This window comes from Danio rerio, chromosome 10 (assembly GCF_049306965.1).
Source record: "Danio rerio strain Tuebingen ecotype United States chromosome 10, GRCz12tu, whole genome shotgun sequence".
Lineage (NCBI taxonomy): Eukaryota > Metazoa > Chordata > Actinopteri > Cypriniformes > Danionidae > Danio > Danio rerio.
Window position 1 is genome coordinate 47626113 of NC_133185.1, and position 119709 is coordinate 47745821.

General features: G+C 38.6%; 1 protein-coding gene and 1 long non-coding RNA gene across 4 annotated transcripts; one reads left to right on the plus strand and one right to left on the minus strand.

The window, feature by feature from the left end:
* Positions 1–22748: 22748 nt before the first annotated feature.
* On the minus strand, positions 22749–32470 carry LOC141376474 (uncharacterized). Its single transcript, XR_012386576.1, has 3 exons — positions 32419–32470; positions 23864–27228; positions 22749–22956 (listed from the first exon to the last, which is right to left on the minus strand). It is a non-coding gene; the product is annotated as an uncharacterized lncRNA (long non-coding RNA).
* Positions 32471–43987: 11517 nt separating this feature from the next.
* On the plus strand, positions 43988–88705 carry npy8ar (neuropeptide Y receptor Y8a). 3 transcript variants are annotated; one of them, XR_012385792.1, is made up of 3 exons: positions 43988–44170; positions 83254–86344; positions 86867–87636. XR_012385792.1 is itself a non-coding variant. In XM_068223724.2 (2 exons), the coding sequence occupies exon 2, from the start codon at positions 83270–83272 to the stop codon at positions 84449–84451; it is 1182 nt and encodes a 393-aa protein (XP_068079825.1). In that variant the 5' UTR covers positions 43988–44170; positions 83254–83269; the 3' UTR covers positions 84452–88705.
* Positions 88706–119709: the final 31004 nt, after the last annotated feature.

Consider the following 119709-nt stretch of genomic DNA (forward strand, 5'->3'; position numbering starts at 1 on the left):
AGATAAACCTGCTGCTGCTTCTCCAAAAAGGTATGAAATTATGTCAGAAGTGTAAAGGATTGACAGGGCTCATAACTAAGCAACACAATGATCTGTTAATGAGGAACTAGTGTCCCAAAGCTTGCTCTTATGTTACATACCCGTAGGTATATATTTTTCCTTCACTAAAAAAGTACATACTTGTAGGGTGTTGTATAAGTATGTGCATTGGGATGTAGCACAAGTGTCAGTATTCAAAAACAAGACTAACTTCCTATGCTAATTAGTGATGATTGCCAACAGGCGGGGCTTTCCCCCCTTTAATGACACATACAAAGGGAGAATGCCAATCAAAGTGTTTCTGCAGACTGATTTTATCCAGTCTGATTATAAAACATAGAATTAATAAATATTTACCATTGGAAGCTGCTTATATTCACACACTGCTGCCACTGTGTTTAAACCCCTTATCAAGGTGATTTTTGCTTAAAAGCTCTCCTTTAAAGGCCTATTGATTAAACAGCTTGCGCTTAAAGCCTTGTTTGTTCTGTAGACTGGACTAAATCTTGCATTTCTTCATGAATCTAGTGTTATTAGTAAATATTGGCTAATTAATATTACCCATGACATTCTAATTTTCCAACATTTTAAACTTTACTACTTAATACTTTATTGGTTTAATAATATGAAAAAAACACTGAGCTGTTTTTAGTTTTAGCTTGTCTTTAATATTAATATTCAATTGTCATTTATGAAATAAGCATCAACTTTTAAAAAAAGATATATATAAAACTAACCTTTTAAAAGCTGTTTGCCCAGAAAATATTTATTTTTTAATAGGTTAAACTTGAAACTAAACAGGAGTAAACATTTAAACTAATTCAAATGAGAAAAGCACGACAAAATGACCAAAACCATCAAACTTAAATAGACATTATGTTAATAATCTGTGTTAATTCATATATTTATTCCTTGATTAATTTTTGTTATTTGAAATGTCAGCTTTTTTATTTATAACTTTTTTTATCTACAACCAAAATGTCATTTCATTTAATGGACTTAATTTAATGGCTTTTGTTTTAGACCATTACAATGTGGTCATGTCTTTGGCCCATGAACATTTCCTGCTTGATATCATATATTATAGCTGTAAACAAGAGGCAATTACTTAATGTTAAAACACCTTTCATAACATTATTTATCAATATGATTCTCTGTTTGGATTAGCAGAAGCTATAGAAATTATAAATGTAAAACAGGAAATATGTTGGGATCAATTTTATTGTTTACATTCCTCAAAATGGTCTATAACAGGGGTCACCAAACTTGTTCCTGGAGGGCAGGTGTCCTGCAGATTTTAGCTCCAACCCTAATCAAACACACCTGAACAAGTTAATCAAGGTTTTACTAGGTATACTTAAAACACCCAGGCAGGTGTGTTGAGGTAAGTTGGAGCTAAAACCTGAAGGGACCGAGATTGGTGACCCCTGGTCTATAATATTTGATCTTGGCTTTCTTTTGATGCTGCTTTTCTAAAGACTATATTGTTGCTTCATTATTTAGCAGGTCATCACTCGTAACGCAACAACTTCTAGCTTTAATTTCCTCTGTTTTAATTAAACTGTCAGAGTCCTGTTATGTACAGTCTGTCCTTCTGTGGTCTGAACTCCCAATCGTTTGCGCTTTCTTTCAGTGTCCACAAGGGGTCATTTGTAGGAATAAAATCTGAAGGGCCTCTGGGAAGAATGTAGAGAGATAGATGCCATTTGTAACACAAAAAACAAATGATTTTTATTCAAATACATATAATATCATGTTAAAAGTGGCATAAACTCCCAATTCTAATGCTCGGTTTGACTTTTTCGATTTCTCTTTACTGCATGCTTTTGTTAATTGAAGTCTTTCGCAGTTGAAGTCAGAATTATTAGCCCCCTGTTGTGTACAGTCTGTCCTTCTGTGGTCTGAACTCCCAATTGTTTGTGTTTGCACTTTCTTTCAGTGTCCACAAGGGGTCATTTGTTTGTAAGAATAAAAACTGAAGGGCCTCTGGCAAGAATGCAAAGACAAAGATACTATTTCTAACATGGAAACACAGTATTTATATTAAAATATAAATAATACCATGTTAAAAGTGGCTTAAATCACCTTAATCCCCTAACTCTGATGCTCGGTTTGACTTTTACATTTCTCAAGCCTACATGCTTTTATTAATTGAAGTCTTTCGCAGTTCAAGTCAGAATGATTAGCCCCCTGTTGTGTACAGTCTGTCCTTCTGTGGTCTGAACTCCCAATTGTTTGTGTTTGCACTTTCTTTCAGTGTCCACAAGGGGTCATTTGTCTGTAAGAATAAAAACTGAAGGGCCTTTGGCAAGAATGCAAAGACAAAGATGCCATTCCTAACACGAAAAACACACTATTTTTATTCAAATACTTATAACAGGGGTCTCAAACTCGCGGCCCGCGGGCCATTTGCGGCCCTCAGTGCAATATTTTGTGGCCCGCGCCGACCGCTGTACACTGACAGAATCAGCGGAGCTCTCTCCCCGCTCCGCTGATTCTATCTGTACACAGCAGTCACTGGCATTCCCCGCCCGCCGTTTAAACAAAGGGGCGGGGATGCCGGTGGCGTCACCACGTACCCCGCCCCTTTGTTAGACGCTGTGACGGGAACTCGCGCCGGCCAGAACCAAGGTAAGCTGTTCCCGCCCCTGCCTGCCACTTAGCTACCTAGCTACAGCCTGCATTCAGGGCTCGAAATTGCGACCATTTTGGTCGCATATGCGCCCGAAAATTAATCTATGCGACCTCATAATATATTTGGGCGCATTAGTGCGACTGCTGATAATGGTTGTAGTGCGACCTGTTTTGATTATTTGTAAAAACGTGCTGAATCGCTCTTCCCTGCCGCTATATTGGTTCATATTAGCTGTCAATCACTCAAGCTATTCCGCTGTCAGATGACGGGGAAGGAGCTTTTATGACCACGGGAAATGCAAACGGCTGAAGAGTAAAAACTTAAAGCACACAGGTTTGCAAACCCCACCTAAAATTGAGGTGCAGATGAGAGCGATCATGACACGTCATGTGGTGAATAATGATCCGCCAGCTGAGATCAATCGAGTACGCGCTTCTTGGAGAAGGCGCCCGAATCTCCATGCGTCGCATTCACTGCGTGTTCAGCGCAAATGTCCGCTAAAAGTCAAATCTACTACTGTACATATCATTGCCAAAGAAGCTCGCCTTTACTAAGTTTACACTGAAACTGCGGCTCATAACAAACAGCGGTATTGCGCCGGTGGTATTCGCAAGAATCTTGCGCTGCCTGCTCATAAATTGGGTCGGCTGATTCGCCAGCTTTTCCACAAACATGAGAAGACAAAAGACTGAACCTTTAAATTGACACAAACTGAAACCAAAACTTTTAAAGAGTGATAGAAGTGAGACTTTACTTTCTTTCTTTTGTCTATTCTTTTTTGAGGTGTATATTATTATTATTTTTATATACTGATGACTGCTTTGCAGCTTTCATCATTGAATTGAATGATTTATTATAATCTTTTGTTTGTTTTGTAGCAGAAATATTATTTATTAAATTGACATGCATATAAAAACAGCAGTACAAAATAAATATTTCTTACTGCAATGCTTCATTTTTGTTTGATGCAAACTAAACAATTATTTTTCATAAAGTAACAGACTTTTTATAGCAGATAACCTACATTCATGCACATTCAAGGCAGTATCATAATGAGAAATGGAATTCATTGTTATTATTATTGTCATTTTCATCATCATTATTTTCTATGGCCTAATTATTAGACATTCATTTTGGAATTATTGCACACAAATATCAATGTCTTCGCAGCATTAGTTAGATAGTTGTTTCTGTTTTTTGTCAGTCCTATTGATGTTGTTTTAAAATACAATAAATCCTTTAAAAAGCAATTTGCAGCGGTGCTCATTCAGTTTTGGCGGGTGCTCCTAAATTTTTTCTGGTGCTCCTAAATTTATTTTGGTGCTCCTAAATATTTGAAGTTGGGAGCACCGGTGCTACCAAGTAAAAAAGTTAATTTCTAGCCCTTTCTTATATATATTATAGGTAGATACAGACTGGTACAGACTGATGTGACTGGAGTGGGGTGGGGGTGTTTTATTTATACATATATACGCCTTTTTTTAGGTGAGGGAATGGAAGTTTTGTGTGAGTTCCCTCACTTTTTTCCCTAGGACTTGGCCTTTTTGGGAGCACATATTTGTGTGAGAAGTTATTCTCCACCTTGAACTTCAATAAGTCAAAGTACAGGTCTAGACTTAATGATGATCATCTTCAAGCCATACTGAGGGTCTCAACTGCTTCCGCTCTGAAGCCAAATGTGGTTCAGATTTTTGAGAAGAAGCGCTGTCAAGTCTCTGGCAGTAAGAAGTAGGCAAAAGATGCCATGTTCAGAAGAACTGTTCATAATCTTCACTCAATGTTCTATTAATGTTCAGGACACTTCATGTTCAGAAGAAATAATTAAAACTGTTAATAATGACATTTGAGGAATTTTTTTTTTTTGTGAAATCCCTAATGCGGCCCAGCCTCACCCAGACTTTGCCTCCTGCGGCCCCCAGGTAAATTGAGTTTGAGACCCCTGACTTATAATATCATGTTAAAAGTGGCTATAAACTCCCAATTCTGATGCTCGGTTTGACTTTTCGATTTCTCTTTACTGCATGCTATCATTAATTGAAGTCTTATACAGTTCAAGTCAGAATTATTAGCCCCCTGTTGTGTACAGTCTGTCCTGTGGTCTGAACTCCCAATTGTTTGTGTTTGCGCATTTTTTCAGTGTCCACAAGGGGTCATTTGTCTGTAAGAATAAAAACTTGAGGCCTTTGGCAAGAATGCAGACACAGATGCCACATCTAACATGAAAAACACACTATTTATATTGAAGTAGATATAGGAGGATCCGGCCGATTGTTGACCCTAGGATTCAGGAGAAACAATGAGGTTTTCGTCCAGACTGTGGTACACTGGACCAGCTCTATACCCTCACCAGGGTGCTCGAGGGTTCATAGGAGTATGCCCGACCAGTCCACATGCGTTTTATGGACTTGGAGAAGGCATTTGACCGTGTCCCTCATGGCATTTTGCTCTGGGAGTATGGGGTCAGAGGCACTCTGTTAAGGGCTGTCTCGTCCCGGTATGAACAGAGTAGGAGTTTGGTTCTCATTGCTGGCAATAAGTCAGACTTTTTTCTATGTTGGGCTCTGGCAGGGCTGCCCTTTGTCACCAATTCTGTTCGTAATTTTTATGGACAGAATTTCAGGTCTGAGGGCTGGAGGGGGTATAGTTCGCCGACCACAGGATTTCATCTCTGTTATTTGCATACAATTTTTTCTGGTGGCTTTGTCAAACATGGACCTTCAGCATGCACTGGGGCAGGTTGCTGCCGAGTGTGACGCAGCTGGATTGAGAATCAGCACCTCCAAGTCCAAGGCCATGGAGCTCCACTGGAAAAAGGTGGTTTGCAATCTCCATGTTGGAGGAGAGTCCTTAACCCAGGAGGAGGAGTTCAAGTATCTTGGGGTTTTGTTGACGAGTAAGGGAAGGATGGAGTGTGAGATTGACAGGCGGATTGGTGCAGCGGCAGCAGTCAATGTACCAGTCTATTGTGGTGAAGAAGAAGCTTAGAAGAAAGGCAAAGCTCTCGGTTTACCGGTCAATCTACGTTCCTACTCTCACCTATGGTCATGAGCTTTTGGTCAGATAGACAGGGTGAGGAGCTCGGTCACCCAGGAGGAGCTCGAAGCCGCTGCTCCTCCACATCGAGAGAAGTCAGCTGAGGTGGCTCGAACATCTGTTTCGGATGCCTCCTGGACGTCTACCTAGGGAAGTGTTCCAGGCATGTCCTATTAGGAGGAGAGCTTGGGGGAGACCCAGCTTGCGCCTATGGTTTATATATGGTGTCCTACACGAGAGAGATCTCTGGTCTGGTGGGAGCAAATTGTGGCAAATGACTACTTTTCTCGTCCGTGTTTCCTCTGTTGTTGTTGTGTACCGTGTCTGCGTCTCCACACACGCTCCTCCTTCTACGTCATTAAACCACGGAGAAGCACCACATTGTCTCAAGTTTAATGATGTACAAAACGGAATGCCTCAATACATCCGATCTGCCGAGAGGGAAGTCTGGCGTTCTCTACTATGACTGCTGCCCCTGTTAACTGGCCTCGGAAAAGCGGATGAAAATGAAATAAGATATATAGGCCCAATCTCAATTCTACCCCTTAGCCATTTCCCTTACCCCTCATTTTGGGCATTCACGCCAAGGGGTAGGGATGTTCTAATTTTCTTTTGCTTGAAGGCGTAGGGCTAAGGAGAAGGGGTGAATGGCCCTTCGAACAAAGATATTTCAGGACCATACTCGAAACCAAGGGGTAAGAAAATTTTCCAGAATACACCAGCCACAACGGCAGTATTGCTGTACCCGGAAGTTAGGAGGTCCACAAATTAACATTTTTTGTCATTATTACAAATATTTACGACAAATACATTTTAATATATTCATAACCACGTTCGTAATTTACAGTCATGCGATCTATAATCCATAATAATAACTCCAATACAGCAGTCCCACAACATTCTGACACTCGGATGTCTGATATGTTAGTGTGGTTTTCGTGTGTTTTCATAGATAAATATGGCCACTTCTAAATATTCAAATGTTGTGGTCCAGTGGTTAGCACGTTATATTGCAACGCTGCCGACCCGGGTTTGATCCTCGTCTGAATATGTTATTATTTTTTTCATTTTTATTGTTAAGACATATAATACTGTAAGGGTTGTTGAACACTTAAAGTTCTAAAGCAGCTGTTTTCTCAAAAAAAGACGTGATAGTGTAATTAGAGACTGAATTGGAAATGACCTTATTTTAATATAGTCAGTCGTGAACTGAGGTGGGCCGGTCTGAGGCTTGAAACTCCAGGGCTGAAAAAGAGTCCCACTCCGGCCCTGACAGTTAGGATCTTAGTGCCACATTAGATTGTTATGATATCATAATATATGCCTTCAGTGATCTCCAACTCGAATAGCTACAGCAGTCGCGATCTGTGATCTCATATGACGCATGAGATCGCGATGACATATGATGACGTGTGCAGGTGCTGTAGTGCTGTCCCAGTTCTTAGGGGTAAATTTCGAAGCCCTTCCCCTTAACCCTTGGTTGTATGGCCTAAGGGGTAGGGGTACAAAAATAGAATTGGGATTGGGCCATAATATTATGTTCAAATTGACTTAAATAACCTTAATTCCCAATTCTGATGCTCAGTTTAAATTTTAGGTTTCTAATATCTAAATGCTTGTATTAATTAAAGTATTATAGATTCTTAGTTTTTTCTTTGGGTTTTCTCCGGGTGCTCCGATTTCCCCCACAAGTCCAAAGACATGCGCTACAGGGGAATTGGACAAGCTAAATTGTCTGTGGTGTATGTTTCCTCCAGATTGGGAATTAAGCATTGGGCTAATTGGGTCCACCTCGTAAAAAATAGATGTTACGAAACATCAACTTGGATATAAACGGCCCTGGGAGTAAGTAAGAGTCTTTGAAAACCATAATGCATTTAATATTATTCCAATATTAGTGTTAATTGTTCAGGCAGTTAAATTGCACATTATTGATTTGCGATACTCAAGTCAAGGCTAATATGCTATCTTTTGAAACTGCCTGCGCAAATTGGCTTTTAAGGCTGCTCTTCGTATAAGAATAAAAACACACACACAACATTTTAGCCTTGATTGCTTATTAGCATAATGGGATTCATCAACATGAGTTTCCAAGCTGTCATCTCAGCCTCTCTCTCCTGTTTGCTGTATGTTAATGGTTTAATAAGCATTGCAGGCACACAGTTTAGCGCTTTCGTAGTCATATAATCAATGCATCACCAGATTTATTTGAACGAATGTGAAAATGCCGGGTCACTTATACTTCCAGCGTTCTTTTCTCATTTCACTGGCAAGCAAACCTGAAAGCGAGATGTTATGTTCAATTTGCACATAATTGGCAACGTTTGCTGAGCAGGCTGTGAAAGCGAGAAAAATGCCACACTGAGACATCTGAAGAGGATCTTATTTCCTGCGCATCGCTCTACTGATTTGTTAGCCATAGTGGCGTTAAAAGAAATAAAATTCACAGCGCATATTTTGTTTGGTTTTCCCCTTCTAAAATGTCCCTGATCATTTATATATTTTTGCAGTACAGATGAATTTGAAGCGTTTCATACATTCGCAAAGAACGGTAAATGTAAAAGTGGATTGTTGGGAAAAGTTCAAAGTCAAGGCAACATGATGCACTCAGATTTTTCCCTTCACTCCACAACTGTCTTGATCAATTATTCATGCTGCAATGCATGCTGGGCGCCCAAACCGTCATCAAACCAGTGACAGGTCTGTTTGTTCAGACCTCTTCGACAACAAATAGACTTGCAACAACAATTGGGGAGCTACTGTTTGTGTTTTTAATTAGTGTTTATTTGGCTTTGTTGGGATGAGAAATGATAGCCTGCTCTGTATACTAGAGCTGCCAGATTGTAGAAAAATAAATCATAATTGTTTTGGTTAATATTGTAATTACGATTGCGTGGCACGGTGGCTCAGTGATTAGCACTATGGCATCACAGCAAGAAAGTCGCTGGTTCGAGTAACAGCTGGACCAGTTGGCATTTCTGTGTGGATTTTTTTCTTTCCGTGTTGGCGTGGGGTTCCTCTGGGTGCTCTGATTCCCCCCACAGTCCAAACGCATGCGTTGTCCGCTTGTTAAGTGTGATGTCACGCGAATCGGCTTCCGGGTCCAAGCACTCTATTAAACTGAATGGGAAGACTCGTGAAATGGTAATATAAACGTTTACAAAACGATTTAATACTTTCGAAAATCCCGATCAAAATATATATGTTCATGCCAAATATCCAATGGCCAGAAAGTGATAAATTTCTTTATAAATTGTTCAAATTTTGGTATTTGTGATGCAGCAAGCCCAGAGATTGTAGTGTACATTATGGCTTTATATAAAATTCACTTTAATGTGTGATATGAATGAAAAGTGATCATAAACTAATAATTTCTCAACTCAAATGAGTGGCGGCTTGGACCCGGAAACAGTACTACATACATCACCAACACGTCACTTATGAAGCGGATTGGTGAATTGAATAAACTAAACTGGCCTTAATGTATGAGTGTGCATGTAAATGTAAGTATGTATGGGTGTTTCCCAGTACTGGGTAGTGGCTTGAAGGGTATTCACTGCGTAAAATATATGCTGGAATAGATGGCTATTCATTCCGCTGTGGCGACCTCTGATATAGAGACTAAGCCAAAGAAAAATGAATGAATGAATGACTTTGTGTACTGTATCTCAATACTGGTAGGCACACCCAGAAAACGATAAAGCACTGTTAATTCTATTAGCATCTTTGCTCTACTGGATTTATCAATGCTTGTTATTGGTTTATAATAGTTTATGCAAATGCTGAACAAAAACATGGCAATTAATCCAAAAGTTCCTCCCCAAATAGAGCCATTTAAGTCATCTGGTGAAATGATACTCAATATTGCAATGTGAATTGCAGAAAAGTTAAATATTGCGATGTCAATATTACATTTTTCAATATCGTGCAGCCCTAGCTGCTGTGTGATGCATGACTTTTTAGACTGTAATACTGTAAGACAGGATGTTGTAGCCATTTTTTGAAAGTGTATTTTATTTAGTTTAAACGTTGATTTTTTTTTAATTGTTTTGTTTTGTTTTTCAATTTGAATGTGAATGTCATAAAGGCAAAATGGAACGGCGGTGAGCCAGACGAATGGAAGTGGGGTCGGTATGTTTTTTTGACCACTTCATGTATTGTTTGGTGATCAATTGTTTTATATCGAATTTCATTTGATATCATTTTCTTTTCGGCTCAGTCCTTTTTATTAATCTGGGGTCGCCACAGCGGAATGAACCACTAACTTATCCAGCATATGTTTAACGCAGCTGATACCCCTCCAGCTTGAACCCATCACTGGGAAACACTCATTCACATACACAAAACTCAAACACAAAGGAAAATTTAGCCTACCCAATTCACCTATAGCGCATGTGTTTGTTCTGTGGGGAACACCGAAGCACCCAGAGAAAACCCAAGCGAACACGGGGAGAACATGCAAACTCCACACAGAAACACCAACTGACCCAGCTGAGGCTCGAACCAGCAACCTTCCTGCTGTGAGGCATTATCGATACAAACTGCGCCTCCGTGCTGCCCATTTGATATTATTTTTATCTATATTACCTGTTTAATAAACAAGAGAATCAAAGGAAAGCAAATGGAGGGAAAGTGGGTTCGAAAACAAAACATGCTTCTGCGGCCTGAACTAATTGGCCAGAACATAGGGGTTTACTTTTAAATAGCATTAAAGAAGCCCTATTTTGCATTATAAAAGGTCATATTTTGGTTTGGGGGAGGGGGTCTCACTTTTATTGTCTTATCATTCATTCATTCACTCAGAAAAACCGTTAGCAAAACTAAAGCCATTAGATTTCTTTACCCATCTCCCACCATGCAAGTACATACACACTTTAAAACACACAAACGCACACCTTTATTTGTTGTCAATCTTTCTTGCTTCGTCAATATATTGTGGTGTATACTGTTTAATAGTCAATTTAAATTATCTAATAAATACATTACAAAATTAAAAAGCAGCATTGATTCGCGCCCTCTCATGGTAGGTGCGCTGCAGGCGCCACTGCTGGATGGAAGGTCCATAATAGGGGCTATTAAATAAGTAACCTATAATGTGTTATACTCTGGGCCCGGTTTTTCAAAAGGTTTAATAAAATTGATCCAGATTTAGTAATCCTGTTTTTGCGATCCGTGATCACGTAATCCAGCTTACTTTTTGAGCCAGTTTTACAAAGCAACATCGGATTGGATCAATCTGATCCGGATAGGAACTTTTCAGGATCACTAAATCTGGATTACCAGTGTTTAAACAGGATAGGACATCACAATGTAGAACTATAGATATGTAAAGAGCGACAAGTAGAATAGCCAGCGTAGGGTCAATATAACTTTATTTTTATTTGATATGAAAACTAAGAAAAAATTTTTATTATTAAAATAATAATAATAAATAATAAAAACAAGAAAAAGCCCACCCCATCCTCTTCCAGCAGTCCGCTCATCTGAGACCTACAACACTGTACATTGAGGATATTTATAATAAGTTTCCAATATAGATGTAAATCAAAAAAAAGACTTAATGTCAAAAACTCTTAATTATTTCAGATTCCTCATCTGATGTGGAGGGAGCAGCTTGTCTGAGCGCAGCCTTTAGGAGGCAAATCTCAAGTCTGGCCTTGGTTTGCTGCAGTTTGGTCAGAGTGAGTTGTTCCTCTTCCTGATGAAGCTGTGCTTCTGCCCTTTCAGTCTCTTTTTGCAATTGTTGAAAGAGATTTCAAAAATCAGTGATTGCCATTCTTTGCATTTTTTTTGTTATTCTGTAATCATTGCATGCATCACTAATAAATATTCTAAAAAGAATATATTATTAAAATATTTTCCATTGTGATGAATATATATATCAATTAGTGACATAATAAAATGTATTGTTTTTGGTCAGTTTTGACAGCTGTTTGGGGGATTATTTTATGAGGCCAAACTCCTACTTTGCTGCAGGCCTATACTGAAAGGCTGAATACGTTAAAGCCTATACTCACTATAGCCTGACGAATGAACAAATAAAATCAAAACCTTATGAATAAATAGTATATCTCGTAAGATACTGCATGATCCAAAAATAGTATTATTTAATAATTTTTAAAAGTTTTTATTACATTTTGGACATGAAATCCACACTAAATCCACCCTTCTGATGGGATCAGTTTAATCCAGGTTTTTTGGATCAAAGTGATCCAGATCCTACAAAAAAGGTGTGAAAAACCCAAACTTAAGGTTTGATCCGGATCAAAACCAAGATTGGATTACGTGATCTAATCCGATTAGGTAATCCGTTTTTTCTTTTGAAAAACCCATTTTCAAGATTTGATCCAATCCCTTATCCAAAATCCTAGTGGATTACTTTTGAAAAACCGGGCCCTGGAACTAACTTGCAGAACACTGGTAAAATGTACTAACGGTTTTAAACTTAAAATTTTTCCTTTACAATGCAATGGAAGGTTTGAAAAGATGTTGTTTCTCAGTGTAGTCAGAAGTGAACTCTTCTTCGCTTTATCCTTTTAGTGGCGTAATCTGCATAATGTGACCGTCCTTGCATCTGCATAATGGAGACCCGCGACACGTAATGAAAGATGTAATGAGATAGATGAGGACGGTTTGCTCCCTATGTAGTGTGCTGCCCGTCACATCTGGCCTTAATGATTGAATAATGCCGCTCGGTATTCCGCAGAGCCCCGCACATATTCCCACAAAATGACTGGGGGAAGAAAAAACAACACAGCTCCAGGCAGTCCGAGTGTGCTGTAAGATTACAGACAGCCCAAGGAGAAATGATGTGAATGTCGAGTAGATGTATGTTTAATGTTTTCCCCCCTTCTCTTTGAAATTATTTTTAACATCCCGCTTGACTTGTTAGCGTACGAGAGCTCGCCTTTAATTACTCCCCGAATGACATTAGAGGAAAGTGTTCAGCGATATTGACATTCTAACACAGTGGAAAAGCATCTCTTTCACCGGCGAGGAAGCATTAGTCATGTCGAGCCTTTCACAACTGCGTAAACAAGGTTTTTCTTTGTGATTCGAGCAGCGGCATTTAATATGATGACGATAACGTTATATAATAGAGCTTTCTGGAGCCATCCTCACAACAGGTGAACAATCTGACAGAGGGTATACTGTGATTCCTGAGGAAATACTGTGACTGTGTGTTAAGAAATGCAGAGATCTAATTTTTTTCCTAGACTTCTTTGATGAAAACTGATGTAAGAGTTGAAAAGTCTAACAGAGGAAGAAGTTGATGAATCATTTTTGATGGATAATGCAGTTCCAGCTTTATAGTTTTGCATTGATACATTATTTAATATATATTTGCTGTGCCTTGTACTCAGTACGATTATAATTGTCATGTTTGAATAGATTACCATTATTGAAAAAAAAAGAGGAGCGTTTTATTTTTATTTATAATTATTTTATTTATTTATTTTTTGTTGTTTGTTTGCTCGTTTGTTTGTTGTTTGCTTTTAGTTTGTATTATAAATATATATATCCTTATATTTTGTATAATTTGTAAATGCAACAAGGTTATTATTGTTGTAAAATGTTTGTAAAATGTTGTATTTCAATGTGTAAAAACTGAAAATGAAAAATAAAAATATTATGAAAAAAAAAAAAAACAGAGTTGAAAAGTCTGAAAACATTTTGCCAAAGTTTGCCCATGTTAAACTTTGATTTGGCCCGCCACCCTATCTCAGAAAAGAGGGAGAATGATTGGGAAGGTTGGGGAAAATGCCTTCAACAGAGATTGTCAATACTATTTTAACATAATCTTTTGTTTATTTATTTGTTGAGCTACAAAAAAATGTCTAACTGAAATAAAATGTCTGAACGAATCAGTTTTTTTGTCAAAATGTAAATACTGTTACAGGATGGATAGAGGACACTCCACAAAAAATACATATAAATATTAATATGACTATTTAATTTGGAAAAATATTAATAAATTAGGAATTTACCGTGGTAACTTAAATGTAATTGTGTAGATTTACCTTTGGTCCACCACCCTCAATGAAGTTTGGTTTTTGGTCCATATCAAAGTTTGGGCACCCCTGGTGAAAAGCATTATAACAGTCCATACTCATTTTGAGTGAAAACGGTCCATACTCATATCAACATACTATGACTTGGGACACAGTAAGTGAAGTTTATTTATAAACAAATTTCGAGAGGATCACGTGCTTATGATTGTTCACAGCTGTTCCAACTTTAGCTAATGACTGATTATCCTATCAGACGATCCTTAACTCACTATAATTAACCAGACTTTTCTCATCTCAATATCTTCATCTTGAAGAAACCCCCCCCCACCCAACCCTATTTCCCTCCTTTCAAACGGGCGTCACGGTGGCAATCACAGCAAGAATGCCCCTGGTTTAATTCCTTTCCAAACCAGATGGCATTTCTGTGCGGAGTTTGCTCGTTCTCCCCGTGGTCGCGTGGGTTTTCCCCGGGTCCTCCGGTTTCCTCCCACAGTTCAAAAACAAGCACCCTAAACAACTAATCCAAACACTTTAGCTAAACTCTGAGTACACCTTTCAGCATCTATATCTGACACTTAGCTACAACAAGCAAGAGGGGGAGTCATCGAGATCTACCTGAGCTCAAACTCCCCTCTCGTCTTGCAACGGGAGGGAGCCCAGGGCTTGAGGATCTTATAAGCTCAGGGCTCTGTCCCGGGACAGCACGCCAAACAAGCTTTACTAACAATCTTTAGCTAAGTTTGAACTCTTGAAAGCTGCATCCGAAATCGCATCCTTCCATACTAGTTTAATTTGAAGTTTAAGTGAAGTTAAATTTTAAGTGAAGTTTTTAAACTAATTTCGAGAGGAGCACGTGATATAATTGACTGCAGCTGGCCACCTATCTACACTCATTAGTTAGCCAATCAGATCTATCCTAACCCACTATAAGTAGCCTAGCTAGACATTACTCCCTTATCTTCGTTTTCCGAAGAAGCCCCCCATCCACCCCCTTTCTCCTCCTTTTCTCCTTTACAAAAAGGGGAGCTCTCGAGAACCACCTGATCTCGTACTCCCCTCACATGCTCTATGGACCTGGCGGGAGCCCTGGGCTCAACTATCTCCGAGCTCAGGGTTCTCTCCCGGGACAGCATGCCAAACCTGCTTACAGCTGTCAAGCAATATCTAAGTGTGAACTCTTGAAACTAATTTCGAGAGGAGCATGTGCTCATGAGTGACCCAGCTGGTCCACATTGGCTAAACAGGATTCTCCATTCAAAGGATCCCAAGTCACAATATACATCCTCATTTCCTTACACCTATCTTCATCTGGAAGAAACCCCCCTCCTCCCCTTCTTCCTCCTTTATCCAAAATGGGCGGCATGGTGGCCCAGTGACTAGCACTGTTGCCTCACAGCAAGAATACCTATGGTGTTGGGTCCTCGCTGAGCCATCTGGTTATTCTGTGCGGAGTTTGCATGTTCTCCCTGTGTCCGCGTGGGTTTCCCCCGGGTTCCCCAGTTTTCTCCCACCATCCAAATGACTCTCGAAATGAATGTAAACCTGAAGTGGCCCACTTGTACAATGCCAAAAGGGGGCCAAAGACTCCAATTCATATATGGGCCATTTAAGGCAAAGATTTGGCACTTATGGCAAAATGTAATCTAAATGTGAGCCTATTGTGGCATAGTCATTTAATCTGGGTCTAAATCTAAATCACACGTGTAAGTGCAAATGTGGCCCAGTTATCTTAAATGGCTAACATGGATTTAATGAAGAAAATGGGCTTCATGAAGGCTGAAAAACAGTGCTGACATGTTTAGGGCACGTACTGTATCTGATTCCACTAGATCCAGCTCTGTGAGCTCATCAACTCCTCCAGAAACTTAAACTGGATGATAGAGGCTTTCAGCGGTGCTTTTGACTGAGCCGCACCCAGTTGAACTGGTGTCGGGGTCGGCTGGATTTCCCTTGGGACACCAACAACAGATGCTACATCACAATCAGGCCCCCACAAGAGCAAGCTCCTGATTGGTTAACACAGCGCGAATGTCCACTTAAGTTCAGATTTTTGAGCTCGAGAGATTCGGGCGAAATGCGCGTTAAGCGAGTCAAACGTGCAAAATGCTCAATTCGTGCCGCGCCATTTGCGCGTATCGCACCATTCTCACCGCTTTATCGCACCATTTTCACCGCGCAATTCACATCATTCGCGCTGCGCAATTCACGCATATCGCATCGCAGGAAGTCTATTTTTGCGCGTTTGCATTGACTTTATATGCATTAAAGCATGCATTTATAATCTATTTAAAAGCAGAAAAAAGGAAACTCCCACCATCAAGGTGATACCGGTATTACCGGTGTTGTCACATGTCGATTAACCGGTGGGGAAATTTCCTCATCATCATAACGCTAATCTGTAAATACACGTCTATCTGATGGCCGTTAAATATGCAGCTGTATATGGGAGATGGCTGACAGTAAAAGTGAACAGCTCCACCAGAGCGTCTAAAACTCACATGCAGGTCTATTTTACATTCTATGGCAGAAACACTATTGAGCCTCGGTTACAGACTTACGTGTAGTTGCAGACGCGATCATGAGGTGCCGAGTTTAAAGTAATCAATCAGAGAACAATAGAAAAACTGCATTACTTTGATCAATTGAGTATAGCATATTATAATGAAATCCAAAAATTATAGTATAATATTGAGAGTTAATTTTAAGCTCCCGGCCCACCTGAGGGATCGCTGAGGCCCACGGCCCACCGGTTATCATGGTAAAGATAAAAGAAATCAGTTATTAGAAATTAGTTATTAAAACTGTTATGCTTAGAAATGTGTTAAAGAAATCTTCTCTTCGTTAAACAAACATTGGGGAAAAAAATAAACGGGGGCTAATAATTCTGACTTCAACTGTATTCACTTTATTCTCCGCCGACGAGTGGGCGCTGCCATTTAAATCTTTTTGGCTTGAGACTTCCGGTCTCATTCACTTCCATTCATTTTTTAACGTTAAAAACTGCACTTTACGCTGCTTGATGTTGCAATTTGATATTTCCTTGTTATATTATTCTACTTGGTCTGTATAGTCATGCAAACATTTGTTTGTAGAGCAAGTAGTTTGACCGTTTTCTGCCGTTTATTATTCCTAGTCATTCCTCCCATAGGCGACTGAATCAGAAGTTCTAAGACAGGGTTTTTCAAAGTCTAAGACAGTGGGCCTCCCTTTTGACACAACTTATCCATTGGCACCCCCCTCCTCCCAAACACGCACGCACGCACGCACGCACGCACACACACACACACACACACACACACACACACACATATATATATATATATATATATATATATATATATATATACAGTATATATAAAGACACAGACAGATGTCAGACTGTTAACTCACTTTTATCATCATTTGCATGAAAGTGCAATTATTTACAGAGTAATAACAAGTATTTTGATATAACGTTTTTAAAACTAGGATGATGGTTCAATATGAATAGAACAGTTCCAAGAACTGTCCATCCCAGTCAAAACAGTGGAAGTTTAGCGGGTCTCATGCTGTCATTAGCCAAAATATTTTGACAAACCACACATAAAGGTCGTGGTTGATCAGCTGGTCCTGTCCACGTAAATCATAAACTCAAATACTGATCATCATATCGTCGTCTTTTGGGTTTAAGCCCTGAACTTGAAGGCTTTTGTGGCGAGGGGGCGTGGCCGAGCGCAGTGGGAACGGAGTGAGGCCACCGCGTAAGTGGATACACCTGCGGTGCGCACCTGCCTCAGATCCCACGGAAGGAGCTCGGGATCATAAAAGGAGGAACAAGGGCAGAGGAAGCCGAGAGAGGACCGGACCCGGACATATTTTACTTTTGCTTTCAGTTTGACAGCAGTCTCCGTGAGGATCTGCCGTCCGTTTGTTTTGGTTTAGACGGAGCTGCCGTCACTGTCATTAATAAGTCACTTTAAAACTGCTTCGGTTCTCCGCCTCCTTCCCGGTGGCCAAAGGGCCGTGAACTTCATTACAGCTTTGAATCGGGGTGGGTCTCAGAAACTGACCCATTGTATTAGCAGGCATATAATAAACGTTTAAATATAATAAAAATTACATATAATAATTAAACTTCATAATTATATTTTTATTATATTATATTTTTCCCGCGCCTCCCCTGACATGCTCTGGCGCCCCCCAGGGGAGGCGCGCCTCACACTTTGAAAACCCCTGTTCTAAGACAATCGTGAAAACAGGCGCACTTCCGCATTTTAGAATAAGGCCAATATAGTGCATTTATTGTGTATGGCCATACATCTAAAGCACTTTACAATTATGAAGCAGGTCTCTCCACACCACACACCAGTGGCACCAGAAAGGCTACAATTAAGTTATTAATCATTTAATAGCTGTATTGCTTTCAGGCCAAAAATGGGCCTTCGAAAGAAGTAATCTCTGCTATTCAGTTCTTGCTCTGCATTTCTCAGTGGGGCCATGAGAAAAAAAAAAAACAACTGTGGTAGGGATGAATTTTAAGAAGGGATGGATTTAAATGTACCTGAGGAGGACATTTAGCATTCGGGGTCTGTCACATAGGGGCACGAGAGACGCATCTCAGGACAATAGTCTATGATTAGCAGTGTGCTTATCTGCGCAACGCCGCCTGCCATTAGTGTGCTGCAGGAGCGCTGTCTCCATAGCAACCAATCTGCCTGAAGTCCAGACCCCAGTTGTGCTTGTCAAAGATCCACTCAAAACCCTCTATTCACTGCTTTCTGCCTTGAACGCCCATTTAAGGCTATTATGGCCTTTGTAATAGCTGGAGGGATCACGTAGATCTCGACGCTGCTGTGAAACCTCACCTTGACTCGATCCATGCGCACAAGATTAATTAACCTGCGTGACCCCTTCGCAAACACTCTGACGTGGACCTCGCTCATAGTCCAACACCTGCCACTTGATATTTCCAGACCCAGAGAGAATGAACAGGAGTGGGATTTGTGAGCGTGTTTCGCCACTGATGAAATAAAAATGGCAAAAGGTTTATTAGTGGCACCACTTGATTGCTTATAAACAGAGTTAATGCATAAAATACAGACCCCTGAATGCCCTGATGTTCATCAACGAATGTGGAGCAAAGGTTTTACAGCTGAATTTGAAACAGAGTTTTGTAATGGAAAAGATTTGATTTGACACTGCAGGCAAAGAGTATATTTAAAGAGCCCATATTATACATGAAATAGGGTCATATCTTGGTTGTAAGGGTCTCCAACAACAGTATAATATGCATGCAAGGTCAAAAAACACTTAATCTGCATTTATTTTTACCTAATTATCCCAGCGACTCCCGTATGTATCGTCCAGTGATTCATTTGTTCCCAAACCCCTCCTTAGCGCGAAGCTAATCTGCGCTGATTGGACCAATGACAGCCTGTTGCGATTGGTCGACTGCCTTCAGTCAGAGAGTAAAATGTACAACAGCTAATCAGCAATATAAAAGTAATCACAGTTCATACACGCTCGATAGTGTAGGCGTGGATTTTAGCTGCCAGTGGGTCAATGTAAAAACTCAGACGATTAACTATTTCATTGAGCAAAAACTCCAAAAACTGTCGAGGAGATCTCCAAGCTTGTCTCACTCTGCTCTTTTCACAGACACAACCACACACACACACACACACATTGCCATCGTCCGCGCACACAAACACAAAAACACACACAGACCTCCGAGCGACAACGCGCGCGCACACACACACAAACACACACACATACCTCCGGACGACAGCGCACGCACACACACACTACCCTCGTCCACGGAGCTCCATAAACAAAGCAGCACGCGATAAGAGAATATAGCCAGTTAACCTGATGCAGTACACGCGGTTACAAGTAATAAATCACAACTAAATACATTTGCAAGCTAGAGTCAACGAGGCAACAACTTTAATCGCACGTACTTACACTTGAGAAATGGAGGAAGAAACCCATCCTGACGTCCATCAGTAAGTTACTCTTTACTGATCCTTCCTTTAACAAACGCAGATGAAGTATTCTTTGTAGCATGTAGTTTCCAGAAGTTTCCAACTGCTTGGTTATAATGCTGATGTTTCATCTTTGGGTAGAGGCTCGATAATATCCATCTGCAGTGTGGCTTCAATTGACCGGCATGTGTGTGTGACCTTGTGTTTGTGGGTGTGTGTGTGTGTCTGCGTTACTGCGTCAGAGGGCGGGGCCTCAGGTTTGAAATCTTCCGGGTTTGCGCGTGCACGTGAATAACTTGGTTTCGTTCGTACGTCATGGCGAAACACCTAATGACTCGGTATCAAGGCGAGTCATTTGAAGCACTATGAGTCGACTCTTTTATAGATGAATCAACCGTTTTAAACACTGTACACTTACAGATTTAAGCCTTAGCTGGATACTTCACTTCAATTAGAGCTGTGTTACACACTACATGGAGGGGAATTTTCAAAAAACCATAATATGGGCTCTTTAAGTATGAGTAAGCTCTTTTTCAGTCACACTTAACAATGAGGTTTTATTAGTTATTGTTAGTTAGTGTATTTACTAATGTCAGCTAATTAATTAGGGATGTAGCGATTCACCTGACTCACAATTCGATTCATGATACTAATCTCACAATTCATGATTTAGTCACGATTTTTTAACAAAAGTATGGTGACGAGTGCTTTCATTTTTTTCTTAAATGCTGCACATTTTTGCAAAATATTTGTTCTTTTTTACTTGCTGTTCAAAAAATAAAAAATAAATTAAATAACATTGAAAATTAAAGAGGCGAGGCAGTGGCGCAGTAGGTAGTGCTGTCGCCTCACAGCAAGAAGGTCGCTGGTTCGAACCTCGGCTCAGTTGGTGTTTCTGTGTGGAGTTTGCATGTTCTCCCTGCCTTCGTGTGGGTTTCCTCCGGGTGCTCCGGTTTTCCCCACAGTCCAAAGACATGCGGTACAGGTGAATTGGGTAGGCTTAATTGTTCGTAGTGTGTGTGTGTGAATGTGAGTGTGGATGTTTCCCCGAGATGGGTTGCGGCTGGAAGGGCATTCGCTGCGTAAAAACTTGCTGGATAAGTTGGCGGTTCATTCCGCTGTGGTGACCCCGGACTAATAAAGGAACTAAGCCGACAAGAAAATGAACGTATGAATGAATGAATGAAAATTAAAGAAGACTCATTATCATTCATAATTTTCTCTTCGGCTTAGTCTCTTTATTAATCTGAGGTCGACACAGCGGAATGAACCTCCAACTCGCCCAGCAAATATTTTACACAGCAGATGCCCTTCCAGCTGCAACCCATCACTGGGAAACATCCATACACACTCATTCACACTTATACACTACGGACACGTTAGCTTACCCCATTCACTATACCACGTCTTTGGACTTGTGGGGGAAGCCGGAGCACCCGGAGAAAACCCATGCCAACACGGGGAGAACATGCAAACTGACCCAGCCGAGGCTCAAACCAGCAACCTTCTTGCTTTGAGGCGAACGTGCCACCCACTGTGCAGCCCAAGAAGACTCATTAATATTAACAAACCAAAACCAAAGACTATATACTACACAAGACGTGTCACTCGTAGTTTTGAATGGGGAAAAGTGTAACGGTCAATATGGCGAATGAAGCCCCGCCTATAAGTACAAGAGCCAATCAGCAATGACTAGAGACTGATGTTTTTCCCGGGGAGAAGCTCGTACCAGACCAGGTTTTGTAGTCAACAAATGCACTGGAATCTCAGCGAATACTTGCTTCACAGACTTTAGAAATATATCCACATAAAGCTTGAAATGTGTAATTTGAAATGAACCAAATGCACTTTAAAACCTGTAAATCTGTATGAAACGAACACAAGGTAAAGTCCATCCTGTGAAATGCTGATTACATGACAGTAACTACTCAAACGCCCCACAAACTTGTAAACAAAGAGTCGCTGTTATTTCTGGAAGAGACTCACTATCAAGACCAAGTTGTGGATTACTTCAGAAGAGCAGCGCAATCTGACGAAGCATTATCCTCAGGATGATAATGTGTAACACTGCCATAAAAGAGGTTGATGTATTGATGTGTTGCTATGTGCTGGGATATTGTTTTTAAAATAATATTTATATGTTTTTAAAAGAAATATCAGCATAACTCTGTTTTCTGGCATTAGCTGAGGTCTTTGCAATGTCCCCGGCTGATGATAGAACTCATTTCACTGGGGACTGAGATGGCTGGTGTGGCCTTTCCTAAACCAGAGAGCAGTGTGTACAGAGGAGGTCAATAAGCCCCTGCTCCAGGAGACTGACCACTGGCATAAAAAAACGGATTTTAAAATGACTAATTATATAGTAGGATAGACACAGAAGTTAAACATGATTATGAAGGTGAATAGATAATATGTTCTTGTATAATGAATTAATATACTACTATTAGTGTAATTAATTAGTATACTATATATTCATTCATTTTCTTGTCGGCTTATTCCCTTTATTAATCCGGGGTCGCCACAGCAGAATGAAGCGATAACTTATCCAGCACATTTTTATGCAGATGTCCTTCCAGCCGCAACCCATCTCTGGGAAACATCCACACATACACATACACACACTCTAGGGACAACCTAGCCAACCCAATTCACCTGTACCGCATGTCTTTGGACTGTGGGGGAAACCGAAGCACTTGGAGGAAACCCAGGCGAACGCAGGGAGAACATGCAAACTCCACACAGAAACACCAACTGAGCCGGGGCTCGAACCAGCAACCCACCGACCTTCTTGCTGTGAGGCAACAGCACTACCTACTGCACCACTGCTTCGCCCTATAAAGGTGCATATTTATACCTAAAAAGTACAACTGTGTTCTGTAAAGTACTTTAAACGTACAAAAGTATACCTGTCAGGTACAAAAATGTTCATTTAAGGTACCAATGTGCACCTGTAAGTTACAAAAATGTACTTTTTGTAAAGGTACAGCCCCACTGACAGCTTTTGTACCTTTACTTCTCAGTGTGTACAGTTAAAGTGACAATTATTAGCCTCCCTTTGAATTTATCTTTCTTTTATTAAATATTTCCCAAATGATGTTTAACAGAGCAAGGGAATTTTCACAGTATGTCTGATAATATTTTTTTCTTCTGGAGAAAGTCTTATTTGTTTTATTTCAGCTAGAAGGTCAAAATTAAGGTCAAATGTCAAAATTATTAGCCCCTTTAAGCAATATTATTTTTTGATTAGTCTACCAAACAAATCATTGCTATAGACCTTTTTCATGGCTGCTGCATGGAGGGCGCCATAGCAACCAGCGTCTTCCGGTAGAATGCGAAAAACTTCCGTTTACAGCGTGTACAACTGGTAATTTGCGCTCCGAAAATGGGTTTCAATAACGTTTTTAATGGATAACAGAGTGTTTTTGTGACACACAACTTAGAAATGGTTCTGTTAAAGCCGTTATAATCTGTCACATGTGGTTCAAGCGCGTCAGAAATACGAGAAAAACGTTTGCCGTCAGAAATAGTGTGTGTGCGCGTTCCCGGCCTGTCAGCTGTTAGCTCAGAGCAGAGAGAGAGAGAAAGAGAGAGAGAAAACCAGAGTACTGGCATGAAACTTAACAGGTATGAAAGTCGTGCAATTTACAAAAATGAGCAATAAAAGTCTGTTATTGATCCTCTGCTGGCTGATTTGCTGTTCATTCTAATCGCGAGCCGTTTGTGTTTTATTTCGTGTGTTGTTTTTACCACGGTTTGTGTTTTTCTGTCATTTTGAAATGACACAAGCCTATATTTTCGTGTGTGTGTCAAACATTTTGGTGAACTACATTTGTTTGGGCTGGTTATATATTTGAAATAAAGAGAAAATGTTGACTTTAGCGATGACGAGGCTTCATTTAAACTGCAGAAGATGCCGTCTGACAACGAGGGGAAATCGCCTCACAGCAGCTGTTTCCCATCCTATTAGATCGCATTTCTTTAAATGATCAGTCCAGGAGATGCTGCTGATGGACAACAGTATTAGTTCAAAGAGGATAAAAGCAGGTAAAATAGATTAAAACTATTGTTTCAAAGCTGTCCAAATGTGACTGTTTACACGCATCAGCTGCCGACCGGAAGTTCTTCCTGCATACACGCAAAGCATAATGGGTAATTTTGCGTTCCAAGAAAAAGGTCTATACAATACCTTGCATAATTACCCTAACCTGCCTAGTTACCTAACTGAAGTAAACCGGTTAACATCTCATGCCTACTACAAACTAGTAGCGTATTGAAATAAATGACGTGACAACTGTAATTATATAATCGAACCAACAAAATTTATATTTGTTGCATTCCTACACGCTGTGCATTGGTTTTTTTTCATCTTCTTTGTATTCACGTCCAGGTCTTGACAGCCCAGCAAGTGCACTGACTGGTGCTTGACTTGCACCCTGGTTGAATCATCTCGAATTAAAGCACCTTCTAGTGGGATGCTCCAAAAATGAGGATTATCAAATGCAGACTCACAGCCTGCCTCCTGCTCGGAGGGCATCTGGGCTTAGGGAGAGCCTATTCAGACACATCTGCCCTGCTGAGGACTTCTGATAAAGACCTGAGCGATTTTCAAAGAACGATAAAACCCCTGAGAATTGCAGAGCGCTGAAAGACTCTGCAGTCCTCTGTACCCGCAGGGCGAGTTTAGCCCGGGCACCCGCTGTCAAGCCATTATGACAGGAGATTCTCTATAATTGCCCATTCCAGAAACGCCAGATAAGATGTGTGTGATATAAACTGATCGGACAACTTGAAATTTGAATGGAAATCCTGCTGGAAAAGAAGTTTGGTGGCGTTTATTTTTAATGGAAGCCATTTCGGGGCCAATCATCACATCAAATGATGTGAATCCAGGCCAGTGAGGCTTCAGGGTGTGTAAACAAAATAATGGCTAATATATATTTGAATTAAAGGATGCCCATCTGTAATTCTAATTGTTTAAAATAGTATGTGTAAACAGGCATTTTTGCTATATTTTGAAATACACACTCACCGGCCACTTTATTAGGTACACCTGTCAAACTGCTCGTTAGCGCAAATTTCTAATCAGCCAATCACACGCCAGCAACTCAATGCATTTAGGCATGTAGACATGGTCAAGACGAATGCACAACACGTCCAACCTTGAGGCAGATGGGCTACAGCAGCAATAGACCACACTGGGTGTCACTCCTGTCAGCTAAGAACAGGAAACTGAGGTTTTAATTCGCACAGGCTGACCAAAATTAGACAATAGAAGACTGGAAAAACGTTGCCTGGTGTCATGTTCACCAGCGAACAAACCACCAGATGTCGCTGGTAAACACTCACACACAAACACACACTTAGGACTACAAATCTGCTGATAAATGGACTACATATTCAGTCATGCCACACACACACACCTGCTCAAAGTCTCCACTGATTAGACTCCCACAGCTGATCCTGCTTCAAGACTGATTACACACAGTATTTAAGCAGCACACACACTCATTCACATTGCCGAGTCTTGTTTACTGTTAGTGACATTTCAACGCGTTTTCTTTGTCTGCCTTTGCCGTGTTTTGATCCTTGCATTGTTTATTTATTTGATTCTGTTTGCTGCCTGCCTGTGACCATCTGCCTGTTAATTTGACTTCGACTCTGGATTGCCTTCATACATCTGTTTGCCCCTGTTTTGACCACTGCTTGCCTGACTACAATTAAACCTGCATTTGGATCCTACCTTCTGTTGTGTGTGTCACTCCCCGTCGTTACACCTGGTCTGATGAGTCTCCATTTCTGCTGCCATATTCGGATGGTAGAGTCAGAATTTGGAGTCAACAACATGAAAGCATGGATCCATCCTGCCCATTAGTACCAATTGAGCATCGTGTCAACACCACAGCCTACCTGAGTATTATTGCTGACCATGTCCATCCCTTTATGACCACAGTGTCTCCATCTTCTGATGGCTACTTCCAGCAGGATAACACACCATGTCATAAAGAGCTAGTCATCTCAGACTGGTTTCTTGAACATGACAATGAGTTCACTGTACTCAAATGGCCTCCACAGTCACCAGAGCTCAATCCAATAGAGCACATTGGGCATGTGGTGGAACAGGAGATTGGCATCATGGATATGCAGCCGATGTGATGCTATCATGTCAATATGGAGCAAGGAATAAATCTACAGGCTCTAAGGAATATTTCCAGTACCTTGTTGAATCTACGCCATGAAGGATTAAAGCAGTTTATTTAAAAAATAATTTAACTAATATTTCAGAAAATCATTCATTCATTCATTTTTGGCTTAGTCCCTTTATTAATCTGTGGTCGCCACAGCGAAATGAACCGGAAACTTATCCAGCATATGTTTACACAGCGGATGCCCTGCCAGCTGCAACCCATCACTGGGAAACATCCATACACACCCATTCACACACAAACACTACAGAAAATTTAGCCTACTCAATTAACTTATACCACATGTCTTTGGCCTGTTGGAGAGGAAACCCACGTAAACATGGGGAGAACATGCAAACTCCACACAGAAACACCAACTGACCCAGCCGAGGCTCGAACCAGCGACCGTCTTGCTGTGAGGGAAACATGCTACCCACTGCGCTGATATGACTGATTATTTTTAAAATACATTTCTTCTTCAATCTATTTCGTTTTTTCACATGTTCCCTGTTAAATACAAATTTAAAAAAATACAAGGAATGTAAACAAATAGGCCTATATTTTATCTTACTTGTATATAATTCTATGAAATTACTGACATTAAGTTATTTTATCTACTTTTAGTATGGAGAGCTCTTCTGTGACATGAAAATTTCCCTTTGAGATTAATGCGGTCAAACAAATAGTCAAAACAGCCAGAAATAGATGAACAACACAATCAAAAGCTGTCAAAGTGAGCAACCATCCATCCAATTGAAGCTTGCTCCTGCTTTAAAACAGCCTCTGATTGATCTATAATCATCATTCCCACCCACTTTTCCATAGACACAGTTTCTATTGGCTCGTGAAACATTCAAATGTCAGTTTAGTTGAATTACTCACAAATGCATTTAAGAAACAGACATTAAAATGCTTTAAAAATTGTACTTGTTGACCAAATGTGCCATTTCTAACCCCCAAAAGGACACAAACCTTTAAAGCACTTCTAAAAAAGTTAGTATTGAAACATTCAAGATAAAAAAAAAATTAAAAAATAACCATGAGCTCAGTGAGCTGAGAGAAACGTCAGCCTAATAATTTCAGCTTTACTGTCAGATAAGGTCAACAGATAGACAATTTCCCTGCCGCTAATTTGAATACTAAATGTTCCATCGGAGTAAACTTGAGCTCTCTGCTGACCTTTTCTTTGAGGAGGTTAAAATAATTCTACATGAATGATCACATTATAAGGGAATTAAGATGGAAATTAACTTATAAAAGAGGGAGTTCATCATAAAGATAACAAATCTGTTAACATTCACTCACCCTTATGCCAAATCTGCTTTCGTCTGTGGAACATAAAAGAGCCTTTAGTGTTTGTCTCTCTGAAACAAAAATCCATGAGAAGAATACTATCAGACAATTTATGATTCCATACACGTAATATACTTCCACATCTGGGGAAACTAGTGCTTTTATTTTTAAATATACTGCAATGAATGAGTCAGAGTTGCATAAAGTTTCAATAAAACAGTTTTTATGTAAAAATGCAGACCAGTTCGAAATTCAGTTCACCATCAAATTTGACAATACAACGGACAGTAACCTACTGGTCATTTTGAATTGAATTTACAAGCACACTGTAAACTAATAATTACAAATTACTGTATAATTTACAGTAACTTACTGGTTTTGGTTGCCAGTAAGACTGTAAATTTACAAGCACACTGTAAATGATAATTATAAATTACTGTAAATTTTACAGTAACTTACTGGTAATTTTGGTTGCCAATAGGATTGTAAATTTACAAGAACATTGTAAATTAATAATTACAAATTACTGTAAAATATACAGTAACTTATACTAGTAACTGTTGGTTGCCAGTACACTGTAACTTTACAAACACACAGTTAACTAATAATTATAAATTACTGTAAAATTTACAGTAACTTATACTAGTAATTTTGGTTGCCAGTAGGACTGTAAATTTACAAGCACACTGTAAACTAATAATTACAAATTACTGTAAAATTTACAGTAACTTACTGGTAATTTTGGTTGCCAGGACTGTAAATTTACAAGTACACTGTAAATTAATAATTACAAATTACCGTAAAATTAACAGTAACTTATACTAGTAATTTTGGTTGCCAGTAGACTGTAAATTTACAAGCACACTGTAAATTTATAAATTATAATATACTGTAAAATTTACAGTAACTTATACTGGTAATTTTGGTTACCAGTAGACAGTAAACTTACAAGCACACTGTAAATTAATAATTACAAATTACTGTATAATTTACAGTAACTTGCTGGTAATTTTGGTTGCCAGGACTGTAAACTTACAAGCACACTGTAAACTAATAATTACAAATTACTGTATAATTTACAGTAACTTATTGGTTTTGGTTGCCAGTAAGACTGTAAATTTACAAGCACACTGTAAACTGATAATTATAAATTACTGTAAAATATACAGTAACTTATACTAGTAATTGTTGGTTGCCAGTAGACTGAAACTTTACAAACACACAGTAAACTAATAATTATAAATCACTGTAAAATTTACAGCAACTTATACTAGTAATTTTCGTTGCCAGTAGGACTGTACATTTTTAAGCACACTGTAAACTAATAATTACAAATTACTGTATAATTTACAGTAACTTACTGGTTTTGGTTGCCAGAAAGACTGTAAATTTACAAGCACACTGTAAATTAATGACTATAAATTACTGTATAATTGACAGTAACTTACTGATAATTTTGGTTGACAGTAAGACTTTAAATTTGCAAGCACACTGTAAATAATGACAAACTGTAAACTATTTGTAAATTAACATATTTTGTGATTCATGTTTTATTTTATGTTTTTTATTTGCATTACGAGATCTAAATCATTCTTCCAACTAGTTTTAACCTTGAAACGCACAAAAAGAGGCACTTCTATTGACATGTTTAATAGTTTGCAGTGATATATCGTATGAGTTGGTGTTGCATATTATGCTACAAAAACCTTGCAATAAACCACCAGTACATTTTCTACATTTTAGACACTTATTTTTTACTTTTTTACATACTATTTCTCAAACATATTATTTCAAACGACTAAAATGTCAATAAAAGTCACTTTCTTAAACTGTAGAGTTGAATTTTCAACATCAAAACTCAGAGCAGAGATCAACATCCCATAATGCAATTCGCAACCGTAAATAAACGCTTGTGAATCACAAAATACAGATATTTTTTCAGTGTACATGATGATATAATTGTTATTTCTCTTTAAGCGTCCATATATGAAGTGTGTGGCTATAAAGCAGGCAGTTGAATAGAGATGTGACATCATCAGCGTTGGTTGCTGATGTCGTCTTTGTGTCGGTGTGACACGCGGGGCGAGTGCCAGGGCTGGATCTCCTCCCACTCCACTGGCAACAAACCCTCCATCATCTCCTGCCATCTGGCCTTTGATTAGATCACCAGCATTATTCCTTTTATTACACTCTTTCCTTTCGCTCTGAGCCGGAATGCAACTCTATCTTTTTTTTATTTGCCTTTCAGATGATACTGTGTCCAGCACCACAGGACTGCCAATCTACAGGCTGGCGGAAAAATGGGCTTGCGTGTACAAAGCCCCCGCAGAAATAAAGTGTGACAAGTGTGACTTTGAAGGCTTTTGAGTAGAAATTTACACAGGCTGACTCGTATATGAATAAAATGATGACATTTATGCGAGGGTAAACACTTGTAAACTGTGCATCTGAAGAGGCGTGGCAGGGGCAAAAAGATCTCTGATTAATTATGCAGCTTGTATCAAGCATGTAGCAGAAATGAAAACGCACACAGTCTGTCAGAATAAATAAGTGTCTGTTATAGTGTGTCCTAATGTTTATTCATTTATTTATTTATAATGCAACAAATGCCGTGCCTTTCCAACTTCTTAAATCTATACACACTCGCCGGCCACTTTATTAGGTACACCTGTCCAACTGCCCGTTAACGCAAATTTCTAATCAGCCAATCACATGACAGCAACTCAGTGCATTTAGGCATATAGACATGGTCAAGATGATCTGCTGCAGTTTAAACTGAGCATCAGAATGGGGAAGAAAGGGGATTTAGGTGACTTTGAATGTGGCATGGTTGTTGGAAACTGCTGACCTATTGAGATTATCACGCACAACCAACTGTAGGGTTTACAGAGAATGGTCTGAAAAAGAGGAAATATCCAGTTAGCAGCAGTTCTGTGGGCGCAAATGCCTTGTTCATGCCGGAGGTCAGAGGAGAATGGCCAGACTGGTTCCAGCTGATAGAAAGGCAACAGCAACTCACATAAGCACTCGTTACAACCGAGATCTGCAGAAGAGCATCTCTGAACACACAACACGTCCAACCTTGAGGCGGATGGGCTACAGCAGCAGAAGACCACACCGGGTGCCGCTCCTGTCAGCTAAGAACAGGAAACTGAGGCTACAATTCACACAGACTAACCAAAACTGGACAATAGAAGATTGGAGAAACGTTGCCTGCTCTGATGAGTCTCCATTTCTGCTGACACATTCAGATGGTCGGGTCAGAATTTCGCGTCAACAACATGAAAGTATGGATGCATCCCGGCGCCTTGTATCAGCGGTTCAGGCTGGTGGTGGTGTAATGGTGTGTGGGATATTTGTATATTTGATACAAATCATCTCAGACTGGTTTCTTGAACATGACAATCAGTTCACTGTACTCAAATGGCCTCCACAGTCACATGAGCTCAATCCAATAGAGCACCGTTGGGATGTGGTGGAACTGGAGATTCACATCATGGATGTGCAGCCGACAAATCTGCAGCAACTGTGATGCTATTATGTCAATATGGAGCAAAATCTCTGAGGAATATTTCCAGTACCTTGATGAATCTACGTCATGAAGGATTAAGGCAGTTCTGAAGGCAAAAGGGAGTCCAAACCTGTACTAGTAAGGTGTACGTAATAAAGTAGCTGATGACTGTTTTTTTTTTATACATTTTAGTCATGCATTTGGTCCTTATTCTATTTTTATGTATATTTTTACATTTTAGATTTAAAAAAATATATTATTACAAAGGTATTTATTACACAATTTCCTATTTAACTTTGCTATTAATTTAAAAACAATAATGAAACTATCCTCTTTCGTTGAAGTTTTTAAAGTACTTAGATTAATATGAAATAGAACTCTTTTGGAACATAAATGCATTTAGTGTCACTTTTAATCAAATTTAATGCATCCTAGCTGCAAAATAGCTGTATTTCTTTAAATAAATAAAATCTTACTGACTTCAAACTGTTGTTAACAGTAATATAAACTCAGTTTAAGTGTCTTAAACGTACATGCATGTTTAGATTCTAATTAAATCAATACTGTATATTATTAAATAATAATAAATATTATAAATAATAAAAGACTTAAACATACCATCATGTTTTTTATGTTTTAAAGTAATTACATTTATTATAGATGTGTAAAAATGGGGTGTATATGCACAGTGTTTTTTAGCCAATGATAAAATTCCAGTGAAAGCTTAGTGACTATTTTTAATTTCATACGATTCCTTTTACATCATCGGCATCGTATTGTACTTAAAATACAATCAGTTAAATAAATGTAAGCATTCATTTAGTTGTTCAAGAGTAAGACGAAAATAAATACTTTGAAACCGCTCAGATCAGCAGGCGAAAGCAGAAACTCCATTGAAAATACTAGGGTAAAATAAACCGTCATATTTTAAAGACCTGGCAGGGCGAAATGTAAATGCCGTGCTTTGTCCAATATTTTATAGTGGAAAGACAGTTCACTGGAAGCGCTGAGGCAGGCTGGCTGAAATTAAAAGTCTGTGTGCATATACCCCAAAATTCTCTATAATGGTGTCAAGTCCACAATGAAATTATGTTTTGTAATTCAGGGGAAAGTGAAATAAATTCTGTTTAATACGATGCTAAAGCTGGGCTTTATGCACAGCTAGTGTTTTTCACCCAATGATGAACTTAAAGTGACTATTTTCAATTTCACATAGTTCCTTATACAGCATCGATGTTGTAATGTAGTTAAAATACAATTAGTTAAATAGACTTAAGCATCTATTTGTTAGTTAAAGCGTAAAAAGAGACGAAAGATCGTTTAAACGCAGGCGCCGCCATTAAGCTGCAGGCCAGCGCAGAAATTCCATTGAAAATAATGGAGTAACGTTATATTTAATTTTAATATTTTAAAGACATGGCACGACAAAATATAATTTAATAAAGTGCTTCTTGTTGGGTCTGATACCCACTTCAGGCAGTGAAGATCGCTGTTTTTTTTTTTTTTTTTTTTTAAAGAAATCAGATATTAAACTTAGATTTTACGTAGAACATGTCTTGTCACATCAAACAAAGCTATGAATTTACGTAGGCCTACTATATTTACACAGCGATATTTGAGTGGGAAAAAGTCGAGTAGTTTGCCTCACTGAATATTACTGCCAGTCATTAAACATTTATACTTATCATAAAACAATATAAACAATATAAATACAGTTTAATTGACTTTAATAAACGTTCAACAAACTTACCTCGCTGCCCGTTAACCGCTAACTGAAGTTAGCACTGGAACTTTCTGTCTCCGTGAACAGTAAACTCCGCCTACTTCAATTTTATTGGACATCTGGAAGACTTGCTTATATAAATTTTTTTGGTTATTTTTATTTAAAAGATTATATTTATTTAATTTTCTCAAGCCTTTCAGTAACATTAAAAAGTCATTCGTTTTTAAAAAGTTTTTACTAAACAACAAAAAATTACATTACAAGCATTAAAGGGACAGTACACCCAAAAATAAAATGTACTCACTATGTGCTCATCCTAATGTGGTCCCATATTCACGTGTCTCTTTATTTTGTTGAACACAAAAGAAGATATTTTAAAGAAAGCACATGTAACCCCTGACTTGAAAAACAAATAAAGCCAGTGTTTAGAGGTTTTTCAACCTTTTTTTTCTCTTTCTTTGTTTGTGTCCAACCTGAAGAAAGCACACTAGACAGAGTAAATGATGAGGTAGGCCTAATTAAAAATTTTGATTAGCTTTAATTTAAAACTCAGCAGTCATATATTAATGTACTCCCACACAGCACAATACAAAACATACCAGTGTCCTCCAGTGTTATCGGTCTGCGTTCATGATTTCCTCACACAAACACTCTCTACAGATCAAATGTAGTGCAAGTGCTGAGGTGAATGTTGAGCAAGAGTGAGAGCGCCATGAGAGGATTGTTATGCAAATGTGGGAGACACTCCAAATCTATCATCAGGTCACAATACAATACTACCTGACATAAAGGGAGACTCCAGAGAAATGTCAGTGCAGATCATGACTACAAATACCTAAAGAGATACTTAAGGTACCACATGGAGATGCTGTGGCCATGTTTATGCTAAAAAAACATGCTAATTCACACTAGTACCATGTTAACAACATGCTAATTCACATTGGAATCATGCTAACAACATGTTAATTCATGTTACAAACATGCAAGCAAAATGTTAATTGACGCTAGAAACAGGCTAACAACATTCAAATCCATGTTGGAATCATGCTAACAACAGGATAATTCATGGTATAAGCATGCTAAAAACATGTTAATTCATGCTAGACACATGCTAATGACATGCTAATTCATGTTAGAAACATGCTAGCAAAATGTTAATTGATGCTAAAAACAAGCTAACAACATGCTAATTCATGTAGGAATCATGCTAACAACATAATAATTCATGGTATAAACATGTTAATTCATGCTAAAAACATGATTGAACTGATTCACGTTGGGATCATGCTAACTACATGCTAATTCATGTTGGGATCATGGTAACATGTTAATCTATGTAAAACATGCTAACAACATGCTAATTCACATTGGAATCATGCTACCAACATGCTAATTCATGCTAGAAACATGCTATCAACATGTTAATTCATGCTATAACCATACTAGCAACATGCTAATTCATGCTGGAAACATAACATGCAAATATTGGAATCATCCTAGCAACATGCTAAATTATGCTAGAAACATGCTAATTTATGCTAGACACATGTTAATAACATACTATGATACTTTTTCAACCTAAATAAACATGCTAATTGATGTTGAGATCATGGAACCAACATGCTAATGCATGCTGGAAGCATGCTAGCAACATGCTAATTTATGTGGGAAATCATGCTAATACATGCTAGAAACATGCTAGCAACATGCTAATTTGTGTTGAAAATCATGCTAACAGCATGCTAATCAATGTTAGAAACATGCCAAAATGCTAGAATCATGCTAGTTAAATGTGATTCATACTAGACTCATGATAACAACATGCTAAAAACATCTTAAATCAAGTTGGAGGTATGCTAACAACATATTAATTCATGCTAGAAACATGCTAATTTATGCTAGAAACATGTTAATAACATGCTATTATACTTTTTCAACCTAAACAAACTTCCAACAGGCTTTCTCGAGTCACCGTAAAGTTTGTCCTCAAAACTTTAATATCTAGTTTTCTGTTATGGCTCTTAGAGATTCTTTGCACTATGGAGAAGTTTCCATATTTTTGTAAACACAACAACGTGGTTCCTCCCCAACAGTATTGACAAAAACATCATAAACACACCAAAAGTGGAATTAAATAAGAAAATGCAGGCAGAGAGGACAAAACCTGCTTACACATATGCTAAAAAATGATGGGTTATTGTAAACCATGGCTGGGTCAAATATGGACAAACCCAACCATTGGGTTTAAATGTGTCATTTAAATTGGAAAATGAGTTAAAACAACAAACATACCATATATTGTAGTCAGAAACCCCTCACCACTCCAATCACTTTTACGACAATAAAAGTGATTGGAGTGGTGACTGGGTTTCTGACTACTACATATGGTATGTTGTGTTGTTTAAACTCAATGTTGGGTCAAAGTTGTGTACATTTTCCAATGTATAATGTTCTACCTGTGTACATACACTACCTGTGAATAATTAAACTACCTGTGTATATACACTAGTTGTGTACATTTCTCTGTATAATACACTACCTGACAAAAGTCTTGTCGTCGATGCCAGTTGTAGGAGCAACAAATAATAACTTGACTTCTAGTTGATCATTTGGAGAAGTGGTCGATTTTTCCGATGAGTCATCTGTTGAGCTGCATCCTGATCATCACCAATACTGCAGAAGACCTACTGGAACGCGCATGGAGCCAAGATTGATATCAGTCAAGTTTGGTGAAGGAATTATCATGGTTTGGGGTTACATTCAGTATGGAGGCGTGCGAGAGATCTGCAACATCAACAGCCTGAGGTATCAAGACATTTGTGCTGCCCATTACATCACAAACCACAGGAGAGGGACAATTCTCCAGCAGGATAGCGCTCCTTCTCATACTTCAGCCTCCCCATCAAAGCTCCTGAAAGCAAAGAAGGTCAAGGTGCTCCAGGATTGGCCAGCCCAGTAACCAGACATGAACATTATTGAGCATGTCTGGGGTAAGTTGAAGGAGGCGGCATTGAAGATGAACTCAAAGAGTCTTGATGAACTCTGGGAGTCCTGCAAGCACGCTTTCTTTGCCGTTCCAGATGACTTTATTAATAAGTGACCAGCAGTAAATCATGCATTCTGTACTTGCTAACAGAGCTCATTTTGTTTTAGAGTTTTAGTACAATATTCTGAGCATGGTCAAGGCACTCGTAAAAAGCACACAGATCGGTTCACTCACCAAAATGTGTTTTCAGCAGAAGAAGACTCTTGAGAGAGCCGCAAATGTCACATTTATGCATTTTTCAAGAGGCTTTTCTTACATCTTTGCTTTTCTCTTGCGTTTTACACATGCAGCATAAGAAAATATAGCCAACGTTTAAACCCATCTGGGTTTATTCCACACTCTTTACTGCATATGTTTCTTTTGGCTGGGGTTGTGAATGCAGAAGTGGTTTTATCCTTTAGTGAAAATGATGAAATGAACGCTGGATGACATCAGAGGTTCAGCCAGCTCATTTCTGCACAGATTTTCCAGGGATTTCCCTAAGTCTGTTGACCTCTTTTTAAGCTTTTTACCACTTAAGACTCCAAATTGGGATGCTTTCAGTTTTTTAAGTGTCAGATAAACGCGCTGAGCTTGAAGAAAATACGGAAGCATGGCACTCACTTCACTTTATCACAACTTGAAACTTATTTTACGTTCGTTATTCCTTCTGTTAGTGTTAATTGTACATGAACAGAGCTGATCACAGGTTTCCTTTCCAGTCAAAATCCAGATACACAATTATTTCAGTGATTTTCTTGATGAAAACAGTGCATCCCTCAACATTCTACACACAATATCCCATAAGGACAATGTGAAAAAAGAGTTGTTTAAATTGTTGCAAATTCATTAAAAATAAAAAAAAACTGAAAAATCACATGGACATCAGTATTCACAGGCTTTGCTCAATACTTTGTTGATGCACCTTGGGCAGCGATTACAGCCTCAAGTCTTCTTGAATATGATGCCTCAAGCTTGGCACACCTGTCTTTGGGAATTTTTTTCCATTCCTCTTTGCAGTTCCTCTCAAGCTCTATCAGGTTAGATGGGAAGCGACGGTGTACAGCCATTTTCAGATCTCTCCAGAGATGTTCAATAGGATTTAGGTCTGGGCTCTGACTAGGCCACTCATGGACATTCACCGAGTTGTTGTGAAGCCACTCTATTGATATTTTGGCGGTGTGCTTTGGGTCATTGTCCTGCTGGAAGATGAAGCGTCGCTCCAGTCTGAGGTCAAGAGCACTCTGAAGCAGGTCTTCATTCAGGATGTCTCTGTACATTGCTGCATTCATCTTTCCCTCTATCCTGACTAGTCTTCCAGTTCCTGCTGCTGAAAAACATCCCCACAGCATGATGCTGATGAGCGCTGCCTAAAATTGTTCCAAAGAGTTAAATTTTAGTCTCATCAGAGCAGAGAGTTTAGTTTCTTATGGTCTGAGAGTCCTTTAGATGCCTTTTGGCAAATTCCAGTCTGGGAGTGTCTTCTGTCTGGCCGCTCTACCATACAGGTCTGATTGGTGGATTGCTGCACAGATGGTTGTCCTTCTGTAAGGTTCTTCTCTCTCAACAGAAGAACGCTTGGCTCAGACAGAGTGACCATCAGGTTATTGATCACCTCCCTGACGAAGGCCCTTCTCCCCCGATCACTCAGCTTAGATGGCCGCCCAGCTCTAGGAAGACTCCTGGTGGTTCAAACATCTTTCACTTATGGGGGCCACTGTGCTCACTAGAGCTTTCACAGCAGCAGAAATGTTTCTGTAACCTTCCCCAGCCTTGTGCCTTGAGACAATCCTGTCTCAGAGGTCTACAGACAATTCCTTTGTCTTCATGCTTGGTTTGTGCTTTGACATGCACTGTCAACCCTGGGAGCTTATATAGACAGGTGTAGCCTTTTCAGATCATGTCCAATCAGCTGAATTTACCACAGGTGAACTCCAATGAAGCTGCTGAAACATCTCAAGAATGATCAGTGGAAACAGAATGTACCTGAGCTCAATTTAGAACTTCACGCCAAAGGCTGTGAAAACTGATGTACATCTGATTTTTCAGCTTTTTATTTTCCACAAATTTGCAACAATTAAAAAAATAATTCACATTGTCATTATGGGGTATTGTGTGTAGAATGTTGAGGAAATAAATAAATTTAATCCATTTTGGAATAAGGCTGTAACATAAACAAATGTGGAAAAGGTGAAGCGCTATCAATACTTTCTGGATGCCCTGTAAATCTATGGTTTAGAATAAAACAGACAGTATGTGTTTGTTAATGCCTAAATCATTGTTTTCTGTCTTAATACTCTTAAATAAACACACTTCTCTGTAAATACACTTCTCTACAAACAGCAACAAAATGCAAAGTAGATGGGACAGTAATTGTTAACCCAGGCTCATTCTAAAAAACAAAGTCCCGTGCATGTTTTTGGGGACCACGAAATATAGCTTGGGAGGTACGTATTTTTGCAGTTTTGGCGAATCCGCGAGAGGCCGCTGTGTGCGCTTTTTCGTATCTCAAATGTCTCTTGCGAGTGTCGTTCGCACTCGTGCCATTCTCACGTAAACCCACCAGAGGCCGCTGTCGACCGACCGTCTGTCTGACTGGCTGAATGGTTGACTGGGCGACCGGAAAATCGACTGGCCCACCCTCCTCCTTCCCTCAACCCAACCAATTTTATCGATTGACCCGTCCACCCGCTTACGTTCCTAAACCCAACCAATGGTTTAAAAAAGCCGTCCAGAAAAAGAAAAGCCCTCGTCTGATTTTTACCACGTTTTCGGATTTTACCCCATTCTAACCCTGTTATTCACTTGTTCATTTTATTTTTTGGATTCTGTTTTTGTCTTACCTGATTTCTGGAACCGATCTTTCCCGGACTCGAACCTGGTCGTTGTGGTCTGCGACTTTTTGCGACTCAATTCCGCCGACGTACATTTCAAGAGTTCACACTTGATGATTGATTATAAAAGCTTGTTTGGCATGCTGTCCCGGGAGAGAGCCCTGAGCTCATGAGATCCTCGAGCCCAGGGTTCCCTCCCGTTGCAAGGTGGGAGGGGAGTTTGAGCTCAGGTAGATCTCGAGAACTCCCGTGCTGTAGTAAACAATGAACCTTAAGTGATTGCTCTTGGAGATAACTACATACTAGGAGCATGTCTATGGTGCCGATTTGGATTAGTCAATTAACTTAATTTGCATGTTTTTGGACGGTGGGAGGAAACCGGGGAACCCGGGGGAAACCCACGTGAGCACGCGGAGAAAGTGCAAACTCCACACAGAAATGTCTGCTGGTTTGGTAAAGCCAGGAACCAGAGACATTCTTGCTGTGAGGCAACAGTGCTATGCACTGGGTCACCATGTCACCCATCTAGGAAGAAGGAGGAGAAGGGGTGGAAGGGGGGACTCTGCAAAACGAAGATAGCAGTGGAATGAAACCCAGGGTATTTATAGTAGTTTAGGAGTCATCTGATTGGAGCATAGTGAATTTGATAATGCGGATCCAGCTGCTAGCAATCATAAGCACGTGATCCTCTCGAAATTAGTTTATACATAAACTTCATGACGAGCTAACGGGACACACTGGTTGCGACGGGAACCCTCCACACGGAGGTAAGTGGTCACCTGGTGAGCGCCAAAAGGAACGGCATCATAACGCCTCGTAGCGTTCGCTTAAAAAATTTAATGCAGCCATACGTACCTCCGGCTACATAATTCATGGTTTCTAGAAACGTCCATGGGACTACGTTTTCCGAATGAGCCTAGGTTGGTAATTGTTAAATAGTGATTAATCATTTATTGTCACAGTAATTTTATTTTTTGCACTACATACAAATCCTACTTATGTTACAGTAAAATACTGTTTCCTTTCATTACAGCAGATCACTGGCTATTTTAGAGTTATTTAACGCATAATCAACAGCAAGGGATAACAGTGTATATTCAATAGCATTTCCTTGGCTTTTCAGATCAGGGTCTATACAGGAAATACAACCTACTCGGAGAAATCCTCACTAAAGCGAGTCTCTCCTCTTGAAGAAGAAAAGAAAACAACACCTTGAAGATCCTTCACAGAAAAAAACAATAGCATTTCTTTCCTCGAGCTCTGCACTTCAAAGTGTCTTTGGCTCCCGAAGTGCTCCTGAAAGTGGTCGAGAAACACAGTCATTTGCATTTCAACAGCGTGGATTTTATATATCAAAAAGAGCAAGAAATAAGAAGTAAAAGATCACATTTGGTCTCCCCCCCTGCGAGGTTTCTTGCGTAAGACGCGCTTTGCTTTACATCACGAATACGCCAAAAATAGCATAGAGCCTTGCACAGTAAATCACAGGCAAAGAGGCAGCGGAGTGAGTATAATATTTCTCGGTTCACACGTCAAGGTCTAGCCATCACCTGCAATGCCACAAAAAGTAAGTCAAACTCCCAGCACACCTCTAATCTAACACTGGCTGAAGCAGCAGCATTGTGATTTCTCCCTCTGTTCTTCCTGAGATGAAAGAGCGTGATTCGTAATGGCAGTTTCTGCCCTCGTAGTCTTGCCTTTTATTATCTTCTCCCTGTGATCCCTTTCCCAGGGCCTGAAAACTCATTATTCGCACAAATTGATGCGATTACCAGTTCTCGTCGATACACCGGTGGAGATTTCTCGGATTTCATTTGTTCTTAAATCACACTGGCATGCTCAAATGAGGAATTAATAATTTTTTACTCGTAATTGTGTCAAGGAGCAGCACTTCGAAGAGAGCCCAGCAGCCACAGGACGTCGACATCACGTCAGATTGATGTTGTACCTTAATGTCGTGAGCACGTGCATTTTGTTTGGAGATGAAAATCGGTTTAATGTCAGAACCCAACACCAGCAGTGACTAGAGTAACTTGGGGGCCCGGCAGGGACCACTTGTACTTTTAACACACTTTAACATACATCAAAAACTACTTAAACAATTATTAAGTCTTTTTTCATGAATCACTCTTCAGTCTTCATTGACAAGCTAATTAAATAGTCAAAATAGTCTTCCTTGTTAATTTATTAATACTTTGTTTTATAGTAGGATAACACGTTTTTAACATTCAAGTACATCAAGGCACATTTTTGCACCGGTAAACTTTAACAGATACATTCATTCATTCATTTTCTTCTCGGCTTAGTCCATTTATTAATCCGGGGTCGCCACAGCGGAATGAACCACCAACTTATCCAGATGCCCTTCTTCTGCAACCCATCTCTGGGAAACATCCACACACACTCATACACTACGGACAATTTAGCCTACCCAATTCACCTGTAACGCATGTCTTTGGACTGTGGGGGAAACCGGAGCACCTGGAGGAAACCCACGCGAACGCAGAGAGAACAAGCAAACTCCACACAGAAACGCCAACTGAGCCGAGGCTCAAACCAGCGACCTTCTTGCTGTGAGGCGACAGCACTACCTACTGCGCCACTGCTTCACCCAGAGATACAGTTGAAGTCAATATTTTTGTCCTCCTGTTAATTTAATGTTTCCCAAGTGATCTTTAACAAACCTGCCCTTGGTTTGTTAACCAGTTAAACTACTATTTGGGGATTTCCGCCTGGATTTTGCCTACCCAAATTTAAAAGCTTCCCAAATCCACATGCAGAGGTGCAAATGCAAAAATTTGGTATCATTTTAAAGAAAACCCTTTGAATTTTCATCAAAAACTATTGAAAGTGTTAAAAATTTCTGTATATGTCGTCTGTGTTATAATAAACACCTAAAAAAAAGAGGCCCTTTTTGTATTTGTTTTTTTATAAACTCAAATTTGAAAGTGTAGCTTTAAGGGCTCTGTGTGGTCTAGCGCGCTGTAATTAGTGATGGTGGTTCCTGCACATGTCTGTAATCATAGGAAAAAGGAAAAATGTCTCCATTATAATCTATGCAAAAGTTATTGTATTTCAACTGATGAGAGGTGCTGTACAAGCCACAGGGAGCGATCATTGTTTCATATTTCACTATTCTTTTGTTTGATCAAACATAATTCACTGTGTTTGGACCACGTCAGACATATAAAAGCATTACTTATGCACATCACCTCAAAAACAGAGGAGAATGGCCCTGAAGCGCACAGCATAATGTAACAGATGACAGCTGTCTGTGCTATCCGGGGCTGCTTATTGATCATAAATGTATTGTTTACACTTCTGCGTCATGGAAACACCGAGATTCATTCAACAACTGTTTGGCATATGAATATAATTCAGTAAAAAGAATGCTAGAACTCGGCAAGAGCTTTCATTTGAGCTATAACTTGTACATGTGCCATATGAAAAATATGAAAATGAACAAATTTAAAATACCCAGCTCGGGTATCCAAAATACTGTGTATTTAAGTGTGTATAACTTTTGTACAGTAGAAAAAAAACCAAAGTGATGCATATGTGGATAAAACGTAGATTCTACACTGTCTGGTGCAATGCTAGCCCTTTAAATCTTAAAGCCAAAGTCGGTGACGTCAAAGACCCGGTACCAGGTCCGATGAACTTAAACATTACTTTAAATGTTTAAATCCTTAAATTTTTACAGTATTTCCTATAATACAAAAATAATTCTTCTGGAGTTTTACATTTTATTTCTTATAGTTTGTCTTGTTTTTAATAATAAAAGAAAAACTATTTTAAGGTCAGTATTATTAGCCTTCTTAAGAAATATTTACTGTATATTTTTGATTGTCTACACAACAAACCAGTTTTACAATAACTTGACTAATTATTCTAACTTTCCTAGTTAATATAACCTAATTAAGTTCTTAAATTACACTTTAATCTGAATACAACTATAACTAGTAAGATATGAATCACTAACTGGTCACCATGGGAAAGACAAAAAGTAGTTATTAGAAATGAGTTAGTTACACTATTATGTTTATAAACGTGTTGTAAAAAAAATCATGTGTTTGAAGACCAACAGAGACAGCACGCAGAAGTACGATAAGAGGGGCGTGGCTAAGAGTATCACAGCTGAAACGTCAAACTGACGTCAACGGAGAAGAACGGACACTCTAAAAATGGTCTGATTTTCGAGTAAAATTACCCAAACGATTGTTTTTTAGTGTATTAACTGTTCACCTAAAGACTTAATTATTTAATTTAGACTTTAATAACCAATTCTTTCAAATCGTTTATTTGTAGACAATGCACTTTGAACTGAACCGAGATTACTAATCACTTTATATTTATCCATATAGCCTAAAACCAATATGTAGCTTATTGAATATATAAAAAAAGACCATTTACTTTAAAAGTGCGTCCAATCAAAAGTGGCTGAGACTTTTAATTTAGCATGCACTGTACTAACTCTGAGAAGGGGGCGGGGCTTTCTCTGTGCATCATTCCCTTCTAGCAAAGTAGCGGTTTTTCCTAAGGGAAACAGCCGTGGACGGAAGTTAATGAGTACTAATCATATTATTTATTAAATTATTCATTAAATTGTATTTATTAATGTCCAACCCTATAACCATCACAGTAATGTAAAAACTGTATACAGAGTATTATTCATTCTTTTTATAAAATTACACATTAAATTGTATTTAACACCTACCCCTACAGCCTGACAGTAATGTAAATAATATATATTATTGTTTTACAGTGTCACATAAATGATGCTATATTAAAGTGAGCATACACAGCTGTATCCCATGTAGACCTTACCCAAATTTACGAAATTAACGAGAATTATCTATATTATTTATTAAATTACCCATGAAATTGTATTTTTATTAACGTTTACCCCAACTGAAACCTACACCCAACCATCACAATAATGTAAACAGTAATTATACAGAATATTGTTCATTTTATTTATTAAATGGCCCATTAAATTGCATTTTATTAATGCCTACTTCTACCCAAACCCTAAACCTACCCCTGACAGTAATGTAAAAAAAAATTATATATATATATATATATATATATATATATATATATATATATATATATATATATATATATATATATATATATATTATTGTTGTACAGTGTTACGTAAATTATACATTATTTATGTGAGCATCCGTAGCTGTATCCCTTCTAGGCTTAATGTAAGAGGGGCGTGGCTAATAATATCACGTCTGAAACGTCAGACTGACATCGATCGCAAACTTTAAATATCGTCCGATTTTCAATTAAAAATGGCCAAAACAATTGTTTTGTTTAGTAGATTGACTTAATCTAAATACCTAATTATTAATTTAAGACTTTAATAACCAATCCTTTCAAATAGCCTTGTTTATTTATGCAATTTGAACTGAACACGATCGAGAATACATTTAATCATTTTAATTTTATTAGCCTTAAACCAATATGCAGCATACATCGGGTGTGTAAACACACCATTTACTTTTAATTAATAATTAATAGTCTTTACAGTATCACAGCAACGACTTATCAACGACAGCAGTCAGCCTTAATTAGCCATCTTATTAATTAGCCTAACCTTTTCTTGCAGCGTTTCTATCAAAGCCTGTTTCTCTCCAAACAACACACCAATGAAAGCCGCGCGCGAAGGCGGGAGGAGGACACCAAAATCCACGCAAACTTTCCCAGCTCGTTTGATCTCGACACTTTCCATCTGAACGCCTGAAGTTCAGTCAGGAGGATCAGACAGATGCTGGTGCTGATGCTGAGGGCAGTTTTAGCATCTTCCTCCTCCTCCATCATTATAATAATAGTCGAGTTCGGGCTCAACACCGCACCGTCGGCTTCATCCCCGCCGGAGGAGAAAAAAAAAACACCGCGTTACCCGGTAAGAGAGCTTTAAATATATACAGTATGCTGGATGTGTCGTGCTGGAGAGCCTTAGAAATGTTATAAACTGTGTTTTGAACGTGATCAGATTTGAACGGAGATGTTTACAAGCGTCTGAAGGAATTTCTAGGATTCCTCGCGTTTCTGTGCTGAGTTATGCAACTGATTTCCATATATTCTTGGCGTCTTTGAGATGGACTGTGAGGAATTTCTTGATAAAAACAATAAGCCTTGGGGTTCTCGGGTAAACTTTTAGCTTTGAGGAAAGACATTCAGGGCGAAGCAGTGGCGTTGGCTCAGTTGGTGTTTCTGTGTGGAGTTTGCATGTTCTCCCTGCGGTTTCCTCCGGGTGCTCCGGTTTCCCCCACAGTCCAAACACATGCGGTACAGGTGAATTGGGTAGGCTAAAATGTCTGTAGTGTATGAGTGTTTGTGTGAATGTGTGTGTTTCCCAGAGATGGGTTGCAACTGGAAGGGCATCCGCTGCGTAAAAACTTGCTGGATAAGTTGGCGGTTCATTCCGCTGTGGCAACCCCAGATTAATAAAGGGAATAAGCCGACAAGAAAATGAATGAAAGTCATTCAAACACTCTGATGTACATCTGCTCTGTATTAATAACAAATGCAATGTTGCGTCAAATAAAATATGGACAAACTCAAACGCTGGCTTAAATTCGGTCGGTTGTTTAAAGGGATAGTTCATGATGCAACAATTTAATTTCGTTGTTGAGTAGTTATGCAAATGATTTCCATAATCTTGAGATAAATTGTGAGGAATTTTTTGATAAACAAAAAACAAAACAATAAGTCTTGGGTTTCTCGGGTAAACTTCTGGCTTTGTGGAAAACCATTTAAAACATTTTGCTTATATCTGCACTCTAATAACAATAATAAATGCATATAATATTGTGTCGAATGAAATACGGATAAACCCACACGTTGGTTTGAAGTGGGTCCTGTGGCTTAAAGGGAGTAGTTCATGCAAAAATTAAATTTCTGTTAAGTTGCTACTGATTTTCAAAAAATGCTTGGCGTTTTATAGATGAATTGTGAGGTATTTCTTGATATAATATAAGCCTTGTGGTTCTTGGGCAAACTTCTAGCTTTGTGGAAAGTCATTCAAAACATTTTCTTAAGTACATCTGCTCTCTAAATTAATAATAATTTTTAAAATGCATATAATATTGTGTCAAATTAAATACGGACAAACACAAATGTTGGTTTAAAGTGGATCCTGTGAATTTAAAAGGGTAGTTCATGCAAAAATGTAATATCTGTTGAGTAACTGATTTTCATAATCTTGGCGCTTTATAGATGGATTGTGAGGTTTTTCTTGATATAAAATAAGCATTGGGGTTCTCAGGTAAACTTTTAGCTTTGAGGAAAGTTATTTAAAACATTTTGTTTATGTACATCTGCTCTGTAATAATAACAACTGCAATGTTGCGTCAAATAAAATATGGACAAACTCAACCGTTGGCTTTAATTCGGTCGTTTGTTTAAAGCCTAGCTCATGCAACAATTTAATTTCATTGTTGAGTAGATATGCAAATGATTTCCATAATCTTGAGATAAATTGTGAGGAATTTTTGATTAAAAAAAAACCAAAGCAAAACAAAACAATAAGTCTTGGGTTTCTCGGGTAAACTTCTGGCTTTGTGGAAAGCCATTTAAAACATTTTGCTTATATCTGCACTCTAATAACAATAATAAATGCATATAATATTGTGTCGAATTAAAAATGGACAAACCCGAATGTTGGTATAAAGTGGGTCCTGTGGCTTAAAGAGGTAGTTCACGCAAAAATGTAATATCTGTTGAGAAGTTATGCTACTGATTTTAATATAATCTTGGCGTTTTTTAGATGAATTGTGAGGCATTTCTTGATATAATATAAGCCTTGGAGTTCTCGGGTAAACTACTAGCGTTATGTGAAGTAAAACATTTTGCTAATGTACATCTGCTCTCGAAATTAATAATAATAATAATAATAATAATAATAAAGTGTAACAATTTCAAATAAAATATGGACAAACTCAAACGTTGGCTTAAATTCGGTCATTTGTTTAAAGCCTAGCTCATGCAACAATTTATTTTCGTTGTTGAGTAGATATGCAAAGGATTTCCATAATCTTGAGATGAATTGTGAGGAATTTTTTGATTAAAAAACAAAACAAAACAATAAGTCTTGGGTTTGTCAGGTAAACTTTTGGCTTTGTGGAAAGTTATTCAAAAGTCCTAAGTACATCTGCTCTCTAAATTAATAATATTTTTTAAAATGAGTATAATATTGTGTCAAATTAAAAAGGGAGAAACAAAATGTTGGTTTAAAAAACGTTCTTTAAATTTAAAAAAATAGTTTACTCAAAAAAATTTAGTTTCTGTTAAGTAATTATGCTACTGATTTTCATATGATCTCGGGATGAATTCTGAGGGTTTCAGGTCAACATCTAGCTTTGAGGAAAGTCTTTCAAAACAGTTATGTTCATGTACATCTGCTCTGTAATAATAACAAATGCAATGTTGCGTCAAATCAAATATGGACAAACTCAAACGTTGGCTTAAATTCGGTCGTTTGTTTGAGGCAGGGGTGTTAAACCCTGTTCCTGGAGAGCAACCTTCCTGCAGATTTCAGATTAAGCAACCCTTATTAAACACACCTGTTTGTAATTATCAAGTGCTGTTCAGGTCCTAATTAATTGTTTCAGGTGTGTTTGATCAAGGTTGGAGCTGAACTCTGTAGGAAGGTAGATCTCCAGGAACAGGGTTGAGTACCCCTGGTTTAAGGGATAGTTCATGCAACAATTAAATTTTGTTGTTGAGTAGTTATGCAAATGATTTCCATAATCTTGAGATGAATTGTGAGGAATTTTTAGATAAAAAAATAAACAATAAGTCTTGGGTTTCTCGGGTAAACTTCTGGCTTTGTGAAAAGTCATTTTAAACATTTTGCCTATTTCTGCACTCTAATAACAATAATAAATGAGTATAATATTGTGTCGAATGAAATACGCACAAACCCAAACGTTAAAGTCGGTCCTGTCAGCCTGATCTCACAAGAAAACTTAAGTATTTTACGTTTTGCCAGTTTAAGGTTGATTTATACTTCTGCGACAAGCGCACGCGTATGCTACGGCACTGACGCATAGCCCTTCGCCGTGGCCGTCGGCGTCACTGACGTGAACCTCTCAAAAATTGTAACTACACATCGCAACGACGCATAGCGCAAGCTCTGTGATTGGTCGGCTTGGTAGCGCTGACGAGTCTGGGCAGGACCGAGAGCCGCGTGAATGGTGCTAGCCTGATGGAGCGATTGTTTACAAGTGTGGAGTCCCGTGAAGGAGCTCCGGATGGAAAGTTTTGTTTTGTGTTTACCTCATAGTTAAAGTTGTTGCACGTCCGGCGGTTCCTGCCTCAAAATGAGCGAGTTTAAGCCACTTGTACATCCAGGAAGTGTTCAGTAAAAGCAAAACAGCAGAGAAGAAACTCGACACAGAGGAACATTTACACTTCACTGCCAACTAGCGTTTCGGAGGTGTTAATGCAGACCAACAGAAACAGCGCGCAGAAGTATAAATGCACAGCTACGCGCGTTGCATGCGCCATGGGTCACGCCGGTCACTTGACGCAGAAGTATAAACCAGGCTTTAGTGGCTAATTCGTACGAAATTGTACAATTTTAAAAAGGAGACGTGGCACCTAACCCCACCTCTAAACCCAACCGTCATTGGGGGATGAGCAAATCGTACAAATTAGATTATACGAATTCATACGAATTAGCAACTAAATGAAAAAGTTACGAATTGCCGTGAGATTGTGTTGTTCCTGTGGATTAAAGAGGTAGTTCACGCAAAAATTTAATTTCTGTTAAGTAGTTATGCTACTAATTTTCACATAATCTTGCCATTTTTGAGATGAATTGTGAGGAATTTCTTGACAAAAACAATAAGCCTTGGGTTTCAGGAAAACTCGCTTTGTGGAAAGTCATTCAAAACATTTTGCCTGTGCACATCTGCTCTCTAAATGATAAAAATGCGTATGATATTCATCCATTTATTCATTTTCTTTTTGCTTAGTCCCTTTATTAATCTGGGGTTCCCACAGCGGAATAAACCGCCAACTTATCCACCACATGTTTTATACAGCGGATGCCTTTCCAGCTGCAACCCAGTACACACACACACACTCACGCACACACACACACACACTACGACTAATTTAGTTAATCAATTCTCCTATAGCGCATGCACTGTAAAAAATAAATCCGTAAAATTTACGGTAAAAAAACGGCAGCTGTGGTTGCCAGTACTTTACCGTTAAAAACACGGTACAAACAGTAAAAGTAATTTCTCATTTTTACGGTAAACTACCATATTTTATTCATTTATAGAGGTTAAATGTCTGTATTTTGAATGATCAACATCTACACATCTTTTGTTAAACGGTTAGACACGTTAGCACACCCACATGCAGGTGGTGATGAGGAAGGTACATAATGAGCCAATGCTCATCACAATCAACTGCTCCCACAAGCAGAAAAGAGTATCGGCATTTTGGCCCCGTTTACACTAGTGCGTTTTAGTTTTAAAACGGCGTTTTAGAATGAAAACGATCCGCGTCCACACTCGCGTTTCACCCAGCGTTTCTGAACTGCTCTCCGTCCACACCAAAACGCTGAAAACGCACATCACGTGACCACACACACACTCTCAGGCAAGCGCTGTAGCCAATCTACCCAGATGAGAGCTGTGCTAGTCGGACTTCTCATCAAGCATCTCCCGCTGGATCTAACCTCACTATATTTATTAAACGGAATATTTCTTTCATCTTGTTGTCTTTATTTAACGACATATTCATTGGACATTGGAATCTATTACTTGTTCTCAGGTAACGTGTTTTGGCTGAGAGCAAAGATAAGTTAATGATTAATGTAACCACGTACATTCTGTATATTGACTGATCGCTTGCCTTTATTTCCTATAATGTATAAACTTATTGTATGTTATACTTTTATAATGGCCATTATCGATTAAAACTGATATTCAGCAAAGAGAGGGTGTGTTTCGTATTTTCACTGAAATTGAAAGGAGGCTGTTGTTATAGGCTCCGTTTTGTTATAAATATCCACACAGTGAAGATGACGCTCATATATGCAGCACGACGCCTCAACATTTCTGCTGTCTGTTTAGTTGTTAATATTAAAATGAAAATAGGCAGTTCCATCATGTTTACATTTTATTGTTGAGAAAGTAAAACAACGTAGCCAGGGTGATGTGAATGAAGTTATAAAGTACACTGTTCCCTTTGAAGATTTACCCGTGTCCTCGGTATAGTCTGTTTTCCATATCAAACTGAAAAGAAGAGATGCAGCCATGATCAAACTTGCGAAGTTTTAACTTACACGGAGAAGATGCAGGACTGAACTGTGTGTGTTAGGCTACTTAATATTCAGGAAAAGCCCCAATCAGAGAGGCGAATGTCTGCAGCCCCGCCTCCGTTTTCAGATGTCTCCGTTTTCCATCATCCACATTGAGACGGAGCAGCAGCGTTTTAGAATGAAAACGGCCTCTCCAGCGTTTTCAAAAAGCTCCGTTTTCGGCGCTCGAGAACTCCGGCGTAGTGTGGACGGATGGCGTAACCGTAGCAAAACTTATGCGTTTTCAAACTAAAACGCATTAGTGTAAACGGGGCCTTAGAAGGTGCTCAGTGTCATTCACACAGCTACTGAACACCAGTATGGTAACACGCATAAAATTAAAGTTATGAAATAAACGTTGTTTATCAACATTAGATGTAACATAAATCTCTAATGTGCATAACTGATGGGGAAACAACTAAAAAGATTCATATTAATGCCAATAAAATGCATAAAAAGTTATGTGCCATGCAGGGAATTCTGGGAAAGTAAATTTACCGTTATTCGGCGTATATATTAAGGAAACATAGCGTTAACCAGTTTACGGATTTGTACTGTAGCACTTTTAGTTTTTTACCATTGAAATCACGACCGTTTTTTACAGTGTGTGTTTGCACTGTGGGGAAACCGGAGCACCCCGAGGAAACCCACACCAACACGGGGAGAACATGCAAACTCCACACAGAAATGTTAACTGACCCAGCTGGGACTTAAACCAGCGACCTTCTTGTTTCAGTCAACAGTGCTAACCACTGAGCCACTGTGCCGCCCCTAAATCAGCTTAAGCAAAGCTGAAAAAAAGATTGTATAGCTATTTTCTGCAATTAGCATCATCATTATGTCCCCTGATGTGTGGCTCTTTTATTTATTTATTTATTTTCTCTCCACTGATTGAGAGCCTCAGGTATCCATTTTAAGACGCATAATCTAAAACTGCAATGACCATCTGTTATTGTTCCTATCTGTGCAGATTTTTATTCAAAAATAGATTAAAATGGCATTCTGCCATTACCGTTCTTCAATCTCGTGCCTGTATAATCGTCTCTGTAATGCAATTCTGCTGGTCAAGAGCAAACCCTTGAACTCTAGATAATGCGAGAGGTGATGCGGTCTGAAAAACTAATCTCAGGTGAGTTATTGCCGTCTTGACTGAAGCCAAAACAGTCTCTAGATTATCTCCAGGACATAAGTAATGATCTACTTTAAGAGGAAATGACACCGTGATCACCGTTACCTTGAGATCGTTCACACCTGTCGATCAAAAACACCACAACAAAAGAGGAAAAACCTCCTCATGCAGGAAAGGGAAGCTTTTTTCATCAACATCAACTGCAAACACAAACATCTGATCCTCATTAATTTTGTGTTTCTCAAGCCGCGTAACAGAACAATCACAAGCCAAGAAACATATTGCATTCTGACTGAGATTATCGGCTTTTATAGACAAGCAAATGACAGCTTTTTGTTTTTAATCCCACTTGTGAACAGTGTGTGTTTTTCAGAATGACTGTTTAGCAGTCAGCTCCATAAAGTGTGACATTATTCACCTCGAATTGACACTTTAAAACAATTCTGGGTTATTTCAACTTAATTTGGGTCAAATATTGACTAAACCAGTTAAAACCACTGAGTTAATTTTCCAAATGAATATGATAGTTCACCCCAAAATCAAAATTCATCATCACAAAAGTCATTATTTACTTCATTTGATTTTTTCCTTCTATTCTGGGTTATTTCAACATATTTTGGGGTTAAATATTGATCAAACTATTTAACCGCTGAGTTCATTAGCTGAATTAAATGAATCGTTCTCTGAAAAAGGAAAATTCATCATCACAAGTCATTATTTACCTCTTTTATTTATTTTTTTCTTCTATTCTGGGTTATTACCAATTAAGCATCATGTCAACGCCTCAGCCTACCTGAGTGGGGGGGTTCCACCATCAGTGTGCAGCATCCACCTGGATGACGTGATGGCAGCCATTTTGCGCCAGATCGCACCAGCTGATTGGTAGAGAGGAGACAGAGATGAAACTAATTGGAATATGGGGATGGTTAGGAGGCCATGATGGACAAAGGCCGGTGGGCAGATTTGGCCAGGATGCCGGGGTTAAACCCCTACTCTTTTTCGAAGGACATCCTGGGATTTTTAACGACCACAGAGAGTCGGGACCTCGGTTTAACGTCTCATCCGAAAGACAGCGCTCACTGAGCAGTATAGAGTCCCTGTCACTATACTGGGGCATTAGGACCCACACAGATCGCAGTTTGGGCGCCCCCTGCTGGCCTCACTAACACCACATCCGGCAGCAACCTAGCTTTCCCATGTGGTCTCCCATCCAGGTACTGACCGGGCGCAGCCCTGCTTAGCTTCAGTGGGCGACCATGTGAGAGTTGGAGAGAGCTAGCTGCCGGCTGTATTATTGCTGACCATGTCCATCCTTTTATGACCACAGTGTATCCATCAAATATTGACTAAACCATTTAACCGTTGAGTTAATTTTCCGAATTAAAGGGATAGTTCACCGCAAAATCAAAATTCATCATCACTAAAAGTCATTATTTACTTCATTTATTTATTTTTTTCTTCTATTCTGGGTTATTTTAGCATAATTTGGGGTCAAATATTGACTAAACTATTTAACCGCTGAGTTCATTTTCCGAATTAAAGGGATAGTTTACAGAAAAATCAAAATTCCTCATCACTAAAGTCATTATTTACTTTATTTAATTTATAGTTCTTGTATTCTGGGTTATTTCAACATATTTTGGGATCAAATATTGACTAAACTATTTAACCGCTGAGTTCATTTTCCGAATTAAAGGGATAGTTTACAGAAAAATCTAAATTCCTCATCACTAAAGTCATTATTTACTTCATTAAAAAATATATATATATTGTATGCTGGGTTATTTCAGCATAATTTGGGGTCAAATATTAACTAAACCAATTAACCACTGAGTTAATTCGCTGAATTAAAGGGATAGTTCACCCCAAAATCAAAATTCATCATCACAAAAGTCATTATTTACTTTATTTATTTATTTTTTCTTTTATTCTGGGTTATCTTTTTAATTCAGAAAATTAACTCGGAAATTAAATGGTTTGGTCAATATTCGACCCTAAATTATATTAAAATAACCCAGAATAATAGAAAAAAAATAATGAAGTAAATAATATTTTTAGTGATGATGAATTTTGATTTTGGGGTGAACAATCCCCTAATTCAGAAAATTAACTCAGTGGTTAATTGGTTATATTATATAAGGGATTTACCCCAAAATCAAAATTCATCATCACAAAAGTCATTATTTATTTCATTTATTTATTTTTTCTTCTATTCTAGATTATTTCAACATAATTTAGGGTCAAATAAGACTTTCTCCAGAAGAAAAAATATTATAGGAAATGCTGTGAAAAATTCCTTGCTCTGTTAAACATCATTTGGGAAATATTTGAAGAAAATAAACTTCACCGGAGGGCGAATAACTCTGACTTCAGCTGTATCTTCTTGATATTTCTCAGCATGTTGAAGGTGTCTTCATGTGCTGTGTTCGGTGGTTTCCCATGCATATGTCAGTCTGCTGTGAGGCGCATTAGCCTGAGAGGGATCTTTCCCAAGCTTAAAAAGGTGCCGATGAAAACACAGAAGGTCAGCGCATGGATTTAATACATTTTGATGGACCGTCAAACTTCATCAGCCGGATAGGAGCTAACGTTATGGCAAGCCGAGTCCACTTTAAGTCATTCTCAAGAGATGAACTGTTGAGTTTCTGACGATATCCAACTGCTGATATTAAGAATAAGCATGTTAACATGTTAACTACACTGTAAAAACATTTGTTAATTTACAGTTTCATTATTTTGTGATTCACAAGGGTTTTATTTACGGTTGCATTATGGGATGTTGATCTCTGCCCTGTCTACTTTTGATGTTATAAATTCAACTCAACAGTTTAACAGAGTGACTTTTATTGACATTTTAGGCATTTGAAATAATATAATGTATAATAAATAATAATATAGAGAGAAGGGTGAGGCAGTGGCGCAGTAGGTCGCTGGTTCGAACCTCGGCTCAGTTGGCGTTTCTGTGTGGAGTTTGCATGGTCTCCCTGCCTTCGCGTGGGTTTCCTCCTGGTGCTCCGGTTTGCCCCACAGTCCAAAGACATACGGTACAGGTGAATTGGGTAGGCTAAATTGTCCTTAGTGTATGAGTGTGTGTGTGTGAATGTGTGTGTGGATGTTTCCCAGAGATGGGTTGCGGCTGGAAGGGCATCCGCTGCGTAAAAACTTGCTGGATAAGTTGGCGGTTTATTCTGCTGTGGAGACCCTGGATTAATAAAGGGACTAAGCCGACAAGAAAATGAATGAATGAATGAATGAATATAGAGAGAAATAAGTGTGTAAAATGTACTGGTGGTTTATCAGGTTTCTGTAGCATAATATACAACACCAACCCAGACAATACAGCACTGCACACTATTAAAATGTCAATAAAAGTAGCTTTTTACAACTTTTCAACATTAAAAGTTGTTGGAAGAAAGATTAAGGTATTATAAAGCAATTCAAAAGCAGAAATAAACTGGGAAAAATAAAAACTTGAATCACAAAATATGGAAGAAAACTGCAAATTTACGGATATTTATATAGTGAAAATCACTGATATCAAGAATTTATCCTGAATAGAAGTTAAAGCAGCTTGCCATAGTGACGTGTCTATAAAGTGCTACATTTTTCTGACATGTGTTTTGTTTAATCCCTCCTGTAGGATGTAATGAGCACTTGTCTCTCTGTCAGCAATGTGACAAAAGCCAGATTGTTTAATTAATTTTTACATTTTTTAATTATTTTTTTTTATTGCATGATACACAAAATCAGCAGCAATATATATATATAGTTGAAGTCAGAATTATTAGCCCCCCTGAATTATTAGCCCCTCTGTTTATTTTTCCTCCAATTTCTGTTTACCGAGAGAAGATTTTTTTTCAACACATTTCTAAACATAATAATTTTAGTAACTCCTTTCTAATAATAGATTTATTTTATCTTTGCCATGATGACAGTAAACTATATTTTACTAGATATTTTTTAAGACACTTCTATACAGATTAAAGTGACCTTTAAAGGCTTAACTAGGTTAATTAGGTGAACTAGGCAGGTTAGGGGAATTAGGCAGGTTATTGTATAACAGTTGTTTGTTCTGTAGACTATCAAAAAAAATTTAGCTTAAAGGGGCTAATCATTTTGTCTCTAAAATGGTGTTTAAAAAATTTAGAACGGCTTTTATTCTAGCCGAAATAAAGCAAATAGAACAAAAATACTATCAGACATACTGTGAAAAATTTCTTGCTGTTAAACATAATTTGGAAAATATTTTAAAAAGAAGAAAAAAGATTTAAGGGGGCTAATAATTCAGACTTCAACTGTATATATATATATATATATATATATATATATATATATATATATATATATATATATATATCTTAGATTTAAGGATCCAGACAGACAGTAAGATTGTTTTAGAAGCTGGTTGGAGCGTTTCCTTCAGCCCCGTGGCCTCAAATCTGACATTTAAAGATGTGCCGAAAAGCTTGTCACAGATTTTTTGTCTTTTCTCTTCCCCTCGGTGAGAAAAACACAGATAAACAAGAGTAAATGTTAAAGCTGTGTGGAAAATGAAAATCCTTCATGTCATTTACCTTTCTCAGCATTAAAACACTGTAAAATTCTGTTATAAGAACAAAAATATCACATTTGAACTAATGTTTTTACTCTGGATTAGTAAAAGAGGTAGTTTACTTAAAAATGAACATTGCTCACTATTTACACTGCGATTTTAAACATCTGTGAGTTTCTGTTTTCTGTTGAACAGAAAAGAAGATATTTTGAAAAATGATGGAAACCTGTAGCCATTGACTTTCATATAGGAAACAAATACTACTGGCTGCTATTTTCCATCTTTTTACATTTACATTTACATTTAGTCATTTAGCAGACGCTTTTATCCAAAGCGACTTATCCAAAGACTTTTTATCGTCTTTTTGTTCATTAGAAGCAGAAAAAAAGCAAATATGTAAGGGAAGGGTTTAGGTAAGAGTAAATGATAACAGAATTTTCATTTTTGGATGAACTGTCTCTTTAAGCTTACATTATATTAAATGTGTTTATTTTTAAATACAATTACCATTTAGGATGACTAATGACAAATACAGTCAATATTATAATTATAATGAATGAACTTGAGTGAACAAAAATATGTAGATCCAGTTTTTTTACTATATACAAGTTAGTATACAGTTAGTTTTTACTATATACAGTATATAGTTAAAGTCAGAATTATTAGCCCCCTTTTGATTTTTTTTCCTTTTTAATTATTTCCCAAATGATGTTTAACAGAGCAAGGAAATGTTCACAGTATGTCTGATAATATTTTTTCCTGTGGAGAAAGTCTTATTTGTTTTATTTAGGCTAGAATAAAAGCAGTTTTACATTTTTTAAACACCATTTTAAGGTCAAAATTATTAGCCCCTTTAAGCTATTTATCAAACCATCGTTATACAATAACTTGCCCAATTACCCTAACCTGCCTAGTTAACCTAATTAACCTAGTTAAGCCTTTAAATGTCACTTTAAGCTGTATAGAAGTGTCTTGAAAAATATCTAGTAAAATATTATTTACTGTCATCATGGCAAAGATAAAATAAATCAGTTATTAGAGATGAGTTATTAAAACTATTATGTTTAGAAATGTGTTGAACAAATCTCCGTTAAACAGAAATTAGGGGAAAAATAAACAGGGTGGGGGGGGGGGGTGCTAATTCTGACTTCAACTGTATATATCAGGGGTGGGCAAACTCGGTCCTGGAGGGCCGGTGTCCTGCACAGTTTTAATCAAACACACCTGAACATGCTAATCAGTGTCTTCAGGGTTAATAGGAATCTATAAGCAGGTGTGTTTGATTAGAGTTGGAGCTAAACTGTGCAGGACACCCGTCCTCCAGGGCAGAGTTTGCCCACACACCTGGTATATATATATACACAGTGGCTCAGTGGATAGCCATGTTGCCTCACAGCAAGAAGGTTGCTGGTTTGAGCCTCGACTGGGTCAGTGTGGAGTTCCAATGTTCTCCCTATGTTGGCGTGGGTTCATTCAGTTGTTGCGACCACTGAATAATAAAGGGACTATACGCCAAAATGAAAATGAATATATATATATATATATATATATATATATATATATATATATATATATATATATATATATATATATTCATTCATTAAATTTCTTGTCGGCTTAGTCCTTTTATTAATCCGGGGTCGCCACAGCGGAATGAACCGCCAACTTATCCAGCAAGTTTTTACGCAGCGGATGCCCTTCCAGCCGCAACCCATCTCTGGGAAACATCCACACACACACTCATCAATACGGACAATTTAGCCTACCCAATTCCCCTATACCGCATGTGTTTGGACTATGGGGGAAACCGGACCACCCGGAGGAAGGTAGGGAGAACATGCAAACTCTACACGAAAACGCCAATTGAGCCGAGGTTCGAACCAGCGGCCCATTTGTTGTAAGGCGACAGTATATATATATATATATATATATATATATATATATACACATACATACATTTTTGTTTAATTTTCTAATTAACCATCATATTTCTTCCAAAAATAAAATATAACTGTCATCATTTATAGAATTTATTTTCCTTTTTTTTTTTGCACAAATTTTTAAATTAAGTTTTCCCCCAAAAAAAATCAATGTTTTAACTTTAGTATGATAATCAATAATTGGTGAAATAACCATGATTTTCAATCACAACAAATAAAAGCATTTGCTAATCTGACCAAATTGTTATTTTCTGTGAAAAAAAGAAGCTCTTAATAGCAATATATATTTAACATTTATTAGAAATACTATCAGACCTTTAAATAATGACAACAAATATTACAATTTATGCCTAGTTCAGACTGCGTGATTTTAGCCCCGATTTTGGCTCGCCGACAGGTTTTGAGAAATCGCCGACAAATGCCTGAAATCACAGGCAAATCTGTGTTCGTGCACGTGAGTGACAATCACACAGTATGAACGATCAAAGACGCGATCTGAGAGAATCGCTGATGAGTCGCCGATGCCTGTGAGATATTTGGTGTGCTGAATATCTGGAGCTGTCGGCGATTCAAATCATGCCGTGTGAATTGAGTTTTGACTGAAATTAACATCAGCGATCGCCTACAGCCAATGAGAGAGCAGCTTTCACTTGCATGTGCGTGTGTGTGTATACCTGCTGCAGGCCAGCGGGAGGCTGGGGGAGAAGTTAAAAGCGCTCTTTTTCGGTTTATTTGGACCCACGAAATGGAGGAAAAACTAGTGGAGGTTTGACGGGACTCAGGAGCAACCGTGTCTGTTTGACGTTTCATACAGAAATAAATCAGTTTATTATCAACGTTGAGGAGAAATGGCTAATTCCCTTTAAACCCAGGTGAGCAAACATGTACATGTTCTACCCCATTAAAGGCTTCTTTCTCATTATGTAGTTAATAACAATAGATATACTACATGTTTTTGGCTGTGAGACGTAGTTTGGACGAAGTTGTCAGCGATTCTCCCTATAGTAAAGTCATGGAATGTGAAAGTCCCTGTCGCCGAACCATCTTGCAGTGTAAACAAAGCAGCGATGAAACGCAAGCCCAGATAGTCAAGCAGTGTGAAAACATCTGTGACACGACTACTTTGAAAATCATGCAGTCCGGGACTTCCGGTGGCGCGCGCTGCAAGATGGCTGCTCGGCACTGAGCTCCTTACAAATACCTCCGATTATAACATTTTTTTTCTTCAAATTGAGGATAAATTCCTAATTAAAATAGAACATCAACTCCTTCTAAAGAATGGCAACTAGTAAAAAGACGATGTCTCCTCAAAAACAAGCTACAGGAAACAAACGACTAAAAACGCTTGATGACGACGTGGCCTCCATCGTCAGCCATGCAATCGAAGCGCAGCAGGAAGCCTTGCGTGAAATGGTCTTCGGCATGTTAACAGAGGCAATAAAGTCCGCTCTTGCTCCTTTCAATGACTACATTAATGAAAATGGAACTGTTCTTCGAGCTATAAAAGAAGAAATAGGCTCTCTGGGTAAGAACATGGCGTCGATAACATCAAAAGTAGATGATCTACAAGGAAACCTTCGCAAAACTAAAAAAGATACTAATCATTGCTTGTCTCAGCTTGACCAAATACAACGAAAATGCACGGATTTGGAAGATCGCTCACGACGCAACAATATCCGTCTGGTCAACTTACCTGCGGGAATGGAAGGAGACGACCCTATCGGCTTCCTTCAGAAAACGCTCCCTAAATGGATCCCGGACCTGTCAGGGCGTTCAAATCCAATAGAGATTGACAGAGCTCATCGAGTCTACTCGAATTCTAACTCAAACAGATCACGAGCGATGATCTTTCGACTCCTTCGTTATCCGGACAGGCAGGCCATACTTCAAGGTGCACGTAAAGCAAAGCCCACACTACCCGGAGGAGCGCGTCTGGAATTCTATGCAGATTACAGCGCCGCGACCGCACAGAAGAGAAAAGCGTTCTCGGCCGTCAGATCCAAACTCCAACAAAAAGGTGCGGAAACTTTTCTAATTTACCCAGCAATACTGAAAGTCTCATTCAAAGGCCAAAAATACTCGTTTGAGACGCCGGATGAAGCCGAGAAATACATCGAGGGACTGGAGCGAACAACGTCAGCGCCGGCTCGCAGGTCTTTATATCCTCAGCTCCAGGAGGCAATGGAGGAAACCGATTAAGGAGACAATATTGGACTTATCAACACTTAAATGACATGATTAGAAACATTTCTTAGCCCCCTAAATGACCAAATTATACGGTAAACAACTATTACTATTAATATTATTATTTTGTTTTATTGGTATTTAAAGTTACGGTTAGATATTCATGATACTATTTTTATTTATTTAATACTATTTATTTTATTATTATATATATTTTTACTATTATTTGTTATGTTATTTATTTATTTTATTTATTTATTTTATTATTTTTTATTTATTTATTTATTTTTATTAATTTATTTTATTTATTTATTTATTTTTTTGTCGACAAGGTGGGGGCTAAGTTTCTTGGTTTAAGATTTATAACAGCCCGAATTCAAAACTTGTTACATGTTTAAATAGAGTTGATGCTGATACACTGATGGTTGTAACGTTCCTCAGCTGTTTAATATCAAGGAGGTACTGGAAGGCGAATAGTGTTAAGACATTGCCTCGCGATCGCCACAGACGCTCGTTATTGAGGGGGTTAGGGAAAGGGTGGGGCACTCAGGAATAAAATACGCAGAAATTTTTATATTCTTTTCATATATATCCACGAAATTTCTATGTTTAAATTGCACCTACTACTACAATCTTTACATGTTTATTTGTGAAAGCTTTATGTTCAGAGATTATGGTTAATTTAAATATTATGTCTCTTAACGTCAGAGGGTTAAACTCTCCTAGTAAACGGACTAAATTTTTAGATTATCTTCGCAGGAAAAACATAGACGTTGCACTTATCCAAGAAACCCATCTAAGGATAGCAGATGTCCAGCGATTACAAAACAAACACTATATTCCTATAGTATCTTCAGGTTATAACTCTAAAAAGAGAGGGGTGGCAATATTATTTAAAAGAAATCATACTTTTAGTATTGAAAATTTAGGATCAGACAATAATGGTAGAATGGCATATTGTTGTACTAATATAGGAGGAAAGAAGCTAATGTTTGTCAATATTTATGCCCCAAACTCTTATGATGCTCCTTTTTTCCCAGACATTACAAAAACTCTTTTAGCCTATAATGAATATTCACTTATTATTGGAGGAGACATGAACACGGTAATGGACACCGATTTAGATCGATCAAATCCTTCAATCCCAATGATACAACCCCAGTCTTCAAAAGCATTAAATTGGTTTACTAAAGACCTAAATGTGAGTGACACCTGGAGGTTGCTCAACCCTAATGTGAAAGAATACACTTACTTCTCACCAAGACATAAATCCTATTCAAGAATAGACTACATCTTACTATCTCCTATGATATTTTCATGTGTAAAGAACATTGAATTTCTACCACAAAGTATTTCTGACCACAATGCAATAACAACATCGCTGCAATTTAGTACACTGACCAAACCCTCTAGATGGAGATTCAATACTCTTTTACTCAAAAACGAGGAATATATTTCACAACTGAGATCAGAATTAACTGAATTTATTAGCATTAATCAAAATTCTGTTTCCAACCAAGACATGTTTTGGGCCTCTATTAAAGGTTTTTTAAGAAATAATGCAATTAGTTTTTCTGCAAGGCTTAAAAAGAATTACCTCCAACAAATATCATCATTAGAAAAAAGGTGTGGAGAATTGGAGCGGGAATTAGAAAATAAATTTGCAACAGAAACACAACAAAAATTAAAGGTAGAAAGAGCTACACTTAATGACCTGCTTAGACAAAGAACCGAATACTTGATGCACATCACAAAACATAAATACTACATAGATGGAAGCAAACCGAGCCGACTCCTTGCACTCACTTTAAAAAAACATGAGCAACGCTTTAATATAAATGCAATAAAAAACTCTGAACAGGTTCTCACCTCAAACCCCTCAGATATTAACAAAACATTTAAGAAGTTTTTTGAAAAATTATACTCTTCAGAAATACAAACTAACACGGATCATTTAGAAAATTTTTTTGAGTCTTTAAACTTAACAAAACTTTCTAAGGAAGATGCTGACAACCTAGATTCAGAAATAACTCTAGATGAATTACATAATGCAGTTAGGGATTTACATACAGGGAAATCTCCAGGTATTGACGGCATCCCTGGCGAATTATATCTAGTACTATGGGACTTACTGGGACACATTTGGCTACAAACAATAAACAAGGCCATAACCAAAGGCCATTTTCATAAAGATCTTAATACTGCTTTAATTACTGTTTTACCTAAACCCGAAAAAGATCTTTTTGAATGTTCCAACTATAGACCTATTTCTCTGATTAATGAAGATATAAAAATTTATGCTAAAGTTATCGCCAAGCGTCTACAATCAGTAATAAGTAAATTAATTCATCCAGACCAAGCTGGTTTTATAACAGGACGTTTAGCTTCAGATAATGTCCGCAGAGTACTACACGTTATAGCTGAATCAGGAAAGTTGAAAAAACCTAGTGGCCTCCTCCTTATAGATGCGGAAAAAGCCTTTGATCGCTTGGAATGGGGCTATTTATGGTACACACTGAAAAACTTTAATTTTGGCGATCAATTCATTAAGATGATTCAAACTCTATACTCTAACCCCTTGGCTAGAGTAACTACAGTGGGAATTATTTCAGACACTTTTTGTATTAAGAGGGGAACAAAACAGGGTTGCCCTCTCTCTCCTCTTTTGTTTAATCTATCAATAGAACCACTGGCTCAATTTATTAGACAATGTAAAAACATTACCCCAATTCAGTTAGGCTCATCTGTCCATTCTATCTCTTTATATGCTGATGACATACTTCTATTTCTATCAGATTTACAAAATTCACTACCCAATGCCCTCACAGCTTTAAATGAATTTGGAAGAATTTCTGGTTTCAAAATAAACTTCTCTAAATCAGTTCTGATGCCCCTTAATCCAATTGGCCATAATGTTACTAATAATACTAATATAAAAATATCAACAAAAGTCAAATATTTAGGAATTGAGCTGAGCCCAACCTTACAACTCATACCTAAAATAAACTATATGTCAATTTACAGTAAGGTTGAGGCTGATATCCAGAGATGGATGCGCCTACCCTCATCACCACCCGCCAGAATTTCAACAATAAAAATGAATATCTTGCCCAGAATTAATTTCATAAGCTCCATGCTTCCCCTCCCTCCACCTCCAAACTATTGGAAAAGGTTAGACTCGATTTTAAACAAATTTGTTTGGAATGGAAAACGTCCCCGTGTAAAATGGTCCACTCTCCAAAAAAACAAAACGGAGGGTGGATGGGCCTGCCCTAACTTCAAATTATACCACTGGTCATTTATTCTGCTCTCAGTTGTGAAATGGTTCGAACCTGATATGCAATGTTCTTGGAAAGAAATAGAAAAAGACCTTATTTTTCCAACACGTCTGCAAGACTTTCTGTTCTCAGGCTTTAACCATAGGAAATGTATATTGCGCTATGGACCTATTTTATCCTATACCCTCCAAATTTTTAAAAAGGTAGAAACTTATTTTCCTTCCAGAACCACCTGGCATAATCATTCTCCTCTGTGGCACAATGTGAACCTACTTTCTGGTAGACAACCTTTTAATCAACCATCATGGGCCAATAAAGGTATTCTAACACTAAAAGACATAAATGGAGAAAAATCTATTTTAGATTTTCAAGAGCTGGTTAACAAATTTAATATATCTCCCAACACTCTTTTTATGTATTTTAAAATAAGGGCAGCACTAAAGGCTCATAAGACACCATGGGGTAAGGATCTTCATACCCACCCGATTGTGAAATGGATATATAATGCTCCAAGAAAAGGAACTGTTTCCTATCTCTACTGCTGTCTTTCTAATATTAATGCACATAGTTTCTCAAAAGAAAGACTATGGCTATCTGATATGTCTCGACCCAATACAACTATCGATTGGGAAACTGTATGGCATAATACATTCCACGCTTCCACAAACCCTAATCACCAGTTTATTCATTTTAAAACTATCCACAGGGCATATTTAACCACACGTATACGACATATCATAGGTTTATCTCCAGATCCATATTGTAAGTTCTGTGAACCACAGCGTCCAGATACCTTTTTACATATGATGTGGGAATGTCCGGAGGTACAAAAACTTTGGGATTCGGTACTGGACATTTTATTTAAAGTTACAAAAATTTGTTTCCCCAAAGACCCTATACTGTTACTATTGAATGATAACTCTCAATTTCCCTTAAATGCAAAGGTCCGTAAATTTTGGTTAGCTGCTTCAACTGCTACAAAGAAAATGTTGGTACAAAGGTGGAAACCTCCTCATGATCTCTCAGTTAAGCACTGGTTACATTCATTATTGGAAATACTATATCTGGAACTGTCATCAGCACGGATCAACCATGCCAAAATGGACATTCTTACGGCATGGAAAATCTACATATGCAACGTCAAAGAAATCTTGGACACTTAACCCTCATCTGATGCTACGGATGACAACTTAATGGAAATTATCTAACAGCTTGGTCTAAACTATAGTTATTCTGTGTTTCCTGATGTGCGTATAATGGGGTGGGGGGGTGGGAAATATATATGGGGTTATATCTGTTAAAAGTATTTTGTTATCTGATTGTAAAAATTGTATATTCTCACTATCGGAAATAAAAAAAACTGAATTACAAAAAAAAAAAAAAAGAAAATCATGCAGTCTGAACTCGGCATTACTCATCTTACTTTTTTGTTATTATTCTTTAGTGGTCTCCTAATTTTTCTCCAATAACTACTCTGTAAAAAAAAGTGCTTTTCTGTTTATTTATGCTTTTGAATTGCATTATGGGAACTTGATCTTTCCTCCAACAACATCTACAGTAGTCTTGAAAAGTTCCGACATTTTTAATAGTGTAAAGTGAAATATTGTCTGGGTTGGTGTTGTACATTACACTACAAAACCTTGTAACAAACTGCCAGCACATTTTCTGGAAATTTACACACTCATTTCTCTAGATCTTACTTATATTAATATTTCAAATGCCTAAAATGTCAATAAAAGTCCCTCTGTTAAACTGTAGAGTTGAATTTTCAACATTAAAAGTCGACAGAGCAGAGATCAACATCCCATAATGCAATTAACAACATCAAGTAAACAGAGAATGAATAAATAAATGTCATAATTTGTGTATTTTTGCCTGAAAAGCAACTATTATTCCCCCCAGCACATCTTTTGTTCTTTCCTGCTATTTCCACATCCTCCACACAATACACAGAGTCTGATTTTCTCATAAATTGACTTGTCTGTGTGTGTAGTCCTGCCTGATGGATTTCATCCACATTGCCTCGGGCCACTTTGAGGTATTTCAGCGGGGCCATTACACCTTGAGCCAGAGCCCTGTGTAGTGAATTATCCATCCAGCGCACTACAGAGGGACTCATATTAATGCAGAGAGCAGATGGAAATCCACTACAGCAGAGAGAGTCTGAACCTGCTTCTCAAACACTGTTTATCTGTATGCAGAGTGTCAATGTCCTCTAGATGAAGGTCGAGAGAGCTCGATCTAAACAAGGAGAGAAAGAGAGAGGGAGAGAGAGATGATGTTCAGCTCTTCAAGGTTGCTGAAACGTGTAATTATGTCTGTGTGTTTATATGAGAAAAGCTTAGCGCTACATTTCTCAATCAAAATATATCATCATCTCTGACAGCTACACTGTATCTGTGTGTTTTCATCAAGGTTACATTCGAAAATACATGATTTAGTTGATTTAACAGGGACAAGTAACAGATTTCTGAGCTTATATCTTGACTTTTTATCAGCATGTTTAATATATCATATTCATATATACATTGATTTAGTTTATATAAACTCAGAATTGCTGAGAAAAATAGCAGATTTCTGAAATTATATCTTGATTTTTTCATATATTTACAGAATGGCAGGGTAAATTAGCAGATTTCTAGGCTTATATCTTGATTTCTTTAAATATGGACATGAAAATACTTGATTTAGTTAATAAAATCTGACAATTGCAGGGACAAATAGCAGATTTCTGACATTATGTCTTGACTTTTTTCATACTTTTTAAAATACATACATGAAAATGCTTGATTTAGGTTATATAATTTTTAAATTGCAGAGAAAAATAGCAGATTTCAGAGATTAAATCTTGACTTTTTCATATATTTGCAGAATGGCAGGGTAAATTAGCAGATTTCTGACATTATATCTTGACTTCTTTCATACTTTTAAAAATATATACATGAAAATGCTTGATTTAGGTTATATAAATTTTAAATTGCAGAGAAAAATAGCAGATTTCAGAGATTATATCTTGACTTTTTCATATATTTGCAGAATGGCAGGGTAAATTAACAGATTTCAGAGCTTACATCTTCAGTTTTTAAAATATAAACATGAAAATGCTTGATTTAATTAATAAAATCTGACAATTGCAGGAACAAATAGCAGATTTCTGACATTATATCTTGACTTTTTTCATACTTTTTAAAGTATATACATGAAAATGCTTGATTTAGTTTATATAAACTCAAAATTGCAAAGAAAAATAGCAGATTTCTGAAATTATATCTTGAATTTTTCATATATTTGCAGAATGGCAGGGTAAATTAGCAGATTTCTAGGCTTATATCTTGATTTCTTTAAATATATACATGAAAATACTTGATTTAGTTAATAAAATCTGACAATTTCATGGACAAATAGCAGATTTCTGACATTATATCTTGACTTTTTCAAACATTTGCAGAATGGCAGGGTAAATTAGCAGATTTCTGACATTATATCTTGACTTTTTTCATACTTTTTAAAATACATACATGAAAATGCTTGATTTAGGTTATATAAATTTTAAATTGCAGAGAAAAATAGCAGATTTCAGAGATTAAATCTTGACTTTTTCATACATTTGCAGAATGGCAGGGTAAATTAGCAGATTTCAGAGCTTACATCTTCAGTTTTTTAAATATAAACATGAAAATGCTTGATTTAATTAATAAAATCTGACAATTGCAGGGACAAATAGCAGATTTCTGACATTGTATCTTGATTTTTTTCATACTTTTAAAAATATAAACATGAAAATACTTGATTTAGTTAATAAAATCTGACAATTGCATGGACAAATAGCAGATTTCTGACATTATATCTTGACTTTTTTCATACTTTTTAAAGTATATACATGAAAATGCTTGATTTAGGTTATATAATTTTTAAATTGCAGAGAAAAATAGCAGATTTCAGAGATTAAATCTTGACTTTATCATATATTTGCAGAATGGCAGGGTAAATTAACAGATTTCAGAGCTTACAGTACATCTTCAGTTTTTAAAATATAAACATGAAAATATTTGATTTAGTTATTAAAATCTGACAATTGCAGGGACAAATAGCAGATTTCTGACATTGTATCTTGATTTTTTTCATACTTTTAAAAATATATACATGAAAATGCTTGATTTAGTTTATATAAACTCAAAATTGCAAAGAAAAATAGCAGATTTCTGAAATTATATCTTGAATTTTTCATATATTTGCAGAATGGCAGGGTAAATTAGCAGATTTCTAGGCTTATATCTTGATTTCTTTAAATATATACATGAAAATACTTGATTTAGTTAATAAAATCTGACAATTGCATGGACAAATAGCAGATTTCTGACATTATATCTTGACTTTTTCAAACATTTGCAGAATGGCAGGGTAAATTAGCAGATTTCTGACATTATATCTTGACTTTTTTCATACTTTTTAAAATACATACATGAAAATGCTTGATTTAGGTTATATAAATTTTAAATTGCAGAGAAAAATAGCAGATTTCAGAGATTATATCTTGACTTTTTTATAAGGTAAAATAGCAGATTTCTAGGCTTATATCTTGATTTTTTAAATATATAAATGAAAATACTTGATTTAGTTAATAAGAACTCACAATTGCAGGGACAAATAGCAGATTTTTGAGATTATATCTTGACTTTTTTCATACTTTTAAAAATATATACATGAAAATGCTTGATTTAGTTTATATGTCTTTGGACTTTGCGCCTATCATTAAAATAGAGCCCATAGTGTTAGATTTTTTATTACATGAAGTAAACGTACTGTATACATTTTTCAGTTTGTACTCATGAAATTCTACTATACTTGAAATTTAATATGAAAGTAAAAATTAAGACTTAAGTAATTTATTAAATTTTACCAAAAAGTCTATTTTGTTTTATCTCTGGTTGCTTTAAACTTGAACTCTATAAAGCAGAACAGATTCTGATTGGCTGTTAATGTTGTTATTATCAGCTCTAAGAAATAAAAAAAAAATATATTCTGAATAAATAAATGATATATGGCGAGGCAGTGGCGCAGTGGTTAGTGCTGTCACCTCACAGCAAGAAGGTCACTGGTTCGACCCTCGGCTCAGTTGGTGTTTCTGTGTGGAGTTTGCATGTTCTCCCTGCGTTCGCGTGGGTTTCCTCCGGGTGCTCCGGTTTCCCCCACAGTCCAAAGACATGCGGTACAGGTGAATTGGGTAGGCTAAATTGTCCGTAGTGTATGAGTGTGTGTGTGAATGTGTGTGTGGATGTTTCCCAGAGATGCATTGCGGCTGGAGGGCATCCGTTGTGTAAAAACTTGCTAGATAAGTTGGCGGTTCATTCCGCTGTGGCGACCCCGGATTAATAAAGGGACTAAGCCGACAAGAAAATGAATGAATAATGATATATATTTATGATATATTATTATTTAAAATTTTATTTACAGCAAGGAAAATAAGTATTGAACACATTGTCATGTTTTTTCCTGGAATTTATATTTCTAAAGGAGCTGTTGACATAGAGTTGAACCAGATTTTGGTAAAAACCCAAACAATACAAGCAAAAATAAAACAAATCTGAAAAATGAGTGATGTGTACTAATAATAAAATGACAGAAGGAGAAAGCGCTACTAAAACATACTGAATGCTTTATATAAAGGCTTTACTGAAGTCACACGCATTGCATGTAAAGTCACACACACAGACGTAATCTTGATGGGACTGTGGATCTCGTCTCAAATCTGAGATTTATTCGTATTTTACATTGGATTCGGATCAGGTGATTGACTAGGCCATTGTGCAGCTTGATTTTCTTTCTCTGAGAGCCTCTGAGAGTCTCCTTGGCTGTGTTTTAGATCATTGTCTTGCTGAAATGTCCACCCTGGCTTCATCTTTATCCTCCTGCTAATGTAGATGTTGGACTGAAGCAGCTGATGTTCATTTACACTGAAAAAGGGCAGAGGGTTGCTGAAGAACTACTGAGTGATTTCAGCTGCTGTCTGGGCATTCACTGCTGAACTGCACCTCCCTTTCTTCATGTGTTCAATACTTTTTCCCTGTGTGATTTCAGTTTATAACACATAGCTTCATTTGGGAACTTATTAGATTTGTTTTCTTTGCATATTTGGATTTTTTTGGTTGTTACTAACATCCAGGGAATGGATGTTTTTCTTAGAAAAAAGTCGACATGTTCAATACTTATTTCCCCCACTGTAACAATTACTTTTATATATTACAATTTCTTAAATCAGGGGTCACCAAACTGCAGATTTTAGCTCCAACTCTAATCAAACACACCTAAACAAGCTAATCAAGGTCTTACTAGGTATACTTGAAACACACAAGCAGGTGAGTTGAGCTAAACCCTGCAGGGACACCGGCCCCCCAGGACCGAGATTGGTGACCCCTGTCTTAAATTTTTAAGGTCAATTGACTTTTTTAAACAATATCTTCACTGTTTTTCTTTAGTCATGGTCTGTTTTGTAAACAAGCCTGAATATGAATATGAATAAAAAAAAAAACTCCTTTAAGATGAAATCAGAGAAAACACTGTTAGAATTAAAGACTTGAACGAGACAATCATTTCAAGAGCAAAGGGATGCTTTGATTAGGTTTGATCGCTCGCAGTGTTATCTGTTGACGCAACAGTACCATTACGAGTCTGTTTAATCAGAGTTTATGAGAAGTCTGTTCATAACTCAAGGTCATTATAAAGCTGCCAATTTCCCAAGTGACTCACGCATGCTAATGGGAGCCAAATATCATTTTAATACTGCAAGGACAATAAAAAGGTTGCTGGAAAATCATTATTATTCTGCTGGAGTTGGCCGGGGTGATAGTAAAGGCATGATTGTTCTCTCAGTAATGCTAGCTGCCTGACCAAAGTGTTTGATAGCAGCATTTGTTGTCAGATTATGAGCTGCCCTTCAACAGGCTGGCAGCAAACTCACAGTTACAGGGAGAACACGGTTGCCAGGTTTTCGCAGCAAAACTTGCCAAATAGAAAGTCAAAAATTGTGCTCAAAAATTCTAAACTTGTGCATTCAATACAGCCATAATACACTATATTATACCATAATAATAGCCACCGCCATATCACCCTGCAGCCTAATGCTGTGTTCACACCAGACGCGGAACGCGCAGATAAATCGCGCTATTCGCGCGTAAATTGCTGCGTGAACATTTGAGTTCACTCGCTTCGTTCGCGCGTCAAACACCGCTTTATACGGGCGTGAAATCCGCTTCATTCGCATGTCAAATTCACTTCAGAACAGGCGCGGATTCGTGTGATGGGCAGAGCTTCTGTCAGCCCGGTGACTGTAGCTTCGTTGCTAAATGGCTAACATGGATTTTATGAAGAAAATAACAGTGTTTATGTGCTTTATGAAGACTGAAAAACAGCGTTGATACGTTTAGGACCGTGTCTGAGTCCACTACATGCTTTCAGAGGTGCATCCAGCTCTGTGAGCTCATAAACTCCTCCAGAAACTGAACCTGGATGATGGAGGCTTTCAGCGGTGCTTCTGACTGTGCCAAGCTTAGTTTGATGACTTGTTGTCGATGTCGCCTGGAGGATTTCCCCCGGGACACTATCAACAGGTTCTACGTCACAATCACGCCCCCACAAGAGCAAGCTTCTGATTGGTTAACGCGGCGCGAATGTCCGCTGAAGTTCAGATTTTCGAACTCGAGAGATTCGCGCAAAACGCTCGTTAAGCACGTCAAACGCGCAAAACGCTCAATTCGCCCCAACGCGTACTGCGCTTTTCGCAACGCGCCATTCTCAACATTCGTGCCGCGCCATTTACGCGTACCGCGCCGCAGGATGTTTATTCACGCGTTTGCATTGACGTAACATGTAAATCACTCGTGCTTGACGCGCATTCCGCGTCTGGTGTGAACGCAGCATTACGCCTGTTTCACACCGCAAGCGTCAGCGGCGCGTGAGCAGAGCGTGCGCAGCGCGTATGTCGAGCAGTAGCAGCATGCAGGCGTTTGCCTTTTCACACCAGCTGCGTCTGCAGCGCGGAGCTCTTCGGCAGCCTATCTCTGTCTATTCTATCAAGTTACCCATGTCTCTCTATATACAAATACACTTTTTAAACTTTTCATCTCCAACAAGGCCCCTCCTATGCTGTTTCTTTAACCTGCAAATGTTTATTTTACAAAATTTATAGATCAAATAGTACTGTATGCTTCTCAAGCTAACTTATATGAGAAGTGTCTACAGTCAGAGGACAATCGCCTGTGTTGCTGTAGACCTAGTTATAATAATATTTATATAATAGTTATAATGATATTTATACATGATCAAACTAGTGTTACTTTCTTCGCTTCAGTGATGTCCAGCGGCAGAATAACAGCTCGTTAATTCATGCTCGTGCAGAGGATGAGACGGACAAAAGTAACCAATGCAGGCCATTCTTTTACTTATTTTCGTGTTGTTAGATTCACAGTGCAAACAGCTCCCGGTAGGAATAACTCGAGTGAACATAAAACAAAGCCGATTAAAACTTTCTTCCTCTGCTCAGCTGCACAGAACACAGCGAGCTCACATCATCCAGCATGGGTGTCGAACTACACTACCCACAATACACTTCGCTATGGACTACAAATCCCGTAAATATTCTATTTCCCCTCTCCTACAACACTAGTGTGCAACTTAAGCAAAACTGATAGTAAAATTGTTTTACATTTGGTTTTGTAGTTCAGGCCTAAATAAATGTTTCTTGCTGTTTTTAATCGTTTTAAGTTAATTTGGATGACTATATAAACCATTGACATTATTAACGCATTTATTGGGTAAAATTGCTACTTTTTACTGTCATTCAATGTGTTTTGGTCATTATCAATGCACTGTCACTTTAATTGAGCGTGAGCAGCGCGTCAAAAATAGACCCAGCGCCGAAACTATCTCTGCACTGCTGCTTCGGCGACGCTCACGCCTCGCTCTGACGCGCTGCTGCTGCGTGCGGTATGAAAGCTCTAATCTGTTTACATGGACGCCGAAAACACTCGCGCTGCTCACGCTCTGCTCACGCGCCGCTGACGTTTGCGGTGTGAAACAGGCGTTAGACTGGTTAAAACTATTATGCTTACAAATGTGTTGAAGAAAATCTTCTCTCCATTAAACAGAGATTGGGGGAAAAATATACAAGGGGGCTAAAAACTCTGACTTTAACTGTATATACATTTAAACATCACTTTGCATGCCTTGTCAAAAAAAAAGTATTAATTTTGAGGGATAACTGTGAACTTGGCAACCCTGAGTGAGAATGACAGCGTTCGAGCCATGAGGAACAAGCTAATCAACTACTGTAGAGCTTCTTTGAAAATAGTGGAGCTCGTCAAGGTTAATGGAAGAAGAAAGCACTTTTGGCACAATTCACGTTTTGTTTCCTGACCGCGTCTGCTGAAGCTGACCTTGTGGAAGCTGTCAGCAGCGCACAAATACTGATAAATGCCCTGTTGTGTATTTTTGAGAGTGGAGTTTTACATAGGCTTTCCAGTTAAAGGGACATTCTTGACATTTTTCACAACCTCCTGTTGTTTGGCTGTTTATAAAACTCCAATAGTGGACGGCTGCTTCTCATTCAGGGCTGTTTATGCTAATGAGGGAGGGAGGGTTAGTAGTGGGCGGGGCTTCCCCCCTCTGATGACCCGTACAAAGGGAGAATGTCAGTCAAAGTGTTTCTGCAGACTGTTTATATCCAGTCTGATTATAAAAAAATCAGTTTACTTTTATTCATTAGAGGCTGGTTATATTCACACACTGCTGACACACATCTGTGTTTAAACCCCTTTTAAAAGTGATTTCAGCATAATATCTCCCCTTTAAAGTGCTCTTTTTGACCTAGATTTGATTTTCAGTGCCGTTTGAAAACAGCATCGCTCATTTGCCTTCACTTTTGTCTTTGTGGTTGATTCGTTTTCATCTCAGACGACAGAGAGGATTTGATTTGCACAAGTAGCAAATCTCAGTGAGCGGTTATGAAAGCGTGTCGCTCAGACTTGTCTGTGTGATATGAAAATTAGATGATTAATTTAGTTCTGCCTTATATAATTTCACACTCTCTCTTAAATTCTTGAGTCATTCTCTCCACACACACACACACACACACACACACACACACACACACATTCAAGCCTCTGATATGTGCCATTATTTCTCAGAGAGGCAGCATGTCAGTTCTGTGGTAATACAATACTTGATATCCTGTGAAGGACACTTCTGTACTATCAGAGATATCACATATCAGATTTATAATATTATGCACACGTTTGACTTCTAGCTCAGAATGTAGGGCTGATCTGCTTTACTGATGAATGCTAGATGTCTATTTAGTTAGTTCAATGGTAAAATAGGAATATGGCTGTCTGGAATGCTTGATTATGATTGGTCAATCATGTCATTAAATGGTATATTCTGTTAGGGCTAAAGTACATCCAGTAGGTTACAACAGAATAGACGTCTGCCATTAAAGGGCACAAAGTTTACCCCTTTTTTATGATTTAATATTAGTATTATGGTTCTTTAAACTAGCGCACAGTTGGCAACTTGTTGCAAGTTTTCCGTGCAACAGAAATGCGGCTTAGAGAAGCCTTTACGATTAATTAACTGTGACGAATTAAAGCGCAGGTAATAGTGAAATCAGCTAATCGTTGCATCCCTATAAATGATTACAGTGCATTGTATAAAAGGCATTTTCTACAAAACATTTCCAAATGTTTTCAGCTGTCCGCACAGCTCTAGTCTAGTACTGTCCTGTTGTGCTCGGCTCAAGTTTTCTTGGGTTGAGCACTTGTTTCTGTGATTGTGTCTGTCTCTGTGTGCGCGCGCCGTCTAGTGATGGGTCGTTCATGAACGATTCGTTCTTTTTGAACGAATCTTCAATATGACTCGGGAACTACGAGTCCTCTCAAGGAGTGATTCGTTCATCCGCGCATCCGCACATTTGTGCAGGTAGTACCGTTAATTTCAAGTCTTCATCACATTGGCAGAAGCCAATCATATGCATTTAGAGCCAGAAAAAGTTTTGATCCGCTCACCTCTCGAGTCCTCTATCGGGTCTGAGTCAGTCGTTCATCACGAGCCAATCATATGCGTTTAGAGCCGGAAAAAGAATTGATCCGTTCATCTCTCGAGTCCTCTATCAGGTCTGAGTCACTCGTTCCTCACGGGCCAATCATACGGGTTTAGAGCCGGAAAAAGAATTGAAACCGTTCATTTCTCGAGTCCTCGGGTTTGAGTCATTCTGTCACGTGATGAACGAACGATCATAGCTCCTATCGGCTTAGCTAGACTGTGCATTGATTAAGATTATATGTGACTGTCAGTGTAACGTGAATGAACCCCGGGCATTTGAAGACATGAAGAGGTGAGCTGAGCAAAGAGAGAACAATACCTTCATAGACAGAAGAGCATTTAAACATTGAATTATATTATTACATTAATTACATTGAGTTATATTCTACTTTAGACTTTTGTTGTGCAATCAACCTTTTGGGCTAGTTGTAGATGTGTTTGGAAGCAATTCGTAACATTTTAATAATATTTTGGCAAATTGAACCAAATGAACGAAATGACTCGAAAAAAAGATTCGTTCATCTTGATGAACGAGACTCAAAGATCCGAGTCAGTAAAATGATCCGGACTTCCCACCAGCGCCGTCGTGGGTGTGCGCAGAGCGTGCGCGCTCCCGCTTAATGCGGCCGCGCGGGCTCTGCGTGCCTCGGACGCGTGCTCTTGTACTCGTGTTGTGTTTTGTTCTGTCAGCATCGCGCTCTTTCGGTCTCAGCATTTCCGTCTAGTTGGTTTCGGTTTTGGTGGACGCTGAGATGAAGCATGCGCGTTACCGTACGTTCACACCGAAAGCAGCGAGAGCGTCCAAGGTCGCTCTGGCCGCCCTGGCGACAACGCTGTTTGCTTTCAGCTCCTGCGGCGAGAGCGTCAAAACTCGCTACATTGATCTCATATTTAAAGGAGCCGTTGCAGCATTATCAGTTACATTCCAGCATAAAACATGTTTCTAGCGTGAAAATGTTGCGCACTTTTTATCAAATTCATAAAACAATGGAAGATCAAGTTGCGTGTGGTGTGGCTTTGCTTTATTTATCCAATATGTGTCCATATGTCTGAAATATCCTGAAGCAGCAGTACTGTTTTGTACTGTCACATCGCGTGAGATTCCCGCTTTTTTAAGATAAATTTATATAACATTAATGAACATCAGTAACTCGCCAGTAACTTATTTAATGTATGTTCCTGTAGGAAAAAATTGTAAATAATTGGAAATCCGGCGACCGCAATAATCAAACCCTTGGGAACAACTGTGGTCGGAACCAAAGTTCACAGGTCTGTGTTCTCTGAACTGCTATCAAGCGATGGACGTCTTCATTCTGATTGCTTGCCGCCGAACGGCGTCATAGCTCATTACCATAAAGTTAACTTCATTTCAACTCTCCTCGACGCCTACGCCGGCGAAGACGCGCCGCGCTGCTCCTCGCCGCCGGCTCTCATTGAAAATGAATGACTTCCGGCTACTTTGACGCTCTCGCCACTTTCGGTGTGAACGTACGGTTACATATCTGTGAGCGCACGGTAAGGTGTTTATCTATCGTGTGCTCATGTCTTGCGTCTGTTGTCAAAGCACGTGGCTCTGTGTTTACATTGTGGTCACGTGCTTTTGTTGTGTGCTTCAGTGTTGTGCTTGTGTTGTCATGAACATGCGGTTAATGGGTTCTCTCATTGGCTGCATGTTCTTGTCCTGTTTTATGTGAGCGCATGGCTTGTGTTGTCTCTGTGTCATGTGCTCTCCCGTCTTATGTCAAGTCCCACCCTCCTTGTTAACCCATTAGTTCAGTGGTTCTCAAACTTTTTTCATCAAGTACCACCTTAGCAAAAAATTGTCTCTCCAAGTACCACCAAAATGAGCAGTATTGAAATACAGTAGCGTAGTAGGCCCAGTAAAGCAGTTACAGCTCTGCACAGTTAAAAAACCTGGCAGATTACCTCAGAAATATAGCCTATATATAATATATGGCATATTATATACATCATTTTTAATAAATTTTGAATTATTTGTAGCATGTACATGAGATATTTCATTCCTCCGTGTACCACTAGAAGGAAGCCCGCGTACCACTTGTGGTACACGTACCACAGTTTGAGAACCACTGCATTAGTTAATTATGTTCATATGTTTGTGTGTTAATTTACTGCAGTTTATAATCCCCTCATGGGCGACGCAGTGGTGCAGTAGGTAGTGCTGTCGCCTCACAGCAAGAAGGTCGCTGGTTCGAACCTCGGCTCAGTTGGCATTTCTGTGTGGAGTTTGCATGTTCTCCCTGCGTTCGCGTGGGTTTCCTCTGGGTGCTCCGGTTTCCCCCACAGTCCAAAGACATGCGATACAGGTGAATTGGGTAGGCTAAATTGTCCGTAGTGTATGAGTGTGTGTGTGAATGTGTGTGTGGATGTTTCCCAGAGATGGGTTGCGGCTGGAAGGGCATCCGCTGCGTAAAAACTTGCTGGATAAGTTGGCGGTTCATTCCGCTGTGGCGACCCCGGATTAATAAAGGGACTAAGCCGACAAGAAAATGAATGAATGAATGTATAATCCCCTCATGTCTGCTGTCCTGTGCCAGTTCGTCGTCTAAACTCCCCCTGTGTTTCTGTTCTTGTCTTGCCAACCCAGCCAAGTTTGTTTGTCTGTTTGTGTTATAGTTATGCTTTTCCCCATCGGGGTAGTTTTTGTTGTTCTTTTGTTTTATTTTAATTATCAATAAATCATCCTGTGTTTGCATTTAAGTCCTCGCTCCCTCATCCTTCCCAAACCATGACACAGACCGACTGAATATATTCCCCTTATTCCTGCTGGGCGCAGTCACACATGGGCAATGGTATGAACCATTTCGGGGAGGTTAAATTTATATTAATACAGATTTATTATGATACAGATCCCAAGCCCTCCTGTAATTCACACCCTGCTTTAATGCACTTCTGAAATGCGGTGAAATTAATTTACAGTGCGGCTCTTTAAAAGACGACACGTGATAAATGATGCTCTTTGGAGCGGTGAAAGATTGAAAGTGTCGAGTAGATAATCCCAGTAAGGCATTCCCTGAATTAACTCGCCTCTCCATGAGAGATGAATGACGTAATAAGCCAGTGTGAAACTCCTGACAGTTGGTTTGGAGGAGAGAGAGAGAGAGAGGGGATATTAGCAGTGGCTTAATTACAACACTTACTCAATCCAGATAGTCAGAGTGGCCGGCGAGAGGAATAAATTAACTGGAGTGACTGCGAGAGTCAAATATTTGATGCTGTTGCCACTCTGTATGCATCTCAGGAGTCAAGTGAAGTCAAGTCTCTGGAGTAAATAGAAGGATGGGGAAGGAATGGTGAGGAGGTAATAAATCTATGTACGCTTTCACTTAGGAATTATGATTTTTAGCATATTTAGGGGTGCATTCTTATTAACTACCTTGCAAACACAGGGCCCTATCAAACACACGGCGCAATGTGGCGTGAGGCAAGACACAATTGTTGTTTGCAAGTTTCAGCTTGACTCAAGAGTCGTTTTGACATTTTGCACCACGCTGATGTATTTGCGCTTATATATGCGCCCATAGGCGTTCTGGTCTAAAAAAGCAGGCGTGTTTTGGCGCTGTAACGATGGGAGTGACACAAACAACTAAGGTTTGGATCCAAATGCAGGTTTAATCAGTGGTCAGGCAAGCAAAGGTCAATACAGGTGCAAACAGATATATGTAGACAGTCCAGAATCGTAATAAACATGCACACTGGATTAACTTTGACTGAGGCTATAATTAAGACAAGTTCACTATTTCCAATGAAGGGACGCTCATGCAAGGCAACGTGCTCTCACTTTCCAGCTGAACCTAGTTGAGATGAAAGGGAGCTTCTGTGATGGCGGGAAATGCAAACGGTTGAAGTTTAAGGAAGATGCAATGAAAAAACACGTTTGCAAACCCACCTAAAGTTACAAACAATAGCCGAAGTAACAGGCGAGAGGTCAGAAGGCAGGCGGCAGACGGAGACAAAAGGTAAACAAGGCTGAGGTCAAAACACGAAGAAACAAGACTAGGAAAACGCGTTGTAATGTCACTGTGACAGATAACAAGACTCAGCAATGACAGTTTCAAAGTGAGCTGTATATATATGTGTAATCAATATATGAGCAACATCAGCTGTGTGTATGCAATCAGTCAGGATCTGGAACTGGTTGTGTATGTGGAGCATGACTGGTTCTTGTAGTCCATTTATCAGCAGATTTGTAGTTCATGTGGATGTGAGTGTTTACCAGCGACCTCTGGTGGTTTGATCGTTGGTGAACATGCCACGTTGCTATTTTGAGGAACTAAAATATTCTGTTCAATAGATCAGATCAAAGCAGATGTATAGTCCAGCGCAGAGCGCGTTAGTTGTGCGCCTCGCTTAAACAGTGCTTAACACACACAGGATGTACAGCCATACGCAAATATCTATACAAACGAAAAATAATTAAAGGAATAAAATGTTGCAAAAAATTATACTTTCTAGCCTGCATAAATATAAAAAACCCTGCCCTCATCTCGGGGGGCTTTTCAGTTTATTCCTGACAATTTGCTTTTTTAGGTTATTATTTTTAGCAGTATTATTTATTTTATCCATATTTATATTTGTTTTAATAAAAACGAGCTTAGATTTGTCCACCGGTCAGGTGTTAGACCATATAGGGCGCAGCATGTGTATTTGGAAATAACTCAATTTTTTGAGCACACTTCGTCATTATTGTTCAATTATTCATTTGCTGGAAATTAGAGCTGAATTTAGAAATAGTTTTGAAACAAATCTTTGCGCTTAATAAACTAAATTTATTATGTAGGGTAATGGATGTCTGAGCGTACAACACGTTTCCCTATCTACTAGAGTGAAAGTGAAAGTAAATCATTCTCGCGCTGCAGATGCTCTGTTTAACTGTTTTCTCACTAGTGAAGTGTTCAGTTTTTCCACTTACAAAGTCTGTCATGTAAATAGCGAATGCGCTATGGAGTGACGCAACTGACTCTTAAACGGAATAGGAGATCAAACTGGAATTGGTTTATTCTCAAAACAAACATATAACTCATTAAGAGAATAAACTCAACCCTTTTAGACCATGCGCCACAGCGCAAAGTGGATTTTTCCATCCTTAAAATAGCAAAAGTGGATTCTGACACGCCCTTAATGCGTTTGCGCATGGATCGACAAAATAGAGCCCATAGAGTCTAAAAAAAAGCTGAGATGTTGTAACTTAAGATTGAGACAAATATGGACAAAGTCAGCCATTGGGTGGAAACTGTAGCTCTATTTTACTGCCTTTAATGAAATGTGCGAATTATACATTGACATTTGGGAATGTCATCATTTTTCTGTTGTTACTGTAATGCCTCAGTGAACCAAATCAATGATTCAAATCATTAATTTAATTACATCTCATTTATTAATCAAACTATTTTCTACTGTTTTTAGGAATAGGGATAACCCATGACAGGCTAAAAGATTGTCGACCTATTTTTTATATAAAATGGTGAATTTTGCAGAACGGGGACAATTTGCATCCCAGTAAATGGATGATTATATAAGATCACACAAGAAGTAAATTACATTTTTTTTATATATTGTAATTATATTATTTTTTACTATATACTGTATATCTTGTAGGGGTGTAACAGATCACAACCCAGTTCGGAACTTGTGTGACCTGCGTATTTATAACTATTTTAAATTCGTAGGTTAACCAAACATTTATAACAATTGCAGAGAGATCGCCTCAGGCGTCTTTCAAATCACGTGTATGAAAGCATTTAGCTTCTCTGTAAAATATACTGATGACGGAAAAAAGTTCCATTCGTGCCTGCTGTTCTCGCATAAATCCACCAGAGGCCACTGTCAACTGACTGACCAACCAACTGACCGACCGACCCCTCCCACTGCCTTCCCAAACCCCAACCAACAGTGTTTTCAAAAGCAATCAAGAATAAGAAAAGCCCTTGCAGCCGCCTGATTTTTACCCCTTCTTCAAATTTTTACGACGTTTTAACCCTGTAAGTTACTTAAATGTTTATTTTTTTGCCTTTTGTTTTAGTTTTACCTGCTTTTTAGAACTGTCTTTCGCCGGACTCGAACATCGTCCACATGGAGATAAGCGGTCAGTTGGTAGCGTGAAAAGAAACAGAAGCCGTCAGCAGCGTCATACCCCCCATATCGTTCATTTTAAAGATGAAATGAAGCCGCTTGTACCTCTGGCTACATAATTCGCGCTCTCCAGAAATGTATACAGGGGTACGTATCCACAATGAGCCTGTGTTGATTTTAATGCATGTTTAAAATTCTCAATCCCCATCCCTACAGGCCATCTAAGGTCGACATGATTATCGAGTAAAACAATGTGTTAAAATGTGCATCAAAAGCTTTTAAATCAGTAGTTTGTGATATGATTATTTTTTATCGCATAAAAGCCAGATGAGGCCAAAGAGAATAAAACTTGGAGATAAAAGGGATAAAGAGAGAGAGAGAGAGAGAGAGAGAGAGAGACCTCCATCTGTCAGCTTAACGGACTGGACGACCCGTCAACGTCCTGTGGGAGTTTCTGCAAAGAGTATTTGTTCAGCCCACGCCGTTATTAGAGCAGAACGAATCTTGTGTTTCTGCTGGACATCTGCATGAAGTGATTTATGATTAGGTGAAAACACAGATTTGCGCTGTCTTCTTTTTAAGTAACATGTTTGCGCTCAGATTTCAAGTCTATGAACATGTGCTGGATTTAGGGCGCTTAACCTTCACCAGAGTTAAATCCTTCCCCCCTATAAAATCTCTCTTAACATATTGCACATTTCTATATAAGCTAACAGCAGACTTCAATAACATTCAATATAGCGCGATGATGAACATGCAGACGACATGGTGGAGCATTGGGTAGCACTGCCCCCTCACAGCAAGTAGGTCGCTAGTTCAAGTCCCGGCTGGGTCAGTTGGCATGTCTGTGTGGAGTTTGCATGTTCTCCCTGCGTTTGCGTGGGTTTCCTCTGGGTGCTCCCCACAGTCCAAACACATGCGCTATAGGGAAATTGAATAAGCAAAATTGTCTGTAGTGTTTGTATGTAAATGAGAGTCTATGGGTGTTTCCCAGTGTTGGGTTGTGGCTGCAAGGGCATCCGCTGCATAGGACATATGCTGGATAAGTTGGCGGTTCATTCCGCTGTGGCGACCACTGATTAATAAAGGGGCTAAGCTGAAAAGAAAATGAATGAATGAATAATTTATATAAGATAAATACAGGTATACGGTTAAGGACTGGTTTGGAGGTATGGATAAGATTCTGGAAGCTGTTTTGTCAAATCATGCTTGCTGTGTATTTTATAATCTTCTGGAACATAATTAATATTGAACTGTAAGCACTTCACGAGTTTACACTTGCATTCGTTTAAATATAAAGCATATTTGGCGTGCTGTCCGGGGGGAGGGCTCTGAGCTCGAGGAGACACCCCAACTCGATTTATTCCCCTTATCAGGAAACAAAGAGGAGTTGGGATTCGAGCAAAGTATCTAGCCCGGCCCCAGAACGCTCCCCCCGGGAATATAATGCAAGAGGTGAGGTGACGGGGTGGTGGAGGGATGCTAAACTCGTGAGATGCTGCAGGTAAGACAGCTTTGGTATATATAGGGGTTGCTCAAGAACTGATTTGATGATGGGATAATTGTCAATGACGTATTCGATACTGAAACTTCTGCGCATGCTCCTCCCGAAATTTGTTTATAAAACATCACTTCTGTATTTGTGTCGTGTCCTTTGGAAGCCCAAATACAGAAACAGACGAAGCTCTGTGGAAACAGCAGTGTGTGGACGCATTTTAGCTCTATCTCTGCTACAGCGCCTCAGGCCACGGCCCTTTGTAGGCTTTGCTAAGCTAACTGTAAAAACCAAGGTTTCCTTTTGCATTGAACTTAAAACTTTTTACATTCAGAGATATTGTTTATGTTCACACAGCTACATTACACATCAACTAAGGTTTAAAATATGATATCGTAGTGGACCACCCCTTTAAAATCTCCATAAAGCAGAAGCTGTGAGCTACAACCAGTAAGTGTTTTTATTTGTTAAACTTGATCATGACATGTACAGTGTCTGGCGTTAACGGTATGCTGTAGCAACGATGTAAACAATAAGAAATGCTGTTTTTCACCGCAAACAATTTAGCTACAAATTCATATTTATCAGTCAAACAGTTGTAAACACCCACACACACTTCACAAGCGCGTATAGGTTCTCTCTATGTGTGTGCGCGACTTTGCATAGATTCTCTTTAGCCAGCTTTTCCATGCGTTTTACATCACAGTTAATGAAGTCGCAAAAGATATGTGGATGATTCATATTACTTACACAAAATATATCTAAAATATGTTTTTTTGTGATCCTATAACTCTGTAGTTAGTTGTTTTGGAAAATATAAACAGATGTTTCAATATAATGTTAACATAGGCTTTCTATGTGAGTTTATATTTCGAGATTCGCAAATGCCGCATCCGCAACCTTGGAATTTATGGGTGTCAAACTAATTGTTTCTTTGGTGCACCGTGATGCAGACGCGGACAATTCGGTATCGGTTCAGTAATGATCATAACCGGTTATTATGTACTGACGTCATTTATCTCTTATGCTCTCTGTCACGAGGGAGGCGAGCGCGAGTATTTACAACACTCAGCCAACTCAGGGCCGGCTCGTGGCATAGGCACCATAGGCAAATGCTAAGGGCGCTGTATATCCAGGAGGGCGCCAGAAAGGAGCGCGGTTCAGTTGGTTTTGTTTTCGATATTCTTGATACACATTCAGATGCAGACTGAAATAACTCAAAAACCTCTTACCCTAAAAAGATCTAAAATGTGTTTCCTACAAAAAGACAAAGCTGGTTATGTTTCACAGCTGTCTTTCTTTTTTTTCTCTCCACATTACAAACACTGCTCCGTTTAAGCCCTCGCAATATGTGTTTAGCCGGGAGAGCTCGCGCTGAGAGGAGCTCTCAGCAAGGGACCGTCAGAAAAGTGCTTATTTTTTTCGTTTTTTTTTTTTTTAGTTTTTCTGCTCCGCTCTTCGCGAGCTCTCCCTGTTGCGAGGGCTTAATTGTGTGTGTGTGTGTGTGTGTGTTTGTTTGTTTGGTGCTGTCTATGTTTGTGTATGAATGAGAGACAGTGTGGTGCTGTGTCTCTGTGTGTTTATACAGACAGCTTGTTATAGCCTCTCCTCTAAAATATAACACTGTATATGGAAAGCATCATCAATGCATCTTGATGCACCGAAATATCTAATTGAACCGAATCGAAGGCATGATAATCGTAACCGAACCGAACCGTGAGACCAGTATAGGTTCACACCTCTATTGGAATAACTCATATACAGCATGCTGCTAAATTAATTCAAGATGAATTGATTTACAGTAAGTTACTGGAGAACTGCTGCCAGTTTGTTACTGTAGAATTTACAGGAATTTGTTAAAATTGTAGCTAACAGTCTTTGTGTCTGTCTTTTTCTCCAGGTCTCCAGGCGATTGAATGCAAGCACGATGCATCGATTTCCTTCCACCCTTTAAACGCTTCATCGAATTAAGACTTATGGAGGCCAACATCACTAACATCTCCTCAGGAACGGGCCAGAAATCATGGGTGGAGTCCAACGTGTGTCCTCCGTCAGTGAGCGGCACCACTCTTCTGATCGTGGCCTACAGCACTGTCATCGCAGTGGGCTTAGTAGGCAACACATGTCTCGTCTTCATCATATCCCGGCAAAAAGAGATGCGAAACGTCACCAACATCCTCATCGCCAACCTCTCCTGCTCGGACATCCTCATGTGCGTCGTTTGCCTCCCGGTGACTGTAATCTACACCCTTATGGACCGCTGGATATTAGGCGAGACGTTATGCAAAGTCACTCCCTTTGTGCAATGCATGTCCGTAACGGTTTCTATCTTCTCATTGGTGCTCATTGCACTGGAAAGGCATCAGTTGATTATACACCCAACAGGGTGGACGCCAGCCGCTGGTCACTCCTACCTAGCCGTGGCCGTGACATGGATGGTAGCATGCTTTATCTCCCTGCCCTTCCTATCCTTCAACATCCTCACCAATGCTCCGTTTCAGAATATCAGCTTGCCGTTTAACCCGTTTAGCGATCACGTAATATGCATGGAGCTTTGGCCGTCAGAACGCAACCGTTTGGCGTACACCACCTCGCTTTTGCTTTTCCAATACTGCCTACCGCTGCTTCTCATACTGCTCTGCTACTTGCGTATTTTTCTACGTCTACGCCGAAGGAAAGACATGGTCGAGCAGGCTACGGAAGCGAGGCAAAGAAAGGCACGTGGTGCTCAGCGTGTTAACGCGATGCTAGTCGTGATTGTGGTTGCATTTGCGCTATGCTGGCTTCCGCTTAATGTCTTCAACACTATTTTCGATTGGTACCACCAGGCGTTGCCGGCATGCCAGCATGATGTCATCTTCTCCGCTTGCCACCTAACAGCGATGGCGTCTACTTGTGTAAACCCGGTGGTTTATGGATTTCTCAATACCAACTTTCAGAAGGAGCTGAAGGCGACGCTGCAGAGGTGTAACTGCGGATGGGGCGTCCCGGAGACCTACGAAAGTTTCCCACTTTCAACGGTGGCCACAGATGTCAGTAAGGTTTCATCAATGCAGCATGGCTCGCTGATTCGATCCGAACAATGCGCTCACTGCTGAATGGACCCATATTTCTTGGTATCTTAGCAGCAGAAGTCATCATAGTTGTTAAAACTCAAGAGCGCAGTCAATGGGAGAGTACAGCAAATCATTTGTTTACAATCCTATTTGGTCAAATAATAACAGAAAAACTCCACAGTGGTGTTTTCGAGACTTTCAGACAAAGGAAAATAGTGTGAGACTGAAGGCGGCAGCCAGAAGAGAGAATACAGTGGTCCCTTGTTGAGTTACGTTCTAAAAAATAATCTGTGATGTTCATCTTTATTTTTAACATTTATTCTAGATGTTTTAAGGCTGTGAAACCCCTCAACACACAGTTCATACACATTTCTCAGACAGGCAATGCATATTTCACACGATCCTCTCTTGTTTAAACACTTTCAAAGTTCAAACTTTTGTAGAAAAATAAGTCAATTGTTATAGAATGAAACCAAAGATCAAAACCTGTGCACAAACAGTCATCGCTGTCGGCAAAAGGGTCATTAAGCTTTTAAGTGAATAAAGTTGGCATCCAGTGTAATGTTCTGTTCTCTGCAGTCACTGATCCACAAAACTAAGTGAAGTTTAATTTTAAACTAATTTCGAGAGGAGCACGTGCTCATGAGTGACCCAGCTGGCCCACATTAGCCAATCACGATCCTCCAATCAAAGGATCCCAAGCCACTATGTATATCCTTATTTCCTTACAACTATCTTTGCCTGGAAGAAACCCCCCTCCTCCCCTTTTTCCACCTTCATCCAGAATGGGCGGCACGATGGCCCAGTGACTAGCACTGTCGCCTCACAGTAGAGATCTGCGCGGGACTAAATTTTGAATCCCGCTCCCGCCAGGTTTTAGCCCGAACCTGACCGCTCCCGCTTATATTCAGCATTTGTTGTCCCGCTGCCCAACCCGCCCCGTTTTCTACCCGCCGCGCCCGTTCCCGCTAACGGAAGCGGGGAGAACAAAACTGAAAACCACCCAGCTATACAGTGTCCAGACAGCCTATAACAAGCTGTCTGTATAAACACACACACACACAAGCACAAGCAAGTGACACACACACAGACAGCGTCTTGCTCTCTCTTTCATTCACAAACACACACACACACACAGAGAGAGAGAGAAAGAGAGACAGCACAAAGCTCTCTCTCTCATTTGCCCACACATAGACAGCAACAAACAAGCTAAACGCAGCTTTATTCTGTCTCATTCGCACATGCATACCTGTGCTCGTTCGCTCGGAAGTGGAAAGCGATAATGTTAGACCGCCCGCTCCCGTCCAAAATTAAACCCGCTACCAACCGCTCCCGCGCTTTATTCAGAAATGTATTCCCTCGCCGCAGAAATGTGGTCGGGTCCCGCAGCTCCCATGGTACAGCCACGGGAATGCAGACCTCTGCCTCACAGTAAAAATACCAATGGCGTTGGGTCCTCGCTGGGCAATTTCTGTGCAGAGTTTGCATGTTCTCCCCGTGTCCGCATGACTTTCCCCCGTGTTCCTCCCATTATCAAGATTTGCTCAATATTATAAATAAAATGAGCCTAAATCTTTTTCCTAAATGTCTTACTCTTAGCCTCAGCAGCAGGGAAATTTTGAGATCGACCTAAGCTCAATTTCCCCTCGCCCTGCGAAAGGGGGGGAGCCCTGGGCCCGAGGATCCCTTGAGCTCCGGGCTCTCTCCCGGGACAGTACGCCAAACAAGCTATGAATAAATTATGATAAGTGTGAATTCTAGAAAGCAGACTATCTGAGTAATGAGTAATGTTATGTAAAATGAAAGTATTCAGACGGCGCTCTGCAGAAGTATGAACAGTGTCCTGAGTCATAGCTCGGTGCCACAGACAGCCGCCGACTTGGGGCGCCGGTGTGTGTTCCCTCATGGAAACCTATAGCCCCCTTTCTACTGCACATGACAAACGACAAGCGACAAACCCAAAGTCATTTCCAATGGAGAGTAGTCCAGGAGCTGCGTAGAGTTCCGATCTCTCCGTATGCGGAAAATATGAAATATTTGAACTCCTGCGACTAGACCGTATGCAACTGGCCAACCGGATGTGATGTATTCAAGTGTTGTCCAAGCAGCTCGGTGCGTGCAACATGTGAAATAGTAGTTTTTTTGTTATTTTTTTAATCAGTCTATATTTACAAAAATTTATTTCTATTCATAAATGAATAAAAAAAATAGATATTTAATGTTGTCTCCACATTCCCTCCAAACTTTTTAGCTGTCTATGAGTTTCTAGTATTCATTCATTCAACCATGTTGAACGCACAGATAATTAAGGCTTCTTTATTCGGACACTGCGAGAATCAGCTTCTCTCCCATGGTGCCCGACAACACTGAAAGTTCTGTGCGGCTGCCACAAGGGGGCGTATTCCGACAGTCGTGTCCAAATGTCGTGTGCAGTGGAAAGGCTCCTTTCCACTGCACATGACAAGCCACAGACCGGAAGTCATTCATTTCCAATGGAGAGCAGTCCGGGAGCTGCTTGGAGTTCAGATCATCTCCGTATGCGGAAAATTCGGATCCGATTTGAACTGCGGATACGTTGAATTATTTAAACTCCTGCGACTAGACCCTATGCGACCGGATGTGGATGTGATATATTCCAGAGTTGTACAAGCAGGTCCGTGCGCTCGAGATGAGAAATTGGAGTTTTTTTGGATATTTTTGGAAATAGAAAAAACTCTATATGCAAGTAATAGAGTAATAAAAATATATTTGTTTAATGTTGTCTCCACATTCCCTTCAATATTTTAGCGGTCTGTGAGTTTGAAGTATTCATTCAATCATTCAACCATGGTAAACGCACGGAGAATAAAGGCTCTTGCTTTTGCACTTCTTTATTTCGGACACTGCGAGAGTCAGCTTCTCTCCCATGGTGCACGTCAGAACTGAAAATTCTGTGCGACTGCCACAAGGGGGCGTATTCCGACAGCTGTGTCCAAATGTCGTGTGCAGTTGAAAGGCGCCTTGAGTTTTGATGGTGACCCCTTTTATGATGGTCTTGCTGCGGACAGTTACGACCCTTTTTGCATTCTTGTTGACACACACTGCTAGCATTTATGTTAATTTGGCAAGCTGAACGCATTCTGTACTGTACAGGAAGCACAAAAGAGATTTAATGATAATGGTCTACAGCCAATCAGGATGCAGAACACAATGTGCTGTAAAAAAAAAAAAAAAGTCGAATTGCGCACAAAAAAAAAGTCGAATTGCGCACAAAAAAAGTCAGCAAAACTGTGAGACCGCGAGGTTATAGCGAGGGACCACTGTAAATTTACTATCCTGTGCCCATAGACGCTGCATTAGAAACAGCCTTGCATAAGCAGTTATTCATTTTGGGGCAAATATGCTTTAATACATACGTAAATACAAATGAATATTCATCCTTTTTTAAAAAAAATCTAATATTAAAAACTTTGAAGGATTTGAGATGCTGATAAACGCGTCATAACAGTCTTGTGAAAAGGGTCCATGAGCCGGGGGAGGCGGGAGGATGAGCTGGCACTGTTTCCATGGAGACGGCCACATTGCTATGTGGAATTCTGCATCAGTTTATACCCAGGAGATCTAAAAACAACCTCCGTTGCTTTGCTTTCGGGGGTACATGTGTGTATGAGGAGGTTTTGTTTTTTTAAAAGGGGGATAGTTCACCTGAAAATTCGCTCATTGTTTACTCATGCTTTATTTGTTTTTCACATTTCTGTTAAACACAAAAGAAGGTATTTTGAAAAAAGTTGAACACCTGTAACCATTAACTTGCATAGTAGGAAAAACAAATAAAATGGAAGTCAATGGTTACAGGTTTCATCCTTTAACATGTCTTATTTTGTGTTTAACAGATGACAGAAACTCGTAACGGTTTAGATCCACATTAGGGAAAGTAAACAGTAAGTTACAGTAATTGTAGTTTTTGGGTTAACTGTGCCTTCAAAGAGATAGTTTAACTAAAATTAAATGTTTTATCATTACTCAGTCTTTATCTGTTTCAAACCTTTATGAGTTTCTTTCTTGTTAAACACAAAAAAGGTATTTTGAAGAATGTTGAACACCTGTAACTATTCACTTCCGTAGTAAGAAAAACAAATATTATAAAAGTCAATGGTTACAGGTTTCCAACATTCTTCAAAATATCTTCTTTTGGGTTTAACAGAAGAAAGAAACTCATAAAGGTTTAGAACCACTTGAGGGAGAGTAGATAGTGAGTAAAGTATTATTTGGGGGGGGGGGGGGGGTAAACAATGCTTTTAAAGGGATAGTTCAGTCAAAACTAAAAAAAAAAAAATGTCATTATTATTTACTCATTATTTATTTGTTTCAAACTTTTATGAGCCTCTTCTGTTAAACATATGAAAGAAGATATTTTAAAGAATGTTGAAAAACCTGTAACCATTGACTTCCAGAATATTTGTTTTTCCTAGTGTGGAAGTCAATGGTTACAGGATTCATTCTTTAAAATATCTTCTTTTGTGTTCAACAGAATAAAGAAACTGATAAAGGTTTAGAAGCATTTGAGGGTTAGGGTTAAAAAGGGGTAAATAGTAAATAAATTAAATTTTTTTTGTTAATTATGCCTTTACAAAGATAGCTCAGTCTAATCTAAAACTTCTGTCATTATTATTAACTCATTATTTATTTGTTTCAGACCATTATAAGTTTCTTTCTTTTGTTGAACACAAACAAAGATACTTTGAAGAATGTTGAAAACCTGTAACTATTGACTTCCATAATATTTGTTTTTCCTAGTATGGAAGGGTATAGCCACAAGATTTATTATTCAAAATATCTTCTTTTGTGTTTAGCAGAAGAAAAACTCAAGAAGGTTTAGATTTACTTGAGGGAGAGTAAATTTTCATTTTTGGGTTAACTATGCCTTTAAAGGGACAGTTCACCCAAAACTACAAATTCTGTTATTTACTCGTCCTTTATTTGTTTTTTCTTCTGTTAAACCGAGAATAAGTTTTTTTTTTAAGTTGTAAACCAGTAACCATTCACTTCCATAGTAAGAAAAACAAATATTATGGATGACAATGGTTTCAGTTTTACAACATTCTTCAAAATATATTCTTTTGTTTTCAACAGAAAAAAAACTCATAAAGGTTTAGAACCACTTAATGTAGAGTGAGTAAATAAAATTTTGGGGGGTAAACTATGACTTAAGGGGTTATGAGTTTCTTCTGTTAAACACAAACGAAGATATTTTGAAGAATGTTGGAAACCTGTACCCATTGACTTCCATAATATTTGTCTTTCCTAGTATGGAAGTCAGTGGTAACAAGATTCCTTTTTCAAAATATCTTCTTATGTGTTTAACAGAAGAAAGAAACTCATGACGGTTTAGATTCACTTGAGAGAGAGTAAATTTTCATTTTTGGGTTAACTAAAGGGAAAGTTCACCCAAAACTACAAATTATGTTATAATTTACTCGTCCTTTATTTGTTTTTTCTTCTATCTAACCCAGAAGAAGTTTATTTATTTATTTTTTTTTATTTTTTTTTTAAGTTGTAAACCTGTAACCATTCACTTCCATAGTAAGAAAAACAAATATTATGGATGACAATGGTTCCAGCTTTACAACATTCTTCAAAATATCTTCTTTTGTTTTCAACAGAATAATGAAACTCATAAAGGTTTAGAACCACTTGAGGGTTAGGGTTAAATAGGGGTAAATACTGAGAATAACTTAAGGGTGAGTAAATGGTAAATAAATTAATTTGGGGGGGGGGGGGGGGGGTAAACTATACCTTTAAAAGGATAGTTCAGTCAAAATATCACTGTTTACTCATCATTTGTTTGTTTCAGACCTTTATGAGATTCTTCTGTTAAACTTAAAAGAAGATATTTTAAAGGATGTTGGAAACCTGTAACCGCTGACTTCCATAATATTTGTTTTTCCTAGAATGGAAGTCAATAGTTACAGGTATAATTCTTCAAAATATCTTTTTTTGTGTGTTTAACTGAATAAAGAAACTTATAAAGGTTTAGATCGACTTGAGGGAGAGTAAATGTTCATTTTTGGGCTAACTATGCCTTTAAAAACGACAAATTCTGTAATTATTTACTCGTCCTTTATTTGTTTTTTCTTTCTATTAAACCCAAAAGAAAGTATGTTGAACAACAACAAAAAAAGTTGTAATCCTGTAACTATTCACTTCCACAGTAAGAAAAACAAATAATATGGAAGTCAATGGTTACACGTTTCCAACATTCTTCAAAATATCTTCTTTTGGGTTTAACAGAAGAAACTCATAAAGGTTTAGAACCACTTGAGGGAGAGTAAATAGTGAGTAAATTGTAGTTTTTGCCTTAACTATGCCTTTAAAGAGAGTGTCCTGTCATTATTATTTATTTACTCATTTATTTCACCAGCATGGACCATGCCACACTTTAAGCTAGACCTTATTGTAGGGATGTAGGGATGAAGGGAGTTGTAAGAGAACAGTGGGATGAAGGGGAAGGGAAGTAAAAGGATAAATAGTGAACAGGTAGGTAGGTTGATCAGGCACCCCATGATGATGCAGAGACTCATTGTGGGGGTAAAGTCTCTGTAATATTTTGGTAGAGTGATTGGACCCCCTAATTCAACCTAGGAGGGAAGAGAGGGTTTAAGGATTGTTAACGGGAAGCATGGAAATAGAGGAAGGGAGGGTGGGTTCAAGAGAATGAGAAGAACAGTGCTAGAGGGCTGGTCTGCCTTAAATAAGTTTTAGGGAGTAGGTGATTGGTTTAGATGATTAAGTGAGGCGTTGTCCCACTGCCGAACCTTTGTTAACAAGTTCACTCCATTTGTTGCAAACCTTTAAGAGTTTCTTTCTTCTGTTAAACACAAAAGAAGATATTTTGAAAAAGGTTGTAACCATTTACTTCCAGAAAAAAAAATGCTAATGTTATTTTGACCCAAATTGGGTAACATATGAACTAACCCAAACATTGGGTTAAATTTGGTCCTATTCATTTAGAAACAAAGCAACTATTCCTATTACACCCAGAATTGGGTTGGAATATCACAGCATTTTATAGAGTAGTATTTGTTTTTCCTACTATGGAAGTCAATGGTTACACATTTCCACCATTCTTTAAAATATCTTCTTTTCTGTTTAACAGAAGATCCTTTATTTGTTACAAACCTTCATGAGATCTGACATTCTTCTGAACATTCTTCAAAATATCTTCTTTTGTGTTTAACAGAAAAGTAAAACTCGTTTAGATAGCATTTCCAACATTCTTCAAAATATCTTCTTTTGTGTTAAACAGAAGAAAGAAAGTCAAACCACTTAAGAGAGAGAGATAGAGAGAGAGAGAGAGTAAATAATGGGTAAATATTCATTTTCGCGTGAACTACCCTTTTAAGGATTGCAAGTCAGTGCTGTCTCTGATTACCGGATGTATATTTAATTTTTAATGCGATTGTTCCAGCGATGACCTGTTATGACAGGAATGATTTATGAAGCTGCATTGTTTTAGAGCTCACGAGTTGTTGATATATTGAAAGTAAATGTTCTCTGTTAAAATGACTGTAGCAGGGAGTCAGTGCCCTCACCAAAGTCTTCATTCTGTTTATGTGTTGTTGTGGTTGTTGTTTAATGCAGTGGTTCCCAAACTTTATTCTGCATGCAAGGCCCCCTTTATGAAGAGAAAAAAAAAACATTTTTAGCCCCTTCTACAGAAGTTTTCAGCATCATAACTCTGCATAAATCATAATAAAATGCTGATTTTTTTTCATTGTTTTATAGAGAATATACAGTAGTAATTCAGCAGTAATTTTTACAGTAAATAAAAACATTCTCAGAGATGATTAAGACAGCTTCCCCTTACTATTTCAACTTCAAATTGTCAGAAACACAACATTATAATAATACAGCATGAATTATAATGCATTATTTGTACCATTTTAATCTTATTGCATCTCACTGTTATTGCACAACCACTAAACCTGATATATTATGAATCTATATGTCAGGTATCTGCATTATAAGTGGAAAAGTGGAGTCTTGTATCCCTCTAAAGACGATTATTTATCATAAAATGATGCATATTATATACATGATACTTCATACAACATGAATTATGATGCATTATTTGTATAATTTTCACTGTTATTGCTTGAAAACAACCACTAAAACTGATAAAACACCTAAATTATACATAAGATATGACAAATAGTGTTAAATTATGAACGTATATATGTCAGATATCTAAGTTATAAGTGTGATAGTAGGGTCGTGTATCACTAAAGATGATTATTTAGCATAAAACAATGTACATTTACCTTCACACGACATGAATTACAATGCATATTTGTATAATTTTCTCCATTATTGCATGAAAATGATCACTAAAACTGACAAAAGACTCAAAGTATATATAATATATGACAAATGGTGTTAAATTGAGAACTTATTTGTCAGGTATCTGCATTATAAGTGTGAGAGTGGGGTCTTGTATCACTCTAAAGATGATTATTTAGCATCAAACGATGTACATTACAAACATTATCCTTCATCCGACATGAATTATGATGCATTATTTCTATGATTTTCACTGTTATTGCTTGAAAACAACCACTAAAACTGATAAAACATCTAAATTATACATAAAATATGACAAATAGTGCTAAATTATGAACGTATATATGTCAGATGTCTAAGTTATAAGTGTGATAGTAGGGTCCTGTATCACTAAAGATAATTATTTAGCATAAAACAATGTACATTTACCTTCACACGACATGAATTACAATGCATATTTGTATCATTTTCTCCATTATTGCATGAAAATGATCACTAAAACTGACAAAAGACTCAAAGTATATATAATATATGACAAATGGTGTTAAATTGAGAACTTATTTGTCAGGTATCTGCATTATAAGTGTGAGAGTGGGGTCTTGTATCACTCTAAAGATGATTATTTAGCATCAAATGATGTATTACAAACATTATCCTTCATCCGACATGAATTATGATGCATTATTTGTATAATTTTCTCTGTTATTGCTTAAAAACAACCACTAAAACTGATAAAACATCTAAATTATACATAAAATATGACAAATAGTGTTAAATTATGAACGTATATATGTCAGATATCTAAGTTACAAGTGTGATAGTAGGGTCGTGTATCACTAAAGATGATTATTTAGCATAAATCAATATACATTTACCTTCACACGACATGAATTACAATGCATATTTGTATCATTTCCTCCATTATTGCATGAAAATGATCACTAAAACTGACAAAAGACTCAAAGTATATATAATATATGACAAAAGGTGTTAAATTGAGAACTTATTTGTCAGGTATCTGCATTATAAGTGTGAGAGTGGGGTCTTGTATCACTCTAAAGATGATTATTTAGCATCAAACGATGTACATTACAAACATTATCCTTCATCCGACATGAATTATGATGCATTATTTCTATGATTTTCACTGTTATTGCTTGAAAACAACCACTAAAACTGATAAAACATCTAAATTATACATAAAATATGACAAATAGTGTTAAATTATGAACGTATATATGTCAGATATCTAAGTTATAAGTGTGATAGTAGGGTCCTGTATCACTAAAGATAATTATTTAGCATAAAACAATGTACATTTACCTTCATACGACATGAATTACAATGCATATTTGTATCATTTTCTCCATTATTGCATGAAAATGATCACTAAAACTGACAAAAGACTCAAAGTATATATAATATATGACAAAAGGTGTTAAATTGAGAACTTATTTGTCAGGTATCTGCATTATAAGTGTGAGAGTGGGGTCTTGTATCACTTTAAAGATGATTATTTAGCATCAAACGATGTACATTACAAACATTATCCTTCATCCGACATGAATTATGATGCATTATTTGTATAATTTTCACTGTTATTGCTTGAAAACAACCACTAAAACTGATAAAACACCTAAATATACATAAAATATGACAAATAGTGCTAAATTATGAACGTATATATGTCAGATATCTAAGTTATAAGTGTGATAGTAGGGTCGTGTATCACTAAAGATGATTATTTAGCATAAAACAATGTACATTTACCTTCATACAACATGAATTACAATGCATATTTGTATCATTTTCTCCATTATTGCATGAAAATGATCACTAAAACTGACAAAAGACTCAAAGTATATATAATATATGACAAATGGTGTTAAATTAAGAACTTATTTGTCAGGTATCTGCATTATAAGTGTGAGAGTGGGGTCTTGTATCACTCTAAAGATGATTATTTAGCATCAAACGATGTACATTACAAACATTATCCTTCATCCGACATGCATTATGATGCATTATTCGTATAATTTTCACTGTTATTGCTTGAAAACAACCACTAAAACTGATAAAACATCTAAATTATACATAAAATATGACAAATAGTGTTAAATTATGAACGTATATATGTCAGATATCTAAGTTATAAGTTTGATAGTAGGGTCGTGTATCACTAAAGATGATTATTTAGCATAAAACAATGTACATTTACCTTCATACAACATGAATTACAATGCATATTTGTATCATTTTCTCCATTATTGCATGAAAATGATCACTAAAACTGACAAAAGACTCAAAGTATATATAATATATGACAAATGGTGTTAAATTGAGAACTTATTTGTCAGGTATCTGCATTATAAGTGTGAGAGTGGGGTCTTGTATCACTCTAAAGATGATTATTTAGCATCAAACGATGTACATTACAAACATTATCCTTCATCCGACATGCATTATGATGCATTATTCGTATAATTTTCACTGTTATTGCTTGAAAACAACCACTAAAACTGATAAAACATCTAAATTATACATAAAATATGACAAATAGTGTTAAATTATGAACGTATATATGTCAGATATCTAAGTTATAAGTTTGATAGTAGGGTCGTGTATCACTAAAGATGATTATTTAGCATAAAACAATGTACATTTACCTTCATACAACATGAATTACAATGCATATTTGTATCATTTTCTCCATTATTGCATGAAAATGATCACTAAAACTGACAAAAGACTCAAAGTATATATAATATATGACAAATGGTGTTAACTTGAGAACTTATTTGTCAGGTATCTGCATTATAAGTGTGAGAGTGGGGTCTTGTATCACTCTAAAGATGATTATTTAGCATCAAACGATGTACATTACAAACATTATCCTTCATCCGACATGAATTATGATGCATTATTTGTATAATTTTCTCTGTTATTGCTTAAAAACAACCACTAAAACTGATAAAACACTTCAATTATATATAAAATATGACAAATGGTGTTAAATGTCAAATATCTGCATTAAAAGTGTGAGAATGGGGTCCTGTATCACTAAAGATGATTATTTAGCATAAAATGATGTACATTACCCTTCATACGACATGAATTAAAATGCATTATTTGTATAATTTTTACTATTACTGCATGAAAACAACCACTAAAACTGATAAAACACTCAAATTATATATATAAAATTAAATTTATATGTTAAATTATGAACTTATTTGTCAAATTTCTGCATTGTAAGTGGGAAAGTGGGGTCTTTTATCCCCCTACATACAATTATTTACCATAAAATGATGTATATTATATACATTATACTTTATACCAGTGGTTCTCAACTGGTTTGGCCATGGGACCCACATTTTTACATGGTCATCAAGCCGCGACCCAAATTTTTAGGAATTATAATATGATATTAGGAATTATAATTCATTTGTATTTAATTGTTAACATACACGACTAGTGACAGATAAATTATGAGAAAATCACCAAGACTTACAAATAAACAATATTTTATTGCTCTCATTTAACAAAATAGATCAAATTATAGAAATATTACAGAGTAAAAACGTCAAATACTGTAAACAGTGGTTAGTGCAAGGAAAAGTTAAGTTACCATGAACTAAACTGAACTGTTTATAAAACATTAACACTGATCTGGTTGAACTGAACAGCAACCAGCAAACTGAAGTAAACTTATTAAAATAATCATAACCAATTTATAATAATCAGCAGTTATTTGCTGTTCTGCATTTGTGTGGGCTTTCTTGGCCATTGCTACACGGTGAGCACAGTAAGATGTACTTGTACTTGTTTTGAACATGAATATGTCAGGCACTAGTCGTCTTAGAAAAATAGTCCACTGGTTTTTCCTTGTAACTGGGATGTTTGGTTTCTAAATGTCGTTTTAATTTAGGTTTCATTTCTCTCGTGAAAGCACCTCACTACATATGACACACTGAGGTTTTAAGCCTTTTTGTCGTCAAAATATGTAAATCCACACTTTACATATTCGGGGTCGTACTTGCGCTGGAATTTCACATGTCAAAAGGGTATATGAGGAGCTTACGTTAGTGTTGTTCCCATACTGATAAACTTCCGGTGCCTGTTATTGTGGACTTTTTTTCCCATTTTATACGGTTCCTTTTACAGCATCGATGTTGTAATGTCATTAAAATACATTCATTTAGTTGCTCAAGCGAAAACGAGAAAAAAAGCCGTTTACTCGCACACGCCCCTCAGAATCAGCAGGCTAGCGCAGAAGCTCCATTAAATATACTGGGGTAAAATAAATGCTCATATTATAAAGACATGGCGGGGGGAAATGTAATTTAATGCGGCGCTTCTTGTATAATCTGAGGCCCACTTTATATCGGATATCACTCAGCCAGTGGAGATCGCTCGATTTTTAAAGAAAACAGACCTTAAACGCGCCGGTTTTTGCATTGCAGTTCGCCAAAAGCGCTTTACCCAGGTTACTGGCAAATTAAAAGTCCCACTAGCATGTTTCGGCACGTACATTTCAAAATAAAAAGTCCAATATAAGCAAAATACTTTAAATATTAAACTTTTGTTGTTTTTTTGATCACACACTCCGCGACCCACTGTGGGTTGCGACCCACCAGTTGAGAAACACTGCTTTATACAACAGTAATTATAATACATTACTTATAATTTTCACTGTTATTGGATAAAAACAACCACTAAAACTGACAAAAGACTTAAATTATAAATAAAATGACAAATGGTGTTAAATTGAGAACTTATATGTCAGGTATCTGCATTATAAGTGTGAGAGTGGGGTCTTGTATCACTCTAAAGATGATTTTTTAGCATAAAATAATGTACATTATGTACATTACCCTTCATAAGACAAGAATTATAATGCATTATTTGTGTCATTTTCACATCTTATTGCTTGTGTCACAATCACCAGCGATCGTTAACTCCATAGACCGCTGGAATACACTCGCAATCACGTATGGACTACAAATTTGCCATTGTTGGACTACAACTTCATGCATGCACTCCTCTCACACACAGATGTTCCTCATTCTGACTGATTACACACACACCACTGGAGGATTGTCAAGGACTGATTACACACACTATTTAAGCAGCACATGCACTCACTCCAGTTGCCTTGTCTTGTTTTGAGTTGCGGCCACGACTCTGGCAGCTGGCGTCGACTCAAAACAAGACAAGGCAACTGGAGTGAGTGCATGTGCTGCTTAAATAGTGTGTGTAATCAGTCCTTGACAATCCTCCGGGGGTGTGTGTGTAATCAGTCAGAATGAGGAACATCTGTGTGTGAGCGGAGTCAGGGCCGGAGCAAGCTGAACTGCCGCTCTAGGCAGAGGACGATCACGCCGCCCTCAACCCCAATGTGAAAACAAAAGTGACCGGTTATAAAAATGAAGTGAGGTGTCGAGGACCTCTATTCTGCCGTCCTATGCGCGGATATAACAGAGGACATTCGGGTGCTGACGGAGGTGTCGCTGACGCCGCCCTCTCTATTCTGTCACCTATGCGCGAATATATCTGAGGACGCGGGTGGTGAGGGAGGTGTCGCGGACATAACGGAGGACGCGGTTATGCAGTTGGAAAGGGAGGTGTCGCGGACCTATGGACGCGCCGGCCCTGAGCGGAGTGCATGTATGAAGTTGTAGTCCAACAATGGCAGCTTTGTAGTCCATACGTGATTGCGAGTGTATTCCAGCGATCTATGAAGTTACGATTGACAGCTTGAAAACGCTCAAATTATATATCAAAGATGACAAATGGTGTTTAATTATAAACTTATTTGTAGATATCTGCATTATAAGTGTGATAGTGGGGTCTTGTATGACTCTGAAGATGATTATTTAGCATTAAATGTTGTACATTATATACATTCTCCTTTATATCTGTAGTTTGGGAATCACTGGTTTAATGAATTATACCTTTTACTATTTATTGTGTTGCTTTGGTGAGATCGCTTACGCTGAGTTTCGACTATTGAATTGTGCCTCTGTAATATATTTAAATTAGGTGTTCGCTTAAAAACACTAGAGTAGATATACTGTAGGCCTACATGACTGTGCCGATACCGCTCTGGTATTCTGTATTTTCTTGACGATGGAAAGTGACTAAAGTGTTTGGTGTTGACGTTCTTGTTGCCTTATAAATGCTTTAGTGCAAATAAATCTGCAAAAATGACAAACATGTAATTTTCTTCTGTCACTCATTGTCGTCTCTCGCTCATCCTGTGCTGCTGCAGCGTTGATTATAATTGCATGCATGTTTTTTTTTCCTGCTCATTACTGAAGATGAGCTGATTTGCATATGCAGCAGGTGTGTGTGTGTGTGTGTTGTCTAAGTGCGTGTTTATAGACCGACATCTTTTTTTTCTTAGGTAATGTTTCGCCTGAGGCCCGTCACAGTGAGTTTAGTTAAGTTGGTGTGTTGGAAACAAGATTGCTGTCTGAAAGGCAATTTGCCAAGCTTGTATTTGAGAAAAAAAAAATATATATATATATATGACAAGAGCATGACAGTGCTTTCGTCACAGATACAAGAGGGAAAATCATTTTATGGCATCTTTGCGGTGATAGACAACACTAATAATGATATCTACATTTTGTTGATGCTTAAGTTCAAAGTGCACAGTAAAAATATATATTTAATTAATTTATGCTTTTGAATTGCATTATCAGACCTTGATCATTTTTTACCAACAACTTTTGATGTTGAAAAGGTTGAAAAAATTACTTTCATTGACATTTTTAATAGATTGAAGTGATATATTGTCAAGGGGTGTCAAAATAATTGTTTCTTCGATGCACCGCGATGCAAATGCGATCAATTCGGTACTGGTTCATTAATAATTATAACCGGTTATTATGTACAGATTTCATTTGTCACATGTGCGTTAAGGCTGATTTATACTTCTGCGTCAAACTCCGGCGTATGCTACGGCGCTGACGCATAGCCCTTCGCCGTGGCCGTCGCTGACGTGCACCTCTCAAAAAATGTAACTACACATCGCAACGACGCGTAGCGCAAGCTCTGTTATTGGTCGGCTTGGTAGCGCTGACGAGTCTGGGCAGGACCGAGAGCCGCGTGAATGGTGCGAGCCTGATGAAGCGATTGTTTACAAGTGTGGAGTCCCATGAAGGAGCTCCGGATGGAGAGTTTTGTTTTGTGTTTACCTCATAGTTAAAGTTGTTGCACGTCCGCCGGTTCCTGCCTCAAAATGAGTGAGTTTGAGCCACTTGTACATCCCGGAAGTGTTCAGGAAAAGCAAAACAGCAGAGAAGAAACTCGACACAGAGGAACATTTACACCTCACTGCCAACTAGCGTTTCGGAAGTGTTAATTCAGACCAACAGAGACAGAGCGCAGAAGTATAAATGCACAGCTACGCGCGTTGCATGCGCCATGGGTTACGCCTGTCACTTGACGCAGATGTATTACCCAGGCTTTATATGGCGATAGCTTACAATGCGAAAGAGGAGACCAGGTGTAATTAAAACGCTAAAACTACTCAAAAAGCAGATAACTGTGCACAAATGAGTGCTTGTGAGTTTGCTGGACAGTCTTTAGGGGGTCGCAAATTCTAAACTCAGGTTCCCATCAGGCTACGCACATCGGCGCTGCAGGTCGGCGGCACCCAGCCACGACTAAAGGGGGTCACACATCAGGACACTGTTCATATTTCTGCCACGGCAGAGAGCCATCTGAATAGGTTATTTTTAAAATAACATGCGAATGTGCGCGTCTGGTTTGTGTTACAGTTAACTGTCATGTGTGCCACTCTCTGGCTGTTTCTCAATTCCAAGAACGCAGAGAACAGACTTGCGTTCTTCTCAAGACTGGTCTTGCCAGGTGTCCTCGGAAGAATGAACTCGGAAGACCACGAGAACAGAGAACGCGTCCTGTGAGGAATGAGATGCTGCGTTCTTCCTGATGGTCACATGACCTTCATGCTTTTTTAATGGAAATTATTTAAACATTACAGCGTTCATACAACGACTTATTGTTTGTCCCCTCTTGAAAATATATATTATGCATAAAGACTTTCCAAATATGCGTTGCACAAAACAAATAAAACTGATTTAAATACGAATTTCAGCAAATAAACACCCTTAATGTGTATATTCCTTTACTAAGATGTCCATGGTGATGTTTATATTAAAACAAAATGTTTTTTTATCTATTAATATTAATAGCCCCCTTAAGCAATATTTATTTTTAATTGTCTACAGAACAAACCACTGTTATACAATGACTTTCCTAATTACCCCTACCTTTCTCTAATTAACCTAGTTAAGCCTTTAAATGTCACTTTAAGCTGAATACTAGTGTCTTGAAGAATATCTAGTCAAATATTATTTACTATCATGATGGCAAAGATAAAATACATCAGTTATTAGAAATGAGTTATTAAACTGTTTAGAAGTGTGTTAAAGTAATCTTCTTTCCTTTAAACATAAAACATATACAGAAGAGCTAATAATTCTGACTTCAACTGTGTGTGTGTATATATATATATATATATATATATATATATATATATATATATATATATATATATATAGTTATTAAAATGCATATTATAGTGTCAGATTTATTATATAAAGGTGATGCATGCTGGTTGGAGGGCCCCCTGTGATTTTTTTGCCTCGGGCCCTATGCAAAAGACTCTGGAATATAATTTGCACCCTGCCAACACTGCGGGTAACTGAGCAAAACCTTGACGTAAGTGCAAACCCTCTACAAATTACATAGAAAAGACTATTTTAAGGCCTCCTATGTATATATATTTTTTTCAATAAATATTTCTCAAGTGCTGTTTGATAGATTTTTCAACACATTTCTAAACACAGTAGTTTTAATAACTAATTTCTTTTAACTCAGTTCTTTTGTCTTTGTCATGATGACTAGATAATATTTATTTCATTGGATTTACTTAATTTTTTTAAGGTAAGTGGTTGCAAACAATTTATATATGCTGAATTTAAACAAATTAAATGTAGTACCATTTAACTTAATTTGTTTGTGTAAATTCAGTCCATATACAGTGCGGGAAACAAGTATTGAACACGTCACCATTTTTTTTAGAAAACATTTCTACACATCAGCGGGGATAAATCGTGCTATTCACATCTAAGTGGATGCCTAAACATTTTGAGTTTACTTGAAAGTCACATTCACTTCACAATTACAGCGGATTAGTGTCATAGGCAAAGCTTCTGTCTGCCTGGTGACTCCAAGACTTCAACATAATTTTATTTTGAGAGTAGCTGTGTTTTATATGCTTTAGGAAAGCTAATAAACAGCGTCGATTTGTTTGGCGCTTTGTCTGAGTCTACTAGATCAGTGGTTCTCAAACTGTGGTACGTGTACCACTAGTGGTACCCGGGCTTACTTCTCGTGGTACACTGAGTAATGAAAGAAAAAATTAATACAATTTAGAAAAATGACCGTATTCTCTTGTAACATCTCGGTCACAAAATGAGAAAGAACTGCAGCACAGCACGCTTGCGTATTCCAGGCATACCCAGTTGAAAACATCTTAACTTTTTGGAATGCCGCACCGCGAGTCACATGACAAGAATCAACTGATCAGCTTCATATTTTATATAGAATTCAACTTCGTTAGACTAATTATCTCAAACACAGAACACCCAAAAACTGCAGTGCTTCTTAATTTTCTCCATACATAGAACTCTTATTAGAGTGCAGCCATGTTCTTTCAGCTTGACATCCTCTGAAAAAAACGGGTTCCCTAGCAATCTACATACAAGTTAATGTCTAGATTTCAAAAAGATTTACAAATACGTCATATGTACATGCAACATATATTTCAAAATCTATCAAAAAAAATGTATAAATATGAATATGACTTGTTTTTGAACTGTGGAGTGCTGTAGCTGCTTAATTAGGCCAACTTCACTGCTTTATTTCATTACTGGTCATTATGGTGGTACTTGGTGAAAAAAGTTTGAGAACCACTGTACTAGATCCTTTCAGAGGTGCACCCATATCTGTGAGTTGATAAACTTCTCCAGAAACTATTGACCTAATTCTAAAATGTTTTCGCGATTGTTTTAGAACAGAATTCAGTCGCCTATGGGAGAAACGACTAAGAATAATAAACGGCAGAAAACGGTCAAACTACTTGCTCTACAAACAAATGTTTGCGGTGCTATACAGATCAAGTAGAATAATATAATAGGGAAATATCAGTTTGCCACATCAAGCAGCGTAACGAGCCGTTTTTAACGTCTAAAAATGAATAGAAGTGAATGGGACCGGAAGTCTCGAGCCAAAAAGATTCAAATGGCTGCGCCCACCCGTCGGCAAAGAATAAGGTGAATAGCTGGATGATGGAAGCTTTCAGCGGTGCTTCAGACTGAGCCGAGTCCAGTTTGAATTTGAATTTGAATGTTGAATTTTAAATTTGAATTTATTGAATGGGATAGCCCCTTGAAATGAATCATCTCATTTTCGAGGGGGTCCCTAAAAAGTTCACAAATCAAACAGAGTACAACACATCATAAAGTACCTACATTTGACAAGACAAACAAACAATCAAACAAGCAGCACACTCCACCTGAAACACTTCCCACAATCAGAAGCCTAAATAAGCAACAACATATGATCAAAAGTACAAACAACTTGATATGCAAATAAATAATACACATTTAATTTGGAGCCAAATTTAATAACATTCGCAAGCTGTTTCCAGAAGAGAAAATAAATTAACCCTGAAAAGACGAAGTGATTTAATTGATCTAAAACAGGAAGGGAGATTGTTCCAGTCGGAAGGTGCTTTGTATCGAAAGGACCTACGGCCACTTTCTGTAGAAATTCTGGGAACCAAAAAATAATTCTGTTGCTCATGACGAAGCGAATATGATGATGTAAATGGAACAAAAAACTGCTTTAAATAAAAAGGTAAATTAAAATAAACACATTTAAAAAGAAACAAATACCAATGATACTGTCTGCGGAACTTAGGTTGAAGCAAACCAAGTGTTTCGTATAATATACAGTGATGGGCTCTATAAGGACATCTTAAAACAAATCGACAGAATTGAAGACAGTATTTAAAGGTTTTACATTAATATCAGAGGTATAGATAATATCAGCGTAATCAATGATAGGAAAGATTAATTGAGAGATCAATTTTTTTTCTACTTTAAATGAAAAACAATTAACAGAACGATAGAGAGAACCCGATATGACTTTTTAATTATAATAGTTTGATGAGCTGTTGTCTGGTGTCGGCAAGAGGATTTCCTTGGCACATCAACAGATGCCACATCATAAACAATGCATCACAAGAGAAAGCTCCTGATTGGTTAAAGGGTCACGAAACACCAAAGCACATGTTTTGAGCTGTTGACAGTCATATATGTGTCCCACACTGCTAAAAACACTATTAGGACACCTATATTTCACTAAAAAGTGTAAACTGGTTGTTTTTGCGTTATTTTAAGCAAATTCGTACTTCCGGTTTGAAACGAATTTTTGAAGCTGCGTCACGGTCATGACATAATAGCATTTATTCCAGCGTGCAGACTGGACGTCTGTGCCAGAGTGAGTCTTGTTACGTCTTACAGTGTGATGCATTAATGCATGAGTAAGGCTTGGTTTAAACCAATCAGCGCGCTCTATTGTGCAACTTCATTAATATTCATTACTGTCACAGTGTTTAGACGACAGAGACGCCACGTTGTGTTGGCAAAACAAGCGTGAAGTGTTGCTTTTATAGTTTGCTGCAGTTAAGTTTTGTTTTCATTTTCTCTCTGTGAGAGCTCAGCTGGAGTCACGTGTGGATTAACAGTGTACGCGATGCTCGACAACAATAACTTACGTGTCTAAGGAGGATTATTGTTTACCTGAGAGCTGTTCTCATCTGCAAACGCTGAGATCCGGATTCGTTTTAGTCTCCTCTTAATAAAGACGCGGCTCTAGTTGCTGGTGATTGTCCTGTCTCTACAGATTTGGTAAGTGAGCGAGCAGTGCTCTTTGTTTATTCAGTTTGTTCGTATCCAACCAAGTTAACTATAGCACCGAGTGTAAACATGTTAATACCACAAACAAACTTTAACCTCGTGTAGGATTTTCAGCGCTTTTTGTGACCGGAATAACACACGTGGCTTTCTGACACTACCTGTCATGTGCATCTGAGTTTCGGGAAATGCTGAGTTTTTTTTTCTCTCATTCGCCGTGCGGTATCAAACATTGCATGAAAAATACACGCTTACAGCAGCTCCTCGAATCAAATATCTCGTTTGTCGCGAGGGGCATGAATGAATTCCCTGAATGAAAGAGCCAAACTGCAGTTAAAGTCCACCATTTAATAATTTGGCAAATAATTCGACTACAGATGTCCATGTAAACACAGTCACTTTCCCCCCTGTGTGTGTGTGTGTGTGTTTTGACTGAAAGTCAGCGTGCCCAAATAGACACTCCCACACCATGCTTCTTTTCTTCCTCCGACACTCCCCGCTAAACAGAGCTGGACACGCCCACTTTTCGGACTTTTTCCAAAGTAGAGGTGTGAAAACGCCCTGCTGAAACGAGGGGGTATCATGGCCCTTTAAAGAGGTGCGAAGGTCCGATGAAGTTCGAGATTGTTTCATCTTTCAGATTTGTTTTATTTTTATGTTTGCATTGTTTGGGTTTTTACCAAAATCTGTTTCACTTTACGTCAACAGCTCCAATAGAAATATTATTCCCTGGAAAAAAAAAACAGGACGTGTTCAATACTTTATTGTTTGCAACCACTTACACTTAACAAAATTGAGCAAATCCAATGAATCATGCTTTTCAGTGCATCCCACAGAGGTCAAAAGGACATCTAGAATCTGTCGGCTACAGAAAGCCGTGTTCACAGTTCAATGTGTGACTGATAAAAACCCCACAGTGAACGGTGTCCAGGTCAGGGGTGTCTCTTATTCAGAGGCATTACTAATGTCAGCTCACTTGATTTGTTGCCTCACGTGTCCCGATTCTTCACACCGTTTCCTATTAGAGAAGATGAAACGTGTGGCGCCCTGATAAAAGCTCTTTAGCTAACCTTGTTTTCTCGTTCTCGATAAGACGCACTTATTAGAAATTGCCATTGATTTCCGCCTCTAAAACACTCTGGGAAAGTGAAGTGTTTGATGACACACTTGTGTTTGTGTAGACGAAGCCTTAGGAGGAAAAAACTAGCTTTGAGATTACAGACAACGGATAATCATCATTTGTCCTGAGGGATCGCCGCTGATTTATAATTCTCAGCGCAGTTTATTATTAGCCAGCGCTGGGTTATCTGTGTTAAAATGGGCTTATATTTATTCAGACATCATCTAGAGCAGGTTTTGATGTGACAGTCTCCTCTATAGTCTCTCCGCTATCAGGCTGACTTGCGAATGCAGCACATTTTTCAAGTGCTTGATGTTCATGGACTATTCCAGCAATATTCAGCACATTTTCATGTTGTTGGTTGGATTAAATATTAAAGATGGTGTATAAAAAATGCTGTATGAATTTCTTAGGCCATGTTTTGCAGATGGGAATTTACATTTGAGCAATTTACACCACTGAAATCCGCCAGTCTCACTGTAAAATATATCTACACTGTCCAAAATAAACGTTATTTTACAGGTAATTCTGTTTTTTTTTAATGCAGAATTTTCCATTTTTTTCATTTTACAGTGAAATAGCTGTTGTTTTACAGACATGTTCTGTAATAAAAAAATTCTCACATTAAATGTACACTGTAAAAAGTCATATTGTGGCCTTGTAGATTTCATTAATATTAATATGTACACTTCATTTAACAAAATTAATTTCCGGATTTTAGGGCATTTTATTTGCTTTGAAATTAATAAAAAAGGTCTGTAATAAAATCTAATCAATTTTATTAAAAGAATTCAGCTGTTATTTTTGATTAACTTCAAAACGAGAAAATATCAATTAAATCCAACGTGATTAAAATGAGCATTTTCAAATTAGCCAGGGGCAACCAAGTCAGTGTGTTTAGCCGAAGACCGGCTGCCCTCTGCGTGTACACGAGTGATGAGCGCCCGCAACGTCATGACCTGGAGGTGGACATCTCAGCAATTATCAAAGGACATTTAAAAATATGCACAGTCTTTAGAAATAAACCGCGGATTTGAGTTTTAAACTACATTCTCGCATGAACACCCATTAAAGCTTTATTTCATGGTACATTTACAGCAATATTGGATTTATGTATTGGTTCTGTTCAGTGTGAGATTAAATCGGATTGATTCAACCATACAATTTTTGTGGTTACTCAATTCAAATGACTAATTTTAAATAAACTGATTAATTTTTACTCAATCCATATATGTTACATTTAATTAATAATATTGCTTGTAAGGAGAGGCAGTGATGCAGTAGGTAGTGCTGTCGCCTCACAGCAAGAAGGTCGCTGGTTCGAACCTCGGCTCAGTTGGCGTTTCTGTGTGGAGTTTGCATGTTCTCCCTGTCTTCGCGTGGGTTTCCTCTGGGTACTCCAGTTTTCCCCACAGTCCAAAGACATGCGGTACAGGTGAATTGGGTAGGCTAAATTGTTCGCAGTGTATGAGTGTGTGTGTGAATGTGTGTGTGGATGTTTCCCAGAGATGGGTTGCGGCTGGAAGGGCATCCGCTGTGTAAAAACTTGCTGGATAAGTTGGCGGTTCATTCCGCTGTGGCGACCCCGGATTAATAAAGGTTAATAATAAAAACTAAGCCGACAAGAAAATGAATGAATGAATGAATATTGCTTGTAATCGGTTACCTCAAATTTATAAAGTAGATATGGGGTATTATTTTTTTACAGTGTACAGTTATTGCTTGTAATTAGGTATTACATTATTTTTCTGCTTTTTAAAGGAAATGTTTTTGTATTTTTAGAGAGTAACGCGTAATTTTACGTTATTATTTACAGATTATTCCTGTAAAAATAGGAAAACAAAAATTCAGTCTCATTGTTTTTAGTGAAGATAGTAAACATAGGATTAACATGAGGTTAATAAAGTGAAATAATAGCCGATTGTTTGTAGGCTGCATATAATGCATGCACTGTTAACTATGACACGTTTATTTTACCACTCTGACAATGTTGCTATGTGAACTGTGACGATCACCAGTGATCTAGCGGCTGCGGATAACTACACACACGTTACTTTACTTTTAACGAACTACAACTACCAGCATCCACCTCTATATAGGAGAATTGGAAAAACTAAATTGGCCGTAGTGAGAGTGAATGGGTGTTTCCCAGTAATGGGTTGCAGCTGCAGTGTAAAACATATGCTGGAATGGTTGGCGGTTCATTCCACTGTGGTGACCCCTAATGGATAAAGGGTCTAAGCTGGGGGAAAATTAATGAATGACTTGTCAAGGGGCAATGTTGTTAATGCAGTTAATAGATAGAGAAATCAAGCATGTGTGAATTAGCAATATGATGCTTGTTTGTTGATCCCATCACAAGTGTACAATGCTAAATTCAGATTTATTTAAACTGAGATTGTCCACTTTCATGTTGAAAACATTGTATTGGATTGCTATTGTCGTGTAAATGCTTGTGTGGTCGAATGGGCATTAAAGCATACACAAATATGTCAGCATTTTGAGAGCGTAACTAAAGTCGGTAATAGGGTTGTAACGGTATGAATTTTTTACGGTATGATAATCGTCTAAAACAATACCACGGTTTCACGGTTTCACGGTATACGGTATTAAATATTAATTCTCATAGCAAAGACCCTGAAAAGAATAAGAACACGTTTTCTGATTGATCAAAGGTTTTCTATGGGGGGAAAAAATGCATTTATTTACTGACAATGTATTTGCCCAAAAGGTCTGGGAATGAACTAAACAGAAAAAAAGTGTTACAAAATAATAGAACAGTGAAGCAAATTTGACTTTTTCCAAATAATATATTTTCAGTTACTATAAACAACACCACTTACAATGAACAAATAAAAAATGTGAAAATAATAAATAATGTGTCAAAGTCCAAATAAACATGGTGCAAATCCTCAGTAAAAAAATAGATATAAATATTTACTATACCATAAATAGTTACATAACGAAACTAGATTCAATATGGAACATCCTTAGGTTTTATGTGCCAGCATGGATATGGTTGTCTGTGGATATGGATTTGGATATGGTTGTCTGCAATGCAGACAAACAGCTGCACCTTCATTTGCGTCTTTTGAAAACAGCAAGAGCAGCAGTTCGTCTTTGCTGTGTCACTGTTTTGTCATGTTTCTGTGCTGCTGTGCATGCAAAAGTACTTAGTATGAGAATTATTTCATGCAAAACATTTTTTTTTTGCGTTTTATTTAGCCTCTCTTATCTCTCATTCCGTGTTGTTCAAAAAGCTCATTGTTGGTCCACAAACAAAAACGAAACCTATGCTTATTGGTTGTGATATAGCGAGTTTAAACCAATCTGGGCATGGAGGAGGGACAATGCATCAATGTAGCATGTCTGGTTTGTCCGGAGACACAGTGACGAGCGTTTCTTTGTCAAATCAGCGTTGTCAAATTTTGATGCCGTAACCGCACTTATTCCGGAGCCTCTGAAAGTCTGCGAATGTTATGTGATACAGCACTGGAAAGCTGAGATTCTCTTCTTTATGCCAATCTTTGAATTGTATGAATGGGATCAGCGGATGAAAAGTTATTAAACATTTAAGAGCTATACTTATTTTTAGCCGCGGGCGGCTGTCTCGGTCTTTAAGAGTTAAAACCGTTGATATGCAATTGTTCATGGTATGATAATCGTGCACGTTCAAATCGTGGTAGACCGTCATACCGGTATATTGTTACAACCCTAGTCGGTAATGTCATTCATGGTCCCTCATGGGAGCGGGCGAAGCTTGAGATCTATTTAGGAAATTCATTCATTCATTCAATCTCCTTCGGCTTAGTCCCTTATTAATCAGGGGTCGCCACAGTGGAATGAACCACCAACTATTTCAGCACAAGTTTTACATGGCGGATGCCCTTCCAGCTGCAACCCAGTACTGGAAAACACCCATACACTCTTGCATTCACCCACACCAACACGAAAAGAACATGCAAACTCCCCTTGACAAGTAATTCCTTATATAATTTATAAAGTTTAAGCATTCGATCTAAAGCATATAGTCATTTATATTCATGCCTAGTCACAGATTACCAAAGGTATACTGCAGAATAAAAGTGACCCAGTTTTGTGTTTTCATGAGCGATTGCTAGGTAATACTCTTCTTTTTCTCTGCTGTGCTTGTGTATTTTCAAACATTCAATTGGTGTAAAGTAACGTTTAGATTGTACTTTTTTTTTTTACTTAATTAAGATGTAAATCTAAAGTCACAGCCTTATTGTGTATTTCACAGAAATAGTCTTTTATATTTTTCCCAGCGCACCAGCTGGATATTTCAGCACTGTTTTGTGCCATTCTGACAAATGCAGCCTCTCTTTTTGTGTCTCTGCTCATTACTTTTCAATATGCCTCAAAGTACGTTTCTTTTCATGTGGAGCATCAAGACAGAGCGCACAAAAAAACATCAGAAAATAAGATGAGTTCTGCTTCAAGGTTATGCATGCATTTCGGATGTCGTTTATATGTAAATACGTTTACGAATCAGCCATCCAGATCCTTTGATTTCATATTTTGGTCATAAAATGTAAATCAAATGCGAATGGAAATTTCGGCTTGAGCATAGTAGCATTGTACGTACAGTAAGTCACAGATGCAAATGATTTGCATATGATTTGTGACTCTTGTCTTATGCTGATCTTATGTTGGTATATTTTTGGCAGAAGGTAGAATACAGGATAAAAATAATAGATGCAAAATATCATTAGAAAATTAAGTACAAATTACCTACCATTAAATACACTGACCGGCCACTTTATTAGGTACACCTGTCCAAATGCTGGTTGACGCAAATTTCTAGTCAGCCAATCACAGCAAATCAATGCAGTTAGGCATGTAGACATGGTCAAGACGATCTGCTGCAAACCGAGCCTCAGAATGGGCAAGAAAGGTGATTTAAGTGACTTTGAATGTGGCATGTTTGTTGCTGCCAGACGAGCTGCTCTGAATATTTCAGAAACTGCTGATCTACTGGGATTTTCACGCACAACCATCTCTAGGGTTTACAGAGAATTGTCCGACAAAGAGGAAATATCCAGTGAGCGGCAGTTCTGTGGGCGCAAATGCCTTGTTGATGCCAGAGGTCAGAGGAGAATGGCCAGACTGGTTCCAGCTGATACAAAGGCAACAGTAACTCAAATAAGCACTCGTTACAACCGAGCTCTGCAGAAGAGCATCTCTGAACACACAACACGTCCAACCTTGAGCCGGATGGGCTACAGCAGCAGAAGACCACACCGGGTGCCGCTCCTGTCAGCTAAGAACAGGAAACTGAGGCTACAATTCACACAGACTCACCAAAACTGGACAATAGAAGATTGGAGAAACGTTGCCTGCTCTGATGAGTCTCCATTTCTGCTGCCATATTTGGATGGGAGGGTAAGGATTTGGTGTCAACAATATGAATGTATGGATCCATCCCACTTTGTATCAAGGCTTCAGGCTGGTGGTGGTGGTGTAATGGTTTGGGGGATATTTTCTTGGCACACTTTGGGCTCATTAGTACCAATTGAGCATCGTGTCAACACCACAGCCTACCTGAGTATTGTTGCTGACCATGTCCATCCCTTCATGAGCACAGTGTCTCCATCTTCTGATGGCTACTTCCAGCAGGATAAAGCGCCATGTCATCAAGCGTGAATCATTTCAGACTGGTTTCTTGAACATGACAATGAGTTCACTGTACTCAAATGGCCTACACAGTCACCAGATCTCAATCCAATAGAGCACCTTTGGTATGTGGAGTGGGAAATTCACATCATGGATGTGCAGCAACTGTGTGATGCTATCATGTCAATATGGAGCAAAATCTCTGAGGAATATTTCCAGTACCTTGTTGAATCTACGCCACAAAGGATTAAGGCCGTTCTGAAGGTGAAAGCCCTGCTGAAAAATCCAGCTCAAACCTGCCTAGGCCTGTTGGCTGGTTTTAGCTGGTTGATGTAGTGGTTTTCGGTTCTTCTCTTAATGAATCAAACTCAGTCTGGAGGTTATGAATATCAGAAGAGTATACTTTATTGTCGACAACAAAGGAGAATTTTCAGGAGACCCCCAGTAGCATATCTGTCTGAAAAATTCTGTCTCACTGATGTTCTGGCCTGCTTAAATACTCTTTTTACAACTGTTTTTTCCTTTGTTGTACATATGTCACACAAGATCCCTCCTAGTTTAACCCTTGACCCCAAATTCCACCTCTGTCATCTGTTTTTGTCTTAGTTCTACATATATCACACAAGACCCCCCCTAGTTTAACCCTTGACCCCAACCTGATAACCATATATCTTATCCATTTATACGTATCTGTTTACACATGTGTTGCTCTATTCTTATCCATTTCCTGAGACACCTTAGTTGTTTACTCAGGCTTTCTCCCGCTCTCTTCTCATCCACTTCTTGTGACCCTTTCTACATAGCACCTTAATTCTTTTAATGGTATGCAAGTCTACAAGCAGATTATACACATACAATTTGAATATATAGATTAACTTCACACTTTAAAGAGTATAAAATCCACCTCATTGACCAGCCTTGTTTAAGAAGGGTTTTGACCATTTCCAGGCTGCTTGCCAGCCATTTCCAGCCTGGTCTCAGGCAGCTGGTCAGGCTGTAAAATGACCAGCTAAATCCAGCTAAAACCAGCTGGACCAGCCTGGTTTAAGCTGGACATAGCTGGTTTTGGCTGGGCTCCCAGCTTGGCTAGGCTGGTGAAGCTGGTTTTAGCTGGTCATCTCCCAGCCTGACAAGCTAAGACCAGGCTGGAAATGGCCAAAACCCCTCCAAAACCAGCCTGGTCGCCCAGCTAAAACCAGCCAAAGCTGTTTTTTTCAGTAGGGAGGGGGTACAACCCGCTAAGGTGTACCTAATAAAGTGGCCGGTGAGTGTCTATTGTGCACTACTTACAAAAGTAAATTTCCCCAACACCGCTTACGACTAGTTTTGTTATTCAGGGTCACATTTTAACTTTTCAGCGTCCTAATCTTTACATTTAGCTTCAACAAAGCCTGTCAGATGTGGTTATAGTTGCCAGAAATGACTAAAAGTAGGCGACATCAGTCCCATAAGACTGTTTTCAGATGTTGTGTGAGTAATGTTTAGTGCTGCTCCAGTTCTACGGCTGTGTGTGTGTGTGTGTGTGTACTTTTATTTTTACCCTAAATGAAGTCATCTTGGGTGAGTCCGTTGCGTTCCCTCTGCTGTCTTTTCCAGCCGTTTACCATCTGCAAACGTTTGCATTATTCATAGTTTTCCTCTCCAGTTCGTAAAATGAAGAAATAAGAGATCAAAAGCCGGCCGGAATATTTACGGGGTGCTTTTCTTCAGCCCTGTCTTCTTCTCCATACCCTCAAAGGGCCTGTCGAAGAAACAGCAGGTAATGAAGGGCTCTGTCAAACATGGCGGCGGGGAGCGGGAAAACTCTGCCCCCCGCGACCAGATAATTAACACTTCTGTTTAAGATAAACATCATTATTCCGTTCTTATAGCAAGCGTTTCTTAAAATACGCGTAAAATTAACATCATTTATCCATCCAGTCAGACTCATTTAAGAAACACAAGTTGTAACCCTCCCAAAAAGGGCATAAAGTATTCACACACACAACACAAGTTCTTTGCTGGACAAAATACAGTATTTATTTTGGGCCACAATAATCAAGTAAACGTCAAACACTCAATTCATTTAAATACTAATTTCACTTTTATTTTATACAATAATCTTAAAGATTAAAATTCCACACAAGGGGAGCAGCAGGTAGGGAATCAAAAGGACATAAAGTTCATGATGTAAAGATTGTTAGCGGACTGTATAAAAATTATTAGGTAAGGCAATTAAAATGACCACCACAAGGCATTTAACAAGGGGTATCAACCGTAATTGTGCAACACATCATCATTTCACATCAACCCAGAGTTGTAATACACCACACAGTAAATCTCATAAATATAAATGTATAAATAACACCCATAAATAGACTCCACACAGCAATCAAATCATAAGCTACCATCAATACCACTCCAGCTAAATATCAAGCCGTCGTCATTTAACATTTCCTGTATGGAGCGTGATGCTAGCCTGCGCTCATCCCCGTCACACGCACGCACGCACGCACGCACACACACACACACGCACGCACACACGCACAAACAGACAGACTACAAGCGCCGGGAGCAATCAAACTCACTCAAACTCCCGGCGAACAAAATGCAATACACACACCCCGCAACAGTATTGTGCTGCTGGCCCGCTTACCCGCTACCGGACGTGGGATACAGCGATTGGAAGTCAACAGCGGCCGCCGAAACTTTAGTCCGGGGAAACCCCAGCACTACCAATTATCCCTCCCAGTCATTCGCTCGCGCACAACATCATGCCCACGTCCCGGCACGATAGCCTTGGCCAGCGGCTCAGCAGCACCTGCAATCAAAAACCAAGAAAAACCCCTCCTGACCCAGAAACTACAATCGCTTTTAAAGGCTTGGACTCATTACAAATTGAACTCAGCTGTTCATCTCCTGGAAACGTCATAGACGCAAATGACGCCAGTACGCATCATCCTGGTTTGGGAAGCACCGCTTACATCCACCCCCCCTACTCAAAATGTGTCCACACATTTCCACTTAAATTCTGTAACGCTGAGGCAACAGGCCCTTGGTGGCCCGTGCAGATCGCCTCAAACCCTCCACTGATACATCAGGTGGGCTAGAGAGTCCTTCTCTCTGTATAGTCTGAGCAGTTGATTCAGTGTTGTCCATAACAGTCCTTTCATTTTCCCTTACAGGTGCAGGCAAATCTGTTAGACAGCCTCCCACCCAAGGATACATACCCCAATTACTGTTCAATGGATCAACCTGAAGAGCAGGAGCTTGCGCCCCTACTTCATTCTCTGAATGTGAGGTTACCTCAAATTTGCAGGGACTTAACATATTGCGGTGCAACACCCTCTCATCACAATTACCCCCTTCCTTCTTTACCACATAAACAGGTATGTCAAGATTAGGTTGAGATATAACCACATATGTATTCCTCTCCCACCTATCCTCCAATTTACCTTTCCCTCTGGCCCTCTTATTAAGAACCATTACCCTCTGTCCTATTAGCAAAGGTTCCCCTCTTACCCTACGATCAAACCCCTTCTTTTGATGAAGTTGAGCCTTCTGGACCTGTTTTCTTGCTTGACTATAGGCAGTTACCAGTCTTTTATGGTGATGATGCACCCAGCTGCCAACTGTTCCTGAAAACCCATCTCCCCGACCCAACATAATGTCCATGGGCAACTTAGCATATCGTCCAAACATCAAAAAGTAAGGGGCATACCCTGTAGATGGATGGGGGGTATTATTGTAGGCTTGTACCATCTCTGCTACATGCTGGTCCCAATTTTCCTTCTGGTCATCCCTTAATGTACCCAGCATGCTCAACAATGTCCGATTAAAGCGCTCACATTGTCCATTCCCTGCAGGGTGATAGGGTGTTGTATGGGACTTTCTGATGTCATATAATCCACACAGTTCCTTTATGACTCTAGACTCAAAATTGGGACCCTGATCAGAGTGCAGCTGATCAAATCCCCCAAACTGCTGAATGAAATGTTCCCATAACGCCCTTGCAGTTGTCACCGCTGTTTGATCCATGGTTGGCACTGCCACAGCATAACGGGTAAAATGGTCCATCATAACTAAAATGTTACACCTCCCACTACGCGCAGGCTCCAGTGACAGGAAGTCCACAGACACAATCTGTAATGGATAATCTGAATCTATGGATACAAGCGGGGCACTCACTTTATTAGCTGGGGTCTTATGCAGATTACATCGAACACATTTAAGACACCACTTCTCCACTCCTTGTGTCATCCCCGGCCAAAAGAAACGGCGACGGGCCAAGCCGAGAGTTTTTTCCACTCCAAGGTGTCCGGCACGATCGTGCACCCATTCTAGGACTTGGTTCTGCAAACTCTGAGGCACCAAAACTTGTTTCAGTTTGTCAAATGTCTTTGGATCACATACCTCACGGCACAACAATCCTCGATCGGTGCCCAGACGACCCCACTGTCGCAGCACCACTTGAGTAGGTCGATCCTCTGCTGCTCGTTCTCTTGGTCCAGGGCCTCTTCCTCTGTCCATATACATCCACAATCGTGACAGCACTGGATCCGCCCGCTGTGCCCTCACCCAGTCATCCAACAAACTAGGTCCGACACACTCCTCCTGGGTCAACTGTGGCTCTCGTTCTTTGCTTGGCTCCTTCTCCTGGTCCTTAACTACTGGAACAAAGGCATGGACACAAGCATGAACCACTTCAGATGGTACATATCCCGGCTCACCACATGGCACTGCTTCATCCTCTATAGACTGGCCATCTGTCTCTTTCCCAGGCCATCTCGAGAGGGCATCAGCGTTTCCATTCGTCCGTCCTGGTCTATAGCGCACATCAAACTGAAATCCAGCCAATTGAGCCATCCATCGTTGCTCCACTGCCCCCAGCGTAGCCGTATTCAGGTGAGCCAGCGGATTATTATCTGTGAACACAGTAAAGGGAGACACAGCAAGATAGTCCCTGAACTTTTCCGCTATAGCCCATTTTAAAGCCAGCAGTTCTAATTTAAATGAGCTATAGTTTTTATCGTTCCTCTCCGTAGGGCGTAGGCTTCTGCTTGCATAAGCAATTACTCTCTCCTTCCCTTCTTGAACCTGAGCAAGTACTGCTCCCAAACCCGTCTGACAGGCATCCGTATACAGCACAAATGGCAGCTGGAAATCAGCATATGCTAATAGGGGTGCTTGCAGGAGGCTCTCCTTTAATTTCTTGAAGGCGCTTTCTTGCATCTCCCCCCATGCCCAATGCTCTGCTTTACCTGCAGCTGGTTGAGTTCGTCGTTTCGATGTCCCCCATAACATTGAATTCAGTGGTGCTGCAATCTTTGCAAAGTCTTTTATAAAACGTCTATAATAACCCACTAGGCCCAAAAAGGCCCGAAGCTGGGTAATGTTCTGAGGAGCCACCCATGTCTCCACGGCTTGCAACTTCCCTGGGTCTGGTGACACCCCTCCTTCTGAAATCACATGGCCCAAATAATGCACTTTGCTCTGAAACAGAGAACACTTAGTTGGTTTTACTTTCAGGTTAAAATCCCCAAGACGACTAAAAACCAAGTCCAGATGGTCAATGTGAGCCTCAAAAGAGGAGGAGAAAATAATTATATCATCCAGATAAAGCAACACAGTTTCAAAATTTTGATCCCCAAGACAGCTTTCAACCAGCCTTTGAAAAGTTCCTGGAGCATTGCATAACCCCATTGGCATCCGATTAAATTCATATAGCCCCATTGGGGTAACAAAAGCGGTCTTCTCTTTGTCAGCTGGGTGCACCCCCACTTGCCAATACCCATGTGCTAAATCTAAAGTTGAAAACACTGTAGATTTTTTCAATGAGGCTAGTGATTCCTCAATTCTAGGCAAAGGATATGAATCTTTATGTGTAACACCATTCAGACACCTGTAGTCTACGCAGAAACGAAGGGTGCCGTCCTTCTTTCTGACAAGCACTACAGGTGCTGCCCAGGGGCTATAGCTCTCCCTAATAATACCATTCTCAAGCATGTTATTTAAAAGTCCCCTAACTTCCTGATACAATTTTGGTGGAATCCTATTGTAACGTTCTCTAATTGGGGCTGCATCACCTGTTGGTATTACATGCAAGACTCTATCTGTAAATCCATAATCTTCCTCATGCTCTGAGAAAACCTTCTGATGTTTAGCCAGCAAACCAGAAATCATCTCTTGTTGTTTTAGACTAAACTGCTGTGGATCTAACGGTACAGCAACAGGCCATGGCATCTGCACTTGTTCGTCATCCTGCACTCTATTTTGTCTCACGCTTACCTCCACAGTGTCATCATCTAATGATCTTAATTCCACATTTCCTTGCAGGCCAGAAGAACACAACTCCACATCTGAAAGCTGTCCAATCCGGCAGCGTTGGGAGAGGATCACAGCCACTGGGGACAGATTAAGAATTCTAACCATAACCCTTCCCTTTGAAACTGTACTCAACGATCGGGCTACCAATAACTGCCCTGGCAATACATCTGGACATGGTTCTACCAAACCCACATAATCCCTCTTATCAGGCCGAACCCGTGCACATGCCTCGATCACCATCTCTGACTGTGGTGGTATTATTTTTTTCCTTCCCTGGGGCCAGTAAATTGAACTTATCTGCCCCGACTCGTCAGCAAAATGTAATAAATCTTCACACACAGAAAACATCTGGCGCCATACTTTAACTTGTACTTCACTTTCTGAGCCTAGGTAATCATCTCCAGTTTTTGTCATTAAAAATTCTCTACATTCCTTAATTACATTCATGCCAATCAACCCTGGATATGATGATCCGTTTGAATCTTTGACAATAAGCACGCCCCTTTTTGGTATGACTTTGCCACAAATATTTAAATCCACCTCAATGTAGCCAATATACGGGATGACTAACCCATTAGCAGCCACTAGGTTAAATTTTTGAATGGGTGGATACACCATTGGCCCTTCGGTCTCGAAATGTTTCTTAAAATAACTTTCAGTCAATGTGGTTACCTGCGAGCCAGTATCAATTAAGCAAGATGTTTTAACTCCTTGTATTTCTACCTGCACGACTGGACATTGTCCTATTAGGTGATCTTTCTTTTCTAATTGGCCACTACTTGATGTACCCACCGTTTGGGCCTGTACAGTGGGCTCTATAAGTTTAAAGGCCCTTGTGGTCCTTCTACAGTCCTACAACGTCTTTCAATATGACCCACTTGTTTACAACGCCGACAAATAGGTCTTCCCTGATGGTCGAATTGATCAGAACTTCTTCGACCCCCCATCAACTCATACCTAGGTCTAACACCCTCACTCTTAGGCCACATATTCTGTACTCCTTCACGGACTTCACTCATCATTCCAGCTACTATTTCTTTTATTTCTCCTTTCAGCTGCAAAAATACCTCCTGTTTAATTTCCTCTACCAATTTGGTTGTATCTAGAGTTGGTTTCATTTGTACGGTTGCAGCTACTGCTTGCCTTACCTCTCCAAACGCATCTGCTTGTAGGATGGCTTCTCGTTTAATATCAACAAAAGCAATATCTGACGATGCTCTTACCATACCCTGAAGTTCCCTCCGCAGTCCGGCATCAAAAAGTCCCAAAATAAACTGATCCCGTAACACATAGCCTCCAGTAGTGTGATCTCCCCTACTCTCCAACCTATTACTTAATTCCTGAAGTACTAATGCAAACTGTCTCACACTCTCATCGGTCCTTTGTTTACGAGTAAAAAATTGGGAACGAAGGGTTGCAAGAGGGACTGTATCCCCATAATTATTTTTCAAAAATGTCAATATCTGTCCTGATGTTACACGCTCTGCTATCGGCAAAGCTAACACTTCCCTCTTCGCTTCCCCATCTAAATTACTTATTAAAGCTGAAACTTTTTGAGCCTCTGAAAAAGGGTACATATCAAACATTGATTTTTGCATATTATGCCAATCCTGAAAATTATTCTCCTGTGCCGTTTTCTCCCCACTAAATTTTTGACACCATGGTGTCCCCATCATCAAAGGAAACATAAGCATGGCTTGATTCTGGGCTATATTAGGTGAGCTATCAGCCCCCTGCTGCTGCTCACCAGATGTAGAAGGTGACTGGTCTAACTGTTGTGTGGTTGACATTTTCCTGATTGTTGCCCAAAGTCCAGACTGCCAAAACTACGCCAAGTTGTAACCCTCCCAAAAAGGGCATAAAGTATTCACACACACAACACAAGTTCTTTGCTGGACAAAATACAG

What these genes read in the sequence shown, in the direction of transcription:
- npy8ar (XM_068223724.2), top strand. Translation starts at nt 83,270, where the DNA reads ATGCAAGCACGATGCATCGATTTCCTTCCACCCTTTAAACGCTTCATC.